The sequence below is a fragment of the Raphanus sativus genome, chromosome 6 (genome assembly GCF_000801105.2).
Source record: "Raphanus sativus cultivar WK10039 chromosome 6, ASM80110v3, whole genome shotgun sequence".
NCBI lineage: Eukaryota > Viridiplantae > Streptophyta > Magnoliopsida > Brassicales > Brassicaceae > Raphanus > Raphanus sativus.
This window is the reverse complement of record NC_079516.1, coordinates 47,056,459-47,181,014: the sequence shown is the minus strand read 5'-3', so window position 1 is coordinate 47,181,014 and position 124,556 is coordinate 47,056,459. Positions and strand designations below refer to the sequence as shown.

The 124,556-nt window shown below is 33.0% G+C and overlaps 19 protein-coding genes, 1 long non-coding RNA gene, 1 other non-coding gene and 2 pseudogenes across 26 annotated transcripts; 9 read left to right on the top strand and 14 right to left on the bottom strand.

The window, feature by feature from the left end:
• Positions 1–11,167: 11,167 nt before the first annotated feature.
• Positions 11,168–11,247, bottom strand: LOC130497322 (small nucleolar RNA snoR114; annotated as a pseudogene).
• A 6-nt stretch (positions 11,248–11,253) lies between these two features.
• Positions 11,254–11,324, bottom strand: TRNAG-GCC (transfer RNA glycine (anticodon GCC)). Its single transcript has one exon. It is a non-coding gene; the product is annotated as a tRNA-Gly (tRNA).
• Positions 11,325–11,459: 135 nt separating this feature from the next.
• On the bottom strand, positions 11,460–15,728 carry LOC108811482 (autophagy-related protein 9). Its single transcript, XM_018583529.2, has 9 exons — positions 15,512–15,728; positions 14,316–14,976; positions 13,903–14,226; positions 13,579–13,801; positions 13,323–13,502; positions 13,008–13,214; positions 12,832–12,909; positions 12,541–12,725; positions 11,460–12,465 (listed from the first exon to the last, which is right to left on the bottom strand). Exons 2-9 carry the CDS (start codon positions 14,900–14,902, stop codon positions 11,646–11,648), a joined length of 2,604 nt encoding a protein of 867 aa, XP_018439031.2. The 5' UTR covers positions 14,903–14,976; positions 15,512–15,728; the 3' UTR covers positions 11,460–11,645.
• A 2,287-nt stretch (positions 15,729–18,015) lies between these two features.
• On the bottom strand, positions 18,016–19,734 carry LOC108811481 (uncharacterized). 4 transcript variants are annotated; one of them, XR_008935784.1, is made up of 6 exons: positions 19,597–19,734; positions 19,399–19,486; positions 19,127–19,313; positions 18,918–19,038; positions 18,523–18,830; positions 18,016–18,424 (listed from the first exon to the last, which is right to left on the bottom strand). It is a non-coding gene; the product is annotated as an uncharacterized LOC108811481 (long non-coding RNA). The 4 variants fall into 4 exon arrangements; XR_001943315.2 differs by having other exon boundaries at positions 19,127–19,486; XR_001943314.2 differs by having other exon boundaries at positions 19,399–19,713.
• A 3,649-nt stretch (positions 19,735–23,383) lies between these two features.
• LOC108811480 (CDT1-like protein a, chloroplastic) lies at positions 23,384–26,274 on the top strand. The gene is made up of 7 exons (XM_018583527.2): positions 23,384–23,871; positions 23,951–24,070; positions 24,422–24,659; positions 24,755–25,417; positions 25,512–25,713; positions 25,800–25,890; positions 25,987–26,274. The coding sequence occupies exons 1-7, from the start codon at positions 23,528–23,530 to the stop codon at positions 26,069–26,071; spliced, it is 1,743 nt and encodes a 580-aa protein (XP_018439029.1). The 5' UTR covers positions 23,384–23,527; the 3' UTR covers positions 26,072–26,274.
• Positions 26,275–33,296: 7,022 nt separating this feature from the next.
• Positions 33,297–37,440, top strand: LOC108811479 (transcription factor bHLH155). The gene is made up of 10 exons (XM_018583526.2): positions 33,297–34,222; positions 34,574–34,702; positions 34,938–35,019; positions 35,098–35,139; positions 35,246–35,305; positions 35,389–36,363; positions 36,448–36,549; positions 36,638–36,757; positions 36,847–36,972; positions 37,093–37,440. The coding sequence occupies exons 1-10, from the start codon at positions 34,128–34,130 to the stop codon at positions 37,177–37,179; spliced, it is 1,818 nt and encodes a 605-aa protein (XP_018439028.2). The 5' UTR covers positions 33,297–34,127; the 3' UTR covers positions 37,180–37,440.
• Positions 37,441–37,752: 312 nt separating this feature from the next.
• Positions 37,753–39,010, top strand: LOC108808693 (mitogen-activated protein kinase kinase kinase 20-like). Its single transcript, XM_018580805.2, has one exon. The coding sequence runs from the start codon at positions 37,882–37,884 to the stop codon at positions 38,857–38,859; it is 978 nt and encodes a 325-aa protein (XP_018436307.1). The 5' UTR covers positions 37,753–37,881; the 3' UTR covers positions 38,860–39,010.
• Positions 39,011–39,882: 872 nt separating this feature from the next.
• Positions 39,883–41,201, top strand: LOC108808692 (mitogen-activated protein kinase kinase kinase 20-like). The gene has a single exon (XM_056988054.1). It carries the CDS (start codon positions 40,011–40,013, stop codon positions 41,187–41,189), a length of 1,179 nt encoding a protein of 392 aa, XP_056844034.1. The 5' UTR covers positions 39,883–40,010; the 3' UTR covers positions 41,190–41,201.
• A 568-nt stretch (positions 41,202–41,769) lies between these two features.
• On the top strand, positions 41,770–44,597 carry LOC108806688 (uncharacterized). The gene is made up of 5 exons (XM_018578859.2): positions 41,770–41,926; positions 42,726–42,845; positions 42,938–43,712; positions 43,904–44,103; positions 44,183–44,597. The coding sequence occupies exons 2-5, from the start codon at positions 42,759–42,761 to the stop codon at positions 44,354–44,356; spliced, it is 1,236 nt and encodes a 411-aa protein (XP_018434361.1). The 5' UTR covers positions 41,770–41,926; positions 42,726–42,758; the 3' UTR covers positions 44,357–44,597.
• Positions 44,598–45,445: 848 nt separating this feature from the next.
• On the top strand, positions 45,446–47,102 carry LOC108810543 (phospholipase A1-IIbeta). Its single transcript, XM_056987940.1, is given in 4 exon segments — positions 45,446–45,719; positions 45,803–46,160; positions 46,361–46,423; positions 46,426–47,102. Coding segments are annotated over 4 exon segments (1,239 nt in total). The 5' UTR covers positions 45,446–45,483; the 3' UTR covers positions 47,008–47,102.
• A 1,989-nt stretch (positions 47,103–49,091) lies between these two features.
• LOC108811152 (CLAVATA3/ESR (CLE)-related protein 5-like) lies at positions 49,092–49,733 on the bottom strand. Its single transcript, XM_018583197.2, has one exon. It carries the CDS (start codon positions 49,655–49,657, stop codon positions 49,409–49,411), a length of 249 nt encoding a protein of 82 aa, XP_018438699.1. The 5' UTR covers positions 49,658–49,733; the 3' UTR covers positions 49,092–49,408.
• A 6,870-nt stretch (positions 49,734–56,603) lies between these two features.
• Positions 56,604–61,906, bottom strand: LOC108838900 (calreticulin-2-like). Its single transcript, XM_056987416.1, has 6 exons — positions 61,674–61,906; positions 61,513–61,574; positions 61,034–61,226; positions 60,736–60,939; positions 60,290–60,660; positions 56,604–56,857 (listed from the first exon to the last, which is right to left on the bottom strand). Exons 1-5 carry the CDS (start codon positions 61,904–61,906, stop codon positions 60,636–60,638), a joined length of 717 nt encoding a protein of 238 aa, XP_056843396.1. The 3' UTR covers positions 56,604–56,857; positions 60,290–60,635.
• On the bottom strand, positions 57,095–60,281 carry LOC130496051 (zinc finger BED domain-containing protein RICESLEEPER 2-like). Its single transcript, XM_056987797.1, has 3 exons — positions 57,868–60,281; positions 57,458–57,785; positions 57,095–57,379 (listed from the first exon to the last, which is right to left on the bottom strand). The coding sequence occupies exons 1-3, from the start codon at positions 59,920–59,922 to the stop codon at positions 57,300–57,302; spliced, it is 2,463 nt and encodes an 820-aa protein (XP_056843777.1). The 5' UTR covers positions 59,923–60,281; the 3' UTR covers positions 57,095–57,299.
• A 2,918-nt stretch (positions 61,907–64,824) lies between the features above and the next one.
• LOC108850150 (uncharacterized) lies at positions 64,825–65,319 on the bottom strand. Its single transcript, XM_018623728.2, has one exon. It carries the CDS (start codon positions 65,317–65,319, stop codon positions 64,825–64,827), a length of 495 nt encoding a protein of 164 aa, XP_018479230.2.
• Positions 65,320–88,460: 23,141 nt separating this feature from the next.
• On the top strand, positions 88,461–90,498 carry LOC108806515 (transcription factor TCP10). The gene is made up of 2 exons (XM_018578656.2): positions 88,461–90,046; positions 90,148–90,498. Exon 1 carries the CDS (start codon positions 88,994–88,996, stop codon positions 90,038–90,040), a length of 1,047 nt encoding a protein of 348 aa, XP_018434158.1. The 5' UTR covers positions 88,461–88,993; the 3' UTR covers positions 90,041–90,046; positions 90,148–90,498.
• Positions 90,499–94,146: 3,648 nt separating this feature from the next.
• Positions 94,147–95,136, bottom strand: LOC130496322 (mavicyanin-like). Its single transcript, XM_056988300.1, has one exon. It carries the CDS (start codon positions 95,054–95,056, stop codon positions 94,454–94,456), a length of 603 nt encoding a protein of 200 aa, XP_056844280.1. The 5' UTR covers positions 95,057–95,136; the 3' UTR covers positions 94,147–94,453.
• Positions 95,137–101,585: 6,449 nt separating this feature from the next.
• Positions 101,586–102,402, bottom strand: LOC130496329 (mavicyanin-like). Its single transcript, XM_056988315.1, has one exon. It carries the CDS (start codon positions 102,291–102,293, stop codon positions 101,691–101,693), a length of 603 nt encoding a protein of 200 aa, XP_056844295.1. The 5' UTR covers positions 102,294–102,402; the 3' UTR covers positions 101,586–101,690.
• Positions 102,403–106,063: 3,661 nt separating this feature from the next.
• Positions 106,064–108,384, top strand: LOC108808665 (uncharacterized). Of its 3 annotated transcripts, none has more exons than XM_056989892.1 (3): positions 106,064–106,220; positions 106,614–108,022; positions 108,122–108,384. In XM_056989892.1, the coding sequence occupies exons 2-3, from the start codon at positions 106,634–106,636 to the stop codon at positions 108,149–108,151; spliced, it is 1,419 nt and encodes a 472-aa protein (XP_056845872.1). In that variant the 5' UTR covers positions 106,064–106,220; positions 106,614–106,633; the 3' UTR covers positions 108,152–108,384. The 3 variants fall into 3 exon arrangements, with proteins under 3 accessions (XP_056845872.1, XP_056845873.1, XP_056845871.1); XM_056989893.1 differs by having other exon boundaries at positions 106,118–106,213; XM_056989891.1 differs by lacking the exon at positions 106,064–106,220 and having other exon boundaries at positions 106,241–108,022.
• Positions 108,385–109,243: 859 nt separating this feature from the next.
• On the bottom strand, positions 109,244–111,930 carry LOC108813306 (aspartate aminotransferase, mitochondrial). The gene is made up of 9 exons (XM_018585832.2): positions 111,647–111,930; positions 111,368–111,453; positions 110,907–111,113; positions 110,711–110,816; positions 110,340–110,617; positions 110,047–110,206; positions 109,813–109,908; positions 109,649–109,743; positions 109,244–109,565 (listed from the first exon to the last, which is right to left on the bottom strand). The coding sequence occupies exons 1-9, from the start codon at positions 111,833–111,835 to the stop codon at positions 109,493–109,495; spliced, it is 1,290 nt and encodes a 429-aa protein (XP_018441334.2). The 5' UTR covers positions 111,836–111,930; the 3' UTR covers positions 109,244–109,492.
• A 449-nt stretch (positions 111,931–112,379) lies between these two features.
• On the top strand, positions 112,380–113,108 carry LOC108808668 (conglutin beta 1). The gene has a single exon (XM_018580782.2). It carries the CDS (start codon positions 112,380–112,382, stop codon positions 113,106–113,108), a length of 729 nt encoding a protein of 242 aa, XP_018436284.2.
• Positions 113,109–113,321: 213 nt separating this feature from the next.
• On the bottom strand, positions 113,322–115,992 carry LOC108812338 (ATP-dependent zinc metalloprotease FTSH 2, chloroplastic). Its single transcript, XM_018584578.2, has 4 exons — positions 115,855–115,992; positions 114,255–115,750; positions 113,942–114,182; positions 113,322–113,858 (listed from the first exon to the last, which is right to left on the bottom strand). The coding sequence occupies exons 2-4, from the start codon at positions 115,748–115,750 to the stop codon at positions 113,508–113,510; spliced, it is 2,088 nt and encodes a 695-aa protein (XP_018440080.1). The 5' UTR covers positions 115,855–115,992; the 3' UTR covers positions 113,322–113,507.
• Positions 115,993–116,720: 728 nt separating this feature from the next.
• On the bottom strand, positions 116,721–118,697 carry LOC108808670 (putative receptor-like protein kinase At2g30940; annotated as a pseudogene).
• Positions 118,698–119,309: 612 nt separating this feature from the next.
• On the bottom strand, positions 119,310–120,356 carry LOC108808667 (F-box/kelch-repeat protein At4g38940-like). The gene has a single exon (XM_018580781.2). The coding sequence runs from the start codon at positions 120,354–120,356 to the stop codon at positions 119,310–119,312; it is 1,047 nt and encodes a 348-aa protein (XP_018436283.2).
• Positions 120,357–124,556: the final 4,200 nt, after the last annotated feature.

Here is a 124,556-nt window from a genome sequence, read left to right as displayed (position 1 = left end):
TAACACAAATTTAAACTAGCAATAGAGATGGCATACTACACAACCACATAGAAAACCAACATCAATGTACTAAACATAAAAGATCAATTAGAAACCAACAAAGAGAACTTGAAATCTCTTGCCTAACTCTCATCCCAAATAAAACGGACCAATTCGATGAAGCGATAAGTTCAATCCAGCCCACCAACAACTTTTACAAGGAAATAAAAAAAAAACGAGTACTCAACCTTAGGAGCATAGGAAAGACACAAGAGAACTGCTATCTCCGGGCCACGACTGGCCACAGAAGAGAACCATGAAGTTGACTTAAACACAAAACTTTGTTAGGACATTTTCATAAATGTATATTACTTAAACACAATTAGTAATTAGTTTCTTAGGACATTTTCAAAACAATGAAATTATGGCAATTTCAGAAAACAAACTATATCTAATACCATGTTATTTAGGATACAGAGACCATATAAACCCCTAAAATCCTACATTCATAGATGCAATCAGTTCCAGCAAATTATAATTTCTAGAATCACTAGTCTCGTTTCGTCTCTGATGTTTCAGTTTCTCATTATTGTTATCCATTTTTTAGTTCCCATTATTTGTTAATCCTTTTTTCAATTTTCATCTTTGTTTATTGTTTTTACCCCAAAAGCAAAAAAAAAAAATCTATGTACTGAAAGTATTGCGTATAATCATTTTAAATTGGACCGTGGGTTTGTGACCATGGGAATGTAGCTAAATTAGTAAGCTGACTTGTACCCAACTTAAAATTTATAATATAGGGTTTATCTGCCAAATAACAAAAAATGTAAATGAGGGGAGAAGAGTCAGTGGGAGAATGATTTATAAAAATTTGAAGAATTTTAAAATTCTGTTGTTATTGATAATATAATTCTTAAATTTCTATACTCTTGTGTTATTGGTGTGGTGATTTCTATACTCTTGTGTTATTGGTATGATAATTTTGTAATTTAATTTAAAATCTTTTGTTATTCTTAAAGTTGAGTATTTTCTGATTTTGTAATTCTATTAACGTACAGTGTTATTGGAACAATATTCATTATATTTTAATCCACTAATCATAACTTAAAAAATACTAGAGTTACTTCATGTATTCTCAAAATTGAGACCAAAAAACTAATTTCTTTTTATCAAACATGCATATATGATATAGGCGAGAGGCATTTTTCAGTTTCACTTTTTGAAGACAATTAATACTATGAAAGAGATTATTATTATCCAGAATCTTATTATTCGTTGAAAACAATGAAAGAGATTCTACAGTCACACGATAATACATCAGAGTGAAGAATTCAGAAAATGACACTATAACACATGAAAAACGAGTTACAAATTCATAAAATATATAAACAGTTGTAGCTAAAAGTTAATATGAATCTCAATAAATCAATTGTGAATCAATGACAATCTTTACAAAATTAAAATCCATCAACTATTGAAATCGATATGAATTAGCTTCTCACAACCCCCCTTGATTTGTAGATAGAGGGTACTGAGATAGAAAAAAGAGTAAGAGAGAAGGGTTGGTTTTGGGTAGTCAGTAAATTTCTGTTTTGTTTTTGGTTATTATACCTAATTTTCTATAATATACAGGGCACATTAAATATTAAAAGCTTGAACAATCTGTTTAATTCTATCTAATCTATTAAAAGTGAAGTACAAATAAAAATTAACCCTTAAGTATTTATTGTATTTTCCTTAAATGACTAATATTAAAACTACTACTTGCTATATTCTAGCTAACCAACAAACTTACCATATTTTGATATTCTATGCAATTAATTAAAAATAAATTTCTATTATTGTTATTATTTTTATGTTGTAATTAAAAATAACATAAATTTTAAATATATTGACATACACACACAAATTATTTATTTAAACCAGTATAACAATGTAAAACGTTAGATAGATCAAAAAAGTTGAAGAATGAATAATGGTTACTTACGTTGTTGTTTTAGTACACTCGGTCTCATGCATTGATGATGATTTAAATTTTGTGAAAATATGTCGTAACTATATGTAATTAGACATATGCAGTAATAATAATTATTATGCAGTTGAATAGAGAAAAATACAATACTGTTTTAAAATTACATACTTATATTTTACCTTATTTATTAATAATAAATTTATGTATCTATTTAATAAATTTAGAATGCAATATTTTTGAAAGCTATGTAGTTATATTTTTCATTATTTATTGGTGATATCTAAAAATTAAGAACCAGATAAAAGAGTTATTTACATGATATATAATTAAAATATAAGTTAGTATGTAAATATATTAGACATATGCATTAATAATAATTGTCACGCAGTTGAATAATGAATAACACTTTTTAAAATTATTCAGGTAAATATAATAATTTATAGTTAGTAATATGATTTTCGGTACCCTTTCAAGTATGGATCATTTTTTAGGTATTAAATTTTTGGAGTTTTAAAATTAGGTTCCGTTCAAGTATTATAATTTTTTGGTAACTTTTGAGTCGGATCCTCCTGGTCCGAATGGATTCAATTCCGATGTATTGGAACTTAAAATTGTCCAGATAATTAATCTATCTAAAATTTCAAATCTTTTTACCGTAAATAGTTTCAAATAATTTTACCAGAAAAAACCATACTACCCGAGTCAGTTCAGATATTTTGTTTTCAAACTAAAAAAATAATCTAAAATTAACAATAACAAAAGAATACATATTATTAGTTTTGGTTCGGATTCAATTATGATGTATAGGAACCTAAAATATTCAAATAACCAATATCATTTAGTTATATAGTGACATATTTAAAATATATGATACTAATTATAAAAAATCAAAAATCAAAATTAAAACCCGCACGGGTGTGCGGGTCAAGCTCTAGTTTTATTTTAATTTTCAATTATTTGGAAACTTGACCTTGCTTATTTCTAGAGCCGTGCTTGCCAAGTAAAAATAAGCATTGGCTTAGGGTACCTATATTTTTCTAGCAAGATTTAAAATGCTGTAAGTATATATGAGAACAGAGAAATTTTTGTTCATTATTCCATGAATAATGAATCTTTTATATATGAGTACAACACGTTGGAGACAAAATTTAACTTAGATAATAAATAAAGTTTGAGAAACAAGTATACCTATGACTTGTTATAATGTGTATCACCATAATATTTATAATATTTTATATTCATTATGCGTGTAAGATATTTTCTTGTTAAAAAATATTTTTTAGAAATTTTTTATGAAAAACCCATAGTGAAGGGAAAAAAGCATAGTGCACAATGATTCTTTTCTCTTGTGTACATATGTTAAGATCTTTGAAACAGTGTAATCTAATAATATGAATTAGCTTCTTGAAAGTTGCAGCGGATAGCGTTTGATAATATAAGTCTATCAAATTTTTATTTGAACGAACTTGTATGACACGAACATTGCCATTTTTCTGAAGTGCATGAATCTTCCTATGACTTGATCATTTTCTCCAATTATCTTGATTTCAAAAGCTTTAAAACGGTGATAGACTTTTATCTTTGAAATGATAATATTCTTTTTGGGTATCTATCATTTGTGTTTCTTTATTGTCTCATTGAAATCTTGTTAAGAAAAAATTTAATGGAATAAAAACTATGATAAAGAAAAATAATACAAACTACATATATTTTCATATTTCTCACCTAAAACGATATTTTCAAGATATACATTTTAATTAAAACTTAATTTGACATCTTAATATCTCTTTACAAAAATTGAGACACCTCACTTGAAACATGTATGCATAAAAATTCCGATATAATTAGACAAATAATTATAATCTCAACTAAAGAAAACATGCTAAGTTATTAATAGCCCGTGGAAGTTCCATTTATCCAATAGTCCGGTCAAGAGTTGTTTAATGTTTTTATATTAGGAAGCTTAGGTTTCAAATAAGATAAAATTATTAAAATTAATAGAAAAATATTTACAAGAAATTTGCAGTATGTCCAAATTGTTTTGTTAAACAATGACTCTATAGGATGACTCATATGATTGATGCAGTTAAACGTATGTTTTCATAAAATATGTAAAATTATTTGTTGTATAATCATCTATAATACAACATAATTATCCAATATTAAAAAGTTATTAATAGCCTAATAATACCAATACTAATACTATATGCTTTAAGTATTTCCCGAAAAAAATCAACTTGGGAGAAGCAATCCACACGAGGTCTAATTCGACCTACTTTATGTAACTTTCTATTGACCTTAACAAATAGATATTTTAACAACTTTAAACTAGTTATAATTATAAATATTTATGAATGATAAATTCGTCTTATTGTTGGACCGGCCAGTGACAACCTTAATTTATTAGGTCAGTTTTATTCAACTAGGCAGTTTAAATATATGATTATGACCTACTTAGTTTTCTCTTTTTCTCATAAAAAATAGATTCTACCCTGCATTTTAAAACACTAAATTATTTTAATTAACATTTATGTTTTTATGTTTAGTTATTTTATATAATATGTAGTTGTAAATATAAAAGTTAAGATGTATTAACAACTTTACCTTTTATTAATTTACTATATAGTTTACTTATTTTAAGATATATTAACAATTATATATAATTATAAATTAATAATATTTTAATAACTATGAGGACAATATATAATACTGTTAAAATTATAAAATTATACTACAATAAAAACGAAATTTAAATTTAAAACAAAAATAAATTTAAATGTTTTGTGGAAATGCAATATTTTTAAAACTAAATATTTTATTTTGTAAATATTTAAATATATTGAAAATTTTGTAACTAGACTTGAGTGTGATTGGTAACTAGAAGAGTAACTTGGAGTAATTAATATAGAGAAATTGGGAGTAACAATAGTGGAGTAAAATAACATATGAAAAAAAAGAAAATGTCACATACAGCGCAAGAGGAACAAAATAAACGATTTTACTCTGTTTAAACAATCACTAGCGAAAACATAGGTGGAAAGTTTTCAACCTGATTGGTATGATTATAGCTGAAGTGAGAGTAGATGTATTTCTCGCTAAAAATATAACGCTATTTATGACATACAGTTATATGACAAAAGTATTCTTAGGGAATATTCAACCAAAAAGTTTAAAAGTTTGAGTTGATTTGTATTAAAATAAAAAGATCCATTATTATTTAAATGTGAATACAAATTAAATATATAAATTAAGACGGCTATACGACACTTTTACTACTTTAATATTCTTCACTAATTTAGTACAAGTTAAATATACATAAATTAATAAATCAATATTATTAAGTAGTAAATTATATATCTTGTTTTAAAATTGAATCAATGTAATAATTAACAGAATTTTGTAAGATAATAATAGCAATGGTACATTAATAATTAGATAAATATATGTGTACATAATTAAAAGGATTAATCAACATATACTTTTAGTATTGTTTGTTTTATAATATTAACTAGTGGTTTTCCGGCGCTACGCGCCGGGTCTGTATGTTTTATTCTTACATGAATTTATAATTTATTAAATGATTTTAGTAAAAAAAATATGTTGAAAATATGAAAATAAAAATATGTTAAAATTAAATAATATTTTTCTAATATTTTTGATAGTGGTTAACGAACGTAGTATATTACTTTGTTTGAAATTGTTTAGTTCAAAGAGAAATAACATAAGTGGCTGTTACTAATTGATTTAATAAAAATAGAATTAAAAACTGATAGTCGTAACAAAGTTAATTTAGTTAGAAATAAAGCAAAGTTGACATTTTATTTAGAGAACATACTTATATTATTAATTATTAGAATACTTATAACCTATTAAACTTGTACTAATATATGTAGTTCAAAGAATAGAAAAATAGAATAAGTTTCATATTTTATAAATTTTATAAAAAAAAATAAGGGTGAAGTATCAATTTTTGGTAAACTAATTGATGAGTATTAATATATACTTTTCAGATTACCACGTTTATTTTTTAAATATGGAGGTGCGAGTTGTATGTGTTAGTTTAGTTTGAAGGCCTCTAAAAATATGTATTTTAAAATAAGAAACATAAATTTATTTTCTATATTAATTTTGTTATAATGGAAGATTATGTCAGTCTGTTAACGAAATTCTTGTTTGTCTACCCTTATTTGCAAATATCAACGAATCTTGATAAATTTAAATATATTTTTTTAGCTAAAAAATATAAATGTTTGGTAAACTCCTCTATTTAATGGACAAATTATGTTTTAACCGGAGTGGAACATTTCACCAAATCTTCTTACCTTTCCATCAAGCAACAACATATCAACCCCAACAGCTTGCTTTTTTTTTAACATTTCAGGCTTGCCAAAATTATTGTATCCTAATCTTAACAACATCTCTATATCGGCTTGTCTTTAACTCTGAACAATGAAACTGGGACTTCGACATGATCTGAAATGGAAAAAGTAAAGGGATTTCCACCCGAGCTCTCACACCGTCTACACATAGGCAATGAAGCTAAGGAAGTATGAATTAAATAAATCTTTATAAAACCTATATCCGATTAATATGAATTAAATTTTGCTGACAAAAAAAAAATCTGATTTACATTGGGTCACCAAATCTACCGGTTCAACCGCGGATCCGGATCGGATTCAAAACACTGTTATAAATTCGTGGACATTTATGAAAGAAAGTTTAAAAATTCAATGTCTTTCACAACTAACACCAATTAAAACCCATTAAATATAAATTGAATAAATATTTTAATAGTTAAAAGAGAATGCCACATGACATTTTTTCCCCAAGGAGATAAAAAAGCCTACTTTATATATAAAGATGCTTATTTCTAATTTTATTTACTTGCATAAAAATCTTAGTCTTGTTTGGTTGTTTGCTGACATTCGTTTTGAATACAAAACTCAAAATAAAGCATACTATAAAGCATACTCAATATAAATATAAACATATAATAATGAATTAATATAAATATACTTTCATATGTTTCGAAAGAAGATTTAGACCATAAATATACTCAATATAAATATAAACATATAATAATGAACATATACTTTCATATGTTTCGGAAGAAGATTTTTTTTCGTCAAAAAAAAAAAATATTTAGACCAAAAAAATATTTCGAGAGATCTGGAATATTCGTTTCATTCCGGGCGTTTTATCAGTTAAAACTTAAAAGTTGAAGTTGACAGCAAGAGAAAGTGAATAAGTGCATGCATCTTCATTTACAGCACGTGTCTATTAACTTTGTCCTGAGGGGATTAGCCATCAGTCACATAAGGAAAATCAGGAATATTTTTATTTCATTTTTGCATTTATATATTTACCCAAATGCAATATAAAAGTGAGAGTATACTAAAACTAAGATTCTAAAGATGCTAGGCACTAGTCGGACTGTCGATTCAAACCTAATATGCCTAGTGAGAAAATGAGATATTAAGTGGAGATTACGCAAGACAGAAAATTTATATTGCTAAAACATTATAGTTGTTCATAACGTTTCATGCTTAAAACTGTATAAACACACAAATAGAAACTATAAGCTTAATATGGTATAAAATTTCATCAAAATTATGAAAATAAGTTGCACTTATCAAAATTTAGACGTATAAATAGATAAAAATATTATTAAAAATAATAAAAAATAAAAAATAACAAAAACGGATTAAACCGCCTAAGTACTATGCAGTCATCTAGGCGGGCTAAACATTAGTTAAGCTGCGGACAAAATTAATTAAACCGCAGAAAAATTGTAATTTGCAGAAGGGTAAAACATATATTGAATTGATCAAAATATTTTATATGGTATTCAATTTGTTATAATTAAAACAAATACCAATAGTTAAACTAATTATTACAAAATGTGAAAATAACTAAAAAATATTTTAGTTCTTATTATAAATATCTAGCTTATCTTTCAATATGTTTTAATAATTTACAAATTATAATATAATTTTATTTACAACATAACTATTTATCATTAAAAAATTATTGCTATGTATTTAAAAATTTAAGATAGTATTAACATAATTTTCATAATATGAAAGTGTTAATTTTGTAAAATTTTCCATCATAATATATTAAAATTCACTTTTCACTTATTGAATTTTCTCTTTACATTTTTTGTCCCCAAAAATCTGTGTTTTACAATTTTTCATTCTGCAATATTTTGTTGACTGGTAAAATATTTATGGAACGTGTTTCACACGATATTCCGCTTTTTCGCAAAGTTACCAATTAAAGCTTAAATCGGACATTCAATTTAATTGATTTGGCCTAAATCAGGGCAGCTGAATAGTATCTAGCGTTTAGGCGTCCGATTATTAGAAAGAAACAAATCTGAAGGAAAAAAAAATATGATATATGAAAAAGAGATGCGGTGTAAAGTGTTCTGTAAGACCATTTCTAATGTATTTTTCTATTTTTGTCTTTGAAATAGAGGAATTTATTCTAATGTATTTCTCTAAAATAGAAATATCTAAATATGTAGTACAATATAGAGAAATGTTATTTTTTCTTACTCTAATTCATCTCTATTTTAGAAGCAAAAATAGAAATGAATTATAGTGATTTTGATTCTAAATGCTATTATATAGATAAAAATAAAGGTGTATTAGAGATGCTCTAAGCAACGATTTCTGAATCCTTAGTTTGTTGTTCTTAGGTATCGTCAACCAATCCTGTTGTTTATAGTTAATAGCACCTCTAACCACTCTTATTTGTTTCTCTAAACATATTTTTTATAAAGTAAATTGTGCTCCAACATATTCCTTTAAAATACAGCTAAAACATATTTGCAAATTGATTAACAAAAGTTAACAAGATAACGTTTCCTTCTCTTATTGATTTTTTGTATAGAAGTGAAAAAAATCTCCAATTTGCAAATACGTCATAGGAATTTCAGTTAAAGAAGCAAAAGCAAGAAAAACACACGGAGCTAAGGTCAAAAAGGTTACCTTAAAATTACAAGCTTTTAAAGGTTTGACCAACGATACCTAAACTTGACTGTAATATCGATAATAATCTTTCTCCTTGGTTCAATCAGTAGAGAGAGATTATGTAGCTAAATTACGCTCAGTTGGTAATGGTATGGTATGGTATGGTATTATTTTATAGCTTGTGATCGTTTTTGTTTGTTTAAAGCATATTTTTGATATGGTATATTCCTTCGGAATCGCATATTTGTACCCAATTTGGAAATTGTAGGCATATCCGTTACTCCGTAGAATTCTAAATTTTCGACAATGTATTCGTCTGGTACTGAGAAGATCGATTCTTTATTAGTTCCTGGTTCACAAATTAGTTTACTATATGAACCACCAAGGATTGTAAACCAGAACCAAGATTTTGAGATATCTAAACCCCATATTCCAAATCTCGCTAGGCCTAACGCGTGTGGCATGTCCGGATTTAGCGAATTAAAAAGAAATTCGAAGATTAATTGAGAATTAATTGAAGATTAGTTTTAAGTATTTTATAATATATATTATTATTCGTATAAAGAAACAATGAAAGTGGCGTAGTATGTTTGTGGTCTTGCTATCCTTGCTAGAAACATGGGCTTGATTTCCAAAATTAGTGTTATTTGTTTTTTTTTTTTCATTTTTGCATTTAACGAACACTCAATTACTAAAATGTTCTTATTTTTATCTTCTCAAAACCTTAATTTCTGCTTTCTACCATTTTTCACGATTCTTCGCGATTTTAACTTATTTTCTCGTATTTTTGGTTAAATTGTACTAAGATTTCAACTATAAATATGATTTTAACTTCAAAACTGATAAAAAAAAATCTTTTTTTTTTTAAGATCCGAGTTTCTGAGCGATTTTGTTCAGTTCGCCATGGTTCATGGCTGATCAACGTTGATTCACCGATTAAACGCCCGAATTGTCCGCGTTTTATAACGGTCTAAACCTAATAATATCAAACTTTTTGGAATTGTGGACACTTCCTTGGATTTCAAAAGCAATAACTACTTTTTAATTTTTTTTTTTTTTTTAAATTGCCTTTAATGAACATTCAATTACTAAAATGCTTTCATCTCTATCTTCTGCAAACCCTAATTTCCGTCTCCTACCATTTTTTCATGATTTTTCGTGATTTCAACTTATTTTCTCGTGTTTTTTGTTCAATTGTACTAAGATTTCAACTATAAATATGATTTTAGCTTCAAAACTGAGAAAAAGATTTTTTTTTTAAGATCCGATTTTCTGAGCGATTTTGTTTATTTCACCATGGTTCATCGCTGATCAACGTTGGCTCAATTACTAAATTGCTATCATCTTAATCTTTTGCAAACCCTAATTTTCATCTTCTACCATTTTTTCATGATTCTTCGTGAATTTAACTTATTTTCTTGTGTTTTTTGTTCAATTGTACTAAATTTTCAATTATAAATATGATTTTAGCTTCAAAACTAAAACAGTTTTTTTTAAGATCCAAGTTTCTGAGTAATTTTGTTCCGTTCGCCATGGTTCATGGCCGATCAACATTGACTTGCCGATTAACGCCTGAGTTGTCCGCGTTTTAGAACATGTCTAAACTTAAGAATATCAAAAAAGTTGGAATTATGGACCGTTTAGTGCATCAAACACTTCCTTGGATTTCAAAAGAAATAACTACTTTTGTAATTTACACCTTTGTAACCAAAGTAATAACTGTTAATATTTAAGAATAATATATGTTTAGAAGTATCATGTAAAACTTATGTATGAAACAAACTAACACATATTAATATTTTTTTTTTTGGTAAACATGTTAAAAACACATATTAATATCATATGAATAAACAGTTAATATTTAAGAATATATAAGTATATATTTGTAAAACGGAAGGAATCAAGTTTGAGGAAAGAAAACTATAACTTTAGTGACTGAAGAAGCTAATCATATACACTGAAAATTTTGCACTATTATATGATGATCATGTAGGAAAGAAAATGTGATAATTTTTTTTGATCAAATGTGCTAATTAAATGTCACCTTTTTTCATTCTTTATCTTGGCAATTAGATCTATTGGTAATGAGACAGTGACAAAAAAGAATTCTTGGTAATGAGAGGGTTCACGAAGCTCACTATCAGTGAGTAGGCTTGTGTTAGGCAAAGGTATAGTTCACTAGAGTGATTTACATGTGGCCCAATTTACTCACAAAAAACATTAAACAAGGAAAAAAAAAGAGCTCAGTATGGCAATCTCATCCGATTAATCAGAGAAATGCGATGGACCCAACCATAAGGCCTAATATCATCACTGCTCTTTTACTGCACCAGCCGGGAATCGAACCCGGGTCTGTACCGTGGCAGGGTACTATTCTACCACTAGACCACTGGTGCTTTTGATAGTCTCACAACTTAAGCATAACTGGACACTCGAAACTAAATTTCAACAAGTAGGATACCCTTTCAATTTCAAACCCATTATTTGGAACTAAGATCAAATTTAAAGGAACTTTTATCAACATACACAAGGGACAATAAAGAATTGCATTTAGTGTTGAGCTTGAAACATAATCTTTTTTTATTATTATTCCCCACATTTTTTTGGCAAGTCCAGAGAAAACTTTTAACAAGCATTCTCTATATCTTCCTTCAACACCATTAAAAGAAAAAGAAACAAATTTGAATCCAAAAACTTCAATGTTGTTGTTGTTCACCCTAATGTGGTGTGCTTGATGTTGAAGTTTCATGAGTAGGTCTTGAGCTATATACATCATCGAAATGGAGATCAATCCCAGCTTCAATGTCACCATCTTCATCATCCATAAATGTAGTTCTCGACAGCTTTCTTCTCGCATCCTCTTCCCAATCCAAATCTTCTTCTTCTTGAATGCTTCTTCCGCCCCATGAGTTGTCCAACAAGTTTCTCGTTGTGTAAGGGTTCATGAAATCAGGTGGCTCGATGAAGCTATTGGCGGTCGCGGGAAGTGTTGCACCGTTGTTGTGAGGACGGTCGCCTCTTCCCCACCACTGGCTCCTACCATCATCTAAAGGAGGATGAGGATGATCTCCATCAGGTTGGTGATGATGGCGGAGAATGCTGCTCTCTGAGAAGAACTGACCCGATGTGCTTGCTACCATGTCTTCACCACGGACTCCCAAGTTAGGAGGCCAACAATCATCCACAGGGTTTTGGTTTGAAGTCAAGATCGGTTGGTGATGATTGGTTCTGTTGTGAGGCTGACAAGTGTAGTACCAGTCAAGAAGATAAGGATGACTCCTCTGATCTGAATCAATCAGCCACATGGAGTCAACGTGATTGCGTGGATTTCTCGGAACGTCTCTGTATAAAACGCTGTTGTTATTATCTATATGACCAGGACGATGGATAGGGGTTTCTCGCCATGGTCTACTAGGAGAAGATGATGAGTGTCTTGCGTTTATTTCTTGAAGCTTTTGGTCCCTGAATGTTCTGAGGTTTGACAGAAACTGCTTCCCTAGAGAATCTGATTCCCATGTCGGATAACTACTCTGGAAACTGCAAAACAGATTAAAACACTTCCCTCTTTAGTTTAGAGAGAAAGAGAGAGAGAAATGAAAATAATGGTCAAACCTCAAGAATGATTTCTCCATTTTTCCCTGAGAGCTTCGATTCTCACGAGATGCAGCATTGCGTGGCGAACCATATTTAGTGTTACCATGGTTCTCGAAGTCAAAAGCACTAAAGCTGCAGACATTGCCTACACCTTCAATATCAACTGTAAAGTCTTTGATGAATTGCAGTATATCATCAACCCGCTGAAAAAGTAGTGAAAACTCATAACGCGTTACAACTTTTCAAATGGTTGATTTGGGATCTCTATTACACACACTAACGCAAATGACCAAGATATAATTATTATACCTTTGGCACGACAAACATCAGCAAAAACGGTGTGATGAAAATCGAAGCTATCTCCTCCAGCAACATCATTCCAGTATACTACAATTAGTAAAGAATCATTTATCAAGAAAGTTAAAGAAATTAATAAAACATCAAAGTTACTGAGGAGAAAAAGTTAAACAAGTAAACATTGTTACCTGAAACAGAGTCTCTAACTCAAAACGAACATCATCTTTGTTTTCCTTACCACGCCACCTCTTAGGCATATAGTGAGTGTGTTGTACAACGGCAGTCATAGTTCCTACAGGGTCGAGCACCAAAATTTCATCCGAAACAGCAGCTCGACTAATGGCTGTTATAGTTCCAAAAACAGCAGCATACCATAACAAATTGCGCCCAAATATCTACACAAGAAAGGTCAGCAAAAAAAAAAAAAAACTTAAATAACAACCCAAAATAATGTCTCTCTACTAAAAAATCCATTTTTGGCATCATTAAAGTTTTTTTCTTACATGGCCCTCCAGGAGAGATTCTTCGAGAAACGCAATGATGATTAACACAGCAGCAAAGCCACCAGACACAAAAGAAACGAACTTTGCAATGATAGAGATGATAGGTGAGGGGAACTGATTTAGATATTCGGAAGCGTGTTCTGCACTGCTGTTGATCCGATGCTTGAATAAATGATCAACCTGTTAATAGAGAAGCCAAACAATGATATATATTTATAAGAGAGAAAAAACAAAATTTTTGTAACTGACTAATTACCTCATTGAACTCCCTGAAGAGCCACCTAGACAAATTGGACCATCTTCGAGAAGAAGCAGTGCTTGGATTATTGTAGAACTGTTCAGCATGCCTTAGGAATAGATACACCAACATGAAGATGACAAGAAACGGTGAGAGGAGAAGCATTGCAATCCCAACCACGAATAGCTGTTTCTTCAGTGTTGTGGGATTCGAAACAAAGTCCCTTTTAACACGAAAATTGCTGCAGAATGAAAACACCTGAATTAGAAAAAACGGACAATACTCTCAGCATGTGGAATGAAGGTTAAGATCAAAAGATTGGCGTGGAGAATAGGCATTTACCAGTCAAACATGCTCTGCAATATGCACCAGTTGAGGGTCCACTCAAGGGTCTTTGTCAGCACAAGGTGATGCTTTTGTGTCCCGTCTGGGGAAGATTTGACTACTGGACCAGCACCAGGGATCCAATGGGAGATTGGGAAAGAAAGCAAACCTTTGTTGAGCATGCCAATCAAGTAGTTTTCTTTCCGCATAAGGCGCATAACAATATCATGAGCTGAAAGATCCTTCACCACGCAAAGGCGTTGTGAGCTTTGTAACTGAACAACCTTTTCAAGGACTGTTTCCCATGGCATAGTAAGGATTTCCTTGTCTGTGACATTGAGACTGCAAAACGACAAAACACAATAAGAAAAAAATAGGTTATGGTCTTATAAAGTGTCTGTTTTTCTCTGTTGTTCTCTTCCAATTTTTACCTGTTGTAGTAAAAGTGCCTGAAGTCCAAAGTATCCTTCAACTGGGAGAAGAACCTTAAGAAGCAGAAGAGCCAGTAGACAGAGAAGAGGGCCAAATATCCAACGATGATAGCCGTTGTGAGCGTGAAAGGGGACAAAGGGTGTTCATGGATAGCTTCTTTGACAAGATCACATGGTTTAGTACCCGATTCAACTGCATCCATCCCACATTTTGCATTCTTAAGACCATGCCAATCCACATACAAGAGGAAAAACCCAGAGAAGCATATGATAAAGCCAAGGCTTAGAAGCTCAACAGCCCACTTGACGATAATACACCAGAGGCCTTTGTCTCTGTAGTAGCTGTAGAGCCTCTCGAAGAAGAGATCCAGATCAGGGATGGGTTGAACAGTTAAGCTCTCTCCGTTGAGAAGTCCTGACGGGCTCTCGCTGCCAGGACTTGGTATCCCACCGTAGGTAGACAGCTCAATCTCGTGTGAGACATTGTCAAGCAATCCAGTGGTCAAAGACGATGATGATGGTTGTTCACCACGTTGCCATTTAAAAAAGTTGAATAGGTTTGGAGCCTTTTGCCCCCCACTCATCATTTGCAAAGACGGACGATTGACCAACAGAGCCAGTCCATTCCCTGTTTTACCACACGAGAATGCAGCTACAAATCCTGCATCGAACATTAAAGGCTTAAAGCATCCATAATGGAAACAAAAAGTGCCAATGTTGGAACTAGAATCAGTACAATGAAAATAAATGAGGCAACAAAGGCAGATCAGATCAGTAGAGGATAGGGAACTTGTGAGTTGTGGCATAACTTGGTAAAAGACATGTTTTTTTTTATTACTGCTTACCACCATGATAGATATAAAGTACCAACCTATACTATTCACCAATTAAAACAATTTACTTTCTTATTCAGACAAAAGACTTCTCTTGCAACTGGCAGGGATGCATGGGGACAATGCAGTAAGTGTTGAGCAATATGGGAAAACACTCAAATACAGAGTAGATAGTAATCTATACTCTCAATGGAGAGTTTACGCAAACAAACAATATTTACATGATCAAACCGAAAAGAAGAAGAGCGATTCAATCAAGGAGCGATAACAAAACTGAAACGTCAAACCCATTACCTAATCACTGCCAAGGAAACCAAAGTTTCCAACTTTATCGATAAGTAGAGAAAAAGATTAAAACTTTACCAGCGACCCACAAAAGGAACGGCACAGAGAGAGAGACGTGAAAGCGAAGTTGAGCTATGAGAATATGTCTTTGTAGGCGGTGGAAGAAAAGAGAAGAGAGCGAATTGATCGATGATGGAGAAGAAGAAGGGAAATTGGGTTTGCGTGGAGGATGAGAGGAAGTAAATAAAATATTTGATCCTTTATGCTTGGACGTCTTGTTTTCTGATTTTGGGCTTTCTTCTTCCTCCTCTTTAACCAAAAGCAAAATCAACTTTTTTATATCTTTAATTTATTACCTTTTTCTGACGAGAATCTAATTTTAGGTCCAATTTAAAAAAAAATAGCATCTTAAAAGAAGAAGTGCTACAAATATAACTGACAAATGATTAGTTCGACAATTATCTCTCCACATGATCTACTTAAAAAAAAAATTTATAACTACCCGTTAGTTATCAATACTATTAATTTTAGAACATGACCAGTTGATATGGGTTAGGTCCAATTTAAAAAAAAATAGCATCTTAAAAGAAGAAGTGCTACAAATATAACTGATAAATGATTAGTTCGACAATTATCTCTCCACATGATCTACTTTAAAAAAAAATTTATAACTACCCGTTAGTTATTAGGGATATTTTGTAACTTCCTCTTTAGTTTCAATATTATCGTGTCAAGCGTTAGAAAAGGCCACCATTAAGGAGTTGACTGGTTTTCCCGCTACCACCCGCAAACGCAGCTTTTGCGGTTGATAGCGGTTGACAGCGTTTCAAAACAATCATACAAACCGCTACAAATCGCTTCAAACCGCTCCGAACCTCTTAAAATCAAAAGCTGGTTCCAGCTAGCGTTTGCGGTTGCGGGCGGTTGCGGTTGGATAAAAAAATATTAAACTTTTTTTCTTAAATATTTTAAAATTAAAAATTAAAAATTAAAAATGAAAATATTATAAATAAAAATATATACACATTTTATATATTGATTTAAATTCACAAACAATATAGTATTTTTTTATAAAAACTTTAAAGTAGCTATTCATCATAATTTTTAAAAGTTAATATACATACATATATAAAGATATACACATATATAAAAAAGAAACAAAATATTCTTTAAAAGTTTTAATATAAATCTTCATAAAAATATATTAAAATTATAACTTTCAACTACTTAAAATTAAAAAAATAAACTTAGTATTATTATTAATCATATTATATTAACAATTATTATATTTTATCACAATAGTATGTTTTTATATTTTATAATATTATAATATAATTATATTGATAATTTATTATTATACCGCTGCAATGTCTCATAATCAACCAGTCACAAATATTCCGCAAACGCAACAATTTTCAAATGTTACGCCAGTCATACAAAACGCCATGTAACACTTGAAACCGCAACCACCCGCACCCGCAAACTCCCGCACCCGCAACTGCAACCGCTGCGTTTGAACCAGTCAGACCCTAAGTTTCATTGACCCATGGTATTTATCATCCCCAGATATTACTATCAATTTTTCTACTTATGTTATTTAGTTCTTTGGTTGATGTTTTCGGTTTTATAATTAACCTATCAAATATTAAAATATAAAATATATTCTATTTTCTTTTTTTGGTGAAAAAATATATGCTATTTTCACCAACAATTACAGTATAATCTCAGATTTTTGATATATTTTATAAAAATATCATTATCGCACATGACTTACATCTCAGTCCAAAAACTTAGGATTTATTTAGTTAGACATTAATTTATTCAAATTGTGAAGGTTATACACATACATTAAGTTTATAGATTAATAAAACACATAATGTTAAAATGAGTTTTAACGGATTTTAAGTGAAATTTTAATAGAGTAAGTTAATATTAATATTAATTTTTTACATTAATGGTGGAACCGGTTATTAATGATATTTTTTATGATTAACAGAGTTTAACGGGTTTTAAGTGAACTTTTAATAGAAATAAAATATTCTTATCAATTCATTTAGTTTAATGGTTTTAAAATAGGTTATTCAATTAAAAATATGATATCAATACTATTAAAGTTGAAATATGCTCCTTTGATATATGTTTAGTCCAAATATTTTAATCAATAATACATATACGAAAATATAAACCTAACTGCATCTAAATATAAATATAGTTTCTGTAACCACCACTGTGAAACCATAAAAATCGGGATCCACAACTACTAACTCTATCTAAATATATTATTTAATCAAACACGTAGATCAAATTCCTTTATATAGTTACATTTAACTTAATAATAACTCCATCTAAAATCTGTCACTTAATAAATATTTCAATCAATATATTTTATAACTGCATCTATATTTCCCTACAAGATAGCATCTAAATATATACGTACAAGATTCTCTCTCGCCATGAACGTAATACTTTATGCTTCCAAATAATAAAATCTAACTTTCTTCGAAGCTACCATTTTTTAGTCAATAAATGTTTGCCTTATGCAGATTACTGTGAGTGCCGTTCACAATCTATAGTTTTAGGAGTGCCACTCACAATCTATAATTTTAGAATTATTAAATCATTCATTACATCAAAAACAAACGTATTTAGCCTTGAAGCCTCTAAAGCAAGCTCTGTCCTTCCTTTTTGGACAACGATACTTAAAACTTGTCAAAACGTCAAGAATCCCGTCACATCTCATTATCATAATCTCGTCTTCCTCTGTTAATGTATATGTTTGATCTCTGGCTATGCTATGAGTGGAGATCGTGACCCTCGGTGATGTCCTAATCGCCGAGAGCTTGTGTGACTTATACAATGCCGTTTAAGTAACCGTCATCAACGATGCTTCCAATCTTATTCATTCCGGTAAGTAGATTGGTCTGTGGTCTTGAGACATGTCTATTGCTTCACCTTCTTACAGAGAACAGCTTTGCAATCCCCTGCATTTGTCTGCAGTAACAGAAAAACAATCATGAACAAACAAACCTACACTTAAAGTCAAATCTTAGTGACTATGAGATGGGTTTGGTCGAAGCGAGCAGACATACCTTCCAAAAAGGGCATGGCATAGCCGAGCCTGGAAGAAGAGCCAACGTAACGCACAGAACATGGCAAATATGGACTATGATCACGTCATTACATTGATTCCTATGGTTTTCTTTGGAATAATAAGTCGAATATGTATATCTATAGATTGTGTACATCGTTTTCTCTCAGTATAAAGAAGCTAACTTCAACACAACCAAAAGTAGTGGTTTCTGACTGGTTTCCTTATTGATACTTATTTTGTTGCATTTTCTTCAGGCTTATTTCCCAACTTCTCTAACCGTAAGTGTATTCCACTATAATTCTTCCTCTATTCAGAAACCAGATACAATACAAAGATCAATTAACAAATTAACTTTAGAGAGATTAAGATCACATGAAGAGGAGAAATATTTACTTTATCTTTGGAGAGACTGGTGATTAGTTGCTGATGCTCTTCAGTAGTAAGTGACTAAGTGTGTCCTTTAAGTACATCGTGGCAGCTGCAGCTTCATCATGCCCGTCTTTCCATGTCAATCCTTGAGTTATGTGCATACAAAGAGTTACAACTTTAGAAATTTAGTATCAGAAACGAAAGAAAGTAGAGGATAAATAATGTCTACATACATGTCACGAAGCAGACAGCCTTTGCCAATTTTGATATCCACGTCATCATCCTCCTTCTCGAGATATTGGTATTAGACCATCAACCTTACAAAGTACACCTAGGAGAGTTCATCTTCATATATATAGTGTATGGGGTAGGTGAGGAACGCTTGGAAGCTGGATGGATGGATGAGGAGCTTATTTATTGCTATGAATGCCATCAATAAAGTCGTTAACAGTCAGTAAACCGGATCATCAAAGGAGATTCGGATAGTTGGAAATTCAGAGCACACCGTGACACATCAAAACCGGAGGCGGAGAGCATTGACCCGACGGCGAGCCTAGCCTGGAACCTTGGGAGCCGGCTAGCACGGATACTCACTTGCAAAAACAAAATTTGATTCATAGCAAAAACAAAATATCAGGAGGAGAATCTAAGGAGAAAACAATAATCTAAAATAGCAAAAGCGAACAATCATAAAGAATATCACCGGAATATTGTTAAATCGCACTGTATATTTACAACTGTTTCGGTGATGGCAAAACTGAATCGTCATTGTCGCGCAGAGCCGAAGATGGGGATAGATGAATTTTTCTTTTTTTTTTGTTTCCACACAGTTATGGTTACGCAGGAGACACCTCTTTAATGGGCCGAAACAATAACACCAACACAGATTGATATAAGCCCATACACATAATATAATTTAAAGCCCAATTGGACACATGTCGGCACTGTAGAAGACGACTTTCCAGGCTGGCGATGACGTGTCTTCATAAGAGAGAAGCAACATTTTTTTATATATATAGATATTTGTTACCTAATCAAATAGTCCATATCTAATTTAAATTCTGTATTTACAAACAAGAACATTTCAGGAGTCAAAATTAAAAAGTAAATATTTTTTTAAAAATATAGGAATTTTAAAAATAAAAATTTAAAATTTAAATAATGTATAATTTTTTATTATAAATATATTTTTATAATAATTAAACTAAATAATGATTTTAAAAAAATATATATATAACCCGCAGATAACCACAAAATTAAGTGGAGTGGGTGCGGGTACATAATTATTTGTTTGCGGATTGTGTATGTTAGATTTTTTACCAAAACAAATCTGAAACCCGTGGATTGGCGGGTCAGCGGGGCGAGTTCGACCCGTAATCCAGTCTTAACTGTGCGTATACCGAATCAATTTTTAAATTGCTATTATTTAATAAAACATATTTTGATTAAAATTTATACACACATATGATTATACAATCACAAAGAAAATAGAAATCAAAAATTAAATTTAATACAAAATATATACCCGCTCTTAAAAGGGTGGATCAAAATCTAGCGAACAATTAAAATAATATATGAACGATTAAAATAATTTATATCATGGGCTTGTTTTAGTAGGTCGTCGGCCCAGTTCTAAAAATACACTTCTTTCAAGTGATTGTATAAAGAGAACCCACCTTTTGAGAAGCCCTATAACTCTTTTTCTGTTCACAGAGAAGAAATTATTATGTGAAGACTTAAAACTTTTTTTTTGGGTTTAACCAAAGGTTTTTAGTGATTTAAACCCTCTACTATTTTTAGATCGGATAAAAGAACTAACTAAATTTTTATTTTTTTAAATTCTAACTAATAATGTTAATTCTCTGTTGATAAAGTCGTTTCTTCTTAACAAAGACCAGTTAAAATGAAAAACGGTGTTTCATATAATCACAAAAATGACAAGAAATGCTTGCAATCAACTTATATTTTAGTGATTTAGACCTCCAATTACTTTTAATCGGATGAAAAACTTCCAACTAAAACTTTTGTTTTTAAACCCTCAACTATTAAATCTTTAATGGTTTTAACCTTCGTAAACAAAGTCTTCTTTCTGAATAATGACCCGTTAAATTGAAACGCAATATTTCATTTAATCACAGAAAACGATACAAATGCTTAAAACCCCTTTTATCAATGGGCATGAACAATCATAATTCATCCTCAAATAAAAAATAGGTTCTTCTTTATTTTCAAGAACAATAAAAAAAAATATGTAAAAGATTGAAATAAGTAAAAAAAACTCAGTTATTTCTAATCTTAATTTTTGATATTCTGTTCATTTGTTATCAAAAATGTGAATTTTAGATTGTTAATTAACATAGGTTATTTATTTCTTCACAGATTGTAGGTAAAATTTTGAGTATGAAGAGATAGATAATCTAGGTTACTTAACATTCCAAAATTCATATTTTTTATAAATAAATGAACATGAGAAAAGAAAATAGGGTTAGAAACAATAAAACTTTTTGATTTATCTTACCTTGATGGTTCACAAAAAGGAAGAAAAACACTTTTTTATTTATTTGAGATGAATCGTGATTATTTCTGCCCATTGTAAAATGGGGTTTTAAGTATCTCGTGTTATTTCTGTGATTAAATAAAACATTACGTTTCAATTTAAAAGTCTTGTTCAGAAAAGACGACTTTATTCACGGAGGATTAAAGCCATTAGATATTTACATAATGATTTTAGGCAAAATAAGAATATTCAATATGTAAATAAAATTTGTATTTAATAATAAAAATAGTAAAATACTGATATATAATAAATAAATTTAAATGTAAGAAACTATATTCTGAACAGTAATAAATTTTATTTACATTGAAAATTCCAATTAGTTATTCGGATAACATGATTAACATGATGTTCAAAAATAATAATATACACAAGATAAAGACTTAAAAATTATGAAAACGACTATATTAGTTTTTAATGATGTCCAACTAAGTTTTGCTATAATAAATAGATTATTCATTTCTCGCACCGAAAGAACAATTTTTTTACGAAATGCACTAAAAAGTACAGCTGAATTAAGAAACAAAAAATAAATAATTTATGTTTCCCGTGTTGAAATAAGAACAAACCGTGGAAACAAATAAAAATAATTACATTTTCAAGATTTTAACTAAGTAAATATGTGATTTGTAAATAAATGAGAGGAAGCACATGTTGCTACTATAAATAAATGAAAAGCTTGTTTCGATAATATAAATAAATTATTTAAGATTAATTTGTCCAAATAGTATTAGAAAATTAAAATATCACATATTGAATTAAAAAAAAACCTCAGCCATAGTTTCAATGTTGATAGAAAATTAAATATATATTTTCGTAGTCCACAAGAAAAGTACAATAAAAAAAATACTTAGTCTCATTATAATTAGATGACCTAAAATAAAACAAACAAGTTAAAATATTTGCACCATGATAATAAAAAAATAAAGCATAGTTTCATTATAACTATCTTAACAAGTGTGCTTGGAAAAATTAAATGACTGGATCTCATTACAACAAATAAATTTAACATTAAAGAATGCTAAATTTTAAAGAAAAACAACAACAAAATAAGAATAACGGTTAATACATAATATAAAACCGATTTTTTTGAAATAAGAAAATGTTAAACAAAGAATTTAATAAATACAAATTTTGCGCACGAAGCATGGATCAATCTCCAATTTAATATCAAAAGAAGTTGAAGTTTGTTAGTAAAAACAGAAGAAATAACTAATGAAAAGTTGTCACTTAAGTTAAAAAGTGTTTAGTCTAGCATTTAAAATAGGGATGTGATCCTGTCCCAAAAATAAAAATTGGAATGTGATAACCATTAAAAAGTTTAAGAAGAGAAAAACAATGTGTAAATGTAAGATATTAGTTATATTTAATTGATATGGTGTAATTACTTTCTATATTATAGAAATATTTATTTATTTTTATTGGTGATGATAAAACTACCTTATGGTTTGATTTTCAGAGCATCTATAAATACTGAACTAGCATGTACGTTGCATTGGCATATCAAACTTGTTCATTTTATCCTGTACATTGGCATATCAATCTTGTTCATTTAAAAGTTCCTGGTAATTCATACATACAAAAAAAATTCATATGATTTCTATGCACAAAGTTAAAACTGTTGAACAGATCTACTTTTGTTTTATTTTATTGTATTTGACCTCTGGATGACCTTTTTTATATTTTGACTTGGATCCTTTCCCAAAGTATGATGCAGGTGTTTCTGAGCATATCATTACGGGCCTAATGGGCTTCTCCACGGTGAGATAATTTCGCGGGAAGCAACGTCAGGATTTGGCGGGAGCCACACGTGGCTACTCTCTCTCCACTCGTCGCCCTAAACTTTCTTTATCTCCTCCGTCGTCATAAATTGGGCCTTAATGGGCTTTAACTCAGTAACATAATCTCGCGGGAAGCAACGTGCATAGTTTGGCGGGAAGCAACGAGCATCTTCTCTCGATCTCCCTCCTCCTCTCCGCGCCATATATTAAAACCCTCTCGTCTTCTTCATCACCACCGCTCCTCTCTCTCCTCTCACTCTCTCTCTTAATCCTACACTCGTTGACTTTAACTCGAAACAATGACTACACCGGGCTCTTCTGGATCCATCCCGTTCAAATCGAAGAAACGGCTGTTAGATTCGCCGTGCTCGAAATCCCAAACCGCAAACCCTAATCAGCCCTCTGTACCCTTCCCCACGCCGGAGAAGCCGCCGGAGACCATGCACACCAGATCGAAAAACCGATCCGTGGCTCTCTCCGTGAAAGAGATTCGCCAAGCCGCTGGATCTCGTCGTAGATCTGAAGATCCGGCGGGTAAGGTTTCGTCCGCCAGGAGCCGCCTCTTGTTCTCATCCAACGATGAGTCATCGTCTTCCTCCTTCTCCAAACGAAAGAACGCCGATAAAGAGAAACTGCCTGAGAAGTAAGTCAGATTCCTAAGGTTTTTTTTAAAGTTTCGATTTTTATTACAGTTTAGACTGATGAGATCTGTGTTTCTGCAGGTACGAGAATCTGGGGAAGTTCTTCGATGCGTTGGATAGTACGATTGTCTTATCGAGACTGCGTGGCTCCAAGCCGATATTTTCAAACATTTCTGGGAAAATCGAGCATTTAACCGAAAGGTAAGTTTATTATTGTGTTGGTGATATTGCCTGATTGAATCTGATCTGAATAAACAAAATCTTGTTTAGTATTTGATCCATATGCTTTATAGTTAAGACAAAAAGAAGTGTATTTTTAGATCTAGTAATTGTTGTTTAGATCTCCTGGAAAGTTTCAGTTTTTATTAATGTTTATGATCTCATCACTGATTGGATCTGATCTGAAATAAACAAAAGTCAGTTTGGTCTCTTTGCCTTTTTGTACTTAGCTTAGACGAAAAGACAAAATAATTATAGACAAAATAATTGTTTTTTTTTGGGACATTCAAAATCATCCACAATCTCATGAGTTGTCTTGTGATAATGTTTCAGGAGGTTTTGTTACAGTCACTTGGCTCAGATAACGCATATCTTGCCAGAGGCAGTCGAGATTAAGAGAGTGTTGATACATGATGAAGCAACTAGCTGCATGAAACCAGATCTCCATGTCACTCTCAACGCCGATGCTGTTACGGAGAATGACAATTCGAAACCAGACAGCAAGAAGAAGATCTCACTTAGGAAAGTGTTCAGGGCTAGACTTGCAGATTTTGTTAAATCTCATCCTCAGGTATATTACTCACTCCCTATGATGCAAAAAAGAAATTGTATTCTTGTAATGACTTTATCCAAGTACTAAATGAGTTTTTTTGATATATGTTTTAGGGTGATGAAGTTCCAGAGGAACAGCTTCCAGAGCTATTCAATAGAAAGAAACAAAATGAAGATTCAAAGGTTAAGAGTGTTAGTACTCTCATGGGAGAGATGGCTTCTATCCCAGCAGCTAAATTGATTTCATCTTTCATGAAAGCCCCATCTTCTCCAGTCAAAGCACCTTCAAGTCCTGCTAAACCAATTGCAAGTTCTGCTTTGTCTAAGATTAACTTGGCCCCAACCCCAGTTAAAGAAGTGTCAATTCCAGCTGTTGTACCTTCCACTCCTGCTAAGATTGACTCAACACCAGTTAAATCACTGTCAATTCCAGCTAATGTACTTTCAACGCCAGCTAAAACTGACCCTGCACCAGTTATTGCTGCTTCAACTCCACCTGAATGTGCCTCAACTCCTGCCCGGCTCTTCAGTACATCACTTGCATCTCGTCTACAGAAAAGGAGCAGCGGTGATACAAGTCCAGATGATATTTCTACTGACCCACCGGCTAAGCTGGCGAGGCGCTCCTCACTAAGCTCATCAAGGTCGCTTAACTTTGATTCTTATACAGAGGACGAGAAAGATGATGCTGATGAAGACGTTGACCAAGTACCAGAGGAAGATGCATCCAGCGATGACGAAATACTCAGCATACTTCCTCATAAACTTCGACAATCGGTATTACATTTTTGCTTTTCACTATTACATTTTACTTAAACCTATTGAGATTAAGGAGGGACATCACTCATATCTCAGTTTATGTTCATTTCAGATTAAAGAACAAGAGAGGAAAGCGATTGAGGAATCAAATCCAGCAATCTCAGAGGCAAAGAGAAGGCGAAAGATGATAGCTTGTCTACCTAAACTTTTCAACGTCATCCATTACTTGATTCAGTCAATAAGGCGTTGGGTGATCACCAAAGAAGAGCTTGTGCACAAGATTATCGCCGGTCATTCCGACATTACCGACAGAAGTAAGCCCTCTAACTTGACATCTCAACAAGTCTTTTCTTTGAAACTGTGCTAACTGTTTTTGTTTTTGTTCACTTGCATTTTGCAGAAGAAGTTGAAGAACAGCTTATCTTAATGCAAGAGCTCGTTCCCGAATGGATCTCTGAGAAAAGATCATCAAGTGGAGATTTACTAGTATGGTGAGTCGTCGTCTTAACATCATTGTCTTAGTTAGTACTTGCCTAACTCTTTTGTAGTTTTTTCGATAGCTTATTTAAATATCTTTTATGGTGCAGCATAAACAAGTTGGCATCTCCCCAAACAATCCGGTCTCATCTAGAAGAAGAAAACAAGAAAGCTGTTGCTCCACCATGCCCTTGAGACTTGCAGTTTTTTCGTCGGCTGCGTTTTGGACTTTAAATATTCGAGAGAGAGAGGCGTGTTAGAGGTTAGGTAAAGTATTGAAGTTCAAGTTGTGGACGTAGTTCAAGTATAAGTTCAAAGGGAAGTGTAATAAAAGGGTGAAAACAATTAAATCTTATTTAACATATTTTACAGATTTTTGGTAAATCATTTTCCTTGCATCATTGTTGAAATTTGTAGAGATCATGAAGGGATCTATAACATTGCTTAATCTTATTTAACATATTTACAGATTTCCAAGTTAATCAATTTCCTTGTTCATCATTGTTGAAAATTTGGTGGGATCATGAAGAGATCTAATAACATTGCTTTTTATCTTCAAAGTAACATGTGTGGAATGATATATTACAGAATCAATCCGAATAAAAAAGTAGTGTGGGGAAATAATAAGCAAGAAAAATGTTGAAGAAAATGACTTAAAATGTTCCGGCTACCTTAAACTTGTAGTTAATATTTAATTAACATGTAACTGATTTTCTGTAACTTACATAGTTACATTACATCTCTTCTGTAATTCATATATGGACTTTGATAAAGCAAAAAAAAAACAGCATTTTTATGTAATAATATAATATATTGTACTTAAAGAGTTGTGCATAGTTTTAGCGGATATTACCAAAAAGTTAAGATTTAGGGCGTGACTGGTTTAACCGCAGCGGTTGCGTTTGCGGTTGCGGGAGTTTACGGGTGCGGGTGGTTGCGGTTTCAAGCGTTTTATAGAGATTTGTACGACTGGTACAGCGGTTAGTAATTGTTGCGTTTGCGAGACTCTTATGATTGGTAAACTACCAAACGCAACATCTGTTAAATAATAAATTAATAATATTTACATTTTATATAATTATAAAAATATAAAAATTATAAAAATATAATAAATATAAAATTTATATTTATAAAATCATATTATTAAATTTTAAAAAATTATAGAAAATATTTTGGTTTGAAAATTTTATAATATAAATTAAAATATAATATATATACATTTTACAATATCTATTATTTCAATTTAAAATTTTATTGGATATTTTTAGTATTATTTTTATTCATTTTATTTTTAAAGAAAAAAAAATTTATCCTCCCGCAACCGCAAACGCTAGCTGGAACCAGCTTTTGATTTTAAGAGGTTCGAAGCGGTTTGAAGCGATTTGTAGCGTTTTCTATGATTGTTTCAAAACGCCAACAACCGCTGCGAACCGCAAAAACTGCGTTTGCGGGTGGTAGCGGGAAAACCAGTCATGCCCTTAGCAGAATATCACTACAAAAACAATAAAGAATGTTCATGCTGTCTCATTGATTGTCAAATATGGAATCCGATCTAACTAAAAATGCCAATTTGGTTTTTGCCCTTTTATGCTTTTAGAATCTAATCTGAATAAAACAGCTTAGATAAGACAAATTAATAACTTTGAGATCTGATCTGAAAACAGATCCAGTATCATGTCTGTTTCTAATTCTTACTCAACTTGTTGTGATGGTCTAAGAGACGTGTATCTTAGTTCTAAGCCACTTTCTTATTTAAATATAATTTAGTAGGTTTTGTTAGGGCAACTTGGCTCAGTATTTAAACATATATTGCCAGTGGCAATCGAGATTAAGAGAATGTTGCTACGTGCTGAAGGTTTAGAATCTTTTTTTTTGTGGTGCAAATAGTCCTATATAGTGTAACAGGAACTGGAAGGTTCAGAATCTACTTCTATGTATTTGGTCTTGGAGCTCTTAATTAGGAGTATGTTTTGGATCGAGCCCATTCAAACCATTGGTAGAATTTTAGGCTTTCTTGGGTTAGTCCTACTATTGTGTGTATCTTTTAGATTCATTAGTCTTAGGCTAAACGAATCCAGATTCCGGCTGTATGTAAACGGAATGGCTCGATATCGTAATTTCAAGTCTTTTGAAACTATCTCATGTTCTCCAGAATCCAGTACATAACAATTTTGACGAAGCAAAGCTATGAATTATATTTTTTTCTTTCGAAACAAATTTATCAGTCTAAATTTGAAATGGGTCAATAAAATTACCTGAAGATTCAACAATAAAAATCGGAAAAATGTCATTTAAATCATCAAATTTCAAATTTGATTGAAATAAATCACTAGCATTTTGGTAAACAAAAAAAAATATTTAATTTTTGTTCATATACCATTTTAATCATAAATTTTCGTTGACCATATCATTTGTATCATATCATTAGCCAACATTTATAATTGACTAACAATAGACCTAAAATAACTTTTAAAATTGATATCTTTTTGACATAAATATAAATCAACATTTTTCTAAAATATTAAATATTAAAAATATATTTCTGATAGCTATAAACTAATAATAAAATTATAAATAAAAATAATTCAAACCAAAAATATAAAAGTTTTTTATTTTCTCAAGGTAAAAATTTATGTAGTTTTCATTTATATTCTAAAATAATTAGTTAATATATCATTAATTGAGTATTTAGTTATAAAATAAGTATTTATATAATCTTATTTGGATTAATTTTATAATTTTACTGTTAAAAATTTGTTAGTGAAATGTTAATTCAACTTTATTCTCAAACAAAAGAATTATCCAAAACAAAATTTATATGATTTATGTTAAAGTGTTACAAGATTTATTTTGTATATTAATGAAAAATAAGTTTCACCAAATACTGTTAAGATCTAAAATGTTGGTACATCATTAGAATTATGAAGAATATATATGCCATTAATTTTATTCTTGTGAGAATAAAAAATATATTAATATTTTACAAACAAAAAGACAGTAAAATTATGATACATAATACAATTAGGACTATATGGATAATTATAAAATTGATATGATTAGTCCATATAATTATTTAATAAATAATTATTAAAATAATAATTATTAAAGTAATAAATAATTACAATAGGAGTTTTTTCGCTAAAATTCAATAGGAGGTGTTGACTAATTGCAAATAAGAAACATAATATTATCTGACCCGCAATTATAGTAACTTTTCTCCCACGGGAATTTACATAAACTTGAGTTCTAGTCTCTAGATGACTAGATTAGCAATTGATACGAGCTATTTTCACTATTAACAACTAGAGGACGGTCATCTTTATTGACTATACTCATCTTATTCGCTACAAAAGCTCCACTTTCTGTCCAGTACAATAAATAATCAATATATGAACCAAGTAAAATACAAACAAAACATAGACCTAGAAAAACAGAGCCATGCTTATTTTTCTTTGGAGGAGTTCACTTGGTGAGCTAGCTAGGTTTTAAGGTTTGAGGGTCATTGAGCCACAGGGCCAAAAGAAAATCTCACAAGGAGGAGAAGAACAAATGGAATTTGTATAGAGAGAGATTGAGTGAGATTTCTTTTTTCTTTTTAAGGACAATAATTATTAGATTCCTTAGATCTTGTATGGACCACAACTAGTTCCATCATACATTCCTAAGTCTCATTGTTTTCTTATTTTTCCTCTTTGAAAAAGCCTTTCCCAAACATTAATAAACTAATTAAAAATAATTTATAAAAGAAGAAAAAATAGAGGACCTTTGCCACTCTTTTAAGCAACTTCTGACCCGGTTCCCTTTTTGGAGAAACTTCAACACCCTAAGTTTGGAATCCATTTACCCTCTATCTTTAAGATTCGTTTATTTTTCTTTCTGGTACAATGAATATTTTTTGACTGATCATATGTTTTTTTCTGGTACAATGAATATTGATATCCCACATTCATTTTACCTTTTCTTTAGTGCGTTCTGGAGAACTTGAACCATACACTCGTTGCTGCAGAAATTCATTCTTTTTAATCTGTAAACGATTTAGATATAATGCTGAGACAGTCTGTGCATGAAATCTCATATTTATAACGGAAAACGGGCGCTAGATCTCTTGAAAGATAGATACAAATAAGATGCATATCCATTCTATGTGAGTCAGATAAAATAGAAACGTGAAAATTGTACTTTTACAGAATAACCGTGTTATATAGAAGTTGGCGTGTGTGAATTGGAGATATGATGACATAAAATATGGAATAAATAAATGACCACTAGGTTGTAACATTTAGGAAGTATAAAATTTGATTTCTTTTTGTTTTAGGCTTCACCGGTTGTAGGAAGAGATAATATTTTATTATTATATAAAATGGTATTGTGTATAGAAATGTTAGGAAAATTAGTTATGCAATTAATTATGTGTTTTTTTCAGCGTTATGGAATCCAATTTTCCTTGATTATTTATGCCTATATATATATTCCGAATTAAAAAATTAAAGTTTATGTAACTTATAACATCGACATCACTTGAATTGAAAACGTTTGATAATTAAGATAAACATTAATTAGAAAAACATATGATAATTAAAAACGTTTGATAATTAAGATAAAGTTTATGTAACTTATAACATCGACATCACTTGAATTGAAAATGTTTGATAATTAAGATAAACATTAATTAGAAAAACATGTGATAACGGATGGAATTTGCATGGCTTGTCGATCACGGACCAACTCATCAAACGTTGTCCACTGAACATTATTATCAAAAGTCCTTTGATTTAAAAGATAAACGAAGCAATTTAATTAACAGAGGCATGCTTTATCTAATTAATGCCAACTTTCGGAAACATATAGAAATCAATTAAAATAGTTTGCGGTGGAATAAAAATTATCAATATTTATCAAAAAAGTGCACATAGCTAGACTTTTTTATTCTAGGCTCACTACTACATTTGTCATTCTGGAAAATACAAGCTCCAAAGTCACAGTTTGTAGGCGAGATTAAATGATTCAACAAATATTGAAAAACTTTGAAATTATAGATTAATATGCTATTCGCTTAAAGAAAAAAAAGAGATTACTAATAGAAGTTACTTTAAAGGCAAGCTTTTGATAAAGAACCATATTGAAAAACTTTGAAATTATACATTAATATGATATACCTAGTTATGCAATTTTAATAAACTATTTTACAGTATATAAAAATTTACAACTAAGTAAGACCATCTCAAATATCTTTTGCTATTTTTCTTCTAAACTATAAATAATTTATAATAGAAATGTGATCTGCTCCGATATATTTTTCTAAAAATCAATCTTTAGATAAATAATAAAATATTGTAATGTTATTTCACCTTTTATTAATAGAGGAAAAACCACAAACTATATTTTTGAAGAAAAAATAGAAGTGATATGAAATAGTTTTACCTTTAAATGTTATTTCTCTGTTTCATATTGTGTTATCTTTTCTTGTTACAAAAAATATCATTTTAGAATCCAATGCAACTTTCAGATTAATATTAAGTAAAAATAGATTGATTTTATAAATAATTTTATTTGTATCAAATATTATTGGTTGAATATGTGTAATTAATAAAAATTTAAATGCATTTCAATATTTTTTTAATATGTATGAAAAATGTGAGAGTGACATTCTCAATAAAACGGAAGAAGTATTAAATAAGAAAATATAAAAATGAGTTGGAGATACTTTAATGAAATAAAATCTGTGAAAAAGAATGATTAAAAATGATGGATAAGATATAAATATGTGTGCATAAATGAATTTGAGGTAAAGGTGTTAAAGATAAAAAAAATGATGGAAATGGGGAAAGGGATGTTGAGTTGGTGAGTTGCATTAGAACACATTGATGGAAACATGTCATGAGAGCATATAATAAGATCCCCTCTAGATAAAATATAATGAGCAATCAATAGTGAAACATCATCATTTTCATTTTCAAGTGGAACTCAATATCAGATTATACACATTTCAAAATACTCTCAACTCTTGGGTTCTTAATTTTTTTTTATCTAAAGATCAACCAAAAAAGTTTAGTCAAAGAAAAAAAAGATCGACCAAGAAACAAAAAAAAAAACTTGTGAATTCGCAAGATACATATGTATACAAAGATTTTCTTCGTAGGGGCAATGTCAATATCTAACAAAAATTACATTGGTTGTTTGATTTGGTGAAAATTGAACCACTTGGTTTAATATTAATTTGGATCAAATATCTTACTCTAAGCATTAGTAATGCGATCTTGGTTATATAGTGGATCACCCGCAGCTGAAAATAGCATAGGCCAGTAAATGGGTTATGCAGTGGGTATTTTCCTTTGTCCAGAGATTATTATGGTAAGCAAGACAAAATGAGTGAGTATGAAAAAGACATTTGATTTTTGTTGACAATACAAAAAGGGAAATAAAAGGAGCAGAGTCTATTTCATCATAATATGTAATGGACAAGTTATAAAGTCCAATATGTTTCAACTTTATATTGGCAAATGAAATCATTTTCTTTTACCAAAAGCTGAATATCCACACATTTCGTTTTGAAAATGAAATAAGGGGTTTAAATTTAATAATTCAACACCGCCATCAATAATTGTTTCGAAAATACTTATTGACTTACAAGTAACATAGTTTGAAGTTTTAATCAATCTGACCTGGTTTTATGTAGTTAATCGCTTAAAACATGGTAATATTTGCTCATAAACCAATATCATAAAAAAAAAACTAAATGCCGTTAATATGTTATATAAAATTTGACTTTTGAATCTGGTGTTTAGCATCTCTAGCACTATTTATTACTTTAAATTTCGTTATGCAGTAGAATATATTTCAATCCTATTTTATTTTGAACTCTAAAATAGAATAATGAGTTTACTCTTAAAAGAGAAAAATATAATTATTTTATTTATCACTTCATTTTTTTTTTAATTTCAGAATGTAATAGAATTGAAAAAAAAATAAATCCCTTTTGGAATAAAAGATAGACTAACATATTGAAGATGCTCTTAATGAAATTCGGCTCATAACCAATTATAGGTTATAGTTTAACGTTATAAGCTATAAATAAATACACACTAATACAAACCACTAGACAAATAAGTGATGTTTATACACTTGTATAAACACTTCAAGTTTTTGTTTCCCGTAGTGAAATTGAATATGTTTCCCTTTTTTTTTTGCTAAAATTTGATGAAATTGAATATGTTGGTGCTGAGTTTACACAAGTAAACACACAATCAGTGCAAAAATGTAAGATTTGGTTTTATATGAGAGAATTCAGAATTGAAAGGTAAATAAAAAAGGAAAGTCAGGGAAAAATTCAGTGAAGAGAATGATTTTGCTGGCCATTACACTATTTAAGAAATCGTATCCCTCTCAAAGTTTTCAACATAAAAATCTCTCATCACACCCTCATAACTCCCAAACACACCCTCCCACTCACAAACTAACTAACATGCGCACGATTGAACAATATCGTCCTTCTCCCGTTTGCTATAATGAGCACAAGTGCCTGATTCGCCCGCTTACTTAGCCTGATTTCTCCTTCTTCGAGCCCTTTAGAAAAAAGGAACCGTCTTTTCACTGAGCTCTCTCCTCTCTTCTCTTGTTTCAGATTTCTTTAGCTGAGATTGTAAGTTTATTTTCTCTTCCGAGTGATGCAGAGTACACTGAGATCAATTATTGACAAGAACCAATGTCTTCTGACATAAGCTAAACTCTCTTCTTACAACAACCCCTCTTTCTCTCTCTTCTTCTTGTAAAGTTTTGAACTTTAGTTCGTGAACTATATGGAAGCTCAAGGCAACAGATCTATCTCGCTGGTTCAGTTTCCAAGTGTTTGAAAGTCAGGTTCTTTGGTGTTTTTGCGGGTTGTTAAACTAGATTCCTTTTTGGGGGGAAAGGAAAGGAATGGGGAAGAGGCAAATCTCACAGGATGAAGTAGGTCCATCGGAGATAAATCCAAGAGCTGGATTGCGAAGAGAACAAGCTGGAAGAGGTTCATACAGGGGTAGTTAGTCACTTTGTAGTTCATCCAACTTGAAGAAAGGTTTCTCTTTTTTTTTTTTTTTAATTTTTGTATTTGGGAGAAGAAAGTGTTACACAAAGACTGTTTTTTTTTTTTGCTACTTATAAACAATCAAGGGAAAGGGTTTTGTGTTTTTATTTGTCTGGAGAGTTCTCATCTCTCTCTCTCTCTCTCTTGAGCCGGACATTATTTGTCTAAAGGTTTTTGCCCTTTAGAATGGGTTCTACTTCTCATGAGATACTGAGGAGTCTTTGCTCTAACACGGAGTGGAAGTATGGTGTGTTCTGGAAACTTAACCATCGCTCTCGAATGTGAGTCCTCTAAACGCTTTCCTTATTCCTTTTGAAATAGTGTTTACTGTTAACGTATGTGTTCCCCAAACTTGCTTCTGTGAAAAGAAAGAACATATGGAACCTTATACAATATCAATAGTAGTAGTGTAAGTGGCTTAATATTTATGAAGAGTTATTAAGTACAGTACTTATAGACTGTGAAAGTAATACTTCTATAATAGGTGTTTGTGCTAGAATCAGTCTTTTATCTGACGATGAGTGTGGACTGTACTCTATTGGGTTTTGAACTAGTTGTTTCCATATTAAGTTGGAGCGGTTTAGTTGACCATGATAGTTTCTGATTTCTAGACTATTATTGAACACTTGCAGGGTACTTACCTTGGAGGATGCTTACTATGACAATCATGGGCACAATAACTCACCAAAAAACATGCATAACGACCCACTGGGTTTGGCTCTGGCGAAGATGGCTTATCATGTCTATTCTCTAGGGGAAGGGTAAGTATAATTGACTTGCTAACTCACTCTTCCTTGGCGTTATCTCGAAAAAAACTCAGAAGCTAAGCATCTTGTGCTCAACATTTGTTTCTGTGACATTAGTAGCTACATGATGAAAAGCTTTTGTCTTTGTCTCACTATTAGTTACAGAGAGAAACTTGCGGTTCTTGTTGAATTATTAATGTGGCTGAATGATGCCGAGACTGATCTTCTTTTGAATCATGTTTATTAACAGGATTGTAGGACATGTTGCGGTTTCTGGAGAACATCAATGGGTGTTCCCTGAATATTATGACAACTGGTACTCAGCATCTGAGGTTAGGAACTTCTTATCTCGAGTTGACTTTTATTTTGTTTTTCCATCTTCTTAAAACTTTTTTTTTTCCAAATTATAGTTTCATAACGTTTGGGAGAGTCAAATATCTGCTGGAATAAAGGTATATTTGAGATTTTTATTTACTGTTCTCTTTTCTGTCTGCTCTGTTACATTAATTGTCAAGGACTTTCTTTGTATAACAACAATCTGTTCTTCCTTCGTCACAGACCATTCTTGTAGTACCTGTTGGTCCCTGTGGTGTTGTGCAGCTAGGCTCTTTGCTTAAAGTAAGTAACATCGTGTTCGCAGTTACAAAAATAATAGCCAGTAAGAACGCTATCTGGTCTTATTGTGTGTTTTTGTGGAGCAGGTTGATGAAGATGTGACATTGGTGAATCATATCAAACACATGTTTTTACTCAAGGATCCACTGGCAGATCATGCAGCAAATATAATGCAGTGTAATATGTTGCAGCCAAAATTACCTTCTGAATATTTACATGCTGAGGCTTTCCCTAATTGCTCTGGAGAAGTTGGCAAAGCCATGGACGTTGAAGAGTCGAGTTTTCTAACTCAATATCCTAATTTATATCCGTATTTGAAGAATCATGCGCTCAACAACACAAGCTCAGTTGAGACTGAAAGATTGATAACAGATCAGTCATATCCAGGCCTGGACTCAACTTTTCATACTTTATCGACTGATAAAGAAGAAGCTGAGCGTGTTCCGGAGAGGAGATGTGAGTCAAGTCGATTGGATGCTTTGATCTCATCTGGATATAATTTTCCTGGCAGCGAGCTGCTAGAGGCATTAGGCTCTGGTTTCAAGCAACAGAGCAGGGGTCTCGAGGAGCTAGTGAAGTCTGAACACAGTTCAGCAACAATAAGACCAACAGATGATAACATGAGTCACAGCCAGCTTACGTTTGACTCTGCCCCTGAGAATCTTCTAGATGCCGTGGTTGCTAGTGTTGTTTGCCACAGCGATGGCAATGCCAGGGATGATATCTTCTCGAGCAGATCTGTACAGTCATTTCTCACCAGCATGGAACCCTCGGGTCACAACAATCATATTGTTGATAGAGCAATGAATCAGCTGCCACTAGCAGAGGTGGATACTCAACAGAATCCATCAGATATCTGTGGAGCATTTTCTTCCATTGGGTTCTCATCCACGTGTCCCAGCTCCTCTAGTGATCATTTCCAGACGTCCCTGGAGATGATGCCTAAGAAGAACAAAAAGAGGGCTAAACCTGGAGAAAGCTCTCGTCCTCGCCCAAGAGACAGGCAGCTCATTCAGGATCGTATCAAGGAACTTCGAGAACTTGTGCCTAATGGATCAAAGGTGACTTTGCTCCTCCTACCTACAAAGTTACTTGGACACATTGTACTAGAAGCTAATAATTTTTTTTTTGTCATATTTTTACAGTGCAGTATTGATTCTTTGCTGGAACGCACGATCAAGCACATGCTCTTTTTGCAGAATGTTACTAAGCATGCTGACAAGCTCAGTAAAAGTGCTAATTCAAAGGTAAAAGAAAAGTCAGATTTCTTGATTGATGCTCATGATCTCTGTTGTATCCTAGAACAAAATCAGCTTATTAACTTTGTAATCTCAGATGCAACAAAAGGAAACTGGAGCGCAGGGTTCAACGTGCGCAGTGGAGGTTGGAGGCCATCTTCAAGTGTGCTCTATAATCGTGGAGAATCTGAACAAGCATGGGATGGTGCTTATCGAGGTATGTTAATCATTCATTCCTTCTTCTCTTTTAGGTTAAGTCTTTGTTTAAAATTTTGTTCTTAGAAATGTTTTTGGGGTTTTGGACAGATGTTATGTGAAGAATGTAGCCATTTTCTTGAGATATCAAATGTGATCAAGAGCTTGGACCTTACCATCCTGAGAGGCATCACCGAGGCTCAGGGCGATAAAACATGGATATGCTTTGTAGTTGAGGTAGGAGTCAGATTTTATATATACAACCGCTTCATGAAAACATTTTTTATTATCTTGGGTTTTGCTTGAGCATTGGATTACTATCAGTGACTAATATTGAGATGGTCATGTGAATGGCAGAGCCAAAGCAACAAAGTGATGCAGAGGATGGACATTTTGTGGTCTTTGGTGCAAATATTTCAGCCAAAGGCCAATGGGAAGCGGTAGCAGCAAGCAGCGCTGGGTACTTGGTTGCAAGACTTTGCGTTTAGATGAGAGGAAAAAAAAAACAGAAAATCATGTGTGCTTGTATAGTGTTGTTGCGACTCTGGAATACTTGTTTGGATTTTTAGGTATAAAAATTAGCTGCTCTCAGTGTGCATTTTGGAGTTTTTAGTGTGTTTATTATGAAATTTCATGTTGTTTGCTTTGGAGTTTGGATACACAGTAAAATATTATTATAAATTAAATCCCGTTAATTTTGCATTATTATTTCCTAATGACTTGAAACTTTTTTTTTGCATTTTAATTTTCATGAAACATTAAAGAAAAAAAAAACAAATCAAGATGTATAGAAAACCCGCAACGGTCATTATTTGTTGTTTCCCTTTTCTTAAATTTTCCGCTCCCAGAAAAAAGGAAAATTTTAAGTGTAAATTTGAAAAAAAGGAAAATTTTAAGTGTAAAATTGAAAAAAAGGAAAATAAAAGAAGGAACTTGGGACCGAAGACATTCGGCTAGTAATCTTTATGAGTGACAATAGACGCGTTAGTAGCTTATTTATATCTGTCGAGACTTCACCAAAGCTATTACCACTTCTCAGATTTTAAGTTTTCTTTTCTCGCTTCAAAGAATCGATCTCTCACCAAGTTATTGCTGAGTTCTCAGATTTTCCCTAAAAGCTCTCAGAAGAATAATCATTCTATTTTAATGGCGGGACAAGAGTTGTACTTCGAGAAGTTTCTAGGAAAGGGCTCTTTCGGTTCGGTGAGTCTCTACAAGTACAAAGGACGACACGACGGCAAGACCCATTACGCCGCCGCGAAAACCTCCGACCATAAACACTCCGAGTCTCTCTACAGAGAGTTTCAAATCATGTCTGAACTCAAAGGATGTCCGAGAATCGTCCAGTGCTACGGGACCAAAGTGCAAGAGAGATTTAACGAAGAAGGTTGCTTGGAGTACAAGATTCCCATGGAGTACGCACCTGGAGGAAGCTTGAAGAGTTTCGCTAACCAATTCGAAGACAAGAAGCTGCCTGATGCTCTGGTCAGAGATTTCACTCGTATGCTTCTAGAAGGCTTAGCCGACATCCACGGACGCGGGTACGTTCACTGCGATCTCAAACCAGCAAATATCCTCGTATTCCCGAGTAGTTGCGTCAACAAGAAGGGTGCGTGGATAACGTCCCACGAATTGAAGATTTCGGACTTCGGGTTGACGAGAAGAGATGGAGACACTAGCTGGTGGCAACCTCATCGTCCCTTTGCCGGAACAGCCAGCTACATGTCTCCGGAGTCGATTTTTCACGGAGAGACGGGGAAAGGCCTTGACTTGTGGTCTTTGGGATGTACTGTACTAGAGATGTACACGGGGAAAAGACCTTGGTGGCATACAGACTACAAACTGAAGTATCTCAAGAACCGCCACGGGCCGTTGATCCCGAGAGATCTTCCTTTTGAGGCAAAACTCTTTCTGATGACGTGCTTCTCCCCGGAGGCAGATGATAGGAAAGACGCATCGACTTTGTTGAGTCATATCTTCTTGCGTAGTGGAGAGGTCAGTAAGATCAGAGAGTCGTCTCCTATGAATGCCAAGACTGGTTGTAGTAGTAATCCAGGGAAAATCACTATGGACTTAGAGAAACTTAGACAGAGGCTTTCGGATATGAGGTCTTTTTGTTTTTAGATTCGTGGAAAAACCCATAACCCCGTCATTGTTCAGCTCAAGTTTTTATTTTTGATTAGTAGAGTTATGTAACAGTTTTTTTTGGTATATCACTGAATTGTAAGTCCGTGCAAGATTATCTCTGTTACTCTTCAAGTCTTGGTTAAGTAAAGAACATGATCCTCATTGAACTCTTTTTTAGACATATCATGGCTTAGGCCTTCTCTTTTTTCTTTTTTTTTCTTTGTCAGCTCTTAGTTGCACTTTAGTTTACTTAATTTGCCCCCTTAACAAGAGCAAAAGGTGACAACTTACAAGGAGTTACTTTTTTTTTTTTTTTTTTTTTTTTTTACAAGGAGTTACTTAATCAGCTTCCCCTGTTCTTTATTTAATCTTTTCATTGGTAGACAGGTACATAACATGTCTGCGCCGTACCAGTGAGAAACAAGCGAGGGCCTTCCAAGAAATCTTAACTCTCCTTCACTATAAAAACAACACAACACTATAACATGTTTGAGCAAGCTATAGAGACTTATTATACATATTGGCTCGTAAAATAACAGATGAACACATGATATCAAGAAGAAGTCAGTTAATTATGACTTACTCCAGTTGACATACTTAAGTCCAATACCAGAACCAAAATAATCTGTAGCTTTCTAACTCAAAAGAAGATATAACAGTTCAGCTAAGAGGATGATGGTGTTCAACCCTCAAAACATGATGCAGCAGTGCCTTTTGTGGACTTACGTTGTCGAATTTTGGTTCATATTGATTTTTTCTCTCTGTGGAGACATGATGGACCGGAGAAATGCTTCACTATATCTTCTGGTTGTTTAATCGTTTACTGTGGGTGTCAACAGAGAATATAATTACTCTCTGGCAAAGAAACAAAGTCGGTGAAAACAAAAATAGAGAAGTAAATAAATTGAAATCCCCATTGGAATTTGATTTGATGATATGACGATAAAGATGTATAATCGTCAACTAGTAAATCTTCGTACGCGTTGAGTTAACAAACACTTACGATAAGGGAAGAAAACACAGTAAAAGGGTAAAATAGTTAATTTAATAACTAACAAATCTCCTTTTACCGACATTATAACAATAGTGAGAGTAGCTATATAACAGAAACAAAAGTAAGAGATCACCTGTTCCTTACTACTAGTACTATGCTCTTCTCTCTTGTACTTATGATCAAGTTAGGTCTTTTTGTTGTCTTACTCGTTTTCTTTCTCTTGAGAGCTGTTCCACCTCTTCAAGGTTTTATAGAGAAGAATCACATAAAGGAAGCAGTGGCGATCAAAAGGGTGCAACTCTTCAGAGACAGACCATTCATGAAACTCGTCAAGTTTCTAGGTAAAGGTTCATACGGCTCCGTCCATCTCTATCGTCACACGAAACAAGATGGCTCAACCTCCTTCATCGCCGCGAAGATCTCCTCCGACCGTCGGACTATCCAAAGAGAGTTTCGAGTCCTCTCCCAACTCAAAGGATCTCCACGGATCGTGCGAGTGTTTAGCCACTCTCTCCATGAAGGATTAGACTCTGTCGGAAAAAGAGTTTACGAGATGCCTATGGAGTACGCCTCTGCAGGTACTCTTTCCCGTTTCATCCGCTTTAACAAACGGTTGAATGATTCGACCGTCAAACGCTTCACTCGGATGATACTTCAAGGTTTGGTCTCGGTTCATAGTCACGGTTACGTCCACTGCGATCTTAAACCGGGCAATCTCCTTCTTTTTCCGGTTTACGATCAGCAAACGTCTAGTAATTACACTTACGAACTAAAGATTGCGGATTTTGGACTAGCGTTAAAGGAAGGAGAGGAAGAATCTGATAACTGGAAGTACCATCATCCCTTTGTGGGAACTCCTGTCTACATGTCTCCCGAGTCTGTCGAATACGGTACCGTCGAGAAAGCCCTAGATTTGTGGTCCTTGGGTTGCGTTGTTCTCGAGATGTACACCGGTAAGCGGCCGTGGTCGGAGGTTAAGAGTCGTTATGATCTTGAGGATGTTTTAGTCGAGGACAAAAAGGTACCTGAGATTCCAGACACTGTGCCGTGGGATGCAAGGCAGTTTCTGGACAAGTGTTTTGCGTTGAAACCTGAAGATAGAGGAACCGCTTCCGAGTTGTTGTTGCATCCGTTTCTGGTCGGAGATGATAAGAAGACTGCTGATGAGACCATCATAAAGCCTCAGGCTAAATTGGAAGATAGGGTTATTACAACGAAGGCATTGGATATTTCATCGAAGCTCCCACTGTTTAAAAGAGTATCCAATAAACACCGAAAGCTGAAGATTCTTCCTCCAAGACGTCCAATTTCCACTTTTGTTCCCGTTCATTAAAGTTTACTGAGGCCAAACATTAGTAAATACCACTGTATGTATAACAAATGTTGATTCTTTTCTTTGCAATTTCTGTTTGTATCCTTTAATATAAAATTTAATTGACATCAGTATAATTCCACTTTTTCTATGTCCAGTTTAAAGTCAATACCCCAAGAACAGACTAAAGTTGTTTATAAGTATTATTAAACGATAATATGTGAAAAGATGTTCTCAGACAAAAGTCAATATAGCTTTTAAGTACGTAACTAAAATCAACTTGGAATGAATCATGTCACTAAAGTGCAATATACTAATAAAGCCCAAACCAGTGTTAACTTTGTTGGGTAAGAGAAGAGAAAGAAGATCATGAATACACAAAACCTCAGAAGCATGTGTGTTCTTGCTAGAGCAAACGTTTCTGTGTGATTTTGCAAGCGTGGAATGGGAATCAACGGAGATCCCACTTGCGTGCCACGTGTCGAGATTAAAAAGGAAGACAGGCGTTTCGGTAATAAAATAATCTGAAAAAGGATAATTGTCAACGCAATCACAGGGCCCCGCCAGAAAAAGACCAAACCAGGTGGGTAAAACCCGAACCCGAGAGAGAGAGAGAGAGAGCTAGTTTAAAGGTTTTGGGTTTGCACAATTGCTTCATCGCCATAACTTACTCAATCCCTAATTCTATCTCTCTCAAATCAATCAGAGTGAGGAACGAGAATACGATTTGATCACCCTTCCACGTACGTTACTTTGAGGTTAGCCAATTCCCTCCCTCCCTCTCTCTCTAAAAGATTCCTTTTTTTTTGTTCAATTTGTGATTGATTGCAAAGGAGTTTCTTTTTTTAGGGTTCTTCTTCTATCTGGTCACGTGTTTTCTCCCTCGTTGCGATTTCCTCTTTCACCGACGTATATGCTTCTAGCAACTTCGTTTACTTTTTTTTTTCTTTTGTTGGTACAATTTTTGATCTTTGTTCAAAGCTCTTTTAAAAAAAAAGTCGGTTCAATTTCAACTTGGCTTACATGTTCGATTATTTTGCTAACGGAAGTCCTAGTTCATCTTAGTAATCAAACCAGCTGTTACTTTAATGATGATGTACAAACTTGAAAGTTTTGGTTTTTATTCACATGATCGTTGATTTGATGATATCTGAACTTTATGTTTCTGAGTTTTCGAGTTTTGTGGTGATTTAGAGAAATGATTTTTTGCTTAGTTCTTAAGAACAATACAAACATGTGGATACAGAGAGATAGCTTGTTGCTGCTCTCAAATTTTTTTTTTTGGTTTTTAAAGAAAGAAAGCCTTCTAAAAGGCTCCTAGGATTTGGGGGAAAATTTACTTAATGGAAACACCTATGTAAGGAGGGTTTGCTTACAAGTTGCATTACCCCCTGTCTTCTTTGATACATTAGCTGATATATATATATACCTGCTTCTGTTGTCTTGCTGCTATCCTGTTTCTATATGTCAAGAATTGTTGTTTGTGTGTACGATACAGTAATATACCCTTCCTTTTTTTTTATCTCTCTGAATTTTTCAATTCTTTCCCCTTGACAGAAAGAACGTGCTCTTGGATTTGAGACAAAAGTAATGGATTTTAAAGGTATAACATGGGTTGGTAATGTCTACCAAAAGTTTGAAGCAATGTGCTTGGAGGTCGAAGAGATCATCGTGCAGGTAACTCTAAGCATTTATACTTGTTTACAACCACGGTGATTGAACATCTTGTTTTTAACTCTTTGGTTTTCTTCTTTATGGTTTTTTTTTAGGACACGGCTAAATACGTTGAGAACCAAGTTCAGACTGTTGGAAACTCCCTCAAGAAGTTCTGTTCGGACGTGGTCCAAGATTTCAACCCCGATGACTCTGTAGGTTCGGGGAAACAGTTACCTGTTTCTATGTTACATGAATACGCTCCTGTTTGTTCTTTCAAGAAGAAAGGAGATAGCGTGAACCAGAAGACCAGAGATGCGAAGCGAGAACAAGAAGGGAAGAAGGATGTATTTGACATGAAGCTCCGTGGTGTCGATGCAGATGATTACGATATCTGTACTTCTCCAAGGCAGTATAGTTACGGAAGTCCATATAGAAGAACACAGCTCGGTCGCAAACAAGTCACTAGGCCTTACACGGTGAAAGACTCGTGCAGTATGTCAGTGGTTCATAGAGCTCGTGTCAAACATGATGTTGGAACTGTAAAGTCAAGTGATCCTCCTCCAGGTGGAGTAGCAAGACTCGTTTCTAAAGACAAGTGTCAGAAAGATGATAGAAGCAAAGATCATCACGGTCTAACAGTGGTTGATTCTGGTAGAAGTCATGAGTCAGAGCTTAGAACCAAAAACGACCACGGTCTTACTGCTGTTAATCCTGTTAGAAGCCAAACCAAAAATGACCACGGTCTTACTGTTGTTAATCCTGTTAGAAGTCAAGATTCAGAGACTAGAACCGGAAAGGACCACGGTCTTGGGGTGGCTGATTCTGTTAGGAGCCAAGATTCTGAGATTCAACCGTCTGTTGCCACGAGCTTACCTGCAGGATCTGATGGTAAAATTCATAAACCGGATCTTTATACACAGTAACTTGCATTAATAGGTTCTGTATGCTTTAGGACCTTGATGATTATTCGAGTCCTTATCATTGTTAGCTGCTTGCATTGGAATGGAATACACAAGAATGAAAAATAGCTCAAGCTTTGAATCACTTAAAATTTTTGATTATGGTTTCTTATATTCCAGATTGCAGAAAAGAAACCGATGAAGACTCGATGCAAACTAAAACTAGTTCGAGTTCTGTCGCAGAGTCAGAGCAGAGAGCAGAGATTCTTCAACAGCTTAGTGGAAGATCAGTTGAAGAAAGCTGTATCATTGTGGATCGAGACGAATTGCATTGTGTTTTCCCTGACAAGAAGGAGAATGACAAACACAAACCTTACAAGGTTCTTGTCTCTTTCTCTTTCTCTTTTCTTCATTTCACGCTTGCATTTATCATCACACATACCTCTTATAATTTTACAGAAGATCCGGGACGCAATATCTTCAAGAATGAAGCAAAACAGAGAGAAAGAATACAAGCGACTTGCGCGTCAATGGTACGCTGAAGATGTTGAAAATGGTAGAGAATATGGCGACAGTCAGAAACAGATTGAGGAAGATCAATCACCAGAAGAATCTGAATGGGAGCTCCTGTAAAATGTTTATGGTTATACCCATATAATGTAAGTAATTAAGCACTGTCTTTGTACATAATGTATAAGCAAAAACATAAGAAGCAGCTTAAGAGGTTCCTCTGGTTACATAATGAATCAAGGCCCTTATCTTTTATCAAGTTCGTGTTTAAACTTCTTTATGGGAGAAAGTCTTTCCCATTGTGGTTGTAAAATAATTATTTATTTCTTGTCTCGTCTAATCTTAAATCTCCAGTTTGTTCTGATATGACTCGTCAGTCAATATCAAACACTTGTCATATAACAATAAAATATTGCACATTGATCATTGATGTTGAAAAGAGTTCCTGCAACGTCACCATCTTCTTCTTTTGATAAAAAAAATCAACTATTACCAATTGATGTAACAATCTTGTATTGTTACTAACCAAATGAATAAAAATGTGCCGAATTATGGGGTGACAATAGTTCTGTACAGAACACAGTTTCTAGTAGACGTGGTCCAAGAAAAAGTAGGACAAGTGCTTGTCCTTGACTCCATAAGAAAATAAAACGGATGCTTGACTTAGCATGGACGTTCTGTTCTGATCTTCAACTCCTGGTGTCGGTTGGGTTGTGGTGAACAAAGTGTTGAGCCAAATCAAGAAAAACCAGTCCGTCTCTTCTTGATCTCACAAGTCGCTCGGAGTATCGCAAAAGACGCACACCCAAGTCTCTGCAATGGTATTGCCCAGGGTCTCGATTGTAGCCATTGGTGTCTCCCTAGTCTCCCTGACACTTGAAACTACTTCTCTACGCATCTCTTAGCATAGTTCTCATTTTACATATTGATTTTTCTACCATTCCATTGATAATTTGTGAGATTCTTCATTTGTTAATTTAACCTTCCAATGTAATTAACATTTTTATTAGTTACATTATGGGATAAATTTCTCCATATAATTGTTGTATTATTTTCATTTCTGTTCCAACCCATTATAACGTGCGTACATACACTTCAAAGTCTTAAACATAAGGCAAAACTTATGTGAATGGCATGTATCAAGGACCAACACTTCACGCATAATACTACTCAAACATTTTAAAAACTCCCGACTTTTAAAAGGCCACAAAAAGGAGAGGGAGGAGGTTTGGATCAGAAGAAAAGTGGAAATGGTGGAAGATATCGCTAAGAGATGGAAGGAATTGAGCGGCAATAGCAAATGGAAAGACCTGCTTGATCCTCTTGACTTGGATCTACGCCGATACATCCTCCACTACGGCGACATGGTTCAAGTCGGGTACATTACCTTCAATAGTGGCCGCCGGTCCAAATATGTAGGAGATAGCTTCTACACCAAGGAAGATCTCTTTGCTCGAACCGGCTACCTTAAAGCCAACCCTTTCAGGTGAAAACGTATCTACTTGTATCATATGGTTTAATGAATTTCGGTTAAATTTATATTCCTACCCCTATATATAACATGTCCAGGTACGAGGTGACAAAGTACATATATGGAACATCGTCGATAAAGTTACCAGAATGTTTCATGATCAACTCATTGTCAAGGGAAGCATGGAACAAAGAGTCTAACTGGTTAGGTTATGTTGCGGTGGCTACAGACGAAGGCAAGGAGTTGTTAGGGAGAAGAGACATTGTTGTAGCATGGCGAGGGACTATACAACCGTACGAGTGGGCTAACGATTTTGATTTCCCACTTGAATCAGCTATCTCCGTATTCCCTCGAGCTGACCCGAGAGATCCACCTCGCATTGCTAGTGGTTGGCTGTCTCTTTATACAACCGCTGATCCACGCTCACGTTTTGACAAGACCAGTGCACGAGAACAGGTCTCTTCAAAAAAAAAAAACATGTCTCTTACTATCCTCACATGGTCTTTAGGGTCGTTGCATTATATAAACTTTGGTTCTATTTTGGTTTTGATTTTATTACTTAACGTCACTGGTTTATTATATCGTTAATTTAAAAAATATAGAGAAAATATGTTTTTTTGGTTTATTAGTTGTCTTCCCATTGGTTTGGTTTTCAGGTTCAAGGAGAGCTCAAAAGGTTACTCGAAATGTACAACCATGAAGAAGTTAGCATCACCTTAACACAGGACATAGCTTGGGAGCAGTTCTCTCGATTCTGTCAGCCACAGACTTTCTCCATAACGAATGGACAAAGACCACACCAAGTCTTCAAGACAGGCTTTCTTGTGTCACGGTTTTCGCTTTCGGAAGCCCCCGCATCGGTGACCGCAACTTCAAAACACTCGCCGAGTCTCTCAAACAACTCAACATCTTGAGAGTAGCAAATGTCCCTGATCTCATCCCACATTACCCGCTGTTCAGGTTCACGGATGTTGGGGAGGAGCTCCATATCAACACACTGAAATCAGAGTACCTGAAACGGTCTCTTAACCTGGCACATTTCCACAACCTGAAGGCCTACTTGCAAGGCGTGGCGGAGACACAACACAATCGATCAGAACTCAAGCTGGAGATTAACCGGGATATCGGGATGGTTAAAAATGGTTTAGATGCTCTTGAAGATAAGTACTTAGTCCCTGGGGATTCGTGGGCTTTTGGGAACAAAGGAATGGTTAAAACTCATGACGGGACATGGATTCTCAATGGCGATATGGCAAAGGAGGACGTAAAAGAAGAAGAAGACGAATGTGTACCATGGATTTAGTAGCTACAATAAAATTAAATATTTACCTATTTTCAAAACAAGAACAATAAATAAAAAACAACAAAATCTGAGGCGCCAAATCTTGGATTATTCAATAGATGGAATTTGTGAATAGGGAAGTGGATTATTAATGTACATGGAAGAAAAAGAAGATCGTGTATGTGAACCACTCCATAACATGAAATGGTGCTTTGGCCTTTGATCAACGTCCCTAATGCGATCTTTGTGGCTAAACCTTTTCATAGCTTCAAAATTTGGCTCATAGTTACGAAAAATGTGGTCTATACCCCCCCCCCCCTTTTTTTACTAGTAGTACTTAATTAGGTTTAAAATGGACCATGAAAAATCAATTGATAATTAATAGAGTAGTTAATTATAACTATTTATATATTAGTTCATTGATTCTTTCTAGGATATTCATTCATCAACTTCTAAAGAATGAGAAGAATCAGGCCCATTTTCTAATGAGTAATAGTCTGCAATATCTTTTTCATAAGTCAATCATCTCTTCAAATTATTTTCTCATAAAATATAAAATATTTTCAAATAATCACATCATTTTTCAATCCTGCTGCCATAAAAAAGACTATATGTATATATGTTTGTACTTTGCACAAAGACTATTTCACTAATACGAGTAGTTTTTTTGTTGTTGTTAATAACATGCATGCCTGTTGTGTAAACTGAAAGTTCATACGTCCAAAGTCAGTTTTATTGAATCCGACATACCTTTTTATTTTTGAGACTTATTCTTACGTCGTCATATTTAGGTCATCAAAATTAATATTCTATGGTTTCAATGGGTGGCTAATATGAGGATGTCAAGTCTAGAATACTTTTTATCAAAAAAAAAAAAGTCTAGAATACTATAAATTGATAAATAAATACATTCAAATTATGTCAACGGTACATATACGTAGACTATGCGTGCGCGGCGAGAGTATCTTTTTGTTGGTAAATATCTTAATTTGTCAAGTTGACAGTTTGGATTCAATAAAACCGACTTTGGACGTACTTGTTTTACCACTAGGTCCACTACTGTAGTTTATGTGAATATGTCTACCACTACTGTAGTTTATGTCGCGGTGAATTACAGTTTTTTTTTTAACCTACCGGTGAACACACACTTTACATATATATAATTTGTATAGTTGATGACAACATTTCTTAAGCAAACATGCAATCTTTTAAAAAGTTCGGCAAAAAAAAAAAAACATGCAATCTTTAGAAGAAAAAAATGCAATCTTCTTTTTTTTTTTTCTTGGAACAATGAAACATGCAATCTTGTAAGTGTAACTTTTTTTTTTATTAACCAGGATTGGTTTGGGCCTTCGGTCTTAATCTATCCCTAGGTTCGGAGCCAGTCTTTGTTTGTACCTGTTAGGGTCCTGGACACGTTTCTCCGCCCGAAATTCGAATTTGTGACCTTTCAGACAAATGCCTGAGGTGTTACTAGTTGAGCTAACTCGTCCGGGTTTGTAAGTGTGACCTTAAAATATGTAAATATGTCTACCACTACTGTAGTTTATGTTGTGGTGAATTAGAGTTTTTTTTTTGAACCTACCGGTGAACACACACTTTACATATAATAATTTGTAGTTGATGACCACATTTCTCAAGCAAACATGGAATCTTTAGAAGAAAAAATGCAATCTTTTTTTTTTTTCTTGTAACAGTGAAACATGCAATCTTGTAAGTGTAACCTTATAAATGCATTCTCCTAATAAAATTTACAGTAGCCAAATGAATGCATCCAGTACTTTATCAACAAAAAAATGCATCCAGTATAAGGCTCTAATCTGTACATAATATAGGATCAAGCTAATAGCATACACAAACAGTTGGTTAAATACAACATGCTCTTTATTCTCTTATTCTCTTATAAAGTGATATAAATAAAGTAGAAATTATTTCTTGGAGTATATCTTGGATATCACAAATAAGTTTACAAAAATATTTCACCGGTTTTTACATTTTTGTATGAATTTATGAATTTAAGTGAACATGCCATCACATCACAAAAAATCATTTTGATCTATGTATTTCCAAGTCCTAATTTTAATCATTATGCTTTGAAACTCGCCAACCTTTATTTTTCCCCGATAAACGAAAAGTAAAAGTCAAACGAAAAAGACCGGGGAATATTATTTATAAGCCAACTGTTGTTACATAAAAGGTAACAACTCATTGGAGACACACGAAAACAGACATATTAAAAGTTTGATGTATAGATAAGGAGGTACAAGGATACCAAAACCTTGATACAACAAAATTTTACGTAAGATTTATGAGGGGGGAAAACAAAAGCATATAAATATCGATATTCAAATGACTTGCATGGATCAGTCACAATTATTTTTGCTTGGACCTCCGGTGAAATGTACACTTTCGTAAGGACCATTCAGTGATGATGTTGCGGGTCAGGTCCTCCCGGTGAAACCCTGTCGGAATTCACTAGAACTCTCCTCTCGTTATGACCTTTGAATTTCGAGAGATCAAACCCGAGCTCACGTAGCAGAGCACGACTATCCATAGTGCCCATGTTTGCAACTCGATCATCATGGAGGATTCGAGCCTGAGTACCAAAGATTGGTGATGAAAATATGATTAAGAGTATGATAAGAGTTTTCTTAAGAATTAAATTCGCCATAACAAGTAATTGAGGAGAAAAAATAATTTAGGGGGGTTTGCAAGAGATCGAGAAAGAGATATATATGCAAAATGAGATGAAGTTGAGAGAGTATGATGATTTGTGTGCAATGAGACTTTTCTATTTATAGATAATTTAGAGACACAAAATATGACGAACATGTTAAGGATTGAGTAGGTTGGGTTAGTGGAGAGAACATGATGGGATGCGCAACAAAAATGAAGCCAAATCTTAGTCATATTTTTGGATTATAAAACTCATGCACGGACACACAAAAGAACTAATTACGATATAGGTTATTCAACTGACCCAACGATCGAACTTCTCAGGTGGACATCTATATTTCAGGGACCATTAGGAATTTACTTTACATGTATGGTTGATTAAGGATTTAAAAAGTTCGACATAATGTTTACTATAGTAGTATAATATAAAATGTCAACTAGATTCTCATGCGAGAAGACTCCATGTTATAGCCCTATATGCTTTAAACTATATATATTTCCAAACCATTAGTTTGGTTTTGCTATATATTGTTGATTTTCTTCAAATGTTTTCTCAACCGTCAATATTTTTTTAATTTTGTTTTGCACATCCATCACCAAGAAAAAATCCCCAAAAACATCTTTTTAGCATATGAATAATTATTCTATTATAATCTATATAAAATATTACATAAGTGATTCTACGGTAAACATTAAGTAGCAAAACCAAACTAATGATTTGGAAAATATATCTATATATAGCATTTATAGCATTTTAGATATCAATACAAAAGCATCCTTTAGTAGCATTTATAATAGTAAACTAGACCTTGACCCGCCCGACCGGGCGGGTATTTATTTTCTGTTTTTAGTTTTTTGTTTATATTAAATGATGAAATTTTAATATTTACATATAAATCCAAATTGAAAATTAATTTTTGCAGTTATAATAAAAATTAAAATTAAAAGCTTAATAAAATATTCTGTTATAAAATATAATTTTTTTTGTTAAAATAATATAGAGGTGTCATATTTTCTCCAATTCCAAAATCTTAGCATTCCAGATAAAATAAATTTATAAATATATAAGATATATAACATATTTGGAACTATAATTTATATCAAAATAAATTTGTTAAAGAAAATAATTTAGCGATGTTGCTGTTTATTTCTAGAGCTTGTTCCGTGACGGTATAAATATTTGCTTTCATTTTTTTTTTATTTGTACTAATGGTATAATATATATTATACTTGTAAATTAAAATGTATTAAATAATTATTAATAGAAAATTTTAAAACATAACAAATTTTATTTATTAGAAAATTTTAAAACATAACAATTTTATTTATTATGTTGAATAATTATATTTTGTAATTTTGATCGTCTATAATATCACAGTGTATTATAGTATTATATAAACAAATCCAATATCTATAACTAATTAGACTTATGTTATGAATCCACTATACTAATAATATATGAATAAATTATTTTATATTTTATTTATATGTTATATAAATTGATTATAATGTGTGATATTTTATTTTATTATTTATACTAAGAAATATTAAAAATATTTAATATATTAAAACAAAGTTTATTGGAAAATCTATTTTCATAAATACATATTTGATTAAGAAAACCTATTATTTTGATTAAGAAAACACATTAAAAACTTAAATCAATTATTTAAATAGGAAAAAGACAAGCATAGTTAAATATAGGTTCAATAAAGACAACTATAATTAAGGAAAATTCATTTATAAATCAGAAAAGACAACTACAATTAAGGAAAATTAATTTATTACTTCAGTGGTATTCTAATGTAAATAACTTCAAAAACTTAGGGGCATTTTCAAATTGTACTTCTATTTTAATAATATAGATATATGTATTGATTTATGTATGAGATGCTTTTAGTAGCACATATATGTGTATATTGAGCACATATATGTATGTATTGATATATATGGTGCTTTTAGTAGCATTTATAGTAATGTTGAATTTTTTATCAATGCATAAGATTCAGATTATATATATGCAAATAAGTTTATTTCTTACAACAATTACACATTATAATTATACTTCCAATTTATGATACTTTGAGATGGATTAAATATATTGGCAAAGAAAAAAAAAACTATAAACATGTCAAAAAGTCATTATCTTAGAAATTAAATAATTTTCACATCTTCAATTTATTAAGTTGCATATTTATAAGAGCAATCTTATTGGTGAAAAAAAAATTTAGTTTCTAAAAAAGTAAAAAAATAATGATATTCAATTGCTATTATTAATTTTAATTCATTTAAAAATAAATGGACCAATAAATGAAGAGTAAAAATGATTTTAAGTATCTGAAACAGTTACGAAAGTATCTCCGCGCTCAATCTCTATGTCTTCTCTTTCCTAATTTTATATTTTTTTAAAAAAAATTATTAGATACCTTCTAGTTTTCACCAATGAAAATGTTTTAAGTTATGCCCGACTGCAACATTTGATTGGACTCATTTTTCAGAGTTTTTAGAGGACCCTAATGGAGGGTTCTTGTTCTTGGGTTCTAAAAACACATATGTGTGTTTTTAGAACCCAAGAACAAGAACCCTCCACTGAAAGTGATCTTGAGTTCTTGGGGTTTGTCAAATTCAAAAAATTAATATCTATAATTTTATTACATAAAATATTGAAAGTAAATTAAGTTATCATGACTTAGGTTCATGTTTTCTCCCAGCAGGTAGATAAAATGGGTATATAATTTATGCGTAAAGTTGCACTTGGTTTTTCTCCTACGTATTCATTAAATTCTGACTTTTGACTATAGTTTGATCTCTCCCCACATATATTTGGTGCTGATAAGTTCTCATAATAGAGAGACTATAAGCCGAGAAAAAGTAATGGAAAAGGGAGACGAAGAAACATTTCTTCTGACGGACCACGTCGAAAAGAATACGAGTGACAAAATGGGGCAGTCTTGTTTTTCTTTTAGTTAAAATCGCCGACAAGTTATCCAAAACCCATTTGATCTCTGTTCCTGTCCAACGCATGTATGTGGATGTCTTTGCTTTTACGTTACATCAATGTAATCTTATACCAGCTAGTGATATATTTCATAGGGTAATTTGTTAAATAACTTAGTTATTGAGTCTAATAACTTAGAAACGACAAATACTTTCAACGTCATGATTTCCAGTCTCATCAATGGAGCATAGTTACTAAGTTGTACCACTTATTTGATCTCATTTTCGTGTGCCGAAATTTTCTAATCAAAGCTCAATATCTTCAAAATAAATAAAAACTAAAATTTTGTGAGCGACAACGTTTACAACAATCAACGAAAAACTAAATAGTCTTAGATAAGAAGATTCGTTCTCCGACTTAGATAAACAGAAACATCAATATCCCCATTAAGTTGTCACTATTAAAGAGCATTTGTTTTTTTTTTTTTTTTACATAGTATTAATAATTGAAGGGTCAGAAGGTCGAAAAAATATAGGCATTGCCCACATGGGATATTAGCCGGACCGACTTATATATATCCACATGCTCAATAGGTCCCAGCATAAAGGTTATTCATTTTTACTTCCATCCGATTATAAACATTATATAACTGACAAAGATAAAGTAGCCAACGGCGACAAAAGTATGTCTGGATTATTTTAAGGGTTATGTGACACAATAGATAATCCGAGAAGAATTATGTCAATATAGTCACATAGTTTAAGATGGTGGCTGGAGAAAGGCCACATATATAGCTGCGTGACTGGATTACAAGTCAGTAAATTTGATACTCATATTCGGTTTGACTATTCTCATAGGTACCACTAGACTGGCTGGAGAAAGGATTTTAGATAATTATATCCTTGGACTATTTTCTCTTTTTATATACTATAGTCTATATGGAGATGTTAAAATCCGGTTTTACCCGGTAGATAGCGGAAACCTATATCAAACAAATATTTTTTTTACCATCTGTTGGTTGTATTCAATTATTTGGATTAGTTTCATATGAGGTATCAGCCAATTCATAGCCTTAGTCAAAAATAGGCGAATACAAAAAAAAAACACTAGTACAACAATACTTGATTTTATTGTATATATATTTTATTTATTTATAGAGTTATTAATTTAAAGTTTTTTACATTTATATAAATCTTAAATATGTTTAATATAAAAATAAATAAAAACAATACTTTATTTTATTGTATATATATATATTTTTATAGATATAAAATTTATATTATTATTATTATATATATAATATGTTTCGTATAAAATGACAAGATAATATTAATATATTTATAAATATTTAAAAAGATAAGTTTCACTGTAAATAGAAAAAAAACTATGCAACATATATTGTTTATATTTATATAAATTGTATATCATTATTTATTATTTTATCGACCTATATCATATTTACACTGACCAACTTAGGATGTTAAATTTATTAATTTATATGAGTTTCTACTGTATTACACCAAATAATCTAAGCCAATATGAGACAATCCTGCTGAAACAATAACCAACTAAACGAAAAGAAGGAAAGAACAAAAGACCACACAAATATGATCATCGGCTAATACTTCAAGAGTCAGCCTCCAAATAAAACATACGATGATAGTTTTCCTTGGTTTTCTTAAAGGTCAGCAAGTACCCCTGTGGTATTGGACTAAAATACTTGATTTTCAATCTACTACAATATGGTGATAGGAAGCAAAACCTATAAACCTGATTTTTTTAACTGACAAATAGTACGTGGATATAAAACATGGATATTCTTAATTACATATGAGTTTTATAGGATTACATTATTAAATCTAGAGACTAATTACTAACTAAAATGTATTATTAAGGAAAATACATTTAGAATATGCAAAAGATTGTATAGTGTAAATTATAAAATTTGAAAGCTGAAATGAAATTGTAAACAGTATATAATTAAAACTTACTTTCATTGATTTCCTTTGAAATACAAGGTTGAAATACAAAAGTGAAATTACAACATAAAAATGAAAATATTTGAAAGTTTGTAGTGCAGAAAATTTTCTAGAGAAGTCTCGCTGAAAATTGCTCTGCTTTCTTGGTTCCTTAATTATATTAACTTGGTGGAAAGAGTTTATAATGGTGTGTCCCTGTCTTGGAGCCTTGGGCTGTGTCCTTCTTTATGAACTAGTAGTGTTTATGTTGTCGTAATTGTTGAACTTGTCTTGATTGTTGATTTTATCTCCTTCTTTGCTTGATTCAAGATTTTGTCTTGACTAGGTAGTTTTGAACTAAAGTAAACTTTGTTGAAACTTGAATCTGCAGAATAATACTACTCTGTTTATTCTGAACTTAGTTTTGCAATTTTTGCAAAGTTGTGATAATATGTATTATAATTGAAAAATACAAAATCATTTTAAAAATACAAAACATATTAAATATATGAAATAAATTTTACGCTGAAATATAAAATATAATGTATGCAGATAAAAGATAACATTATATTTTTGAAGATAGAGGAAAAATATGGAAATATTTCACTGGCAAGAAAACACATAGTTTTGTTTTTGTAAAATATGAAATTTTATTATAAAATACGGATATATGCTTTTATTGGGAAATGTGAAATTAAGGTTTGGCTTTTAAAAAAAATTAAAGCAATATTTTGGCAGAAAAATGTAAAATTCATGTTTTTAGCATGAAAAATATGTGGATACTTTTATGGTTTATAAGGATACTTTAGTTATCTATACTGTGGTAAATAATTCCACATATAAAAGCTACCAACAATTATTTTGAAAATTTATAAAGATATTTGTCAATATTATATGTGCGTCAATGTCAAAATCAAAGAACAAACGCAAATATGCTTAACATAGTTTTTCTTATAACAATGCTTCTAAAATAAGACAGGATCTCTGTATGATTTCTACAACATAATTTGGTATGTTGAACCAATTGTGATTAAGATATTGTAAGTATGATGCCAAGTTTGGATATAGTTAACATGAATGCATTACATAAACAATTCATTAATTGGTATACATAAAATAAGTAATTGCTCAAATTCAAGGTATTATAGTTATGCATTTGGATCTAATATAGTAACAGGACAACGGTTTGGTTGATTGAAGTGTAATTTTCGTGAAACTTTACAGACAACGATTTGGTTGATTGAAGTGTAATTTTTGTGAAACTCTACACTTTATTATACGTTTGATAGCCACTCGTTGCTGTCACGATCAGAGTCTAGTCCACTCGTTGGATTGGACTCGTTTTTCTTTTTTTTTTAAACCCTGATGTGATTCTATTCCAAACGGCTCAATACATATTAGATTCGGTTTTGACCAGTGATATATATATAATTTATCCTTGTACAAATGGTTATTCGTACCAAAATCCTTCATAGACTCAGAGTTAACACAACCGTGAAAAATAGCCAAATCGGTGCGTGCTTTCGTTAATATAAAGTATGCAAATTACATAATATTCATATGTATTTTTAATGACACGAGAAAATACACAGTATCCATATGAACTGGTGGACAAATATAGTAGTCGTGGTATGTATGACCAGACAATTCCTCTCCTCCTACCAGAGGAAACCTAGACAAATCTTGTGTATATTATATAAGGTTATATTATTCTTAAATGTTGAGCTAATCAAAATTGAGAACTAATGCGACTGGTGAAGGAAATTGATATTTGTGTGTGTCAATTTTTAAATTAGGTCCATGCAATCTACATATATATATGACTTATGAGGTCCCATCTCTCTTTTGAGTTACGTCTGCTGATGAAACAAAGTGCTAAATTTTCTTGAAGATGTTTCTTTTTATTATTTCATCATTAGTATATGTATCGTTTATTATTTCACAATTAGTATATTAGTATATGTATAGTTTATTGTGCTAAGAATAACTTTTAGTAATTAAGAAAAGAAAAGCATATGTACGAAGTGACAATGTCCCTTCAAAAAACCTTATCTATCCCTTCCAAAACCTAGAAGGCACCTTATTAGTTTGTTAGAGATGGCAATTGGGTTCTCCCGTCCCGTCCCGTCCCGAACCGCTGCGGATTCGTCTTCTGGAGGTACACGGCGGGCCTGTCCCGCGCGGGATGCGGTCTTCAATATAGCTACCCAATCCCGTACCGCATTCCTAGCAAGCCTTCGCGGGCCATCCCGCGGAATAGTGGATAATACAGTGTCTCACACAGTCTGTCCGCTTCTTCCTGCATTAACACACGAAAACAAGAATGAATTTTAGCAGACCACCAAACATAAACGTCATTTACCATATAACTATATGATCAAAACATCGAGTTAATGACAGTACAAAGTAAACAAGATTAGTCTTGTATCAAACATCTCTTTATGCGACATTGTTATTAGCAAAGTAATAAAGTCTTTTTGCTATCTAATTTGTCTCGTTGCTAACTTGATAAAAACAAAACAAAAAACACCAATGATTAAATAGTCTTTTTTTGTCCAGAAACAAAACACCAATGTAAGAAAACAAACCAGAAAATACCAAATCATAGGAGTCTTTTTCGTTGCTGTAACAACAACGTAATAAAGCAAAAACACCAAATTATAATTACTGAAACAAATGCAAGAAACTTAAACATGAAATCTCAACTTGTAATAAACTAAAACAGAAAATCCAGCAACATATCAAACTTCTGCAACTTCAGCTTCCTCCACATTGGCAATGGAGTCGATCTCCTCTTCAACTTTAGGATCAATTTCATCTTCTGTGAATTTGAAAAAATTCAGTGAGTTAGTATGACAGATAATGGAAATAAAAAATATTTATAATGTGAGTTATTTACCATTTTCATAAGCCTCATATCCCTTGATCCAGTTTCTAGTACATATCAAAGCTTGCACATTTTTGGGGAGTAGACGGCTCCTGTATTTGTTAAGAACTCGCGACCCGATGCTAAATGAGGACTCTGAAGCCACTGTTGTGATAGGAATGCTAAGCAGGTCACAAGCCATTGCAGCCAAATCACCATAACGATGAGTGTTAGTTTTCCAGAATTGGAGAATGTCCAAGCTCTCTAAACTATCAACGTCCAAGGGAGGTTCATCAAGATAAGCTTCTAGAGCTGTCTTTCCAGTAGCTGCACCGTTGACTTTGCGAAATGCAAAGAATGCCTATGAAGATTTTGAAAAAAAAAAAATAAGTGCTGATTTTTATTTTAAAAAACAGGAAGTAGAGAATTTAAAAAAGACTCACATGGTAGTTCTTAAACAGTCCTTTTGATCCTGCAGAATTGGTATTTTGTGGAACCGTCTCACGTGGCTCTGTAGAAGGTGAGTTAGCCTTGGACTTCTTGTCATAAGACTCGAACAGAATGCTCAGCTTTTGGCGCAAGTTCTTTATCTTTGCATCACGTGTACTCATGTCAAGCTTCCCTAAGCAACACTCGACAATTGAAAGCTTGAAACGTGGATCAAAGACTGCGGCCATTGCAAAAAGACAACTAACTTCATCCCAATACTTATCAAACTTCTCTTTCATTGGTGGCACCATTTTTCTGACAATCTCATCCTCGCTGTACTCATTTATTTGAAGCCACTCATGGATCGACCAAACCTGATAGAAATACAAGTTGGATGTGGGGTAATTAGAACCTGACATCAGTGATGTGATCTCTGCGAAAGGGCACAGAAATTGGCATATATTGTCAGCTCGTGTCCATTCCTCAGCTGTAGGCGCCACTTTATAACCTCTCCTATCAAAGGTCTCCAACTTAACAAATGCTTTATGGTACCTGATGGCCCTTTCAAGCATATAGTAAGTCGAGTTCCACCTTGTCGACACATCCAATATCAAACCCGCGTTTTCAGTTATACATGCGGCTTTCACGCATTTTTCAAACAACTCTTCACGCGTTTCCGATGCCAGCACATACTTAACACTCTCTCTTATTTTGTGCACAGCGCCTCCAATAACCTTCAATCCATCTTGCACTATCAGGTTAAGTATGTGAGCTGCACATCTGACATGAAAAAACTCACCTCCACACAACAAGTCATCAGTCAAATTCATCTGTGATTTCACAATATCTTGCATCGAGTCATTACTTGTAGCATTATCTAAGGTGATAGAGAACACCTTTTTATCGACACCCCACTCTTTCAGTGTATCAAGGAGGTGAATCGCAACATTCATACCGTTATGTGGTGGTGGAAGAGCACTGAATGACAGGATCTTGCTATTCAACTTCCAGTTCCGATCAATGTAATGTGCTGTAACACACATGTATCCTTCACGCTTCACTGAAGTCCACAAGTCAGATGTGAAGGAGACTCGTCCAGGAAGACTCTCTAATTCCCGTTTAAGTGCGTCTCTCTCGCTTTCATACAACCGATACACATCTGACTTCGCCGTGTTTCGACAGATGGTTTTGACATCAATATTCAAATACTTCCAAGTCTCTCTCACTCTTTCATACTCCACGTAAGAGTAAGGTAGATCATGCTGGACAATTGTCTTAGCTACCAGCTGCCTAAAGACAGTGTGATCATACTTGCGAGATACTACTTTCGCCTCGGTATTGAGCTGCTGCTGCCTTTCACCATCCCGTGGATACATGTTACATCTCAGCCGATGCCTTCTCAGCCCACTTGTTCCATGCGAGTGAGAATACCATGCATACTCATTCTTGCAATGGTTGCATACAGCTTTCAAATCTCCATTGCCTTTTTCAATCACCTTGAAATCTTTCCACACGTCTGATCTTTGCCTATTCTCCATATCTTCCAAATCATTTTCAGCCTCATCCAACTCAACTTCTTCGAAATCATCATCAAAGTCCGGTATGTCCTCTTGGATCTTGTTCTTCTTCTTCTGCGACTGACTAGAGGAACCTTTGTTTTTTCGCGCCTGAGTGGATGCCTTTCTTCTCCCTCCACGAATCACGGCTTTCAAAGGAACATTCTTCTGACTACAAGCCCGTTTGGACGAGCCACTACCACCATCCAGAGTGGATTGCAACATGGACTTCCCCGTGGCTGTTCCAAAAGTTGTTTGCCTGCGAGGCTTCCTTGTTTGGATAGGGGGAGTGATTTCAACATCTGAATCTTCTTCTGAATCGACAAGACTGATGAGCCTTCTTTTCCTTTGTTGCTTCTTTCCATCAGTTCCACCATCAGCGACCTCAGCAGCAATAGCATCGGCTGCAGCAAGTCTGCCTAAGACTTGTTGAGTCTCAAAGTCCACGGTATCGGGTGGCGAGTAGCTTGAATCAAAAGTACCCTGATCTTCTGTGTCGTTCATTGATCCCATTTTCTCTCAAGCTTTTGTTTGGAAGTTTGATGTTTTGATTATTCTAACTTCTAACCTAAGCCTAAGTTACGGCTACGTGAGTACGTGACTAAGTGGTAGGGTTTTTTTAATTTGCTAAGTTTTTTTAATTTTTAAAATAAATTTTGTAAAAAAAAATGGATTTTAAAATTTGAAAAAGGCCAAGCATAAACATTCTCCTATCAATACATCCAGTTCTAAGCAAGACAGCATATTCTCCTATCAATCAGCGAGTTCTCCTATCAATACATTCAGTTCTAAGCAAGACAGCATGTTCTCCTAGGGATACAGCGAGTTCTAAGAAACAATGCTTACAAGTTCTACATAAGACAGTGTCAGAGCAACTAACCTAAGGTCCTGAAGCTGCTCAATCGGAATGAAAGGCTGGCAAGCTGATGTCCTCACGCCTCCTTGTTCGCCATCACTCCAACAGCTCGGGACAGCACATATTCATTCACAAAACACAAACAAAAAGAAAAGGCAAATCAGAGACGATTCATGAGACATATCAACAGTCATGGGCTCAAAACAGATCTTGGAAGACAAAATGTCACAGTGACAAGATTTATTACCTGCCACAATTCGATTCCAACATACTTAAACATATGGAGTGTCACCACCAAATTTCTTCTGGTTAACATCACCACTGAGAAGCTTTCATATAGCCGCCACCGTAGTCAAGCTTCCACTCAGATTTAACCCATCTCTTCTCCCATCCATCTTTACAAAAAAAAAAGAAAGGCAACTAATATTAAGGTCAGAACAATCAAAACGGGAACTAACACAAGACCATACAATTCTACAAACGAGATATTAATGCTTCTTTGCATCGGTATCTGGTATTTCCTTTGGGATATCATCGTATCCGTCATCGTATGGGTGAGCTGGTCAGTTTCACACGGAACATCCTTCTTGATCAGGTGGTTGGCGTCATTGTAGGTAAGGATAGCATGCACTTTCTTCGTGCTGTAGCCACAGATATCTGGACCAAACATGATGCTGCACGTGAAAAGAAAATGGTTTGTTATTAGTAAAAAGAGATGTCAGTTGATGATGTTGACAGAAAAAAAAGAGACGAGATAGGTAATGTTACCTGTATGGAGTGTCGCCACCAAACTTCTTCTGGTCAACATCCCCACTCAGAAGCTTCATGTAGCCGCCACCACAGTCAAGCTTTTGCTCGTGCTTGACTGAGAACTGGAAGACTAAGGTTTTGTCCTTGTTACTAAACTCAGGGAACTCAGCTGAAATAGCCTGGAATCTGTAGTCCTCACTGGTCTGGAAACCTGCAATACAACAATAGTTGCTACAAAATCATTAACAAAAAAAAAATCTAGATATATGAGGGAAACAAATGAATGATGAGTCCGTAACGAGCACTATAATCCATGAGCTCTGTCTAACTTGTATATTTCAAGTTTCTACCATAAAGTGATGTTTTCTTTTTTTACTCGTGTAAGTATTAGGACGAAACAAAGTTTTTTTCACACATGATAATCACATCTATAACAAAACAAAATGATACGAGTCTGGAAAATACAGGGAAGAGAGAGAGAGAGAGAGAGAGATTACCATCAAAGCGCTCCTCGAAGTTAACTGCGGCGGAAGCGATCCAATAACTTGGCTTCAGATTACTAATTTAACTAACAACCTTGAAAGAAATACAAGAGTTAGAGCAAAGAATTTTAGTCAAAAGAGAACTTTAATTTTTTTTCAAATAAATAACTCTGTACTTGCATGTTCGATCTGTGGAGTTTGGAAGCTGATGAGGAAGAACCGCCATCGTACTGCCGTCGTCGGAGCTCAGGTGGTTGGACGAAGACAAAGAAAGGCTTCGGTGGTGGAACGACAAGAAAGAGAAGCTCCTCTCCAGCAGCAGCTCGAACACGATGTGGTCACCAGAAGCACTTTCGCCGGTCGGACATCGAACGGCCGTCGTCGGAGCTCCATTTCGTCCCACGGTCATCGACAAAGCTCCATCGCTTTCACTCTCTTTTTTTTTTCAGGTGAGGAAAGCAACTGAACCGACAAAACACTTCAGATGTGTCTAGATGCGGTTCATCTGGGCTTCCCGCGGGTGATATGGGCCATCCCGCTTAAAACCCGGCACCGTACAAGCCCACTCCCGCAAGGCCCGCTTTTTTGCGGGTTCTTAATAGTTCGGCCCAAACCCGCCCCATACCAAACCCTTACAAGCCCAGGCCCGCGGTCCAGTACATCTTTTGCCATCCCTATAGTTTGTACTAGATTCCATTAGTTTAGTGTTCCAAAAAAAAAGAAATATATATATATATATATAAACTAAAAAGTTGAATATATTAAGCACTAAACAAGTATATTTTAATAAGCTACACGGTTCGTTTCGATTTGCTCTTTTTAGTTCGCCAAAACCAGAGCTTATTATAGATTCAAGTGCAAACTTATATTATGAGTTTTAAAGCGCGAAAGAGTCAAAGGAAACCAATTTTCTTTGGTTTAGGATTTCCTTTGGTTAACTACACAGACACAAAGAAATGGTCGACGTATGTTGAAAATGGAGCGGTTATAGGCCAATATGAAGAGCATAATAGGTTTTCAAAATCAATACTAGATCTCAGCATTATAATTTTATTATAAAGGAGATTAAACTCAGAGAAAAATAATCAAACATGACATGTTCAGAGAAAGCAGCCTCAAGATGAAAACGCAGTATCATTAAATGATAAATAAGTTTATAGCCAGTACCAACATTATCTTCTTCTTCTTTCTGATATTTAATATGTATTTAAAATTTTAATATATTTCTAATTTAGACATCTTACAAATTATTAAATACTACTAAAACTTCATATTACTAAACATAAAATATAAAACTATTTCTATACACTTATTTTGGTTACAAATTTTATTGAATTAAAAATATTATTAAAAATATTATTTGATAAATCAAAAATTTATAGTATGCACTACAAGAAAACAGGTCTTTAACGACTACGGGTTTAGTTGTACCTTGGTCGTAAAAAGGGTATTACGACCAATGAACAACTAAAAACGATTGGTCGTAATCAGCTGGTCGTAATCACTAATTGGTTGGGAATTGGTCGTAAAAGTACGACTATAATTATTAGTCGTAAAGGAGTCGTACTATTACGATTAAAGTTATTGGTCGTAAATCAGATGTAATATATGTAGTCGTACACGGGTCGTAAAGCTTCAGTCGTAAAGTAGATGTAATAAGTGTAGTCGTAAGTGGGTCATAAATGTTTAGTCGTAAAGTAGAAGTTATATATTAGTTGTCAAATAGTCGTAAATTCTTTTTCGGATAGAGGTAAATTAGTCGTAACATAACGACTAACTTACATCGAATATGTAATTTTAATAATTAGATTTTAAATACTAAAATTAATTTTAATAATTCAATTTTACAAAAAAAAGATTTTTTTAAAAAATAAAATATTTTACGAATTTCATTTAAATTCATAAAAACATAATAATATAACATTCATAAATTCAAAGTTTTCAAAATACAAAATAACTAAAACCGAAAACTAAGCATTAAGATCATAAAAGAGCTCAGAACTCCTCTCCTCGGCACGCCGAGTCAAATCGTCCTGCTCTTCCGGAGTCGGGTTGGGGACGAAGGTCGGACGCAGGTTCTTCCACGATGCTGTAACCGACGGGTCGACGTTTGGAGTTGTCTCTAGAAGCATATCGAACATGTTTGCCATCGACTTAAACATCCCGTTGTGGTCGGCTAACCTCTGGTTCGCAGTTTCCAACTCCCTCCGGACCGAGGAGTCTTGTTCCTTTGAGCAGCGTGTTCAGCTCTCGCCATGGGAACATCATTCACACTCCCGATCCCAATTATACGTCCCCTTCTCTTCGGAGCAACCTATATATAATTTATAAATATATATTATTAGTACATATGTAAAATAAATATATATGCATGTATATATAACTTAAAAAGGTCGAATATTTTACCTGCTCGAAAATCCGGTCTTGTTCGATGGCCGAAAGCTGGACCGGTGGACCATCCGGGTTTTGTTGCGTCCGCTGAGTCTGGACCTCCTCAATCCGAGCTTCTACATCGTTGTAGATCTGCTCTGCTCGTGGATGTACGAATTGGCCATCGGCATGGGAGTGGGTCTCCTTGTAGAGTCGGCTGAGAGTCGGCGGCGCTCCTTCTTTGGCAGCCTATATTTTAAAACAAAAACAATATATATATATATATATATATATATATATATATATATATATATATATATATATATATATATGTAATGAAAATTAAGAAAAAATCTAAAACTTACAATTTGCAATGCCCTTTTGGCATATGGAGTCTGTCCGGAAGTATGAGGTATTGGCAGGTTACCTTGAGCATCACGGGTTAGCCGGGCGGCCGAGCACTTAAGAGACCTTTGGACTGACTTAGGCAAAAGCCAATAAGCCTTCAAGCCAGTCCAAACGTCATTGCTGAGGTACGTTTGTTTTGCATCATCCCCGATATACTTCCACTTCTCCTTCCAGTCGCCAACAATGTTTTTGAGACGGTGCATTGCCTTGTTGTTGAACTCTTTCTTCACCGTCTCATTGATCCCAGTGGACCAATGCCATTTTTGCTACAAAAAATAATAACAAATATTAATTAGCCAAATTATTTAAAATTTTAAACATAAATAAATAAAATTAATTTAAAACTAACCGCGAAGCACTTGAACCAAGTAATGCGAACGTGGTTCGGTGTAAGAGTCCAATTAGGATGGGCAATCCGAAAGTTTCCTCTGATGATGTCCCCAACGCTCTGGCCCACATCATTGTCCGCTTTAAACCTACAAAATTTTAAAGAATTTATATATATAATTATAAATATTAAATGTAAATTTTAAAATAATTTAAAATTAATTACCAAGTCGTGCCGGATCGTAGATATGGATCGAGGACGGGTAAACCTTCTCGTCCTGGCATCCTGAGAATGTCTTCCACAGAATATCTTGCATAAGGTGCATCCGGTGGCACCATCAAATCTGGATGAAGACCAGGAACTGCAGGAGCCTCCTCTGGAGGCTCGTATGGAACTTGCTCTGGAGCCGGCTGTGCCGGCTGTGCCGGCTGTGGAGGTTGTTGTGGATGTTGTGGCTGCTGATCATGAGGCTGCTGATGATCACGACCCTCCTCATAAGTAAAGTATGTAGTTGGGTCGACGTAAGGCTGCGGATAGTATGCATGTGGATCGTATGGCGCCTGCGGCACATACGGGACGCTAGGAATTTGGCTTTCGGGGACAGTTTCGGGGGTGCGGGAGGTAGAAGCTGATGGATCCGTCTGGCCGAGAAAGGTACTCCCATAAGAAGTCCTCCCGCCACGGTTCCTAAGTCTCTTTCTACCGGTAGTAGCCATATAAGATCGTCAATCTGAAAAAAAATTAAAAACTAAAAATTAAAAACAATTCAAATAATTAATTAAAAAAATTATAAACACATTTTAATATCATCCTAACTAATTCCAAACTTAATCTAATAACCTAACTAAATTCCAAACCTAATCTAATTAACCACCTATAACTAAAACAAAAAAAAAATTACCTAGAGAGGGAGAAGCTCTGAGGTTGTAAGAGAGAGGGGAGTGAGAATGGAATGAGCAACGAAATGGCTTCGCGGTGAGAAGTTTATATAGAGATTTGGTTGTAGTCGTACATTGGTCGTACAATTACGACTAAAGAGGGACGAATAGTAGTACATTAGTCGTAATTGTACGACTAATTAAGGACTAAATATACTTTAGTCGTACACTAGTCGTACTTTTACGACCAACTTAATACGAAAAGGTCGTACATTGGATGTAAATTTACAACCCTGTTACGACGAATGCTGCTTACGACTACATTGGGACCAACGTTTATTAGAAAAAAATTCGAAGAGGTTTATCATAATTTATGATAAACCTCTATTACCAATTTTACATAAATTATGAAAAAAAAAGAGAAGAAAGATACTGGAATCACAAGTAGAAATGACGAAACATAAAGAATTGTCTGTTTCTACTTATGTTTCCATATCTTTATCCTCTTTTTTTTTCTAAAATTTGTATATATGGATTAATTTTCATGTGAACAAATTTTTAAAGTCTACAAAAAACAAGGAAGGGAAAAGAGATGGAATCACAAGAGAAAATATAATCAACATAACGAATAAATAACCGAATTCTATTTCCACTTATGATCCCAAATCTCTTTTCACTTCCTTTTTTTTAAGATTTGTAAATTTTGTTTATAATTCGAGATGGTGAGAAGGGAGTATATATAGGGGCACATTTGACATGCGAGTCGTACTTTGGTCGTAATTGTACGACCAATGAGGGACTAATGTTGGGCTTAGTCGTACATGAGTCGTACATGTACGACTACTTTAGGACTACAAGGTAATGTAGTCGTACATGAGTCGTACTTACGACTAATTAGCTTCGTTATACCCTAAACACGAAACCCCAAACCCTCAAACATCATAGCGTCGTAAAGTGGTCGTACTTAAGCCCTAAAACCTAAACCCTAAACCCTAAACCCTAAACCCTAAACTCAAACGTTCTAACATAATGGAAAAAAAACGTTCTAACATAATGGAACTTGACACTCGTCATCAGAAACATCATCCGCTTCATCATTTTCTTCAAATTCATCTTCATTTGCTTCATTCGTTGCATCGTCTGGAAGTTCTTCGTATCCCGGATTATGCGGATCAATAAGTAAGATATCATCTTCTACTTGTTCGGGTACTTCAACTTCATTTACTGCATCTTCTTGTAATGGCGGTGGGTCATCATTCACAACTCTGCCCCGAGGTGTAACTTTTATAGCGGCTAACCAAGATATTCCAGATTGTCTGATCTTCGGGTATGGAACAAAACAAACCTGATCTGCTTGAGAAGCCAATATGTAGGGTTCAAATTTGTTGTACCTCCGTGAAGCATTTATATCAACAACACCAAACTTGCTATATCGAACACCTCTATTGACTGTGGGGTCAAACCAATCACATTTGAAGAGCACGCATTTCAGCTTCACTACACCGGGGAACTCCACTTCGATGATCTCTTTTAAGATTCCATAGAAATCTGTTTCACCTTTCACACATACTCCATAGTTCACTGTTGCTCGTCGACTTCCATATTCGTAAGTGTGAAAAGTGTATCCTCTTGTGAAATACATAGATGCAATGGTGACCTTACCGACCGGACCTTGTATCAATTCGTGAAACCATTGAGGATAAAATTGATCATCATAATCAACCTGGAACATCAACATTTATTTGTATAAAGACTTAACCAATCATATAATTAATTTTCATGTTAATTAATTAGATACACTACGTACCTGCGTTTTTAACCATTTCACAAAGTGTTGGTCTTTCCTTTTGTTAAGATCAGCAGTTGATATTCCTGGTATAGCTTCTTCGACTTGGGCAACAAAATCGCTGTTTTAAAAGAAAATTATCATTAAGTGTTATATATGTATGGTAAAATTTAACAGAAATAATAATTTAAATTACCTTTCAAATGATTCAATCTCCTCGCAGTTAAGAAGTATATATGTGTGGGCACTATGTGCGTCTTCAGAACTTGACCACCAAACTTCTTTTAGTTTTCCACCAAGCCGTCCAATCTGAGTAAATATGTCTGGAACTTCTTCAACAATATATGTCGGCATAACACCACCATCATCATATCTGCTCGTATTCTTTTTTTTGGTCCGGACTTGTGACGCAAAGTAGTAGGACGTAAAGTGAGATGTTTCCTCATTCAAACTCCCAGCAACTATTGAACCTTCTACCCTTGCCAGATTTTTTGCTTTGCCTTTCAAATATTTCATAGCTCGTTCGTAAGGATACATCCATCCATTATGAACAGGTCCACGTAGCATTGCCTCATACGGAAGGTGGATAACCAGATGTTCCATGACGTCAAAAAAGGACGGAGGAAAAATTTTCTCCAAATTACACATCAAGATCCGGATATTCGCATCAAGTTGTGTGATGACGTCTACAGTTAAGGTGCGTGCACTAAGATCTCTGAAAAAAGCTCCGATGCCTACACATAATTTACAATAATAAGTTTTTTTCCAACAAGAAGAAATAATAACTTTAATTATTTGTTACCTGCAAGTGCTTCGTGAACCTCTTTTGGAACCAACTCCGCAAGTGCAAATGGCAGAAGTCGTTGCATAAAAACATGACAGTCATGACTCTTCATTCCTGAAAACTTTTGTCCCTGATGATCAACACATCTTGATAGATTTGAAACATATCCATCAGAAAACTTCACATCTGACGCCACCCACTTGAACAACGCAGCTTTTGCTTGTGCTGACAATCTGAAAATGGGAACTGGAATTCTCCCATCGTTCATAATATGCAGTTCAATCCGAGAACATAATGCAGGTAAATCCAACCTTGAGTTCTTGTTATCTTTTGTCTTCCCAGGGACGTTCAACAACGTATTCATGATGTTGTCAAAGAAGTTCTTCTCTATATGCATCACGTCCAGATTGTGGCGCAGCAGCAGATCTTTCCAATATGGAAGTTCCCAAAATATACTCTTCTTGTGCCAATTATGCTGAGTCCCGTAACCATTAGGCATATTCGGAGGATTATGCCAATTACCGCCTTTGACAACTGTGCTTTGTCCACCATAGTAATCAATATCCTTCTCGATTTCCTCTCCAGATAAATATGGTGGAGCGGTGTCCCTTACTATCCTTTTTGACCGAAAGTGTTTCTTGTTCCTTCGGTATGGATGGTTAATGGGAAGAAATCTCCGATGACAATCAAACCAGGACGTCTTCCTACCATGCTTCAACTGAAATGCGTCTGTGCTTCCCATACAATATGGACAAGATAGCCTCCCATGCGTCGTCCAGCCCGACAACATCCCATATGCAGGAAAATCACTAATAGTCCACAGTAGAACTGCTCGCATTGTAAAGTTTGTTCTCGTTGAACAATCATATGTCTGCACGCCTGTTGACCACAATTCCTTCAATTCTTCAATCAAAGGTTGTAGAAAAACATCAAGGGATCTTTTGGGATGTTTTGGTCCAGGTATCAATATACTCATGAAAAGCAATTCTTTTTCCATACACATCTCTGGTGGAAGGTTGTATGGCGTCAAGAAGACTGGCCAGAGAGAGTATTGTCTTCCAGACATTCCAAATGGACTAAAGCCATCTGTGCAGAGCCCAAGATAAACGTTGCGGGGGTTGCTTGCAAAATCAGGATAGACATTATTCAAATGTTTCCACGCTTTGGCATCAGAGGGATGATTGATCTCTCCTTCCTTCTGATCATGTTCTGCATGCCATCTCATCGACGCTGCCGTCTTTTCAGATTGATATAATCTCTTGAGTCTATCCTTGATTGGTAAGTACCACATCCGCTGGTACGGCACCCTATTTCGTCCACGTCCTTGCGGTTTATATCTTGGTTTCTTGCAAAATTTACACTCTAATAATTCTGCATCTTTTCCCCAGTATATCATACAGTTGTCTATACACACATCAATCATCTCCGAAGGTAAGCCAAGACTATGAACAAGTTTCTGAATCTCATAATAAGATTCAGCACACAAGTTATCTTCAGGCAAATACTCTTTAAACAACTCAGCCCATGCATCCATACAAACTTCAGGTAAGTTATGATCAGTTTTGATATTCATCATCCTAGCTGCCAAAGATAATTTAGAAAGACCTTCTCTACAACCTTTATAGATTGGCTCATTTGCTGCTGCTAGCATTTCATAAAATCTTTTTGCATCCAAATTAGGCCCCTCTACATTTTCAACCTCCTCTATTACTGATGTTGTTTCACGAAATGCATCAGTAACCATATCATGCATTCTATCATGATCTAACATATGATTTTCTTGAATAACACTTTCAGAAGGCAAATGTGGTTCATCTCTGTTACGAACATTTTCAACATGATTACTACCACTAGCTTCATTCCTATTATCACCCTCTCCATGGTTAAACCAAATATAGTAATGTGGAGTAAATCCTCTATTTACTATATGTTTCCAAACGGTATCACTAGCAGCAAACTTCGTATTTTTGCATTTACGACATGGACAGAACATTTTACCCGTTTCCTTTGTGAGAGGCGTCTGTCCGGCCTGGTACATGAATATCTCTGCTCCGTTCAGAAATTCGTCTGTTACTTTTCCTGTTGAATCTTTATGCGCATACATCCAACTCCGAAGCGCATAAATATTTTCGGACATTTTTTTAACTACTTCCCGTTTTTTTTTTTGCTCTTTTTGTTTTTTTTTTGTGCATCTTAAAAATGAGAGAGAAGATCATATTTATAGAGAAATTTCGATTTTGGTACGTACAATGTTACAACTAATTTACGTTTAAATTATAACTTAACTACCAAAGTGCAACTTTGTTCTCGTAAATCAGTTGTAAATTAGATGTAAACAAATTTTGATGTAACTAAGTCGTAATATTACAACTAATTTATGACTCCTTTAGTCGTTAAGTAGATGTAAAATATTTAGATGTAAGTTAGTCGTAAAGTTCCATCTAATGTACGACTACGCAAAAGTTTAGTCGTAAATTAGATGTAACTTTACGACTAAAGTACGACTCGAGATTTTAGTTGTAATTTTACGTCGAGATTACGACTAATGAAGACTTCGTCGTAACGTAGTCGTAAAGCAGTCCGTAATTTACGACCACCCTATGGTAGTCGTAACCTTTGGTCGTTAGGCATGCGTTTTCTTGTAGTGATGTTATAAGCAGTGCCATATCATTTATAATATTATTTTTTTAAATACCATTTATTATATCGCTTGATAGGAGATAACAATATAACAAATTGAATGTTTTAGTGTAGAACTGCAGTTGATCTTTGAACTGATTTTGAATACTTATTCATGAGATTACTCAAAGACTGGACTTGTTTGTAGCAGTTGTCTGTTTTTTTTTAAATGGGGACAAACCGCAGTTATGACTTCTATGAATAAAAAGATAAAAATGCATAATAAATTAAGAAGATACGTTACATCGTGCAATGACGGCGCCAAATATACGCACATCTCTCTCTGTAAGACTATAACTCCAACTAATATTAAGTACTTTATGACTAGAAAAGCAAAAGGTATGTAGTTTTATTGATAGATCATAGATTAGAGTTTGTTGTTATTGCGTGGGTACACGTACAGCCAATCCAGATGGCGTTAGAACAAAACTAACGGCTAAACTAAGTGATGTTCATGTGACTTGAAGAATCATGATTCAGGCGGCAAACTCTAGTGGCCACGTCCGCATTTCACGTTTTTTCTTTATAAAATTGCAATTTTAAATCTGACCCCAGAAAACAATAAACAAAAAGCATGTCTTTGACTTTTCGGCAGTGAAACTGGGACCCATAACGGCGATGTGTCTCCGCCCGGATACATGGAGGTCTAGGGTTATTTCGTAACTCAAAGATAGTTAAAAGTTAAAACCTTGTTGTTATTTTTTTTTTTGAAGACCAAGTTAAAACCTTGTTATTTGATAAAGTTTATTGTTGAATTGCGATGGTAAGGTTGCACGACTGACGATTATACCATTTATGCATATTGTTGATAGATCTAGACAGGTATATTAAATTTGGATTAATAGGTGAAAGATTTATCTTGAAGTTAGGGGATCGAAGTTGAGTTCTTCCACTGCGATTACAATTATATATGTGTAAGATCAAGAATTTGCGATTCTTCATATATAGATCTTTTGAATTAGTGTGGATTTTGATGTGAAATTTCTCGGTTATGCATAATTATCAAATTTAAATGCTAGCCTGCTATGTTCAAAGAAAAATAATTGTAAATATCTCAGTTTCTTGATAAATATTGAACTGGTGAACTTTATAGAACTACTAACTAAAAGTCTGGAATTTTATATATAGTTAACATAACAAGAGCATGTAAAACGTATAAATACATGTCATGCAGTACAACTATGCATGCAATCGACACAAAAATGCATAACGCAAAAGCTATTTATGTTAATTTAACCTTTCTTATATGCATTAGTGTTGGGTACAAATGCTTGATACTCAGTTTGATCTTTTATTTGTTTTGTATTTGTTTTAAAATCGCTATAAAACAATATGTTATAATTACGATAAATTAATAAAAAAAAATTATGGTTTAATTGGGTAAGTATAAAACATTAATTTTATGTTAAAGTTTGTTAACCCTAACATATAAATATATTCTCTGTTTTATTATGTAAATAGTTTTAGTTGAATACACAAAAAATAAGAAATATATTGTTTATTTTAAAACAGCTTTTGATATATAAATTAAGTATATTTAAACTAATCATAAATAAGTGTATATTATTTGGTTGGTAACACTATACCCAATAAAAGTAAAAACTGAATAGAATAATCAAAACTATTTAATATTTTGAAACAAGCAAATTTTTCTTAAACTACTTACAATATGAAATGGAAAGAGTATTAGACACAACATTATTATTTTATAAAATTTAATGTTTTTCGTAATTTTATTATTTTTATTATTTGAACTAAATATATTAACATAATATTTAAAAGTTCATAACTAGGTTATATTATTGATACATTTTCAGTCCATCCAATTTTTTTCGAAATCAATATTCTTATAAAAAGTATCAATTTAGTAACAAAACTAATAATATAATATTAAAATATTAAAATAAAAACAGAGAAAATTTATAATAAAATAAATGCAATAATCCATTTACAATATAATTCTTCCACACAAACGTATAATTATCTTACCTATAATAGTTTTACATACAAACGAATCTGTAAGTAATCCTAATTTCTTAGTTTAAAAAAAAAAGAAGTAATCCTTTTTTTTTTGCTAACTAGTCCTAATTTCTTTTCAAAAGAAAGAAAGCAAATCTGAAACCTTATTCCAAATCGAGGTGTCGATATCTCAATAGGTCTTTAATGTTGGCCCCTACAAACTCAAGCGACCAGAAAAATTCACTATGTATATCAGTATATTCATTCTTGTGGGATAAATTATTGAACCTTAACATGTATGGAGCCACTTTTGTTCACTTCTCATTCACTGTCACGACTTTAAGCTGACAAAGAAAGACTTTCTAACATTTATGTAACTCGATGAAGGTCGTGATTTTTATCTTGATAAACACCAAGAGTTGAAACTTTGATAAGACATTGCGCATCACAATACCAATGCGACAAGGCTTTTATTTAATGTTGCATTTTTTTTTTCTTTTGCAACTCTGGTTAAGACAACTCTGATAACATGCTTCGGAATGGCGTAAGAATCACGATTAAACATTTTCCTTTTTTTCCGACAATGGCTCTGTTTACTATTGTACGTTGTGACTTCCAAACTTTATTCTCTTTTTTTTTTTGAAAAAAAAACAAACTTTAATCTTTTGATAGTTTATTGACTTATTTCAGGGAAATGAGAACGGCGAAATATATTTTATTTGGAAAAACTTTATATAATTTTTTCAGATTTTTCTTTTATGTAGATCAGTAGATGGAACGAAGGTTTAAATTTATGGCACTAGACACAACAACCATATAATAAAATATTGGCAATATGTTTTCTTCTTGCAACCAAATTATATATGGAGAATTTTTTTCGTGTGTACAAAAATACACAAACCATTAAAATAAATAATAAATATTATTGTGGAGCAACTATATTTTATTTTAGAACAATAAATTATGGAAACAATTAATCAGCAACATTGAGTGGTGTTATATTTCGCTTTTTTTTGTAACACTCATAGTTCATTAATTAATTGAAAGCAAATGCAGTAGGCCTCAGGTCCAAGTTACCCAACATTGAATCCATTACAAACAAAGGAAGGGGAAAGCGAAAGGGCATGTTTAGCCAAACGATATGCTTCTGTGTTCGACAACCGAGAGATGTGAGAGAAAGTTATCCCGACGAAAACAGAGGAAATCTGTTGAATTTCTTTGACGATTCCAAAGATTTCTTTCACCTTAGTGTCGTTATTTATAGCTCGAAAGAGCGTTTCGTTGTCAGAGAATACCGAAAGACTTGTGATCTCTAGGTTCACTGCAGAGAGGAGAGCAAAACAGATGGCTAGTGCTTCTGCAATTAGTGGTGTGGAGACAAAATCTTGTGTCATTGATCCTTGTTTGACACAGGATCCTGATGGATCTGTGAAAATCCAAGCCATTGCTGCTCTCAGTTTCTGTTTATTGAAGGCCGCATCAGTTTTGCATGTCGTCATTCCGGTCTCTGTCTGATGCTTCTGTTTGTATTTTTTCTTCCTAGGTAGCGAGTCGATCCTTTTGATCAGGTTTTGCGTTTCTGTCCAATCTCTTGTTAATCTGATTGCTTTTGTTGCTATTTCCATAAGTGTGCTCGATCGGTCTTATATTTCGCTGATTCCATATTTGGGTTTAAAACTTCTTTTAGTTAGAATTTTCAATTTAAATTCGTGTTTTTCGCATAAGTTTTTCCCTTATCTGTATATGTTTCAAAATAATAACAGTATTATCGTACATTGTAAAAAAAATGTTTTTGTGGTACCTTGTGAGGTCTAACTTGTGAAGTTTCAGTCGGAGTCTTAATCAATTTAAGAACATTATTAGTGGCATAGTATTTAAAATATAACGACAAAAATCATTTACAAATTGACACATTTAAATTAGACCTCTTATAATCTTCTTCGAGTTTATGAAGAGATAAATCATCTCTTACTTGTTTTCTTTATCTCTCTTCAAAAATTTATTATTATTCGAAGTTGTTTTTTTTTTGAAAAAGGGCATGTTATTATTTGAAGTTGTGAGATTCAAAGAAAAACTTTTGATGCTAGTGCTCTAACATTGCTAGATTTAAGTTTTTATTGACTCCTTTATAAGGCTAACTATACAATGGATATATTATATTTGTTCAGGTATATTATTCGGATATCTTGTAATCATTATTTTTGCATACATATAGCAACTGCTTATAAATCACTGAGTTAAGTTAAATCTACAGAAACTTTTAATTTGTCGCTAAATTTCGCGGGTTCGAACTAAAATGAGCTCTTTTTGTGGAAGCACCGTAGTCTAATGGTTAAGGTTTAAAAGCTTCTACACCTAGGTCTGGAATTCAAATCTTAGACTATATAAATTATTACAGATTGCAAAAAGTCCAGGTTTCAAATTCCGGAGAGAGCGATTTATTAATTAACAATTATGCAGACAAGTTTACAAGAGATATTCAACATGGTGCAAGTAAATCTTTATAGGATGACTCAGTTGATACATTTAGGCGTAGATCTTTATAAGACGGATAATATTGTCGGTTGTCGGTTGTCGAATCATTTATGTAATCTTTCACATAATTGTAATATCATAATAAATCAGCGTTAAGAAAAAAAATCGTGGGTGAAAAAGTATTGAAGAACAGAAAAAAATATATTGTTATGTTATTCTTTGAAGTTTATGTGGTAAATCCCTACATTCCGATAGTTATGTTATTCTTTGAAGTTTATGTGGTAAATTCACAGACACACACATGTATACATATAAGTAAACCATAATATATACAGGGTCTGGGAGGAAGCGGGAAAAGAACCAGCGTTAGACAAATTTCGAGAAGTTAATTAGCTGTATAAACCCCCAAAATGTCATTGATTTTAATTAAATCGTTAATTAACTTATTTGACTAAAATCGACATACCTGACTGCTTATGGCCTCCTGAAACGGCGGATGTTTACAACTCAAGATTAGCAACAATAAAAAAGTTAACTAGATTATGACCCGCGCTTTAAAAACGCCGGAGTTAATATTTTTGTTAGTTTAAAGATGATATAAATATCTAATTACATAAATTCTTTCATTATTATAATGTATTCACTATATAAACTGTATATTTCAAAATCAAAATGTGTTTCTCATGGGTTCGGATCATGCTCCTCTACCTCTTACAATATATTTATATCATAGTCTAAACATTGATATGATTATTAACTCAATATTTAATATTATTAATCTTTATTGTGTGTTTATTGTAAAATAACACAACTAATTTTATAAATACATGATAATTTCTAATAATTTAAGTTTAAAAAAATCATTTTATTTATATTTTAAATTATTAAAAGATGTGTAAATCTTTTAAGTTGGTTAAGATGTTTTTAAAAAGTTTGAGATTGTCTATTTTTATATATTTTATTTTATAGCTTAAAATTTGTACTTCATTTTTTTGTAATGTGTTTTGTAACATTATTTGATATTTATTTGCAAAAACTTATTTAATAGTTATTTAATATGTTCTAGATAACCAATATCACGAACATGTTAATTTTGAGAATTTTTTTTTGTTTTGAAAACATTAAATCTGACTTAAAACCTGTGTACTAAACCCATGTACTAATCGTTTGACAAAAAGAGAAAAAAAAACGTATTGGGCTCAGTTATTAATCATATGTTTTCGTAAACATGGTCCACTAAAGTCGAGTATTTGATTTTAAATACCATTTATTTTATATGTAGAAAAAGAAAGAAAAAAATCAAAAAAAAAGAATATTACATAGGTTAGATACGTTGGAACTTTAATGTAGGTCGAGATTTTCGAATGATTTAGAAAAAGGAAAATGTCATTGGCCGAGATATTTGGTAGGAATAATTAAAAAAATCTAAATAAGAAAGTGATATCTCTATAATATTATTTGAGAAGTCAGTTTCATAAGTGTCGCGCTCACGTTAATTCTCACGATGGTTGATTACATTGATACCCTTAATGAATTAAAAATATTACATTTAAATACTATTATTGTTTTTTTAATTAGTTTCCTTTTTAAAATTTTCCATAAACATATATATTAAAAAGGAAACATTTATAAATTTTTAAAAATCGAAAATATATATATGTATATATAATATGATTTCATTAAAAAAGAAATTTCACAAAATAGTAATATTCTATTTTAAAAGTATTTTTAAATAACATAAAATATACTTTTGAAGTAATAAAATACTTGCTTTATATCTATTGTTTCTTAGATGAAAATATATATATTTTTATATAATGTGATTTCATAAAAACAAATTTCAGAAAGATAATCTTGATATTAGAAAAAGAAATATTATTTATTTTAAAACATAATTTTAAACAATACAATATATATATTTTCAAAGTAATAGAAATATTTTGATATATCTATCTAATTCTTAGATGATTACATAAAACAATTAAGTAACATAAACTGATATAGGTTTAATTTACTAAAAATAGTTTATAATTAGTATTATTGAAATTTTTTATTTATTTTCATATATTTAGTTGACTATAATATCTTTCAGTTACAGCAAAAATATCTATAAATTTTATTTTACTTATATAATATGATTTCTCAAATACAATCACAATTTTTATTGCTTATTCTTAAGAGATATTAAAAAACTCATTTTAACAATAAACATCTTTTGATCAAATAATTATAAAATATTTTAAATAACATAACACTATATACTTTAACGAGGTAGATATATTATATTTTCATTATTACAATTATATGTTTTTAATATTAAATTTGCTTTTAAATTTTATGTTTTTATGTTTGTGGAGTTTAATATAACCATAATTAAAATACAAAAGTAAATATGACTTCTCATTTTTAGATTATATTAAATAACTTTTAGTTTACCTTTCAATAAATCTAATAACTTTTAGAATTTATAAAATATTTTAATTATTGTAAATATTGATATGTGTTCATGAACTTCCAAAAATGTATCAGTTACTTTTTTTTTTATCAAAGTATCAGTTACTTATGTATGTAACTCAATATATAAAATACTTTAATTATTGTATATTATATATTAATTATCAATTGGAGTTTTGCTAAACGGAACCTAGATATTTAGTTCTATTAGTCCGACCACGTAAACCATAAAAATAATTATATTTCAGTTTGAATTTGAAAGAATATATGTAACTCAATATACTCACAATATGAGAGATTCGACTAATCAACTTTATATATAAAATAATAGATTATATTAAAATTAAGGTAGACAACAACCAACATAAATGCAAATAAGAAAATCAATCAAAATTTTAATATATTTAGAATAAAAAATATTATAGTTGAATTCAGAGAAATAAATGTAATCCAATATACTTAAATGATAACTAAATCAACTGTAAAAAAATCGAATAGATATAACATATCTAAAATCATATTTCTAATTAAAATATTGTAATATTATTAATATAAATTATGCATAAAATTATAAATTAATTTAAAAGTTAAAATATATAGTGATCAATTACTATAGTATATTTATTTTATAAATATTTATATCCGTGCATGAGCACGGGAAAATCACCTAGTTTCCTTGTAAATAACTTAAAATATAAGGGCAAAATCCTATTAGGGATTTAATATTATTGTTTCACACAACCCAAATATTTTTCATTCTAAGAGCACCATTAACCCTCGTGGTTTAATGGTGGCTTATCAATATTTTAATTAAAAGAAGAAGGAGAGAGAAGAAGAAAGAGGAAAAACAGCGCTTTATTAAACGTCTTTGCTTGGGTTTTCTACGGGCCCTACTGACACGCGGTGGCCCGCAATTAGTCTTTTTTAATTTTTTTTTTTTTTTTAATCACACAGAAAGCAAAAAAGAAAAAAAAAAAAAACTTTTAAGCATCCCTTTTTAGGCTATCTGCGTTGATGATGTTCTAAGAAAAAAAGTTAAGAAATTATCATTCTAATCCCGGCTAGTATTGTTTCACACAACCCAAGTATTTTTCAGATTCTGGGCTTTTCTAGAGAACCCAAGTATTACTTTTGGGCTTTCAAACTTTCGTCTAGTGGAGGTCGTCCTTATCCAACGATTAGTGTTGCAATGTATTTCGAGAAGGTCAATATATTTTGAGAAGCACTAAAACTTTGACATCGATGAGTAATCTATATATTTATCATTTTCATATACAATCCCAAAATTAATTTTTTCCAATAATATTAACTTTAAAATTTTACATCTGCTCTGAGAAAATTTCACTCCATTACATTGCCTGAACTCTAAGTTTAACATGTTTTCTGTTCAAAATGATTGGGTATTGTTGACGCTATACCAAATCTGACAACTTCAAGGTTAAATCAGAGTACGAGGTTCTCAAATAAACTGATAAAAGTATAAAACCTTTTACAACCTCTCGTTTAGTGCAAAGTTGCAAATATAAAATTCTTTCAAATAATTTCGATCTTTAACAAAATTTATCAATGCCTTTATAGAACATAGGAACAAAAGAAAAATACTAGAATAATAATAATTTCACAAAAAATAAAATGTATCTAATATTTTATATATAAAAACAAATATAAAAAAAAATTCATGAAATTTTCAATATTATAATCAAATTTATTATTTTCATTAATTTCTTTACCATAGTAAAATTGATTTATTAAAACATTTCATGTTTTTTTTTTACATTTCATGTTTTCATGTTTGACAAACTAGTTAGGGTAGGTATTCAGATACCCATTCAGGTTCGATTCGGATCTATTCGAGTTTCGTGTTTTTGGCATTAGAAATTTAAACCATGTTCGGGTAACTATAAATTTTGGTTCAGATTTTTATTAGGTTTGTTTCGGATTCGGATAACTCATTTAAATTATTTTTTAAAATATTAAATCTATATATACTTTAAATTTCTCAATATTTAAAAAATAAAATAAAATATAACATATAAATTTGAACAAAGTATGTCAAAATACCTAAAATTAACAAACAAGTTAGTTTATTTTGAATATTTAATTTTGGACAACTTAAGATATTTCAAATACTTTTGGTGTTTTGAGTATTATTTAGCTATTTTAAAAGTTTAATTTTGGACAACTTTAATTTGGTTATGAAATCTGAAAATGATTAATATATTTAATTATATAATCTGATTCGACTCTATTTCGATTCTTAAAATAATTCTATTCGGATCAAATTTGGTTTTGGTTTTCTAAATATCAAAATTTTGAATTTATTCAGATTTTTAAACAGTTTCGATTTTGGTTTGATACTATTTTTGGATCGGATTTAGTTTGTTTCATTGGATTCTGATTTTTTGTACACCCCTACGTAATTGAGTCTGAATTACTTGGAAAGTTTTCGAACACTCAAAAATTAAGGAAAAAACAAACTCAATGATTTGTATTTGCTTTGACAAAAAGTGTGTGATCAGCTGATGGAAGCGTAATATCCATGCGCCATAAATGCCTCGCATATCTCAAGCTTAGGCTTCAATTGGTAACTCACTTAACTGAATAGAAAAATGAATAAAAATTCAGTTGAGAAAATGAATAATAAAAATATATGAATTTATGTTTGATCCATTCCTGGTCGAAATCGGAGGAGGACTTTTTCTTCGTAATTTTTTTTCATTCTTAAAAATATTAGAAGAATGGGATGGAATTAGAGATGTCAAACAGGTTGATCCGTCGCGTCCCGTACAGCAACGGGCTCATCTTCGCACGGGTCACGACGGGTCAGGCAGGACATAGTTTAAAGCAATGCGACTGGCTGCTTCTTGACACTCTATGACGGTTCTTGAAACTGCAGGATGTGATTTTACGCTTCAGGCTGCTACTAGATAATTAGGAACACATAATCAAAAGACATGAAACATATACTATTCAGTCTCTATATAATTTTTTATATATTGTTCTTGTAGTTCATTAAATTTCATGTTCTTCAAGTCAATTTTATCTATTAAAATTAAAATTTCATGTATAAGAGAAGATGATTATATATATATAGTTGTTATCAAACTTAAAGTGTACGTAGAAGAATAAAAATTAAGTCTGAAGCAAATTAAATTTAAGAAAAACACCAAATCAAAGTTCTCAAAACAAAAGATCTCAAATTGCAATAAAGCATACACACAAAATCAAGATAAAGCAAAACACCAAATCAAAAACGAAATCAAACTTGATCATCTTTGTCTTCTCCATTCACAATGGACTCAAATGATGGTAATTTCTCTTCTTCACCATCACCATCGATTTTTTCATATGTAAATATCAGAAACTTCATTTACTTAGGATACTCTACAAAAAATTAGATATTTATAGCCTGAATTATTTACCATGTGCATAAGATTTGTATCCCTTAATTCAATTCTTAGTGCATATCAGAGCTTCTACATTTTTTTGAAAGTAAACGAATCTTATATCAGAACTCGTGATTCAATACTAAAGGAAGACTCCGGAGCCACTATTGTGATTGGAATACTTAGCAGATCACATGCCATTGCAGCCATGTCACCATACCGATGTGCATTATATTTCGACCAATCGAAGATGTCCAAGCTATGAAAATTAGTAATGTCCAAAGGTGGTTCTTCCAGATAAGCTTCTAAAAGTTTATTTCCATTCATAATGCCATTGACTTTGCGAAATGCAAAGAAATCCTAAGAAGGTTTTATAAAAAAAATATCAGAAAGGTTTAAATGTAATAGATCGGAGTAAAAACAGGTTACGCTAAATCAAAAATGTAATTGATTCCAAAATCCCGATTCAATTTTTTCATATTTTAATAAATATAATATATATATTTTTGAAAAAAAAAAATACTACAAAAACTCAAATCGACATCGTTGGAGCTCTAATTGTGCAAGTACTAAAATTACAAAAGAAAATTTTTTATTTATTTTGACAAAGAATATAAAGAAAAATAGTCTTTTGGATCACTGCTTATCTTCAAAGAATTTGCACAATGCATCTCAAATTTATATTTATTATATAAAAATTTAATTACTTTTATTTTTCTGGACATTTTTCGGGTATGCCCCCTCGTTAGTCGTCATAATGTTGTTGGTAATATCTTCCTCTCTTCGCTCTTGATAATTGGTATCATCTTCTGGCAGGTGGGGGCGGAAAATTTTTCAATTTAGTAAGAAAAAGATGAAACTATCACTTTCAAAATCTTCAAGAAAATAAAAATAAATTCCTTTTCAAAAATAAAAAAGAAAATAAAAATAAAAAATAAGTTGCAGCATTTCATATAACGCGTTGCTAGGAATTGTAATCTTGAGATGAAATTTTGTCTTATATTAATGTGCAAAAACAAACAAAAATGTTAGGCTGTTAGGTGCGCGATAGATTTAATGCAGAAATAAAAGTGAAAGCTAACAATGTCAGAAAAATGACATTAAATCATCATCTTGGATCACGAGATCTCTCATTTGTTCCTTTCACTTCTTTTTCTGTCTATCCGTATCGTCGTGCTGCCTTGTTGTTTACTTTACTTTCACCAATTTGATTGATTTTTTTATTCCCATGTTTTAGGATTTTCTTCCTCCAATCAGTATTTTCACTATTCAATGACAGAGAATAAGAAAATTATTTTGAATATCAAACAATTTGAAAAATATTGACGACCAACTCATCAAAATCAAAATATAATTCATATTAATAAGTTGTTAATTAGCTATTATTGTGCTAACTACTAGCCAAATCTTTATAATAACAATCCAAAGTTGTTTTTCTTTCTAACAACATACAAACTGAACTTCTTTCGATAAACATCTGATATACCAAGAATATTTTATTACTTTTTTGCAAAATAAAGCTGTTGTTAAAATATGTTATTTTGTTCTATGAACTTCATTAAAAAAAAGTTATGGTCACTAATTTCAGTACTTTACTGTTAAATTGTTCCCACATAGATATATACGTTGCAATAGACCAAAATATTGTTGGCAGTTTAAAATGGTAAAATGTTGGCAAATTTTCCATCAATGCCGATTTTGATGAAAATGATTACACTAATACTAAGTTTTGAAAAAACTTTATGATCTATTTCATACTTTCTTTTTTCTATTTCATACTTCTCTATACCGAGGTCCATGTATCACATGGCTACAAAAGTTGCAACTTATAATCATTTAAAATACTTATAAAATTAAGGTTTCCTCACGTATAAACTTTTTTTAGAATCACGAGGTGATGGTATAGTGGTACGCGAATTTTGAGATTGTTAAGCAACCAGAGTACGCACCGCACTATATTTCTCTTTGTGTCACACAGATATAAATCTACCTTATACCCATTTAAATATCCGGATTTAGGATATATCTTTGACCGCACTATCATTTTGGGAATTAATTTGGACTTCTTTCATAGATCTGGAATAACTTCCAATATTTTTTTAAATAATTCTTTAAAAAACTGGTGGAACTTGTGGCAAGAAGTTTAATTATCTCAATAACTTTATCCTATTGCATATTCAATTCTGTATATCTGTATTTGTGACTACATAAACTCACTGCAAAATATGTGAATTTCAATAACAATTTACTCAAAATGTTTACATGAGTCTTAGACCATAAATTGGAGACGCGTATCTACGGGATGAAATGTAGAATAATAGAAAGATTAAATCGTTATCAGATGTACACATAGATGAGTAAAGCGTTAAAATACTGAGAAAAATATCCAATTTATAATCGTCAAGAGAAAAAGAAACAGCTGCCTATGTCTATGAATATTCAATCGTACACTACTTCACTAATGACTAATGCTCGAACATCGGTGGATCACTGTATCGTATGAATTCTTTTTACATGAAAAAAACAGTAATGAGAATCTTGAATCAATCATCAACGTTCTTGTACGAAAGCTAGAGCTTGGTAGATATTAGTGTTAGCGTGGGTGTTCACTTTTCTTTTTCGTCGTACTAATATAAACTAAAGTTAATTATTTGACAGAAGAAACCAATAGAAATCTTAAAAGAAAAACACACACATGAAAAAAGCAAAGATGGAAGAGGGGTCCATTTCTGCCACCGTCCTCTCATCTTCAAGGTCTGCAAACACAGTATATGCCTTAGCCCTACACTTTTCGCATACAATTTACAATATATACTATTATTCTTTTTTTTTTAATCTATGGAACTTCCAATAACTTCACCATGTATTGTAGTACCCAAAAGCTTTTAGCAAAAATACAGAAAAAAATCGCATTGATTACTATCTCTCTGTCCCGATACTGACAGTTTAACTCTCTGGCTAAAGAACAAAGGTTGTTTGCAGAGGTACCCATTTAAAAGAGAATAAATCCATCTAACCTAAAAACTTAAATTTATGGCTACAAATTTCTGGTTCAAATTGTTACAAGTAACTAAGTTTTAAGATAGATAAAAACTACTATATATTAAATTCTACAGAGCAAAATTTTATTCAATTCTGACGTGAAAATAATACCACTAAATATTTCTGGTAACTAAAATATTTGAAAAAAGAAACTTTAATTTCTAATAACTTTTTTTTTTGTCAAGCCATTTCTAATAACTTACTTTTTGCAAATTGTGTGGTCATAAAATCCTCAACGTTAGGGAAATTGAGATCATTGCAGACTGCAGCCACGACCGCCTTTATCTTTTAATACGCATAGCACACAAAGCACTATCATCATCTACATATCAAATTGATGAATAATATGGCAAGTTATTTGGCTATTAATTCGAACCCAGTCACGCTTATTTTCAGTTGTATATTAGCAGTCTATATGACAATATAATCTTTATAAAGTATTTCTTGATAGTATTTCTTTAACTTGCTAATTAGCGTTATTTTCTATTCACAATACATATGTAAGAGTATAATAACATACACAAAGCTCAGGGACCTAAGTATTCATTATTCAGTTAGGTTCCCCAATGTCCAACACTAGTTATTATACATTCTCACTCCATTATTCTGGACGCTTCCTAGCTTTTCCTATCTAGATATGTAGCCTACTTTCCGGTTGGAAAAAGGATTCAATAATTAAATGCTTTCACTTAAATATCCATGTAATTAAGAAACAGTTATTAACATGATTATATGGTCACAGAGTTATATTAACATACATTACATCCGTTTCAAAACAAGCATGGTTTAAAGTTTTTGCACACAAATTAAAAAAATTATTAAATTTATTGTTTTATCCCTATTTAATGTAAATTTTTGTTTTAACCTTATCTAATGTCAATTTTTTCTATTAATTAATAAATCAAACAGAAGCGTAAAATTGAGAAAATGTGTAAAATGCATTGGAAATATAAAATAACACTTATAATAAAATAAAAATCAAAACCCAAAATAACACTTAATATGAAAAATAGGGAACATCATACATGATTAAAATAATGAAGTCTCTGAAGAAATGGAAACTATATATAAACGATAAAGTATCACAAGAGGGAATACCAAACTTACGTCTTAAAGTCGTAGGTTGACGATACAAACGGTTGTATATTTTAACTATGAATGGTGAACAAAACTCTTACTAAAACAAACAAACACACGTTTATGTAAATGTGGTGAGCTTAATCGTGCAGCAGTTTTTTAGATATTTTCTGATTCTAATCCCATATGTACCTAGAAATTTCATCTGTGATCGAATATCAGCTCTCAAAATTTTAGTTGGTAACCAAATTATATAGGTAATTTTATTATTAAATTTTTATTAGCAAATTTTTATTTTAGATCATATTTAAAATTCTAATTAAAAGTTAACTAAAATCAGTTTTTTTTTGTTCCCCTAGTCTTATAGTTGGTCATAAGTTTTTATGAAACTAAAGATCCTCCAAGAATCAATATAATATCTATGATAATTTGAAAGTTAAAGTAATTATTAATCTTTTGAAGAAAGTGAAAAATTCTATTAAAATATAGAATTTTCTTATCGTAAATTGTTGATCATTTTAATATAGATTACAACAGTTGAAAGAAAAACTTTGAAATTAAAACTGATAATAAATATTATTTATGGTCTACTATATCATAATAGATATTAGAGCCCTAGAAAATAAATGGGATGACTATGTTCTCAACTGAGACATCTATGGTTGAAAAGAATTACCTACACCAGTTTAATGAATGATTTTTGCATGGAAAAATGTAAGAGAATCGATATTTCAATGATAAGTATTTTAGTTCTATTTTTATTAAAAAAAATTATGAAAATATTTTGTTTTGTAGTAGTCTAAAATTTGTATACTAGTTTTGTTATTTGATTTTGGATAACACATATAAAAACGACATAAATTTTGAATTAGCGTAGGACATTTGTAAAATGTTAAGCTGGCACTGCGTATCACAGATTGATTTATTATTTTTATTTAATAATTTCATCTGTAAAGCCGTAAAGATATCATGCACATACTTCCCCTAGAAATTTGTGAGCAACCTGTATTTGATTTGTGGGTAAATTTAATTATAATAAAAAATTATTTTAGCTAATAAGTATCAAAAATATAAATTATATATCTATAACTAATATTATATAAATATTGTAATTTTATATTTTAAATAAAAATGATTTCTTTAAGAAAAAAACTTTTTTTTTTAATTTGCGAGTTAATGGACACCTGCAATTTAAACTAAGCCGACCCATATCCGTAATAAAATAAACTTGACTCGCACTTACACTTATAATTCTTTTTTTTTTCCAAATAGGGCGGATCAATTTTATCACTCAAATTCCCTGCTCTAGAATCCCGGACTTTGATAAGGACATCATAGTTATGTGAGGGAAGGCAAATGTATTAAATTCTACTTTCTAAAGCTTTGAATGTTACGATCCGCACCGATCCGCATCACTGTTAACAGTAATACAATATTTACATATATTATATTTATATGTTTTTATTACTGTTAAAACCGTATTACATTTATACTGTTTGTCTCGCACCGCTCTATCTGCTGATGCATGTGCAGGGAGTTACAAGGAATGGTTTCAATATATGTCATTTGAATGCATCTGAATGCTCAGAAGATCTTTAAGAAAAAACTCGACAACATGATCATCATAGAGTAATTGGTTGGCCACTTGGCCTACTAGTAATTTGCATAGTAAATCAATGGAAAAAATGAACAATGATTTGCATGGTAAATCAATATCTTTTAAAAAGATATGTAGTCCAAACCAACCATCGCATGAAGTAGAATCCATAGACAGATAGTGGACCATAAGACTTCGATATCTATATACGGAGACAGTCGAGATACAACAAACCAAAAAAATACTTTGGATCTTTATTTAGAACGGCCCAGCGTCCACCACTGCATCATGTTACAGTGATGCCAATGAGCTTTATGAGAAAATGTGAGTCACGGTCTCTCTCTCTCTCAGTATAGCTCGGTCGCGAAATAACGTGGCAGGTTGTCTTCACTACCAAATTCGCCAAAACGTATTCATGGAGGAATAGTTCAGTAGTCATCATAGAATAATAGTATTATATATTTATAATAAAATTGAATTGGAATTAATTTGGGTAACGATTTTTCTTTTAAAATCTGATGGATAAGATAAAGAGGGTTAACTTAAGTTTCACGACTTGTAACTTGTAAGTATAAGGTGGAACCGTGGAATCTTTGGGGATGAAGGCAGATTTTGCATGCGCGTATGCTTTTTCTAAAGACATTAAAATTAAAAACCCTGCAATTCTTTTTTATTCAACTTTCGGAGTCTTCAAGTTGACGACAAATTTGCCACTTTTTCATTTCTGTTTTCTTCCTCTTATTATATTTTAATTGTGGTCTATGATAAACACACTCAAATCTTGAGCAAGTGGACTACTCGTTTGATTGTTTCCACACACAAAGACATATGTTACATATATTGTTTACAAATTATAACGAGCTATTGAAAACGTTTATAACAACATTGTTTATGTTGAAATAAGTAACAACATTAGTTATGCAGGCGATATATTTTTCCATTTTCTATTAAGATGGAAGCAAAAAGTTGCAATATATATTTTCATATAACTAAAACAAACGAATGTGTACAATGTTATCTAGACATTATTCCTAAACTCCAAACTAATAATCAAAATCTATAACGTATGGTTGTGGTAAGAAGAAAAAAGAGTCTGAATATTTTTCATTGCCCTCTTTTTAGTGGAACGAGAAAAAGCTGGTTTGTATCATTATCAACGTCTTGAATAATAAGGGGAAATATGTTAAAAATAATCACAAAAGGGGGGAAATTTATTATTCATAAATGTTAAGAGTTGTAATTACAAGAAAGCAAACTTTCAGACGATGACCTTAATCATAAGTTCCTTACACTTTTTGCTCTTTTAAATTCGAATCTCATTCAACATTAGGCTTTAATCATAGTTATCCACATGAAACAACATTCTCTCTCTATCCATACATAGTAAATAATTGGCAAAATATTCCATCAATAAAACTAGCACGTCAATCTATTTCATTTCCCACTCCGTTTAACATATAATTTTCTACCGACCAACATATATGTGTATATTTTTGGTCAAAACATACATGTATATATGCGTGTGTGGTTTTTTCACATTGGTGATGTATGTTTGATATGGCATGCACGCATGATTGAAGAATAATGATTGAGGAATTTTCTGTCACCGATAAAATTGAAATAAATATATGTGGCTAAGAACTGAAGGAAGGACACATGTTGATATGTGAAATAGGGAATCTTATAGTAAGGAACAAAGGGTTGAAAGCAAAAGGATATATTTATTTAGTTTACTTTCCTATTCTGAACCCTTAACTTCTGCCATCCTTCCCATCAACAATACTCTCTATCTCTCTTCTTCGCCTTCTTGCCCTTTAATTTTGCACCAACTTTCAATAAAAGTATTTTATCTTCTTCTTTTTTTCTAGTCCATCAACTCTATTGTGCTAATATATCTCTTTGAAAAAAAGGAAAACCCTAGCTAGACCAAAAGATTACAGTTCATTTGTTGTGAGCTAGGCCTCTTCTCTTATTGTGCTTTTCTTCATTTTTTTTCTTTTTTGGTATATTGGGGACATTGAATCCTGTGACTGCCATGGCAGAACTTTTGGGGATCTGCATAGATGGGCTACTTCTTGTATCAGCTTTCAGGTAGCTGTCTCCAGCCTGCATCAGATGTTATTAACTCACTACACACCAAACACAACCACAACAATAAGAAAAACGGCAACCATTTTGAAGAGCCAAACAAAAACCGGCACACAAGTTTCCTCCCCAAGCTGATAAAACCCCCTTCTAAATCAAGCGCAGTGTCATTTTGAGAGGTCAACAAAATGGGACTTAAAGGTTATAGCGCCGGAGATAAAGTAGGAGAGATAATAGAGGTTCCAGGTGGTCACATCATTCGAGCCACTGGACGAAAAGACCGTCACAGCAAAGTTTTCACATCAAAGGGTCCACGTGACCGGCGCGTGAGACTTGCAGCTCACACGGCGATTCAGTTCTACGACGTGCAAGACCGGTTGCAGTATGACCGGCCAAGCAAAGCCGTGGACTGGCTCATCAAGAAAGCTAAAGCTGCTATTGATAAGCTCGAAACCACTCAAGAACCAGAGAATACTACTACTAAACCGGGCTCTTCTTCTTCCGAGCCCAACTTGGTTGATACTCAAACGCAGTTTGTGGCGGCCAATCTTGATCCTGAAGAAGCAATGAAAACGTTCTTCCCGGCGACAACAAGCGGCGGTGGTACGAACATGAATTTCCAAAACTACCCTCATCATCATGATACCGACAATATAGTTTCAAGAACCACAACAACAACACCGAATCTTAGCCAAGATCTTGGTCTCTCTCTTCACCCATTTCAAGGAAACAACATCAGCAACACAGTAGTCCCCGAGACCAACAACTTCGCCACGGCTCATTTCGAGACATTCGGGAGAATCTCTGGATGGAACAATCACGATTTAACGATGACGTCATCGTCATCTCCATCCGAACAACAACAAGAGCAAGAAAGAGGTAATGGTGGTTTCATGGTGAACCTTCACCATCATCAACCATCGATGATGACATTGCTTAACAGTCAGCAACAACAAGTGTTTCTTGGTGGCCAACAACAACAACGGGGTACCCTTCAGTCCAGTTTATTCCCTCACTCGTTTCGTTCTTGGGACCATCATCATCAAACGACTTCGGACAATCATCATCATCATCATCATCATCACAATCAAGCTTCTCCTGTGATGTTTGCTTCTTCATCACAGTATGGTTCTCATGGGATGATGATGATGCAAGGCCTCAGCTTCCCCATCCATGGAGAAGAATCTACTCAACCAAACTCCTCTTCTTCTCCTCCTCCAAACTCACACCTCTAAACGCAGGTTTGCTTTTGGCATTTAATACATTTTTAGAAACTGTTATTTAATCACTCTTTCAATTATTATTAATCAACCTTCAAGTTTCTCTTTTGTTTTCATTGTAGAGAAAGGGGTGTTTCTCATTTCTTATGACGCTGAGCAAAAAGGAGGAATTAATGAGATGGAAGAAGAGTACGCAATATATTTATCATTTTACCATCTATGACCTATCTATATGTTTATAGATGTGTGCCTTCAGTTGTTATGATTCAAGACTACTATTACTCTCTTCTTAGTATTTTTATTATTCAGTTTTGCTCATTTGTTTTATGATTTTAAATTGCTCATCAAGTTTACGATGTTGAACGAGGTGGGCTCTTTGTGTGTGTTTTAATATGACCTTGTGTTGAGACATTAATGTTATCTCATTTTTGTTCTACAAGTGAGTTATAATTTTCAGATTTTCTTTTTTCGTTTTTCATGTCTTCTCCTAAGTAATGTTTTCTAATTAGTTACGAAGTTGAAACAAATGGGGTCGTACAAACGAGTAATTGAAGAAGATATGTGCTTAATATAATCTTTTTACTATGCAGCTACCAACTGTTTCTCTCTCTTTAAGATTGCTTCTGAATTCTGATGACCTACTAAAAAGTTGAGTTTATATAGTAGAAAAGTCAACGCTGTAACAAATTTTGGAGTGTTTATGCAAAAGTAGCTATTGAGTATTCAACGGTTTGTGACAGAGATACTAAATGAACTCAATATTTCCGCATGCTTTAGTTAGGTTTATTGATTTTGAAAGAAGTTACATCTCTTGAAAATAATGGAAATACACAGTTGTGTACAATCTCATAGACTTATAGGGAGAGAACGACATTTGATCACTGTTTTGGCAGTGGTTTATAAACTTTTACGATTAGTTTGACGAAAAAAAATATGATATTGGTTAAAGTGTTCTGTAAATAATAGATGATATTGGTTAAAGTGTTTTGTACTTACTTCCTAGTCACATGATGCCCATCATTCCGTTTATCCCAAGGATGATTCATCATTTTCATACGAGAAGTTAAAAGCTAAGAATGTTCGTACTATGAAAAGTCCCAATACAATTTATATTGTTTTTTTTCTTGTCAACAATAATTTATATTAGTTAAATATAGTTATTCATCTGATATGAGAATTACCAGTTTGGCCTTTTGATCAAGGATTGTGCTAGATTTATTGGAAGAGGTGAACAAAAGGATTACAGCCTTTTTTGGGTAATCTTATTTATATATATATATATATTACTAAAAGAGAAATACACATTTAAAAATACTTCTTAGTTTTCATAGTTAATTACATTTCATGCCACCGAAAATTAAATTGAACTTTCTATTTTAATGATTATCTTTTCTAATTAGAATGTATTTTTCTTAAATAAATTTGAGTTAAATATAATTAAATCAACTTAAAAATACATCTATATTAACAAACTATTGAAACAAATATTAACAAACAATTGAAACAACCTAAACTATGAAAAAATTATAATTTAGCTTACATGTTTCTGGTCTTATAATATGTATACATTAAAATATATATAAAAAATAATACTTATTACTATAACTTACCAATAAAGTATTTTGCATATATATTAGGCGTGACTCACTTATGTTTACACCTTCCTAATTATAAACTTTTTGGAATATTATCATCAATTTTTTATAGAAAAGGAATATTTCAACAATATCAACTTAAAATTTTGAATATAAAATTAACTTTGTTCCCATGATTTTTATTAAAATAGACGGGTGAATTTATATCTCATCCAAATGGGCTTTCAAAATATTTGTAACTCATTTTTAGTTTGACTCAAACACATAATATACTAATAATACATTTCAATCATACAATTAAATATAAAAAAAGTATCAATATAAATTTAATCCAACATAGTTTATTAATATATATGTACATCAAATCTTTTTGTATAGTTACATAACTTCTCCAGCACACATCTAATAACAATATATAACACAATATAATAACAAAATATATGATATATAAATCATTAAATAAACTTCTGTGTGATCGCACGGATCAAGTTATAGTTAAAATAGATAACTATACAATAGTTCAAAGAAAGAAAACAGAATCAAATGAATAATTAAGTGAACATCCCTTAAGATAAAGCTGGCGAGAAACATAATTTTATGGAAGCAAATCTACAAAAATATATTCTCTCCTGTTTCGTTTTAGTTTTCGTTCTAAAGAAAAAATTTCATTACAAATATATGTCGTCTTAAAATTTTAATGTAAAATTTATTAATAATATTCTTCAGTTTATTTTTCTATTGGTGAAATATGGTTAGATGTTTGGTAATGATGTTTTTATTTTAAAATATAAAAAATGAATATTTTCTTAATTTTTTGCATAAACTGAAACTACAATGAAACAAAAAGTATATATTTTCACTTAAAACCCAAGAAATGGCATATTTTTCTATTTAACTATAACTTTGCTACATAATTAGTTTCCGTGCAATTCGGCTTTAGTATGTTATTTTTCTTAAACCTAAATTAATGGACTGAGATTTAAATCCCAAAATTATTAAAAACTGAATATATATATACTATTATTTAAGAATTATTTTTTGACTACGAACTCTCACGGGTTTTTTTGCACAAATCTAACTCTTACGGTTAAACCTGTTAATACTTGAAATAAATTTTGTTATTATGCTTAATAATCAATTAGATTTATTATGTTATTATCCAAAACTATTCTACATTATTATGTAAGTATATTATTTTGGTGTGTTGTTATCCAGAATTAATAAAATAAAAATGTAAAAATTATATATATTTATCAAATTTAAGATAAATAAAATTAGTAACTATTTTAGCTAGTCTATTAGATTTCCGATGTGGGATAATTTATCTCTAATATCATAGTTCAAAAAAATTTATTAAATATATATAATTACTAATTTTATTTCTCTTTAATTTGATAAATATATTAGTTAATATCCCATTAAATTTCTGATGTGAAATACTTTATCTCTAATATCATAGTTAAAAAAAAAATGCCACAATTAACAAACTCATGATTGTGGTCTTCATGGTCGATACTGATTCTTTCCTTGATCGAGAGATAGAAAAACAATGAGAAAACAGATACTAGCTAAATGTTCAAAAAAAAAAACAGATACTAGTTAGGTAAAGTTTTTGTAAAGACATTGTTTAGATTTGTTCATGTATATAGTGTTTTCCAGACTTTCTAGTGTTTGATTGGTCCACGACGGAGTGAAATTTCTTTTTCTTTCTCATTCAATTTTCTTTTTGGGTTAAACTTTTCCTTTTCCTTAACCATTCGAAAAATATTTGCAAATATTGTCCTGATTTTAGTTACGAATGGATAAAGGGCATTAGTAAGCTTTCAACTTTTTAACTTACAAAAATTAAATTAATTGCCCATATATAAAATGTTAGCAGATTTCTTTCTTGTCCTTGTTGAAATTTTCTGAAGAGTCTTAGTTGAAAACCTTGTTCTTGTCTTGTGGTTAGCTTCGGTTACTTGATCTCGCGGGTTTTTCACATTCATTCTCTGATGCAAGAGTCTAATGCGGTTGTGGAAGTTGTGCTGAATGTTTTTCTTTGAATCCACCTAGATTTTCTTTTGTTGTCAACTTTCCATTAATTGGAAAAGCCCGATATAGTTTAACCTTTATAAACGTAAATCAAATGATTCAGGAAAAGAGAATTTCCTCCTTTTTTGACGTTAATTTGTGTTTGATTCCCCGGCCCTAACATTGATATTTAGTAGCTGATATGAAAATATGAATTACATAAACATTGTATGTTAATTTGATATACATGGAAATCACTATATATATTGTATACTTTTAGACAATAATAAATCCCTTGAATTTGACAACTTACAAACAAAAAAAATAATTAACTTTTTCGATGTCTCCTATACTATGGACTCCAATTCAACTGGTTATTTTTCAGCTGCTAAAGTGCAAGAACTAGAAGTATATAGTTTAAGTGCACAATGGGAAATACAAAAGAAAGAATTAATTTATTATTTTGAAGTAAACATGCAAAACCAAAACCGGTGGTGGTGGCCTAGTGGCGCTTGAAAGAATTAAAAAACCCAATAAGGCGAACCCGGGTTCAAACCCCACCGGTCACACGGATATGAGTTATTGCTTTCGACTCATTTGAATGCCCAGGAGATGGTCTATCCGTGGGTTGTACCTCCACCCGGGGGTTAGGCTTGTGTCATTATTGACCCGGGTTTAACCCTTTTTCAGTTCAAAAAAAAAAAAACATGCAAAACCATTGAAGGAAGATAAAATAACTACGTCCAACACAGAGTCTCAAAGGTATAAACTGCGACAAAGTAAGAAGTAACCAAAAGGAAACAAAACGTGTGCGAGTCTATCAAAATAAGATGAAAAAAGGAAGTAAAGAAATTAGGAAGTAGGATCCGATCCAAGAACTAGCGTTTGAAGCTGCGCTATGTGGAGCTGGTGCTGGCCCCATCAGGTACCTTGGATCATTATTAACAGGTGAATTAGCCAATGGAGACGGTGAAGGAGACAAGGATGAGTTTGGTGATCGGACCGGTCTAGGAACAGGAGCTGCAACGGGACCTAATGAGGCTGGTAACACTACTATTTGAAGCTTTTGTCCTATGCTGCAGTGATCAGGAACTCCGCATATAAAGTTGTGGACGCCTGCTTTCGTTAGAGTGACCGTGTCGGACCCGGTTTCATATTTTTCTAATGGATTAGATTGTACACACAGCTCGAAATTGTTGGGAGTGACTTCATTGACGTTGTGGTAGTCTTTGTTGTATTCGAAGACCAAAGAGTCACCGACTTGAAAGGTTCTTGAAGAAGCCCAAGCCTCGTAATCAACACCCATCATGGTCCATCCTTTCGAGTCGCCAACTTTGTGGACAGTGCCTCCAACGGCAGCTCCGAAGAGTACCACAAGAATCATCAAAAAAGCGAATAAGGATTTGTTCTTGATCAAAGCCATGATCGATGTTTTGCTCTCTTTCTTTTTAGGCAGAGAATTAAAGCAGGCCAAGAAATCAAGTGTGGAAGATATATATGAAGTTTTGAGTTTGTTTGATGAGAATTTGTGAGAACGCTACGATGTTTATATAGAGCGTGGGGTATCGTTTGAGCTAAATCCTTTTGCCTTTAGGAATTTGAAGCTTTTATATTTATTTAACCAATAAATTAATATGACTTTTTTTTTGTAACATTGATAAATTAATATAACTTGGTTAATTCCTAATGTTGTTTGAGTTATTCTTGGGTTCACTCCCTAGGGTGAACCTAAAGGTTCACCAACCAATAGAAAATTGTCATTTTAGATTTAGTATCTTTTAATTAAAGAAACAAATAACTTGTCAAATTATATTATCTTTTCAAAATAAAATTTAAAAATAAATAAAATAGTATATAAAAACGAATTAAAAAAAATAATGTTGTCAACTAAACCCTAAACTCTAATACTAAACCCTAAACTCTAATCCTAAACCCTAAACCCTTGGGTAAACCCTAAACCCTTGGAAAAACACTAAACATGTTGTCAACAAAACACTAAACCCTAAATTATAATCCTAAACCCTAAACCCTTGGGTAAACCCTAAACCCTTGGGTAAATCCTAAACCCTTGGGTAAACTCTAACCCTTGGAAAAACAATAAACATTTGGATAAATTCTAAACTATAAATCTTAAACACTAAACACTAAATCTTATAAATAAATATTTTTTAAAAATAATATTTTTTAGAACTATTGTTATTTTTATTTATTTAATCTTTTTATTTATTTTAAAAGCATAACATAATTTGGCAAATTATTTTGTTTCCTTAATTAAAAGATACTAGATTTAAAATGACAACTTCCTATTGGTTGGTGAACCTAAAGGTTCACCCTTGGTTCACCCTAGGGGGTGAACCCAAGAAAAATTCATGTTGTTTTGCTTAGGTCCATTCCGTTTTCCATATATGAGAGAGATACGATCACAGATTCACAGGAAGAAGGAGCTTATCAACTTTGGATTTTCTTTTTCTAATTTTGTTTTGCATATTATTAATTTCCTTTTTATAATGGTTCCATGTAACTGATTTGCATCCTGCAATTGTTTCCTTTTTACCTTTTTAGTCTATTAGAATTAAAAACCCTTAATTTTTTTCCAAAAAATGGGTCAAATTTTACAAAAAAACTTTGTCAATTCCTAATGTTGTTTTGCCTAGGTCCATTATTCCGTTTTCCATATATGAGATAGATACGATCACAGATTCACAGGAAGAAGGAGCTTATCTACTTTGGATTTTCTTTTTCTAATTTTGTTTTGCATATTATTAGTTTCCTTTTTATAATGGTTTTAAATATTAGAACATATTTATTGGGATTCTTAGCGGAATATAAGAAACCGTCTCTTAACTTTTAACTAAAAAACTAAGAACCGGCTATTAAATAAAATATTTAAGAACTGATTCTTAACTTTTTTTAGTTAAAAGTTAAAAGACGGTTTTTTATGTTCCGCTAAGAACCTCCGATAAACATGTTCTAACTGATTTGCATCATGCAATTGTTTTATTTACCTATTTAATCTAATAGAATTAAAACCCTTAAAAATTACAAAAAAATGGGTAAGATTTTACAAAAATACCCTTAAAATTGGTCAGATTTTATAGATTATCTTTTTTTTTATGCGACTATAACTTTAGACTAGATTTTGACCCGCCCTTTCAAAGGGCGGGAATATTATTTGTTTTAATTTTTTTTTAAAAAAATAATTTTTATATTTGAATTTTTTGTAATTATATTTATGTTTAAAATTAATTTAATTTGATAGAATAGTCTCTTAAATAAATGAAATACATAGTTGGACATAACATTATCAATAAGTTATGTTTTTGTTTTAATAGAATAGATACATATATGAGAATCAAAATATTATAATTTGTCTATTTAAACCCGTCTTCTATTATTTTGAAATGATTTTTAATATTCTAAAGCTTGGAAATATAATCTTAAGTGTAAAAATATATTTGGTAATCTTTTAGTTAGTTTCTGTTTTAAATGATACTGATTGATCACCAAGTTTTTCAGAATGAAATATTTTTAGCATAAACCATTACAAAATTATTTTTAATAATATTAAAGTCATATACGTTGTAAGATTATTTATATAACCTATGTTAAATTCTTGTAAATTTTTCGTTATTTTATATGGTTTAGGGATTGTATACTATCATTTATGCTAGTGAAATAGAGTTTGTATAGTTTTTTTTTTTTTGTAACACTCATTAGAGTTTGTATAGTTAGATTTAGCTACATAGACGATTTTGTAACCCGTTACGTGTAATATAACTTTCTAATTATTAGTCGTTTAATAATAAGTTAAATTCTATAAGGTTTTGCTATAATTTACGTTTGGAGTAGATATAAAATGACCTTTTCTTGACAGTCCACCAAGACTAATACATCCGCCATATTCTAATTGTTAGACAGTTTTGTTTTGTTTTATAAATAAAAAGGTAGTAATTAATGAATGACATTCTCTTATAAATAATACGCTTTGTAACATATAAAATTATCTTTTTTTAAAAATATTATACTTTATAACATATAAAGCACGAGATTATTTTTTTTAAAAAAAAAATATTATAGTACTTTGTAACATATAGTTTTGAATGAAAAATATATAATGTGTTTTTGTGTATATGTGTAGTGGTTGTTTTATATGATTAGAATGATCATTATTGATATATAAAGGTAAGTGATGCTAATTCATAATGTCTATAATTAGAATTGAGAAGTTTTTAAAGCGATGAAATATTATTTTTTTGTTAAATATAACATGCGTTAATTAAATAACACAAAATACAGTATCATCAATTACATCAATTACATAAAAGTGAAGGATACAATTGCATATTTTCATATCAATAGTATGTGTGTAATCCAGAAAGTAGTAAATATATGTGAAGATGGAAAGGTAACTGTATTTATTCTTTTTTTTTGTGACACAACTGTATTTATTCTTGATACCAAATAAAGATTATTGTTTATTTACTTAACTAAATTTTATAAAACAAAAGAAAAGCCAGTGGCATGATACTGTAATTATAAAAGAAAAATAAGGGCAAATACTTATTAAGTATTTTACTTTAATAGTATAGATATATAAAGAAATTTATTTTGGTTAAGATTCATTCTATTAAAGAAATCTATTATTTAAATTAGGAAAATACATTAAATACTTAAATCTATCATTTAAATAAGGAAAAGACAAAATTCTCTACTATCTTTGTTACCAAACAAATTTTTTTTTTAAATACTTCTATCCATATTGCCAAACAAAAGCTTAAAGTACTTCTACTTTAATAAGATAGACTAGATTTTGATCCGCGCTTTCAAAGCGCGGGTTTATTTTCCTTTATTTTTTTTTTAAATTGACAAATATTTAGTAAATGTCATATTTTTATATATTTGTTTTTTTATAAAAGACTTAAGTTTTTTTATTTTTCTTTATCGTATTTCATTTTAAAAGAGTATAGGCCAGAACACAATATTTGGACCCGAAGAACCAACCCGAAACCGACCCGAAAATCAGGGTCCCGAACCCGATCAGACCCGGGGTAAATATCCGAATGAGTTCTAAATTGCTATATCCGAAGAACCGGTCCCGAATCCGACCCGAACCGAGAACCAAATGAGTACCCGAAGATATCTGAAATATATCTAAAAATATATGTTATAATTATATTTATAATTATTTTAATTTTTTAATTAATTTTATAAGTTAACTATTGTAGTTATTTTCGGTAATTTGAGTATTTTTGGATAAAATATGATAGTTTGGATAAAAATTTACCCAAAAAAACTGTATAAAATGTATATTTTTGGTTACTATTGAATAATTTGGATACAAAAATTTGAACCGAATCAGATACTTTGGTTACTTTAAGTACAAATAACCGAACCCGTTAGATACTTTGGTTATTTGGTTATTTTGCAGGTTCTTATGCATGAGAACCGAACCCACCTGGACCCGAAAGACCCGACTCGAACCCAACCCGAAATTTTATAATACCCGAATGAGGTTTAATTTCAAAACCCGAATGGGGTTTAATTTTAAAACCCGAAAAACTCGATATCCGAAAAAACCAATCCGTACCAGAATGGGTATCCGAACGTCCAGATCTGATGAGTATTTATGTTTAGAAAATTAAACTTTATTTTTTTAATGAATTAAGTTGGTATAACTCTGATATATTAATTTTATTATGTGGTTACTTTTTTAATAAAAAAATATATACTTTTAATAAAAATTTATACTTTTCAATGAAAAAATTCAAATTTTTTTATGAATGCTTAAATTATATTAAAAATAAAAAACATAATAATTAAGTTATTAATTTTTGTTCACTACACAAAATATTAAGAATGGTTGAAAATAAATTATTTGAATTAGGGAAAAAAATAAGAACTGGATCTGATTTCTTAATCAGCCCAAATGGTCTAAGAGAGATGATGTGGGCAGTGGGCTGGATCCAAAAAAAATGACCCAATAAAAATGTGTTATTAATATTACTTGATTGTCCTTAATGAAATAAACAATGTGAGTTAAAGAAAGGGCATGTTTAGTAAAAAATCCAAATGTGCTTGTACTTTAATAGTATAGATATTCTTAATTACAATCTAAAACAGATAAACTTATATGAAAATGCAATTACAGATTAATAACCACAAATCCTAAAGAAAAAGTAATAACCAGCAAAAGATCGGCTATGATAGTTCATATATTTTCTGTATTACATTTGATATTATTCTTACTCATGCTTGAAATTCTAATTTGTTTTCTTCAATCTATTTTATTATGAAATGAATATTTTCTCCATTTATTTTATTTTTGTTAAATATCTTAAATAACTGTCCAATTTTATAATTTGCTTGGAATTTTTTTGTATATGACATGTTTTAATATTTGGAACCGAACTTATATTTTACACGGTTTACTCTTATGTCTGTCTTTCTCCTGCATGTAGTGCCATGCCTATAGTATTAGGGGTCTAAGGCAAAAATAATAATTTTCATTGTAGGTAATATATACAAATTGTAATACTAGTGTAATAATTTTTAATAAAAATGTAAATAAAATTGGTATTTTGTTATTTTAGATTTTGAAGTTGTTATATAAAAGAAAAATTATAGAAAGTTCCAGTGGATCAAATGTATGATTGGAAATATATATAGACAAAAAAAAATTTCAACGTACAAAAAAAGAAAAAAAAAAGCTTGTGGCCATGACAAAAAATGAAACCAGAGAAAAGTGTTTGAATTATTTGGAAACAGTAACTATATTATTATTTTGCTACTGACTATCTATAAATATGGGATCCCAAAATTTTCCTAATTCAAATGGGGTCTGAGGCTAATGCCTCAAAACTTATACCATTCGCACGGCTCTACCTCCATGCAAAGAAGATCGAACCCCATACCGCAGCGTTTTACTTCTGTATCTTTAATTTTTATGGACACATTGAATACTAATTTTATTTGCGATAATTAACTGGTCACAAATGTAGTTGAACCACGGATCCTAGTATATTTTAACTTTTCAAAGGGTGGTTTTGAAAATGTTCTTTGATAATGTGTTACACATTGCTTAGATTTGTTCATGTATATATAGTGTTTTCCATGCTTTCTAGTGTTTGATTGGTCCACGACGGAGTGAAATTTTTTTTTCTTTCTCATTCAATTTTCTTTTTGGGTTAAACTTTTCCTTTTCCTTAACCATTTGAAAAATATTTGCAACTATTGTCCTGATTTTAGTTATAGTTTGTTACGAATGGATAAAGGGCATATAGTAAGCTTCCAACTTTTTAACTTACAAAAATTAAATTAATTGCCCATATATAAAATGTAAGCAGATTTGTTTCTTGTCCTTGTTGAAATTTTCTGAAGGGTCTTAGTTGAAAACCTTGTTCTTGTGTTCTGGTTAGCTTCGGTTACTTGATCTCGCGGGTTTTTTCACATTCATTCTCTGATGCAAGAGACTAATGCGGTTGTGGAAGTTGTGCTGAATGTTTTTCTTTGAATCCACCTAGATTTCTTATGTTGTCAACTTTCCATTAATTGGAAAAGCCAGATATAGTTTAACCTTTATAAACGAAAATCAAATGGTTCAGGAAAAGAGAATTTCCTCCTTTTTGACGTTGATTTCTGTTTTATTCCCCGGCCCTAACATTGATATTTAGTAGCTGATATGAAAATATGAATTACATAAACATTGTATGTTAAATTGATATACATGGAAATCACTATATATATTGTATACTTTTAGACAATAATAAATCCCTTGAATTTGACAACTTAAAAACAAAAAATAGTTAACTTTTTTGATGTCTCCTATACTACGGACTCCAATTCAAGTGGTTATTTTTCAGCTGGTAAAGTGCAAGAACTAGAAGTATATAGTTTAAGTGCACAATGGGAAATACAAAAGAATGAATTAATTTATTATTTTGAAGTAAACATGCAAAACCATTGAAGGAAGATAAAATAACTCCAACACAGAGTCTCAAAGGTATAAACTACGACAAAGTAAGAAGTAACCAAAAGGAAACAAAACGTGTGCGAGTCTATCAAAATAAGATGAAAAAAGGAAGTAAAGAAATTAGGAAGTAGGATCCGATCCCAGAACTAGCGTTTGAAGCTGCGCTATGTGGAGCTGGTGCTGGCCCCATCAGGTACCTTGGATCATTATTAACAGGTGAATTAGCCAATGGAGACGGTGAAGGAGACAAGGATAAGCTTGGTGATCGGACCGGTCTAGGAATAGGAGCTGCAACGGGACCTAATGAGGCTGGTAACACTACTATTTGAAGCTTTTGTCCTATGCCACAGTGATCAGGAAATCCGCATATAAAGTTGTGGACGCCTGCTTTCGTTAGAGTGACCGTGTCAGACCCGGTTTCATATCTTTCTAATGGATTAGTTGGTACACACAGCTCGAAATTGTTGGGGGTGACTTCACTGACGTCGTGGTAATCTTTGTTGTATTCGAAGACCAAAGAGTCTCCAACTTGAAAAGTTCTTGAAGAAGCCCAAGCGTCGTAATTGACGCCCATCATGGTCCATCCTTTTGAGTCGCCGACTTTGTGGACAGCGCCTCCAACGGCAGCTCCGAAGAATGCCACAAGAATCATTAAAGAAACGAAGAATGATTTTTTCTTGATCAAAGCCATGATTGATGTTTTATTCTTTTTTAATTAGGAATGAGAGAAAGCTGGGTAAAAAATCAAGGTTGGAAGAGATATATGAAGTTTTGAGTTTGTTTGATGAGAACTTGAGAGGACGCTAGGATGTTTATATAGAGCCCGGGGTATCGTTTAGCTAAATCCTTTTCCCTTTAGGAATTTGAAGATTTTAATATTAATTTAACAAATAGGTATCTAACTTGTTAATTCCTAATGTTGTTTTGCTTAGGTCCGTTATGTCGTTTTCCATACATGAGACTATGAGAGCGATACAATAATCATTGAATTATTTTTCTAATTTTGTTTTGTATATTATTGATTTCCTATTTCTTATAATGGTTTTATGCAATGTTTTTAAACTTGATCCGAACACTAAACCAGATTACTCTCTAGATCTCGGGATCACTTGATCGACCGTGGTTGGATCGCGAATCAATAAATTAATACATTATAATATATAAATATGATATTATTAACCATTAAAAATATAAGTTGATGATATCTTTTTATTAAAAAAATATAATTAAATATTTAAAATTTTGTTTTACAATAAAATAAATTATTTGATTAATTTTAATACCAAATAAGAACTTTGGCTAAAAATAAGATAAAAACAATTAAACAAAAATATTATTAAATTGACTTTAAATCTAAAAATAATATAAAACAAAATTTTAATAGATTTTCAATAAAATAAATTTAAAATAATAATCTAACAGTGTCATATGAATAAAATTTTGATTTTTTATCATTTTTCAGTTTTTTCAAATAGCATAATACAACTTTTATAAGAGTCAATAGCACATATCTTTTAGTTTATTCAATTTTTAGTAATATTTAAAAGTATATTAAAAGTTTAATCAATATTTTTATAAATATTATCAAATAAATTTGGGTTTTATCGGGTTAATCAGCATCAGACCATGGGTTAATACCATGTTTTGGGGGTTTTGAAATTTTACCGGGTTTATCGAGTTTTTAGTTAACAGCTTTTATCTTAGGAATCTACTTATGTAATAGAGTGGAACCCCTAAAGTATTGAACAGCGGTGTAGCATCAGATCCTAATGACAATAAGTCTTTTTTTTATTAAGTATAAAAAGTCTTTTTCAACGATTTTATATAAATTTTTATATGAAAGAGGAATATATATCTTTTACAAACCAGATTATTTACGGATTATAGGGTTTACTGATTGAACTACGGGTAATTATTTTTCAAGTAAGTTAATAATGCATATATAATTTTTTCATATTTAGTTCATAGTGCGTCTCTATTTTACTATAATATAGACTATAATGATAAATTTATAAAATAAGATAATTTTTATTTTCTTTATTTTATGAAGAAAAATTATTAACATTACTTATAATTATATTGTACTACTAATTACAAAATTAATTAACGCATTATTTTATAAGAAGTATTTAAAATGTTTGGCAGGATTTGATTAGATTTTTGAACAAATTTTGTTATAACTAAAAGTAAAATTCTAATTTATTGTTAAAGTTGATTTATTATTAATATCTTTATCGATTATTAAAATTTAATATAAATAACCAAATATGTCATATTAAAAAATTAATTAAATGGTCCTACTATGACTTGTAAATAGTAGATAAAAAGTAGGACCCTAAATTAATAGATTAGATATGAATATTTGAAACATAAATTTGTACTTCAGATATTCAATTTCATATTTATTTTTATATGATATCTCAGAATAAGTATTTAAAATTTAAATAAATATCCTAAATACTCAATTCTATATAGATAAATATATATTTTAATGTTTTGCTTTTAAAATTTAGATTTTACTTCGGGTATACCCGATCCGATCTGATATAACTGTAGTCCGAATGATATATGATTATTTTATGGATTTTATGATTTTAGACAAATTAAAACTAAAATGATATGATATCCAAACTCAGTCCAAAAATAGTATATAAGATGTGATATAAATTAGAACTAAAAATCGAAATACCTGATCCAAATTCCAACGGGTATCGAACGCCCATGCATGCGCTGGACCATCGTTATTCTGTTTATTATGTACTATAGTTTCAGACAATCAGATTACATGCAATGATTCTTGCTTTAGTGGTTGTGTTGTCCTAAAAAAATGCTTATGGAGTATCACTTTGGCCGGTACTTGTGATCAGACTGCTTGTGATACTCACCTGATATTCTCAACTTTTTATAACTAACTATTCGAATCTAATATCTTGAAACTCAGATATAAAACGTATAAAAACAGTTATAGTTCGAAAGCATATTTACTAGTAATTTAATATTCAGATATACGAATAGGCAAGGATTACGAAACAAATTGCTTGCAATAAATTGACCACAAGACCAGTTACGTCGGTCGTACATTCGATGACTACCTAAATGTGTGTGTGTTTTTAATTTATTCGAGCAACTTCCGTCACGGATTCCGCACGTCAATAAATACCAAATACAAATGAGAAGTAACCGACGATGACCACCCCTCACATGATTTAATGACGAAAGAATGGAGATCTGATGACTATATCAATAAGAGTCAATATAATTAAAAAAAATAAAAATCAAGTTCATAAAATACAATAGAAATAGTCCTTTTCTTAATAGAGTTTTTGATAAAATGAAATTCATTATTGAAAGAGTACATGACTAGATTAGATCTTGACTAGCTACCACAGAAAATGTAAGAGGTGGATAAATTGTGTTTGTCAGGAACTTGGAACTTTGAACTCACAATAATAAATACAAACAATTTTCTGAAATCAATAATGCTAAGTAACGTATCATTAGTTGGAAAAAAAGAGTAACGTATCATATGAGAATGATATATCTACACTCCCCAAAGTCCCAATGTTAGCAAACAAAAAGGTTCCTTTCTTGTTTTGGTGACTAGTGTGTATATATTTATAAATAATTTTCTGACAACCTAGCAGCTGCCATATTCCCTATTTTGTTCACCACTAAATATTCTCCCCTTCGTTATTAAATAAATCATTGCATTTTTGTTATTTGTTTTTTTTTATCTTTCTCTTTTAAGTTTTTCTTTTTTTGTAATCATGTTAAAAAAAATTCTTGTAAGGTGGATCTGTTCCCTGAACTCATTCACACGCTTGTTATATGAAAGTTGGATTTATCGACACTCTTCTTTTTTCCTTCTGGATACGTGTTTACACTATGCAACAAAAAAAAGACAGTTGTACCTTTTTATATAAAATAGATTTCTACTATTAAACTTTAGAAATTTGAAAAGATCAAAATCTGAAGAAATGCACAGGTTATTGTTGCCAAATACCTTACCAGTAATCTAGGAGTTATCAATTATCATCATTTTAACATATGCTTTTTACCTCTACATATTTTACTCAACATAATTTGCTTCTTTAAAAAAAATACACCTTACCCTAAAGAGATTAGCATATACTTATCGTCTCATCTTGTATCATAGAAAGCTAAAGAACATGTGGTAGTTATTCACTTTTATTCATTGTTTTCCTCAACCATTCATAATTAAATCTGGAAAATCTCTGAAATGTCGAATTAATCATTAGTTAGAGTAATTAATCGACCCGAATAGTTAAATCATTGAACATATAGCATGCATACCTACCCAAATCCCCCCTATTATATGAAGCACATGACAGAGACACAAAGGAAATATAACTTAGTGTGAACAAAAAAAAACCTACTTTAAAGTAATAAACTTATAGATTATGAATTTTTTTTTTTTAAATGACGCGGACTAAAGTGAAAGAAGAATATGACAGAGCTCGTATATATAAATATTCCTTTCTTTTTCACCACGTCGCTTCATTATTATTATCATCCTCTCTCCCAAAATCAATCATCTTCTCTAGTAACCTCTCCTTCTCTCTGTCTCTTCAATCCCGCGTTTTCTCACTGGTATGAGGTATCTCCCTCCTCCCTCTTTCTCTGTCTCTCCCTCTATGTTTCCATATCGATGTGTATATTCTTTTCTCTGTCTCGTCTTCTTCTTCTTCTTCTTCTTCTCTTACTCTGTTTCTTCAAAAAAAAAAGAAACTCAATCTTCAGCTTAGTTATCCGCGTATGTGTGCATCTCTGTTTTTCTTATTAACGGCATATTTTGATTGGAAAAGAAAGAAAAAAAAATGATTTTCGGATTCATTATTGATGGGCTCACCCGTATACGTTTTGTGGGGTAAATATTAAAGCCTCAAAAGATAAATCTTGATAAACTTTCAAGAAGTCAGAGAAGAAAGCTTATGCATCATCATCATCATTATCTAGTTTCTTGGTATAACGATGAACATGGTTATTGCAGAAACAGCTGATCTCTGTTTAATGGTGAGCTTGACGATGGAAGAGAAGCAGTTAGATTTCAACCGCCCGCTTCTATCAGTTAGACGTCCCACACAAGCTTCAGAGTCCGAGAGCAAACCAAGATCTTCTTCTGATCCACTAACCAACAAGATCCCTCCTCCTTCTTCTGCTTCTCCACCGGTTTACAAGTCTGATATCAAGTCAGGTCCCGTAAGGAACCCAGGAACCGTCCCTTTCCAATGGGAGCACAAACCGGGAAAACCGAAAGACGAAACCAAACCGGATTCATCGCAAAGCTTCGTCGAGCCGCCACGTTATGTGCCAAAGCTTCCTCCTGGGAGGAGAGTTAGACAACGAGAAGAAGCATCATCAGTGAGGAAACGTGAAACTAGAGTGGAGGAGGATGATGCAAAGAGTTGTTGTGATGCTGCAGCCGATACGCTTTCTAGGTCTGAGTCGTTTTTCTACAACTGTAGTAATGTGAGTGGTGATGGTGGGACGCTAGTAGAGCCGTTTGGAGCCTTGTCTAGTGATAGACAGACACAGGATCTAATGATGGGGAGGTTCTTGCCTGCGGCTAAGGCCTTGACTTCAGAGACACCTCTTTCTAGGAAACCTCCCAAGCCAGAGGAACCGGTTAAGGAGAAACAGAACAAAGCTGGGGATCAGATGATTTGCTTGAGAAGCTCTTTTGGAGTGAGCGGTGTTTCTGTTCGCCGTATGCGTTCTAAGTATCAAGATTCTAATGGATCAGTTGCACAGGAGGGTGGGTCATCATTAGCAGTTGAAAGCTCTTGCACTTCACGCACTAGAGTCAGCAGAAACTTTGGTCAGCTCTTGGCTAGTGATGATAATACATGGAAACCTTCTTCTGATGCTCCTGTGGTTGCAGAGAAAACTCTGTATGTGGATACTGTGCATTCACTAGACAAGAAGGTACAAGAAGACACCAAGGAGCTTTCTTCACTAGATGCTGTTGTTCCTGTTAAAGAAGAAGTTCAGAACTTGATTGGACCCGGTGAAGAAGCCACCGAGCAAAGTGTCACTGGAGATGAGGCTCTCACTGGATTCTCAAGTCTTGATCAAGCCAATGTGGTAGTGGAGATTGCAAAGGAGAAGATTGATCTTGAAGCCAAGTTGGAGAGAAAGTACACAGCGATGAATCACGAAAGTTCTAGGCTTCACCAACGTTCAAGTTATCATATTGTGCCACCACCACCGTTACCAAAAGCTCCTTCAGATTCTTGGTTGAAGCGTACGTTGCCAACAATCCCAACAAAGAACAACTCATTCACATGGTTACAGTCTCTTGGAGCTGATAGTAATAAGATTAATCAAGCAAGTCCTAAGTGGGAAACTATGGTCAAAACCTCCAATAATACACAGCAAGGGTTTGTGTGCTTCTCCAAGGTAAAACTAGTGTGTCTTAATTTTCAAATTCAAACGTATTTTGTTGTTTTTTTAGCAAATTGATTAGCTTACTTGTTGAACACGTTTTTGGTCTTTCAGGAAACACTCAACCCTATACCAGAGGCGTAGCATGATCTGTATGTTTTACGCACACCAAATTACTTGTAAATTTCAACAATAAAAGATGGGATGAGCCAATAAAGTTTGGGGATTTTTAGTTTTAAATCATGAAATAAAAGGTTCCTAAAAAGCTATGGATATAAATGTCTCATTTCATTTGTTGGGGTTGTACAGCTAACAGAGAATTTATGGCAATAATACTCCATAATTCCACGTGACACTATTTCTTTTGCCCTTCTGTATATGTTATCTACTACTAGCTAGTAATAGACCTTTTTTTGTTTTTTTGTAATTATGTTTCTGAAATGTAGAGCAGTAGAAAGGAAACCTAAAAACTGCAGAACTGAATTGAATACATTACCTTAATGGTTACTAGCTAGCGCAATTATTGAAATAAGTTTTGGTGTGAGAAATTCAAAGTTGATCTTTTTTATAATGTCATGGAAGGTCGAATATGTTTCAAGTGTAGTAAGAAGATTATTAATTAAAAAAAAGATTATTAAAGAAAAGAGAGGTTTCTTCATCAGCTAGGTAGACATGAAAGAAACTACTGCTTTAAGAGATGGTTTGGTGATGATCTTCATGATTCTTCTATCTTTAACGCTTGTATCCATGGCGGTTTTTACTTGCTCCAAAAAGAAGAAAGATCCCGGTTGCATTGGTGGCTGCGGTGGCTGCGCTTGTGGCGATGGAGGCGGTTGTGGCGGTTGTGGTGGTGGTGGTGGTGGAGGAGGAGGTTGCTAATCTTCTTACACAGATGAGATATCTCTTGCTCATTAGTTAGTTCCCTTGGTTTGAACTACTAATCCGAACGTATCTAGGCGTACGTAATAAGCACAATATGTGCATTATCGTTTTATCATAGAAAGCTATTACCAATGGCAATATCTATTTGATGCAGTATCGGATTCTATTATCAGTATTATCGTTTGTATTGCACTAATCATATTATAATTTCCTTTAAACGTCGTATTCATGTTCTACTATAAAAGCAAAATAAAAAAGTTAGTTGAAAATTAGATTTCCAAACCAGTAATCGAGGAGTTGTCATTCTTAAAAAGCTATGAAGAAGTTGTTCCGAAACAAGAAAAAAAAAAAAAGAGCAAATGGAGAAGAAAACATATATTACCCTAAAGAAATCGATTCAACATTACTTCCACGATTGCAAGCATAATTCTCTGTTTTATTGCACAGCTAAGAACAAAAATGCGATGAGAAGTTTACTGTTTGTGGGTAAACTTTCAGTTCCCACGAAAACAATTGAGGAAAAAGCTTCCCGTGTCTTATTGACTCGTCGACAAGAAGAGAAAAAATCAATGTTTGGCTGGAGATGAGTAAATAAAAATGACTTTAAGATGACTTGGTGACTTCATGTATAGCATTCGCAAGATATCCCACATTTCCTGTTGTAACACCAGCCATACTGCAACCAAACACCAGCCTCAATGATTTGCTAACAATTGAAAGTGTATTAAAGATTAAGAAGTAGAGAATTGAAGTTAGTACCTGATACGGCCATTACGGGTCATATAGATGTGATATTCGCTTGTTAAGCGGTCAACCTGTTCTGGTGTTAGCCCACTGTAGCAGAACATTCCAATCTGTTTGCCCGTGGTTACGTTAGTATGATAAAAAGAAATGTTCATAAATAAACATTAGAGTAAAATTACCTGCTTGGTAACGTGCTCCCATGATAGAGGCGATCCTAACTTCTCAAGGCTTTCTCTCAAAGTAGTTCTCATGCCAATTATCCGATCAGCCATGATCTATTTAATCACATTCTAATTCTTTAGTTGAATAATCCAACACAAAAGAAGTGAACATGGGGAAAATAACGTGTTTCACAAGATAAGATTCTCCATTTTTTTAGTTACTAACAAAATGGTGATAACTGGCAACGTTACCTTAACTTCCTTTAGCCACAGACTCTTTAACTCTGGGTCTCCGAGAATGGTTGAGACTATCTGAGCTCCATGTAAAGGTGGGTTGCTGTACATTGGTCTAGCTAGTTGCTGCAACTGACTTTTCACAGTCACGGCTTGCTTTTCATTTTCACAGAGCACGCTGAAGTAGTAAGACAAAGTAGTAATGTTTATGTTCTGTTTCTTACCTTTTATTTTCACAAAATGAACATGTATGTATGGGGTAGTATGCTTAATGATGTGTTGTTGGGAGTATCTAAAATGAATAATTATACCTGAGACAACCGACTCTCTGGCCGTAGAGTCCCATGTTTTTGGCATAGGACTGAGAGATTCCAATATGGTGACCATCCTCGAGAAAGATCCTGATGGACTTGGCATCCCTCGCTGGATCACCACTAGCGAAACCTTGATAGGCCATATCGAAGAATGCAAAATGATTTTTGGCCTTGAATAGCTGTGAGATCTCTCTCCATTGTTCCTCTGTAGGGTCGACTCCAGTAGGATTATGAGCACAAGCATGGAGAAGGAAGAAGGAGCCTTCCGGAGCATTCTATGAGGAAAAAAAGGCTCAAGAGAATTAGATTTGCTATCATCAACAAGAATAAGATATAGGAAGTAGAAGTCTTGCTAAATGCTAACTAACCTTCACATCATCCATCAATCCTTTGAAATCTAAACCCTTGGTTTCTGGATGATAGTAATGGTAAGTCTTTTGAGGGACTTGTGCATCTCTCCAGATGTTGTGGTGGCTGAGTCACAGACAGAAGAGAGACAACATAAGCTATTTAGTTTTAGCATTGTAGATGGGTCAGATTAAAAATGTATTGAAACTCACTCACTTGGACCAGGTAGGGACAGGAATGTAGATCTGTGAACCGGGGCAGAAACGTTTCTGGAAGTCAGCAAACAGTCGGCAAGCTCCGGTTCCGGAGAGAGACTGAACTGCAGCGATTCTTTTGTCTTTGACAAATTCAGAGTTGTCCCCATAGGCAAGTTTCAATGTCTCCTCCACCATTTTCACACTCCCTCCCATAGGAAGGTACTCCCTATAATCGATAAACACAAAAGATATTAGTTCAGATGAGAATCTGATGCATACAGATTAAGCGTCACATAACTGAGCTAAGGACACATATTCTTTTGTTTAGCTACACAATTCATAATCTATACCAACTACACAAACTTGAGTTTTTTTTTTTTTGTTGCAACAAATGAACAGAAACTCTTTTTTGAATAATATGTAAAATAATGAACAGAACAGGAACTTTTGAAACCAAGAAAAAAAAGGAATCAATCTTACATGAAGGAGGTCCCAGCAATCCTTCGCTCAGCTTCTCTGACACAATCCAAGACAACAGGCTTCCCATTATCATCACGATATGCTCCCTATAATGACAATAAGTAATACAAGATAGGTTCATCAACAAAAAGTAAAAGCCAGCATGCAATCTATTATACGTCATCTCCTAAGACTTTCAGCTCGAAATGAGAGATTCTCAAAAACATTCTCCGGAGAAGTTACTTATAGATCAAAGGAAAAACAATGATCTGTAATAGGCAGGTAGAGAGAGAGACTGACCACACCAACGTTAACTTTGTCGGGACTAGGATCAGCGAGAAAAGCCTCGGTAACTCCGAGGATTGGATCTTTGGGAGCTGGCTCCACGTTCTTCCACCATGAAGACGACATACTTCTCAAACCGGAGATCGGACTACTATTCATCATCATCGTTCGCCGGGAAGCTAAGTTGCGGATTCTCATCGCCATAACGCTCTTCTTTTTTTTTTTCTTTAGCTCAATCGCACAGGGGAGAGAATGGTTGGATGATTTTATAACGGGGGAGCTTTAATGGAGAAGTTGTGACACGACACGTTCGAAGTGGGACAGATGAGGACAAAGGAGAGTCGCATGTTGGCCTTGGACTGTGTGTGGGATAAGATTATACTATCATAGATTGTACAAACTACAAAATTAAATAACACATTTAAATACTTTTTTAAGGATTTATCTGTCTTCGTGTGTCAGATTCTTTTACCTTTTCAGTCTTCCAACACCTGAATTCCGAATTTTACGGTACCGAATTTGACAAATATAACATCTTTTACATTTAATTTTGAAATCTAAGTATGTAACATGTTATGATAACGTAGAATATCGGATTATTTGTCATAAACTGTAAAATATGAGTTAACTAAATAACTATATCATTGGTCACCTTTTACGGGCCAATAGGCCTCTAGGATCGAAAGGGCCCACAACGTTGGATCTTTTTCCTTCCTTCAATTATGTATTTGGACGAAGGAAGAAAGATATGTGGATGGAGGAGACCAGTGACGTCAAACGGAAGATGACTCCTTCGATTCCAGCTAACTACGTAACCATCCTTCAGCTCCGGGAGCGATGGATCAAAGAGAAGCAGCGAAAGGAACAAGAAGAAAAAGACGAAGAGAGACGACGTAATCAACACGCCGAAGAACAGCAAACGATAGATGAAGATCCGAAGAAACCGCGGGAGGATCTCGATGAGATGCGTTTGAATCAAAGCGATCAGAAGAAGCATCGGGGCGGGAACAGTAAGAAAGACGAATCTACTGGCGGCGGAGAAGCAAGGCGGGGTGAGGAAGAGGAGGAGGAAACGGCGGCGATCGGGAGCGAGAGAGGTGAAGACGATGGATTACAGGAGAAGAAGAGGGGGCGTAGGAAACGATATGATAGGAAGAAGAAGGAGAGAGCAAATCAAGACGTGGAAGAGTGTGGATCAATCAAGACGCCTGAGTGCACAGTGAAGGAGGAGAACAATACTCCGGTGAAAGATCAGCAGCTTCGAGTTTATAAGAAGAAAGAAGAAAAAGCTATGGGAAACAAAAGTGTTGAGAAAGCTGTGACGGTGGCCTTTGAAACACAATTTAAGCATCTTTCTATTCAAAGAGGCCAAGAAACCAAACATCTCAAGGCACTAACGAGAAAGAATGATTCGCCTCTTGGACGTGTTGGAATGCCGATAGAGACAGCTGCAATGGTGTGGGTGAAGAAAGGGTAAAACGAGAGAGCTGGTGATGGTTATGGAAGTGGCGTGAAGCTATTTACGTGCTTAAGGTTTGATAACATGAACAATGATGTTCCTCTGGTTTAAAATTTGATGCTTTTTATGGTTTGATTACTGAGAGAATATGTAAATAAGTTTACAGAACATGATCGCTTGGTGCAAAGCTTTGAGAACACCTTTTAATCTATAGTTGCAAATCTGGATAAGTAATGTGCAAACATTCAATCCTATAGAAGGTTGTTCAAGCTTGGAACACAGCTTTGGTGAATATACCAATTCCACTTATAACATTTACTTGTGTTACACAGTATTGGGACATCACCACATATTTCTAGAGCTCAAGTTTTGACAGTACAAATGTACAGAAAAATCAGAAGTATACAGATTCATTACCTAGACAGCAGCCGGCGTTGGTGTTGATGTTGGGATTGAGGCAGGAACTCGGTTTTCCGGCGGGATCTCAGTGAACTCGGAAAGAATTGCTCGGAACTCGTCGCCTCCGATAGTTTCTTTCTCCAGAAGCACTTCAACTATCTTATCCATGGCTTCACGGTTGTTCCTTATGTGGCTTAGAGCTATCTCGTATGCACTGTCCGATAGTTTCTTCACCGCAGTGTCAATGTCCTCTGCAAGCTTCTCGGACATGGAGTTTCTCGCCATCATCCTCATGATCACATCGCTTTGCGCCGATGAATCCATCAACGACCATGGTCCAATTTCAGACATTCCAAATGTTGTTACCATCTGCAGAGAGTAAATAACCAATAGTCTCATTTATGTACGAGTATGAACAATGTGAAGCTGAAAGTGTTTTAAGCTAGAGCTACCTGCTTAGCCAAACCGGTGATCTGTTGCAAGTCACCAACCGCGCCAGTAGTAACCTCAGGCTCACCGAAGATGATTTCTTCAGCGGCTCTACCACCGAGTCCACCAACTATTCTTGCAAAGAGTTGTTGCTTGGAGATGAGGGTAGGGTCATCTGATGGAATGAACCAAGTCAGACCTCTCGCTTGTCCTCTCGGTACCAACGTTACCTTTTGCACAGCGTCATGTCCTGGAGTCAATGTTCTGCAAAAGAGCCAAGAGTCTAAGTTTCATAGTTCTGCAAAGACATGCTTCTTATCTGATTCTCAAACTTACCCACACACGGCATGACCAACTTCATGGTAAGCAACCAAGCTTTTGCTCTTGCTATCAGTCATCACAGTTCCTTCCATGCCAGCAACGATTCTGTCAATGGAATCATCAATCTCTTTCGATGATATCGCAGTCTTTGCACGTCGTCCAGCCAATATGGCAGCCTCATTCAAGAGGTTAGCAAGATCTGCTCCGCTAAATCCAGGTGTTCTCATTGCTATCACTTCAAGCGAGACGTCATTTTCAAACTTCTTATTACCAGCATGAACCTTGAGAATATCTGTTCTCCCCTTGATGTCTGGAACGTCAACACTTACCTGCCGGTCAAACCGTCCTGGCCTCAACAAAGCAGAGTCAAGAATGTCTGCTCTATTGGTTGCAGCAACAACGATGATACCAGTGTTACCTTCAAACCCATCCATCTCAGTTAGCAGCTGGTTCAAAGTCTGTTCTCTCTCATCATTCCCTCCACCGATTCCTGTCCCTCTTTGCCTACCAACAGCATCGATCTCATCAACAAAGACAATGCAAGGAGCGTTCTCCTTGGCCTTCTTGAAAAGATCACGGACCCTCGAGGCACCAACACCGACAAACATCTCAACAAACTCAGACCCGGAGATGGAGAAGAACGGCACACCAGCTTCACCGGCGATAGCTTTCGCCAGCAGCGTCTTCCCAGTACCAGGAGGACCGATAAGCAGAACACCTTTAGGGATCCGAGCACCAACCGCAGTGAACCTCTCAGGCTTCTTCAGAAACTCCACCACCTCCATGAAGTCCTGCTTCGCTTCATCAACTCCAGCGACATCATCGAACGTCACACCAGTGTTCGGCTCCATCTGGAACTTAGCTTTGGACTGACCGAACTGAAGCGGGCCACCAGGACCACCAGGACCGCCCATTCCTCCAGGGGAGCCTCTGGAGAGAAGAAACAAGCCACCGATCAAGAGCAAAGGGAAAGCGAGATTCCCAATCAAGTTGAACAACACAGAGCCTTGGTCTTCCTGAGCATTATGCGCAGCAAAGTCAATGTTCTTAGCCCTCAGCTTCTGGAGAAGCTCTTGGCTTAGCCCCGGAAGCTGAACGCGAACACGCTGTACACGGTTACCTAACTCAGGAGCAACAGCTTCCACGATAGCTATCGTCCCGTTCTCGTACAGATCCACTTTACTCACCCTGTCCTTGTCCAAATACTCAAGGAACCTAGAGTAGGACATCCTCGAAGACGAAGAAGCATCCTCTTGTTGTTCATCTGCGGCGTTTGCTTTGCCGCTTCCGAGCAAACCGATTCCTGCGTTTCCTAACAAGACTTTGAGAAAGTCTCTTCTTCGTTCGTGTTTATTCACATCCAGAGAAGCCTTCACGACATTAACCTTTGATGTTCTGGTGCCTGAAGAGGAAAGACCAACCTGTCTGCGTGGGAAGTGTTTGATTAGCTTATGTTTGGTTGTGTGTAGTGACAATCCGTTTCCGACAAGACAGGTAGATGAAGCTGCCATCTGTAATGAAATCGAACAAAAAGTAATTAGATGATAGCAAACGAGTGAAGGATTACGAACAAAACCTAGTAAGATTCATGCATAAAAGAAAGAAGAAGAAGAACCTGTTTCGATTGCAGATGAGAGTGGACAAGGAGAGGGGAGATGAGTGAAGGAAGGGGTTGGGGATATTTTTTTTTTAAGGTAACAGATGTGGTTCGTGAAGAAAGAGCTAACGTGTTCTTCGTTTAATGGTCAGTTAACTGAACCGGATCTAACCAACACTGAATGGATAATCTAGACCAAAATTTTAATTTAATTGGTTTATCGACTATCAGTGGGACCCGTCTGCCTCTTATTTTCTACGTGAATTTGATTAGTACGGTTTAAGCTGGTTTAATATGATTTGATTATCAAGTGTGTGTGTTTTTTCTCGTTTGTTTCCAGACTCGTCCATGGTCATCTTTGCTCTGTGTTTATTTAATTTTTTTTTTTTGCTAAACTTTAAATATCATAGATGATGATGAAAAGATTTACAAAGAAGTCTTAGGTTCGAGCCATCTTGACAAAAAAAAATGAAAAAACAAGATGGATCATGGCAAACGAATTAGAGACAATGCACTAACTCGTCCATGGTCATCTTTGCTCTGTGTTTATTTACGGCACTGCCTCTCTTCGTTTATCCCCAAACATATTTGTATACAAGTCTTGTTGTTTAATAAAATATCATATCACAATATAAATTATTTTACAACAATCAGATAGAGAAAGGTTTCAAAAAAAAAAAAATCAGATAGAGAAGAATAGAGTACAATTGAGTGTTTAGTGTGAGTGTGTGTGTGTGTGTGTGAGTTTTTTCTAATTATAATTTGATTTGATTGGTTTTTATTTATGTATTTGCTTTGATTTATGTGGTTTTGCTGAGTGTTTGTGAAGGTCTTTTTGTTCTGTATTTGTTGTGTTAGATGCAATTAATTATGTCTCAAAATATGAATTGGAAGTAGAATAGAACAAAGGAAGTTTAGTTCAAAACCATGGAGCTAAGTGATAAAGAAAGAAATATAATGGGCAGTTGCATGATCAGATATGATGCCAAAGAAGGAGGTTGAAAAGTAGAACAATGGATTTTATTGGCACACGTCCTCAGGCGACTGTCGTTACAATGCCTTGGGATGGTAACTCCAAAACTAGTAATCATCTATTGTTGGCTTGGGATTCATGTTCCGATGATACTGATTGTAGAGACCTCGCGTGACCTGGTAACCTTCTGAGGCTTACGTACTATTGCCTGCACCAGAGACAGAACATAGTAACGTGAGCGGACAAAGAGATGGACTCTGATTTTAGGTAGCTTCGGGAACAAGCAACAAAGTAAAAGTTTCATCAATTACATTACTACTCAGCAGCAAGTCATGTGGCTGGAGCATGTGAATCACATCTCCCATTTTAGGTCTCTGCTCTATTTCAGGATCGACACAGCGCAAGGCAATCAAGACAATCCGTTTGAGTTCTTTTAATGTTGGAAACTCCGGGAGGCTAGGGTCAAGAACATCTACTATCTTATGATTCACCACCATCTCTTTGATCCAGTCCACCAAATAAACCTGAAAAGAAGCTTAATTAAGAAAGGTACACCACATATAGCAAACGTTTTGTGCTAAACTATGTGTTATGTAGACTCTTACATGTGGTGAGCTTTGGTCTTCAGAGACTCTCCCGGAGACAAGCTCCATTATCAAAGTCCCGAAGCAATGAACGTCGATTTTCTCGTCCAGGTTATTAGGCGAAGGAACAAAAGTTGAATTCGTTGGACTATCATTGTGACTTGGGATAGCTAGTATTATAGGGTTCCATTGATAATCAAGAAGAATCTTGCTCGGTCTTATGTATTGATGAGTAATTCTTGGTTCAAGGTCTTCATGAAAATACGCCAGTCTGTAACACACAAAACATAATGATACAACAACAAAAATGACATGGATTTTTGAAATACCAAGAGAAGATATCAAACCCTTTTGCTACTCCTTGAATGATCTTCATCCTCTTACTCCAGGTCAGAGGTAGGTTTTTCCCTGAAGATCCATGAAGCCATTCGTGCAAATCTCCTTTCTCAACATACTCGTACACAAGAACCCTAAAATTTATGCAGACTTGTGAGTCAAGATTCCAACGCAAGCCACACATATATATATATATATATGTATATACCTCTCGTCTCCTTCAATGCAGTATCCAAGGAGTCTCAAAACATTCTTATGTCTCACGTTTGCAATCATCTCAGCTCTTGTTATGAAATCATTGTCTTCATACCTGATTTTATTTTACTCTCGTCTTATATCAAAATATCAGGATTCTAAGACAAAAGAGTTAAAGAAGTAAAAAAAACCTTTGATAGATGGGGAAGAACCGTTTGACAGCAACAGGGACTGTACCCATCAAGACTCCACGATACACCATTGAAGACTCTCCTTTAGCAATCAGATTCTCGTCTGCAAAACCATCTGTCACACCCTCTATCTCCATGAACGTAAACACGGTGAAGCTTCCAAAGCTGGTGCTGGTAGAGGAGAAGCTTCTGGTGTAGTAGGGAAGATGAGCAGAGGACCATCCAACATGAGAGGAGATTCTCCCGCTCTCTATATACTCGGGGCAACGGTTGTACGGGTTATATCGTCTGTCTTTGTTTAAAGGAATATGTGACAAAGGGAGACAAAGCTTTGATCTTAGTCTGAATGGCTCTTGTCTACATCTTCTCCTGTGAAAGATGAAACATAAGGAGACAAAGACAATGAAAGCGAGGAGAAAAGCGATGGAGGCGGAAGCTGTGATGAGGATCCATAGCTTGATGCCGAAGAAAGAAGTGTGTTGAGAGAGTTTGTGTTCGATCAAGTCTGATCTTTGTGATGATATGATTCTGTTCATAGCTATGAGTCTTTGTAGTGATAAATATGATGAATCGGGAGAGTGTGAAACAGTAAGATCTCTAGCCAGTTGAATCAATATGTTATTTTTAATCTTTTTGAATTTGAACTGTGTTTTGAAAGAGTCTCAAAAGATTTGGTAGTATCCAAAGATGTAGCAAAAGAGGTTGCTTGACTGTATGATACAGTCTGTATCACACCAAATATTGAGAATTTTTAGGGGTTAGAATCTTACATCTCATGGAATAATAATTAACGTGAAACTCAACAATAAATAAAACTATTTCCCAGAAATTAGTTTCTTATAACCATAAAGATTAGGATGATATAGCATTCATTTACTCTTCGTTCCCTACCCTATCACAATGTGTTTGAATTCCCTAGATAGCTAGCATATTACAGCTTCTATGCTGCAGATTAGATGTATGATTGAATTTAGTCTTGTTAAGTGTTTACTTTAGTGCCAAACGTTTGGCACTATATAACGTGGTTGGTTTAGCATGTTAGCGTGATCCAGAAAGCTTTTAACCTTTTTATGCCTTAGTAGCTGCAAAATTTTTGAAGCCGAATCTACTGTCTCTCTTAAATGAGACTACAAGCCCGTTAAAATTTGAACATAATAAACTAAATTATTTATGTAATGAAAGAGAGTTCATGCATCAAACCATAACAGCTAGACATTTCCCAGTTCCAAAATTCCCAGTCAAAACAAGATCACACCACTCAACTTTACCCCAAATCTGCCCTCCTTGACGTCTTTCCAGCGAAATCTCCGCACACCAAATCCCACTTGGTCTTCTGAATAGCAAAGCCAGATTCCCACCATAATTCACAGTATGTGACCACCTTGAAGATATTGGCGCAGCCAACAGTTCTTTCAAGCCTTCCACCACTCCCCAAGACTTCTGAATTGGATCATAAGCTCTTAAGGTGTTCACGAACCGATCACGGTAGTACAATACATCATCAACCACACATGCATTCTCCCAATAGGTAGAATTCGGCATATAGTCTGTTTCCCATTTACTTTCCTTTGGGTCGTACACATAGCTTCCATAACAATCCATTATGCATATTTTATCAGCCATCACCACATAAGCGTAGCTTCTTGTGAGAGCTTTATTCATCTCTGGCGTAGTCATCACATGCTCCCACTTTTGTGTTTCTGTATCGAACACCAGCATAACCTTCTCTGGGTAAGGACTATATCCAATTACATATATTTTCCCGTCGATGAAGCAAGCGAATTTACAAACCAAAGGAACAGGGATGCTTGGGAGGGGTTCCACCGTGTGAGATCTAGAATCCATGCTTAACGCATTTGTCGTCATATTTTTATGGTCAATCCCACCAAACACATATATTCTCGAACCTACTGCCACAGAGCTTTCAGGGTAACACGTAAAGGGAATCGTCGAGGGGGCACGGACCAAGCAGTGACTGTCGTTGGCTTTCCGGCAGAGGATATACCAATGGTTAAAACTACAGCTGTATATGTCATAGACGGCAACGTAGAGACAGTGCTGCGTGGAGGCCAACAAGGATCTTCTGGCGTATATCTCAGGCGAAACAACAAGTGATCGAAAGTGTTTGGAAACAAGGGAGAGTTTTGGATATTCGAATCTTGACAAACGCGCTAAGATGTCAATGATTACATCTTCAGGAAGTGAGGGAATAATCAGAGACGACGGTGGTTTGGAAATCATCGACAATCAGCCAGATCACACAAAGAACACAAACTAGAATATAAGCTCAGATAAACAATCACTGCCTGCCTCCGGGAACGCAGTGTATACCTAATAAGAATTATATTATTTTTTTGTAACATAATAAGAATTATATATATATATATATATATATATGTTTTTTACATAAGTAAACAATCTTAAATAACCCTTTTCGATAATGTAAATTTTGAATTTATTTTATTCATTAAAATATTAGATGACTACCTAACTTTTTAACATATATCCTCCTTTTAAATAAAAATAAATATATTTTTATAACTGCAGATATTTCTTGTTTACATTTTTTTTTGTAAATGACATTTTTTAGATGTCATTTATTTCTATTATTTTATTTATTTAGATTTTAAAGGTTCTTTTGTTAGAAAAAGTTCCTTTTCTGTTGACAAATAAGTTATTTTCCTTCTTTTTACTTTTCTTTGACGTCTTTCCTTTCTTTTTGTATGAATATTGAATTTGGGTTTTATTTTGTATATAGAAGAGTCTTGTTATCTAGTTACGTTGAGAAACTTTTTTTTGAATAAAAGCTTTGAGAAACTTATTGTGAGTGTTTGTTTAGCTAGGAATCCGTCATTCATCACAAAGGAAATTACATTTTTGGGGGTTTATTGGCTCGTACACAACTTCTTGAAAACAATCAAGACTCAACAGGATTATCAACAGAAAAGCAAAACAAAAAACAACGAAAATTAAGATGGACACAATAACAAATCAAAATATATAAAAAAAGCGAATACATAATCAAAAGTTGTTTTGGATATATAGGTTCTTTCTTCTAGTGCTCTGTCCTTCCTTCATGGTGAAATGCATTAGCCTTTCATTTTGAAGCAGATGTCTTGAGAAGATCAAGAACTCCACAACAATTTTTCCACCACGGCGTCGGCTCTGCCCCACGCTCACTAGCTAACAAAGGCTGCAAGACACACATTAAATTTGTCAAAACATAATGACATTACTATCACCTACTAAGAGACAATTTGAGTTTCTTTGAGTTTTGAGAATGTAGAGAGTTTTGCTTTAAATCTGTGACCTGATTGTCTGTGGATATAGGAACGTCTCGGCTTGCCACGGTGGTGCTGCTCGATGCGCCAGCAAGCAGCGTCAACGATCTTGGAGGAAATATCAGTCCTCTTCTCCTCCAAACCATGAAGCAAAGATTTGACTCCTATACCTTTCATTGTCCACTACATCTCTTGCCTAAACACACAAGACCGTCATGTTACAATATTTTTTTATCTTTTTGAGAAAACATATATGTAAAAAGATGTGAGAGTGATAAAAAAACAACAACCTATGTTGACACATTAGACACTTTCTCTGGTGCTGCTTCAGCTTCAGTCTTGATCGTTTCAGTGGAGGCTGCAATGGTTTCTCCAGCATCGGGTAAAAGACCTCTGGACAGCTTATATGCTGCAGATTATAACTGAATTTGGTCTTGTTAATTGTTTACTTTAGTGTCAAACGTTGGCACTATATAACGTGGTTGGTTTACTATGTTAACATGATCCATTAAACTTTAAACCTTTTATGCTTAGTAGTTGCAATTTTTTGAAGCGTTGTATCTAGTCTTTCTCTTAAATGAGACTACAAGCCGCTCGCGTTGTAGCTGTTGAGTAGAAGATAATAAAATTAAATTAAAAACACAAGTTATATATGAAGGAGAGTACATGCATCAAACCATAAGAGCTAGAAATATACTAATTCCAAAATTTCCAGTCAAAACATGATCACACAACTCAGCTTTACCACAAATCCGCCCTCCTCCAATTCTTTTCAGCGAAATCTCCGTACACCAAATCTTACCTATTCTACTGAAAAGCAAAGCCATATTCCCACCATATCTCACAGTACGTGACCACTTTGAACCTATTACCTCAGCCAACAATTCTTCCAAGCCTTCCACCACTCCCCAAGACTTCTGATTTGGGTCATAAGCTCTTAAGGTGTTCACGTACCGATCATGGTAGTACAGTACATCATCAACAACACATGCATTCACCCAAAGCTTAGAATTCAGCATACCGTCTGTTTCCCATTTACTTTCCCTTGGGTCGTACACATAGCTTCCATAAGGATACCATATGTATATTTTATCAGCCATCACCACACAAGCAAAGCTTATTCCGCGAGCTGCCTCGATCTCTGGATTAATCATCGCATGCTCCCACACTTGTGTTGCTATATCGAACACCACAGTTACATTCTTTTTGCCACGATAGCGATGTCCAATAACATATATTTTCCCGTCGATGAAGCCAGCGAATGTACAAAGCAAAGGAACAGGGATGCTTGGGATGGCTTCCACCGTGTGGGATCTACAATCCATGCAAAACGCATTTGTAGTCATATTTGTTTGGTCAATCCCACCAAAAACATATATCCTCGAACCCACTGCCACAGAGCTTTCAGGGTAATGTATAGAGGGAAGCGGCGAGGGGGCACGGACCAAGCAGTGAATACCGTTGGCTTTCCGGCAGAGGATATACCAATGGGAAAGACAAGCGGTGTCTATGTCAAAAAGGGCAATGTAGATACAGTGATCCGTGCAGGCCAACAAGGATCTTCTTGCGCATAGATCAGGCGAAAAAACTAGTGATCGAAAGTGCTTGGAAACAAGGGAAAGTTTTGGATAGTCGAATCTTGATGATCGCGCTAAGATGTCAATGATGACATCTTCAGGAAGTGAGGGAAGAACTAGAGACGACGGTGCTTCTGAGGATTTTTCATCCTCTGCCTTTGTTTTGGAAACCATGTTAAAGATTGACAATCAGCAATCACACAGAGAACACCAACTAGAATATAAGTTCAGATCAACAATCACCGCCCCGTGCAAGAGACAAAAGCAATGCCTAGGGTTTAACAAGAAGCTTTCCAATAAGAAAACAATCTTAATTTAAAAAAAAAACAATCTCTATTTTGACCCAAAAAAAAGGAAAACAATCTTTATATAACCATTTTCTTTTAATAATGTAAAATTTTGTATTTTTTAAATAAGTATTTTGCATTTATTTTATATTCACTAAAATATTAGATGACTACTTAACTTTAACTCAACACATATCCTCTTTTAAAAAAAAATGAATTACATCTTTCTTATTTCCTATATATTTTTAAAGGTCACTTATTTCTGTTTATTTAATTTATTTTCATAAAATATACAGTATGTTGATATATCATATAAAATTGGTTTATCAATGTTAGTAACTAATTTGAAATTAATATTAATAAAGTAATTTCTATAATATTATTTAAAAAGTCATTGTTACATGCAACGTTTGGATTAATGTTTACTAAGGTTAATCACAGAATTATTTTTAATATAACTGACTACACAATTTTTTATAAAGTTAAAGTTACATACATATGTACAAACATCATCTATTATAAAATAAAAACAATCACCCAAAACATCATATATATATTGAAACAAAAGGAATATCTTAATTGTATAACATGATTTCTTTATAAAATTTATAAATTTTATATATTTATTGCAGGTCGCACTACACCTAAACGAACAAGACCTTTAGGCTCAAGAAGAAGTCGGCCTAAGCATATTCCTTAAGTTTTGCGGCATCCAACAATCTCACCCATTGACGAACAACTGTTTTTATTTTACTTTTTGCTTTAATTTTAACGAATGTTTCATATAAATTAATGGGAAGCTCGACTCTATAATTACAAAACAAATCATAACTAAATATCTAACTAAAAAAGTATCTCTATTATTTTTACAATCTGTACTATATTACTCTTAGTATTAACTAATCAGGTTAATAAAAGATCAAAATACTTACTTTCCATTTTTTCTCACTTTCTTCTTCTTTGAATATCAATTATTACCGCTCTTCTTCCATCCCACCATTTCTTCGATTATTAACTACAGTCGTTTTTCTTTTACAATACGATCATCTCCGTTTTTGAAATCTACAAACCGCAACGGCATTACATTCGAGCTTCTTCAATTCTCTACTTCACAGCACCAGTGCATGTCAGATTAGTTGAAATACATATATACTATCCGTTTGTTACTATTGTATTTTACTAATGCTTTATATTATATACTATTTACGTATTTTGATATTTATGTTAGGGTTTGTATTATCTTTAGTGATTAGCGTTTTGAATTTAGTTTATAGAAAATCTAGATTGGTTGAGGTA

Coding starts and splice junctions, on each gene's coding strand:
- LOC108811482 (XM_018583529.2), bottom strand. CDS start 14,902: ATGATGAGTGGGGGGCAAAAGGCTCCAAACCTATTCAACTTTTTTAAA. Junction 14,227..14,315: donor AGGCACTTTTACTACAACAG/GTAAAAATTGGA, acceptor GTCGTTTTGCAG/TCTCAATGTCACAGACAAGG. Junction 13,503..13,578: donor TCTTCAGGGAGTTCAATGAG/GTAATTAGTCAG, acceptor CTCTATTAACAG/GTTGATCATTTATTCAAGCA.
- LOC108811480 (XM_018583527.2), top strand. CDS start 23,528: ATGACTACACCGGGCTCTTCTGGATCCATCCCGTTCAAATCGAAGAAA. Junction 24,660..24,754: donor TTGTTAAATCTCATCCTCAG/GTATATTACTCA, acceptor TATATGTTTTAG/GGTGATGAAGTTCCAGAGGA. Junction 25,891..25,986: donor AGTGGAGATTTACTAGTATG/GTGAGTCGTCGT, acceptor TTTATGGTGCAG/CATAAACAAGTTGGCATCTC.
- LOC108811479 (XM_018583526.2), top strand. CDS start 34,128: ATGGGTTCTACTTCTCATGAGATACTGAGGAGTCTTTGCTCTAACACG. Junction 35,140..35,245: donor AAATATCTGCTGGAATAAAG/GTATATTTGAGA, acceptor CCTTCGTCACAG/ACCATTCTTGTAGTACCTGT. Junction 35,306..35,388: donor AGCTAGGCTCTTTGCTTAAA/GTAAGTAACATC, acceptor TTTGTGGAGCAG/GTTGATGAAGATGTGACATT.
- LOC108808693 (XM_018580805.2), top strand. CDS start 37,882: ATGGCGGGACAAGAGTTGTACTTCGAGAAGTTTCTAGGAAAGGGCTCT.
- LOC108808692 (XM_056988054.1), top strand. CDS start 40,011: ATGCTCTTCTCTCTTGTACTTATGATCAAGTTAGGTCTTTTTGTTGTC.
- LOC108806688 (XM_018578859.2), top strand. CDS start 42,759: ATGGATTTTAAAGGTATAACATGGGTTGGTAATGTCTACCAAAAGTTT. Junction 42,846..42,937: donor TCGAAGAGATCATCGTGCAG/GTAACTCTAAGC, acceptor GTTTTTTTTTAG/GACACGGCTAAATACGTTGA. Junction 44,104..44,182: donor ACAAACACAAACCTTACAAG/GTTCTTGTCTCT, acceptor ATAATTTTACAG/AAGATCCGGGACGCAATATC.
- LOC108811152 (XM_018583197.2), bottom strand. CDS start 49,657: ATGGCGAATTTAATTCTTAAGAAAACTCTTATCATACTCTTAATCATA.
- LOC130496051 (XM_056987797.1), bottom strand. CDS start 59,922: ATGGGATCAATGAACGACACAGAAGATCAGGGTACTTTTGATTCAAGC. Junction 57,786..57,867: donor GACTGTTTAAGAACTACCAT/GTGAGTCTTTTT, acceptor AAATCTTCATAG/GCATTCTTTGCATTTCGCAA. Junction 57,380..57,457: donor ATATGAGGCTTATGAAAATG/GTAAATAACTCA, acceptor TCAAATTCACAG/AAGATGAAATTGATCCTAAA.
- LOC108838900 (XM_056987416.1), bottom strand. CDS start 61,906: ATGACCGTGGGACGAAATGGAGCTCCGACGACGGCCGTTCGATGTCCG. Junction 61,227..61,512: donor CTTCGAGGAGCGCTTTGATG/GTAATCTCTCTC, acceptor GTTGTATTGCAG/GTTTCCAGACCAGTGAGGAC. Junction 60,661..60,735: donor AATATCTCGTTTGTAGAATT/GTATGGTCTTGT, acceptor TTTTTTGTAAAG/ATGGATGGGAGAAGAGATGG.
- LOC108850150 (XM_018623728.2), bottom strand. CDS start 65,319: ATGGCTACTACCGGTAGAAAGAGACTTAGGAACCGTGGCGGGAGGACT.
- LOC108806515 (XM_018578656.2), top strand. CDS start 88,994: ATGGGACTTAAAGGTTATAGCGCCGGAGATAAAGTAGGAGAGATAATA.
- LOC130496322 (XM_056988300.1), bottom strand. CDS start 95,056: ATGGCTTTGATCAAGAACAAATCCTTATTCGCTTTTTTGATGATTCTT.
- LOC130496329 (XM_056988315.1), bottom strand. CDS start 102,293: ATGGCTTTGATCAAGAAAAAATCATTCTTCGTTTCTTTAATGATTCTT.
- LOC108808665 (XM_056989891.1), top strand. CDS start 106,595: ATGAACATGGTTATTGCAGAAACAGCTGATCTCTGTTTAATGGTGAGC. Junction 108,023..108,121: donor GGTTTGTGTGCTTCTCCAAG/GTAAAACTAGTG, acceptor TTGGTCTTTCAG/GAAACACTCAACCCTATACC.
- LOC108813306 (XM_018585832.2), bottom strand. CDS start 111,835: ATGGCGATGAGAATCCGCAACTTAGCTTCCCGGCGAACGATGATGATG. Junction 110,817..110,906: donor CCTGTCCCTACCTGGTCCAA/GTGAGTGAGTTT, acceptor TCTGTGACTCAG/CCACCACAACATCTGGAGAG. Junction 109,744..109,812: donor GGGAGCACGTTACCAAGCAG/GTAATTTTACTC, acceptor ACGGGCAAACAG/ATTGGAATGTTCTGCTACAG.
- LOC108808668 (XM_018580782.2), top strand. CDS start 112,380: ATGTGGATGGAGGAGACCAGTGACGTCAAACGGAAGATGACTCCTTCG.
- LOC108812338 (XM_018584578.2), bottom strand. CDS start 115,750: ATGGCAGCTTCATCTACCTGTCTTGTCGGAAACGGATTGTCACTACAC. Junction 114,183..114,254: donor GTTGGTCATGCCGTGTGTGG/GTAAGTTTGAGA, acceptor GCTCTTTTGCAG/AACATTGACTCCAGGACATG. Junction 113,859..113,941: donor TCACCGGTTTGGCTAAGCAG/GTAGCTCTAGCT, acceptor TACTCTCTGCAG/ATGGTAACAACATTTGGAAT.
- LOC108808667 (XM_018580781.2), bottom strand. CDS start 120,356: ATGATTTCCAAACCACCGTCGTCTCTGATTATTCCCTCACTTCCTGAA.